At 37.3% G+C, this 128,401-nt stretch overlaps 3 protein-coding genes across 5 annotated transcripts; 2 read left to right on the plus strand and 1 right to left on the minus strand.

Annotated features, from left to right (window-relative positions):
* The first annotated feature begins 13,887 nt into the window (after positions 1-13,887).
* Positions 13,888-43,515, plus strand: RPL19_1 (60S ribosomal protein L19). 2 transcript variants are annotated; one of them, XM_051214063.1, is made up of 7 exons: positions 13,888-13,929; positions 13,972-14,322; positions 14,355-14,883; positions 31,359-33,339; positions 36,495-37,344; positions 39,822-39,948; positions 41,830-43,515. In XM_051214063.1, the coding sequence occupies exons 5-7, from the start codon at positions 37,139-37,141 to the stop codon at positions 43,381-43,383; spliced, it is 1,887 nt and encodes a 628-aa protein (XP_051067184.1). In that variant the 5' UTR covers positions 13,888-13,929; positions 13,972-14,322; positions 14,355-14,883; positions 31,359-33,339; positions 36,495-37,138; the 3' UTR covers positions 43,384-43,515. The 2 variants fall into 2 exon arrangements, with proteins under 2 accessions (XP_051067184.1, XP_051067183.1); XM_051214062.1 differs by lacking the exons at positions 31,359-33,339; positions 36,495-37,344; positions 39,822-39,948; positions 41,830-43,515 and adding an exon at positions 14,918-17,569.
* A 16,578-nt stretch (positions 43,516-60,093) lies between these two features.
* On the plus strand, positions 60,094-85,025 carry MS3_00005981 (uncharacterized protein). 2 transcript variants are annotated; one of them, XM_051214065.1, is made up of 13 exons: positions 60,094-60,141; positions 63,881-63,972; positions 64,025-64,089; positions 67,324-67,437; positions 69,373-69,486; positions 70,507-70,641; positions 71,506-71,649; positions 75,163-75,324; positions 77,556-77,623; positions 79,026-79,116; positions 81,854-81,952; positions 81,999-82,100; positions 84,507-85,025. In XM_051214065.1, the coding sequence occupies exons 3-13, from the start codon at positions 64,057-64,059 to the stop codon at positions 84,783-84,785; spliced, it is 1,341 nt and encodes a 446-aa protein (XP_051067185.1). In that variant the 5' UTR covers positions 60,094-60,141; positions 63,881-63,972; positions 64,025-64,056; the 3' UTR covers positions 84,786-85,025. The 2 variants fall into 2 exon arrangements, with proteins under 2 accessions (XP_051067185.1, XP_051067186.1); XM_051214064.1 differs by having other exon boundaries at positions 60,109-60,141; positions 63,881-64,089.
* A 5,382-nt stretch (positions 85,026-90,407) lies between these two features.
* On the minus strand, positions 90,408-110,980 carry MS3_00005982 (uncharacterized protein). Its single transcript, XM_051214066.1, has 2 exons — positions 109,571-110,980; positions 90,408-92,616 (listed from the first exon to the last, which is right to left on the minus strand). Exons 1-2 carry the CDS (start codon positions 110,560-110,562, stop codon positions 91,230-91,232), a joined length of 2,379 nt encoding a protein of 792 aa, XP_051067187.1. The 5' UTR covers positions 110,563-110,980; the 3' UTR covers positions 90,408-91,229.
* Positions 110,981-128,401: the final 17,421 nt, after the last annotated feature.

Raw genomic sequence — 128,401 nt, forward strand, 5'->3', positions numbered from 1 at the left:
ATTCAGCACCTTCCCCTACTAGTGAACAGTGATCACGTCGTAATTCACTTTAAGTTTAGGACACATGGTATACAATTCGTATCTGCTCCACCCCGTCCCAATATCTGACGAGTAGATATTCCGGCAATCAGAAATTGTGCTATCTCGACTGATTGGTCGGTCGACGCGGATGGATTGATCGAAGATGAATGGAAAAAGTTTAGGGCTACGTTCGAGTCCGTAACGTCGCCGTTTACCCCATGGTCAGCACGTAAGCTATCACATTGCCCTCCATGGATTAATAAGGAAACCCGGAAGCTGTTAAAGTGTAGAAAACATTTCTGGGACTTATTCTTGTTGACAGGTCATGCGTCATTTAAGCGTGAGTACCGAAAATTCCGTAATATCTGTAAGAAAACCATAGCCAAATCCCGTACCACTTACGAACGACAGTTGGTATATAATGGCCGTACTTGTCCGAAACGATTGTTTTCGTATGTTAAACGGCGAATGAAACGTGGTGATTGTATTCCCCCGTTACTGTTATACGACATTCAGATTTACTAGCTGAATCAGATCGAGCAAAAGCTGAGACTTTTTCAACATATTTTAGCGAAGTCTACTCTACGTTTATCGTAACAAATACTTGTCCCACTCACACCGAGATACCAACCATTGAATCTGTACAGGTGACTGAGGAAACTGTCCTTCCGTTGATAACTAACCTCAAACCTGGTAAGATACCGGGCCCTGACGGGTTACATCCACGGTTGCTGTCATCTATTGCGGACATTATTTCAAAACCGCTTGCGACACTCTTCAACATGTCCCTTTCACTCGCTCAACTCCCTACAGATTGGAAGGACGCTATAGTCAGTCCTACATTTAAGGATGGTCAGAGACAGATCGCATCTGACTACGGCCTGTCAGTCTAACTAGTATTGTCGTTAAGTTGCTTGAAAAGATAATTCGGGTAAGGTTGCTAAGCCACATAGATCCACACAATCTGTTAGCTCCTGAGCAACACGGATTTCGTAACAAGCGTTCATGCCTGACTAACTTGCTTAATGCGAGGGAGGATTGAACAGCAGTCCTAGATAACGGTCTGTCTGTCGATGTGATATTCATAGATCTTAGCAAAGCATTTGACAAGGTTTCACACGTAGGTCTTATGTAGAAGCTCACGAGCTTCGGAATGATAGGTACTGTACATGGGTGGATAGGTAACCGCAGACAGAGAGTAAGAGTCAATGGGACGCAACCCGATTGGAAGTCGGTCAAATGTGGTGTACCCCAAGACACCATCTTAGACCCTCTGCTCTTCCTTCTCCACGTTAGTGAGTTACCACTGTTGCTTAGGTCGTCGACATTATTGTTTGCGGATGATGTAAAAATCTGGAGAACAATGAAAAGTGTGGCTGATCATCTGGATCTTCAAGCTGACTTAGACGATTTAGTTAGATGGGCTCGAGAGTGGGGCTTGGAAATCAATGCTAGGAAGAGTGTGCTAATGCACATGGGTCACGGTAATAGTTACCGTTGTACTATTGAGGGTAAGCCTCTTCCATGTGCTCAAGAACATAAAGACTTAGGCGTAGTAATAAGTCATGATTTAAAAACAACTACGCATTGCATAGCAGCCGCTGTCAAAGGTTTTCGTGCGTTATGTTCACTTCACCGAGCGTTCAAATGCTTTGACGAGGAAATGTCTCGAATTTTATATCTCACCTATGTAGGACCACATTTAGAGTACTGTATACAAGCAGCTAGCCCATGTCTGGTAAAGGATACTAACTCCATTGAGCGTGTCCAGCGTGTAGGAACGAAATTAGTGAAGGGTCTTTCTAGACTCCCTTACGATGAGCATTTAAAACGCCTAAATCTTTTCCCCTTGTTGTATCGTAGGAAACGTTGTGACCTTATACTAGCATTTCGTATCTTTAATTATGATTTGGGTTTTAATATGTCTTATCTTTTTGCTCCCTCCAGCACTAATAATCTCCGAGGTCATAGCAAGAAGGTTCATAAACCACGACCTAATAAACTTAAAGTGGGGTCCCGTTTTTCTCATCGAGTAATCAATGATTGGAACGCCTTACCCGAACAAGTGGTATCAGCTTCATCAGTGAATACTTTCAAGGAGAAACTGGACCTTCGCTGGAAAGCAATGCGTCAGGATTAATACAGGTTCACCAACCTACTATCCTTATTACTGAAGACTGGTGCGAGAAAAGAAACTCCAAACGTAGACGATTTGATCTTGGTTCTTGAACTTTCTTTGAATGTCCTCTCAAATGATCTGTCTCAGGCGGAAGAAGATAGGTCATATTATTACCAATGTCATCGTTCGGTATACGATAAGCCAAAATTAGATCACCCCGTATTCTAAGGTAGGGTAACGGAAATAAGTTAAGGTGTTGTAGAGGCAAATAAGTCCCCAAAATAAATAGCTCTGTAAGTTTTCGACATTAGATGCTGACCACATTAGTTTTGATCGAATCACCTAGCTGAAGGCGCTCGGTTATGCGTCCGCACCAGATCACGAGTGGAAACGCCGTGCTCAACAACCCATGCAATCGCTAGCCAGATTAAATCAGTCGATCCACGACATATTGATAGACTATCAAATATATCTTCGAAACTCCTCGTTTCTGTCTTTTCATTTCACTTGGTGGGTACGATTCATATTAGATGTTGCTGGTTAAAGCGTTGCCAAACTACAAATACCGGTGGCATCTTCATTGGTGAGCCCAACGTGATCTGGTACACCAAATTGCAAACTGTGAGTCTGTTCCTTTTTTGGATTCTGTATATCATTGCCTTATTTCAATTTTTTATATGTTGTGATATTTTTCCGTGTTTTGGATACAAATACTTCTTCAATCGTTCATTCTCGTACTTGATATTTCACCATGACTGAACAGACACCCAAGGTATTCAAGTTAAAGACTATGTCCACACCGTTTCAGCTAATGCCCTTCTGGCCAACCGACATCGAAGCCTAGTTCTGTTATGCAGAGGCTGACTTTCACGAGCACGGTGTGAACGACACATGTGCGCGGTTCTTCACAGAAGTCAGGCCACTACCGCACGAATTAAACAGGTACATAACACCTAGTATGTTTACTGATGATAGTTCGGAACCCTACGAAACACTGAAACGACCTATTCTTAAACGCGGAGATCTAACCGATCGACAACGGTTAGACTAACTCCTTAATAATATCGACCTGCAACACGGTTCTACGACAGACATGTTGCAAAGAATGAGGAGTTGTTGGCCAAAGAACCTTCGGTGATGGCTCACTCAGATAACGTTTCTTATCTAGACTTCTTCAACAGGTGCAAGCTGTGCTGGTCTCGTTTCAAAACAACGCCGTAAGCGAGCTGACTGCATCTGCCGACCGCATCGCTGAAATCACGAAATTTTCTAATAGCGAGGTTTTTTCAGCCAGAGAAAATCCACAAACGACCCAGAATGACATTAGGGTGCTATGCCATTCGCTGACATGTTATCCGCGATTTCTTTACAACCGTAAACGGTCAAACACTGTGTGAAGAAGCACTTCACGTAGACGACCTGTCTCTAGACCATGGGAGACTGATAACAATTCGGGAGACTTTTAAGCCGGCACGCGTTAACAGCAACCATAGCCGGCGAACATGGCCGTCTGTTATACGTCACAGATAGGATAACTAAAGTTCGCTACCTCGTCAATACTAGAGCAGAAGTTAGCGTTCTTCCAGCGAATTCTAACGACCGGCTTCACGAATCTGTTTTAAACTTGCAAGTGGCAAACGGGAAGCCTATCGCTACATGTGGCAAAAGGTACTATAAGATCCAAAGTACGGTTTGGACTGAAGAATAGCCGTTCAGGTAGGTTAGACACGCGCCCTTGCCCGTCAAAATCAAAACAGGTAATCGGGTAAATGACGGTTCTATAATTCATTATAAATTTAAATGTACATCGTTACCTAACTAAATATTACCACCCTGCTATTCAACAAATAATTGTTCAGTCAATTAAATCTAGATTACAATAAATATAAGTTGATAAAAAATGCGGGGAAAATTACCAGTCACAACAAATGAACACTATTCTATCCTGACTAGATAGAACACTCACAAAAGAAGGAGCCAATCAATATGGCTGCCGCCAAGAACAAGTATCAAGTAAAACAACACAGATGCGGTTCGGGAAGAAACACAAAAACTTAGTGAGGGCGTAAGAAAAGTAAAAACTATAGTAAAAAACACAAACATTAAAAACCCACATGTAATCAAAAGGCTAACAATGTACAACTAAGTGAATCAATAGGAACAAATGCAAGTGTGTACATTAAGGGATTTTCACACACACACACACAAAACATTACGGATCTTACAGGTACGTTTACCTTAACGTAGGTTTACGCAGACCCATTCACTGGATTTTCGTGGTTGCAGATGTTTCTATGCCAGAATCTACGCATCGATACGCGCAAACGGAGACTAATAGACGTAAACACTAACTTATCTGTTTGCGTAACTTCTTTTCTGGTTGCAGATTATCTCCAGTCACAATTAGGCATACGATAGACCCATTCTATCAACCACTACTCGATAAGTATCCTGGGATACACCAAACGCAACCGAAAGTGCCGTGTGTAACCGGCAACGTTATACATCACATCACGACTACAGGACCGCCTGTATTCTCGAAAACGTGCCAACTGGCCCCCGTAAAGCTAAGATTGGCGACAAACGAGTTCGACCACATGATAGACTTAGGTATCACAAGACCGTCAAACAGCACATGAGCATCTCTGTTGCTCATGGTCCCTAAAAAGGACAGCAACGATTGGCGTCCAACTGGTGACTATCGGCGATTGAACGCGAAAACCATTCCCGATCGTTACCCGTTGCCCCACACTCACGATTTGACTGCTACCTTGAAAGGTACAACTGTCTTTTCGAAAATCGACTTGGTTAAAGCGTACAAACAAATCCCTTTGGCTACTGACGATATTCCGAAAACAGCTATCATAACTCCTTTCGGACTCTACGAATTTTTGCGAATGTCTTTCGATCCAGGAAACTCTGCCCAAACATTCCAATGATTCATAGATGACGTTTATCGAGGTCTCAACTTTTTACATGCCTTTGTTGACGGCTGCTTAATAGCAAGTCTGGACAGGGAATCGCATCCCCAGCATCTGGATCTTGTTTTCGAAAGGCTACAAAAACATGGCATTACTGTAAACATTCAGAAATGCTAAATCGGAACTGACGCCCTAGACTTCCTAGGACACACTATCGATACGCAAGGTGTCCGACCACTTAGAACCGAAGTGGCGGCCATTCTGGATTATCCATAACCGACCATCATCAAGCGATTGCGCACATTCAACGGCCTTGTAAATTTCTATAGACGGTTCACACTGAAATGCACGTCACTCATGAAACCGCTGACGAACCAACTTCGTGAAAATGCGAAATCCATCGATCTGGACGACACCACGCGAAAAGCATTCTCCACAGTTGAGGAACTTATCACTAAAGCAACAATGCTTGCACATCAGGACAATGAAGCACCCATTAGCATCGCAGTAGACGCATCCGACTCACCAATCGGAGGAGTCTTACAACAATGGGTTAACAACTCCTGGCAACCATTGGCATTTTTCTCTAGACGGTTGCTAGACACTGAATCGAGGTACAACACATTCGGTATGGAACTCCTAGCTATGTATTGCGCTGTGCGGCATTTTCAACACTATATCGAAGGCCGCGAATTTACCCTTTTCACTGACTACAAACCACTTACATTCTCTTTAAGCTTTCCTCCAGACAAGTACTCTCCCCGTGAGTCTCGACAACTGGGCTACTTTTCGCAGTTTACTTCAGATATTCAACACATCTCTGAAGCGAACAATGTGGTCGCAGACGCCTTTTCTTGCATAACTCCCTTGAACAGTTTCCAAGGAATTGACCTTATACTCGCCCAGATTCAGAAAGAAGACACTGATCTTCAGCACGAGTTAACGTCTACAACACTCAAGCTATGCATCAAACAGATGGGAACAGGTGAGGAAACCTTACTGTGTGACACACCTACAGGTAGGGATTGCTCAATCGTGCCGAAACATCATCGACGCAACGTCTTCAATACATTGCACAAACTTTCTCATCCAGGTGTTCATGCAACCGTCAAGCTTATAGCAGAACGGTTTTGCTGGTCTGGCATGAATAAAGACGTGAGGGGGTGGGCACGCTCCTGTGTAAGCTGTCAGAAATCTAAGGTTATCAGACACAATAAATGTCCTTTAGGCTCATTTAAAACTCTCGATGCTCGTTTCGACCATGTTCATCTGGATTTGGTAGTACCTTTACCAGATTCAAACGGATACTTTTATCTCTTAACCTGCGTAAACCGTTTCACTCGATGACCAGATGCAGTACCTATCAAGGACATTACTGCTGAAACGGTGGCCCGCACCCTCGTCGAACGATGGGTAGCAAACTTCGGCTGCCCTTCAACCATCACTACAGACCGCGGACGTCAGTTTGAATCTGAACTTTTCCGTCGTCTGACCACACTACTAGGAAGCACTCGCTTCCGAACGACCGCCTACCACCCACAAGCAAACGGGTTGGTAGAACGTTTTCACCGACAACTAAAAGCTTCACTATCAGCTGCAAACGTTTCACAGTGGACGGACGCTCTTCCACTTGTCTTACTAGGTATTCGCAATGCAGTGAAAGCTGACATTGGATACACTGCGGCTCAACTCGTTTATGGAACGACACTTCGACTTCCAGGAGAATTCGTGGATCCTTCATCCTCTTCAATGAACGTGGATCTAACCTCCTACACGAACAGGCTTACAAACGCAATGCGTTCAGTTAAACCTGCTTCCACTGGACCACAATCAATCGATGTTTTCGTTCAACCTGACTTACGATATATTACACAAGTCTTCGTACGTCGAGACTCACATCGCTAAGAACGGAACCAACAATAGCATCAGCATCGATCGCCTCAAAGCAGCGTATTTAGAAGGAAATCCTATTCACGTCGATTTTACTTCGGTACAATCGAACGACACGGCTCCTACACTTATAATACCTCATTTGATTAGACAATCCTCTATATATTGATAGCCTATCAAATATATCTTCGAACCTCCTCGCTTCTGCCTTTTGATTTCATTTAGTGGGTACGATTCATATCAGGTGTTACTGGTTAAAGCGTCGAAATTCATATACCTGTGGCATCTTCAGTGTCTCAATAAGTCTTCATAAGACAGATCAAAGAGACCTTTTACCATCTTAGTACCTCGTCGTTGAACTAGTCCCAGCATATCTGCCTCACACTTGAAACAGGGACTCGCTGCTTGAATCCCACATTACAAATGTGGTCGCTCGAAAATCGGGTATAATAATCTGAGCATTTCTTCATCCAAATACTGAAAAGACCCACGAATAGATCATAATACCCCATAGTCTTTCGCAGCAGCAGCCCTACAGTGACTAGTGGTCTTAAGATCACTGCCTAATATGACTACTAAATATTTAGTTTTTTAACTTTGGGTAACACGAGTCCACATATTGTGTAGTGATACGTATCATCGTAGTTATTTAATTGCATCGCCACACTCCTGCTAGGATTCGTTTCTAGTGAACACCTGTCCAGTCATACCATCAATGAGCTAAGATCATCCTGTAATACTATTCTATCCGACATAATGTTTATGAGTCTCCAATTTTTTATGTCATCAGCGAAGAGTAGCACGAATGATTTTGCTACAGTTGGCAATTCGTTTACATAAAGTAAAAAGAGAAGAGGACCAAGGATTCTGCCTTGGGGAACCTTGCGATTTAAAGGTTCCCACAATGAAGGAGCTTCATGTACCATTATTCTCTGTCTCCTGTCCTGTAGAAAGTCACTTATCCAGTCTATGATCTAATAATGGACTCCAAAACCTTCAACTTTTCATCTAAGAGCAGAATCGGAAACCATATCAAGGGCTTCGGTTATATCTATGAAAATGACATCCACAGGAATATTCCGATCTTTTGCCTCAGCCCAATCCTCTCTTGCAATGAGAAGATCTGTCAAGCATGCTAGACCTCTCCGAAAACCATGTTGTTCCCTGCAGAAAAGATTATGCCCTTCAACACAATTTATAACAGATATCCGGATGATTTTTTCCCATCAGTTTTGCAACTGCACTAGTTAAGCTAACAGGCCTATAGTTACTAACTAAATCCCTACTCCCAGCCTTATACACCGGACTTATTATAGTGTCTTTCTAGTCTAAGGACAGTCTGGACTGCCTAAGCGACATGTTAAACAGTATGACTATAGGTTCAGCACTTACATCTGATAGGGCTTTCATTATACTAGGATAAATATCATTGAGCACACTGCATTTATCAGGGTTGAGATGTTGAGGTAGTCTTTAGACATTCCCTTTCTCAATAACTGCAGGGTCCATCAACAAGCCGACGCAATAAAAAATAATCGTTGGTCGTTCCTCATTACTGATAGAAAACACTTTACTAAAATATTCCAATAAAGCTTCAGCATTTTCGGCATCATTTCTTGCCAAGATTAATGGATTTCATACACATAGTTCCCTTTATTATCTTAAAGAGAGCAGGAACAAAGATTGGTGCAGAATAATATGAATTCATTTTATTTCGTTAGGTTCTCATCAGCTGCTTACAACCTAAATTATTTGAAAATTCAAATTATTACAGATATTGACATATTTATACATAAGAGTGTGATTAACGATGAATACATGTGTATCATGATGTAGCGAAGATTCAGATAGAGTTAACGAGCCCATAAAATGTTTGATTCGAATAAATAAAAAAAAGTTTGAGAGGGAAGGTTCCAGAACATTGAAATAATGATTGGGACTCATGAAAATAGATTAATGGTAATAAAGAAAATATGAATTGAAATCGGTCAGTTATGACCTCAATAACTCTACCCGAATCTTTGCTACATCATGATAAACATGCATTTATCCTTAGTCACACCCTTATGTATAAATATGTCAGTATCTGTAATCATTTGAATTTCAAACATTTTAGGTTGTAAGCAGCTGATGAGAACCTAACGAAACAAAATGAATTCATATTATTCTGCACCAATCTTCGTTCTTGCTCTCATTAATGGATTTTCTTGTAACAAAAGTGGTGAGATTTCATCATTTCTCTGAGTTTGCCTTTTTATGCACAAGAATAACCGTTTCGGACTAGTTTTACGATCTCTAATTAATTGTTTTTCATACGACTGTCTAGTCTTACTTGTTAAGGCTCTACAGGCATTACTAATCTCACGATAAATAGATCTGTACTATTCTAAGCCAGGAGAAATGAACATATTTCTGTGCTTTTTCCGACGTCTAAGAAGTTTCTTGACCTGTTTACTTATCCATGGTGGACTGTTATTCGGTCTACGTGGTACCAGGTATGGTATGAACGAGGACGTAACTGGACTAAACTTGCTTCTGAATATAGACTTTGCTTCGTCAGCTGAAGAGCTAGTATCTGCTGACCAATCTGTCCTAGTAGCGCACTCCTGAATGGCTGATATATTAGTTCTCCATACATTTGGACGAGGCTTAACCTGATCGTACGTCATGTTACTAGCTTCAAACGTGAATGACAAAACAGCATGATTCCTAACGGTGGAAGAATATTTAAGTTAACAATATCCTCAGTTGCATGAGTGATTACCAAGTTCAACGGAGAATAACCTTGGTTTGCACCAAAACGTGTGGGTTTGGATACATGCTATATTAATGTATGCTCCATCAGTGTTATCAGGAACTTACTATCAAAGGAGTTTATAGATCCTTCCGTGGTCATCTCAGTCCAACTAGTATCAGGTACATTGAAGTCTAATTATATCAAGCATATGATATTTGCACATCATAGCTTAATGTGCTCTAAAATCAATCATCAGCTCAGTAGACTAGGTTGCGACAGATAACACCGAGTATGAATGTACAATATTTGATAGGGAGGTCACAGCTAATGACCACACAAGTTCCAGCATCATAGGATTCGCGTTCTACCCAAAGTATATGGAAAGCATGGGAAGAGTACACTCTTACATCAAAACAAGAAAGTCAAATAGAGGAATTAATCGGAAGAAAATATCCAAAATCTGAAAAACATGTTTCATACAACTAACTGGGAATTATTTACAGATGATTCACTGGAAATCACCACTGATGTTATCACTTGTTACCTTAAATTCTGTTTTGGTATTTGTTGTCCCACTGAAACTATTTTTGTAAGTTTTGATCGACTTACATCTTCACAACTAAAACGACTACGGAGGATGAAAGAAAGAATGTACAAGGAGAGGAACTCTAATGAAGTTCGTAAGCTAAATGGTCTGAAAAACCTAGAGATCAGACGTCTCAACTCTATGTCTACTCAAAAACTCTTGTCTTGCAAAAACTCTCCAAGTATTTGGAGACTCTTTAAGGAACTTACAGGTGACAGATAGTTTACGAGCGACAACCCGCTGAATGTTTGCGACTTAAATAAGTCTTCTGTACATCAGTCATCTTATGTGATGCTCCCTTTGTCCACAGGTTTAAAGAATAGCTGTGTTCCTAGTTTCACTGAAACTGATGTACGAAGATGTTTCCAGTCGCTGAATTCATTTCGATGTTTGGGACCTGGTGGTGTCCCAAACCTACCTTTTGAAAAAATGTGCTGACGTCCTATGTTATCCATTCACGACTATCTTTAACAGATCTTTCTCATCTAACCTCATAACGAAAATGTGGAGAAAGATGAAGATAATACCCGTGCCAAAGAGAGTATCTGGTGATAAGAATGTGAAATGTAGACCTATTGTAATAACGTCACCCTTCCTCAAAACCATGGAAAAATTACTAATACTTCCACTTCAGCCTGCGATAAAAGAGCATATTGATCCGTATCCGTTTGCTTACAGATGCAAAAGAAGCACCTTAGATGCTGTTGGTGTTCTGCATCACAATATACTGTTCAACTTAGGAAAGGGTAAGAAGTATGTTCGATGTGCTTTTCTGGACTATACTTCAGCTTTCGATTCTATACCAAGACAACGTCTAATTAACAAGTTAATCAGTGTCAGTACTGACAGCTGGATAATCAACTGGCTATGTTCCTACCTCTCTGGAAGGGAATAGTACACTGTATTTGGAGGAAAGTGTTCAGAGTCTCTACTGTCTCATAAAGGTGTACTACAAGGAGCTGTTGTTTCACCTCTTCTTTTCTCTTTTTTTCTGCAGGATCTACCATCTTACACAGAAAACACTTTTGCGAAACGTGCGGATGATCTCACTGTATGTATGCCTATCTCTTCCTCTTCACATCCCACAGAAATGAATGAGTTTTTGTCTCATATTGATTGTTGGTCTGTTGGTAATGGTCTTATACTCAATCTGTCTACATGTCAAGCTGTTAAATTTAGCATGAAACATGAACGGAATCTAAACACCATTTTGAGATCCCATAATGCTTGTGCCATTGGAGACTCTTTGATAAACATAGCGTCAAAGGTCAATTATCTTGGTGTTACCTTTTCCTCTGATCTGTCTTGGTCTTCCCACGTCTCATTGTTATCGAAGAAGGTTTTCTGTCTGACTTACTATATAAAGAGATTGCATGCTCTTGGGATTACTCGTCATTTACTCTAACAATTTGTCAATTCTTGCATATTAACTATTATTCTTTACCGTTCTCCATTATTCTTTTCCGGGCTTTTGAGAAAAGACTTTCTTGTATTGCGGAGAGTGCTGAAGGCAGTTAGCAAGATGTGTGGTGAATCTTTCGAGGTCACAATTAATATGGCTGTGGATAGATATCTAAGGTCATGCAAACTCCTGGCAGGTGTTATTTTACCACATACTAACCATCCTCTTCAATCATATCTTTCTCCTTGTATATCTTCTGGTAGAACGAGACGTAATTACATTAAAATCCATGCACGCAAGCAAAAGTATAAAAGTTCTATAATACCTTACCCAGCAAATATACTCTGTGACGAACAGGTTGTTAGAGTTAACCTAGTCAATAACCTGCATTCTTAACATGCCTCTAATTTGAAAAGTTGTGCAGTTTTTTCGTATTTTTCCAAACCCTTTTGTCCTTTTTTGCCTTTGTCACTGTTTTTCTGCTCAAGTAACTTGTTGATAAACCCTGTGCTGATAATTCTATATTGTACCAAAATATAATATTGAATAAGGCCATTAATAATAATACCATGATACTATGATTTCCGTGTCAACTCAGTTACTATACTAGGTCCTCTCGTATAGTGAGTTACAAGTATTATTTCAACAATTAGTTTTGTTTGGAAATTTCGTGCTCCATGCTCAGGGGCTTTGATATAGATTGGCTTCCAAATGTGATAGCAGGAAAACCCTTCAGAATAGGAATATTCGCTCCGCTATGACGTCTTTCGTTTACTCAGTCTTGTACAGACTTTCGTTTAATATGGCCTTTGAAACTGAGATCAGTAAGCATTCCTTAAGTACAAATGAAGCTTCGTAGGAGAAACGAGTAATTAAGAAAATACGTTCGTTCCATAGTGTCAGATAAAGATTGTATCCTTATTCTGTGGAACGTATGAGCTCTAATGCCAGGTGTCTTTACGAGTAGTAGCTTGTAAAGTAAAGGTTATAATAGAAGTTTACTTTAGGTTCTTTCGAACTGACAATTATATATGCAACTGACCTAACTTTAAGGTCTGCTATTGTAGGCATTGCTCTAACTTTATCTAAAATTTTGATCTTTTACCCCACTAAAGTTGAGGCTACAACAGTGAAGCTGTGCTTCCAGCCCATCTAACTGTTTTACGACTGGTGACGTTATGCTACTTAGAAAACTCGTGATGACTGGAGGGATTCCACGAGGTTTCCCAAGCTTTTCGAGATCTAGTTCCAGCGTCAGTTGATTCACTTTACAACCAAATGCAAGAGGCATACATCTTGTTTGTTACTATCTGTGGTGTTATAACTCTTCTTTTTCGGAAGTAATGGTTCACTTACGAGTCTATCTACACTCCAATATGGTGCACGCTACTAAAAAGACATGTCTCGAACGAGTCTACCGGACCTGCAAGGCGTGTTCATAAGTAAGCTTGCGGGATATTCCTTACCCAGTAGAATTGTGTTCCCGCGGACTGAGTACCTCACCATCTCCAGGCTTTAGTCGAATTTTCGATAACTTCACCAACACCTTTGTACAGAGAGATTTCGTTTACTAAAATAATTCTCGCATAAATCATGACTGTCTCTTTAAATCTTTCGTAGACATCAACAGTCAAGTCAGTGCATTTATTATAGCAGCAGCTATTACGATTATCACATTGCGTTCTATCTTCAACCTGCGAGCTACAGGTTGGTCTGCCACAACGACAGTTTGCTTGGAGCATCATCGGTTACAAATAAATAAAACCTGCGTATAAAATGGAAGGTAATGCCAAAAGGACGAAACCCCACCTATAAAGCGACAAAAGACTCAAAATACGTTGATAAAAATGGGAGACAACTAAGTGACTAAACTATTCTCCAAGCCAGCATAATTTAGAGAAAATACTATCAAAGGCCTGAGAGTAAACCGAAACAAACAGCGAGCGTAAAGAAATCAACCAATCTATGCAGGCTCATAACAAAGATTTTTGACACAATGGATTTATTGACTTTACTATCAACCTCAATTTTTTGAACTCCCCTAACTTCAAGTTAAAAATTTAAGCCTCTCTGAATTATGTATACATGAAAACATAATGTGTGCACAAGACTAAAGAGCTGTAAAATATCATTTGTAGCTACTAGCTAGATGTTTGAATGTTTCGAATATTGAAACCTTAGTCAGTGTTTTTTAACTCTACTGATTTTTAAGCGCACTTTTCGGCTCTCACGAGATCCTTGCTGTGCAATGAGGTAGTCGTTGTGTAGCTTTATTTTATGAACTTTCATCCACAGCAATCTACGCGCTCAAAAGCGTCTGGCCTCGGCTGTATTCGGTTGTGGAAAAAAAAAGATTTGGCTAGATCCCAATGAAACTGCAACCATTCAAAATGCCAACTCGCGTAAAATGATACGAAAGTTGTTTAAAGATAACTTGATTATTCGCAAACCTGTGACAGTCCATTCTCGTTCTCGATGCCGAAAAAACTTGATTGCACGTAGAAAAGGTCGTCACTCGGGAACGGGTAAAAGAAAAGGTACAGCAGATGCACGTATGCCTCAAAAGGTCCTGTGGATGAGGCGAATGAGAGTTCTTAGGCGTTTACTTAAGCGGTATAGAGAAGCTCACAAAATCGATAAACATCTGTAAGTCCTAATATTAATCATATATTTTAAAGGTACCACTTATTATATCAACAATGCAAAGGCAACCAATTTAAAAATAAAAGAGTTCTCATTGATCATATTCACAAGAAAAAGGCAGAACGTCTCCGAGCAAAACAACTCAGTGATCAGGCAGAAGCACTGCGTCAAAGGAAGCGCGAGTCCCGAATAAACCGTCAGCACAGGCTCGAAGAGCGAAAAAAGGCCGTGATTGAGAGCTTTAATACAGCTGTTGCTAAATCCACAACTCCAGTCGCTCAAAAGCCCATCCCTTCAGTAGAAACTAAACCTAAGGTAGAAGTCAAGCCAGCTCCGGCCCCTGCACCAACCCCAGCAGTTACACCGACGTCTCAGCCGTCTGTTGAAAAGGTAGAAGTCCCAACAAAACCTGCACCTCTCAAAGTGTCGAAAGTTGCACCACCACCGAAAATCCCAACTGCAAAAACTCCTGCAGCTCCACCTAAAATACCTGAGCCTGGTTCAGCCAAGTCAACGTCTTCTAAAAAACCTGCCAAGCGTTAGTGTGAAATAGATTTCAAAATGGTAATATGTCTTTTTAATCATATTCTTGGGTTAGCTTGCAATTATCCGCTGTTGTGTCCATCCTTTGATTGTATCATGGAGATACGTTGTCTACATCAAATAAACTCAGGTGTTTGAACGAGTACGGAATTTCGGTAGTATGAATTAAAATACCTGTTATCTCATCTAAGTACTGCAGGGGTTTCTATAATCTTAGTTGTGTATGTTTATGGTCAGGTTTATACAGTGGTTGTATTATATTAGTCCTGAAAATAACAGTATTTTCAACGTAAAAGAATATCGACTTGTGTTTCATGTATGATGTTTGTCAGACGTCTTTGTATGCACACGTGCCAATCTATCCCTGTAAGAAGTCAGTGATTACCTATCATTGCGACCATCCAATAAAGGTCACAAGTTTTCAGTCACATCTATAATGTGCTTTCTCTAGTACTCATCTGTGATCTGCACCGCCACCTCTGATGTTGGCTCCCAGTTTGGTAAGATGTTGCAATTTGTTAGTTGACGACAATGTGGCTTTATCGTCAAGCTGTTAGGAGCGGTTGTGAAGTTCCGAACGTCTTGTGTCGAAATCTCTAGCAGATACTTGTAACCACTACAGTTCTTGAAATTCGAATGTTTAAACCTGGGTTTTGTAGTCCGTTAACGATTATTTATTTGCAAGAATAATCTTTTCAGATAATTGAATCAGATGTGCTATCTATGTGGCTCCACTTACTTTAGTAATCTCTAGCTACATCACTCCATACTGATCACGTGGGCTATAACACACTAGCTCTGTACTTGAGGAATGAACCGGAACTTCCAGACAATTGTAGGTTAGAAGTTGAAAGATTGGTCAGGCTGCGAAGAACAAGGACCTGTCATTAGTCTAATTTGAATAAAATAGGTTATGGAAAAACGGTTCAAAACAACTTGTTCGTAATACTCTCCATGGAATATGTTGTTTTCGGTGGCAGACCACTCATATCTACTGAAGTACGTTTTGATTTACGTCTCCGTGTTTGGTTTTAGTTTTTATACTAATTCGTGAAGACAATTGTTCTTCGTGTAAGTCCTTCCAATGGCTAGGTGTCCACTCGATACAATCATTTGAATTCCATGCATCATGTACCATCACTACATATTCAAGTATCAAGTATAGCTGCGAGGGTATATGTTATATCCACGGACTAGTTGGGTTGCTCAAACTTATACTGATGAAGGTTTCGAGTAGTTGATACACATGGACACCTTCGTCACTGTTCATTACTCCACGGACCCACTAATTATCTTTGAGTTACATAACCTTCAGGCTACACACATGTAGGTGAAAACTCCAGAATCTGCTCACCTCTATCAGCTCAATTAGGGTTAAGATGTGCTCACTAATCCTGCGAGCTGAATTAGGATAACACGTCTGTTAATATGAATGAATGACGGACTCTTGAAAGACTTATGCAAGCTAAGAAATAATAAACTTATGACCGACTTTAATGACTGTCCAATCTAGTGTCTTGCCTAAACTATCATATAGATTTAACCAGTTTCACTAGAAAAATGCATCCAATGATTGCTAAGAACTTGGTCTCTTGCAAGTAGTGTAACTGCAAAGTACTCAATCCTACGAGGTTAATGATCACATCTGGTTGTGAGCCTTGTAACTTCAATTTGTGGTATATAGATTATGCTGTCAGCTACAACGTAGGACCAGGCACATATATGCATCGGTCCAAGTTGCCATTACCTCATTAGCACAACAACATAAACTCCGAATTCATAAAAGTAGTCACTTAAATGGTAGTAATATATAAAAGGAAGATTGTGTATAAGGTTGTAGTACAGGAAGAAAGAATACTATACTACTAGATTATGCTGTGGACTAAGGTCACTTAAATTTACAATGCAAACACCAATTATTGATTAGTGTTATTTACGTAGTTGGCCAATATTTGTTATCTAATTAAGCATCTTATTCCAAATCGTTTATCTGGTTTCACCCTTCCCTTAATTCCTCAAGTTGAACAGGAATTTATTGTATGACTCGTTAATGTGATAGTGAATCGCGGAGGTAGAAATGACGTTGAATCCTAATGGCTATGTATCAACAGGAGCAGATCAACGATCTATAGAAGTAACGAGATTTGAATAATAGCACAGTAAGTAATGGCAAGAGAGTCAACATCTTTGGTAAAGATTATTGAAGGTCTTAAGTAGTACAATATTTTAGATCTAGATGTATAAGATTGATCTTCAACACAAATGCCCCGGTGCGACCGAGGGTGGGGAGATTCCGCCCTCCCTCCCTCTCAAAAAGCTCTCACATGGTCACTGCCACGGAAGTCCTGCTCATTAACTTCTCACAGAGGGGGTGTTTATGAAATTGAGAGGATAAAAAGCGAATGTCTGGTGCTTCAACCGAGTTGGTTGGTGTGGTCGATCCACCTAGGGGAGTTAAAAAACGCTGATTCCAAACTAATGATGTACATAGGCTCCAGGATCCTGACTTATTTGTTTGAACACATGAGTATTGGTACAAGAGAGCAGCAGATATATATGCGCCACACAAAGCAATGAGGATGGGAACAAAAGAAAGAATGTAAGCTGCGTATAAGAAAGAAAAACAGAACAACAACGACCACAGATCCCAGTAGACAGTCGTTTGTGCGCTGTCCGACTGAACGGAACAGTAAGAATCCGGAAAGATAGGGACACTCGTCGTTGCCTCTTCGTCGTCTCTGCCTATTCTCCCGCTGACTGCAGCTCAGATGATGTAAAAGATGAGTTTTACAGAAAGCTTTCGGACCTTCTCCGAAAAGCTAAGCGCTCGGATGTAGTAATAGTGGCCGGTGACTTTAATGCTCAAGTAGGTAAACTAAGCGATAGGGAAAGACACCTAGGTGGATCTTATGGTGTCGCGGCTCAAAGAACAGATAATGGCGACCGTCTGTTGCAGCTATGCTCAGATAACCGCCTGTTCCTTGCAAATACTAACTTTAAGCATAAGGAAAAACATCTTTTAACATGGCGACCCCTAATTCGTCCCAACGTTGGACCCAAATAGATCACATCGCTATCAGCCACCGATGGAGGGGCTCGATAGAAGACTGTCGCTCATTCTGGAGCACATGCCTAGATTCAGATCATGCTCTAGTGCGAGCGCGTATTTGCTTGCGTCTTACTGGACGTAGGAAAGACGCTGCAAGGAAACCTCTTAGGGGCCTACTTAATGATAGTCAAGCTAAGAGTATATTTCAGGAACAACTAGAAAAACAGTTAGGCAGCCATGTATGTGATGCCCACCCCGATGCAGCATGGAATGATATCCGAAAAGCTGTGGAAACAGCAGTGATATCTGCTAGTAAGGTAAACCATAAGGTTAGGGAGCAACACTGGATCTCAGCAGCATCTATCGCACTGATAGATGCTCGGAAACTCATTCCACCTGGCTCTGAACATAATGAAGAGCGGAGTCAGCTTAAGCGCAAGCTGACAAGAAGTCTACGCAATGATCGCGAACAGTGGTGGGTGGCGAAAGCAAGAGAGATGGAAAAGGCAGCGGCAATAGGTAATAGCAGACAATTGTTCAGACTCGTTAAGGAAACCGGAATTAGGAACCCGACCGTTAGCGAAACAATCTCAGAGAAAGATGGACATATTATTCATTCTCAATCCAGGAGATTGGATCGATGGGCAGAACACTTTAGGGATCAGTTCAACTGGCCTTCAGCCACACTTCGGTTTCTCACGATCTCTAGTCAACCTGAATGGCAAGTTAATGTAGGTCCTCCGTCCCTTTACGAAGTTGAAAAGCCATAGGAAATCTGAAACGAGGGAGAGCAGCAGGCCCTGACAGGTTTACTCCTGAGATTTTTAAGGATGGTGGTCCAGTATTAGCAATGAGATTAACCGAGGTCTTAGGTAGAATTTGGGAACTGGACGTAATCCCATCTGACTGGTCTCAATCACTGATTGTGCCAGTCCATAAGAAAGGACAAAAGTCCTCTTGTGACAATCACAGAGGAATCAGTTTGACTAATATAGTGTCTAAGATATTAGCCTCAATAATACTTCAACGCCTAATCAAAGCTCGTGAAGAGCAGATTAGAGAAAACCAGGCGGGTTTTCGACCTGGACGTGGTTGTATAGATCAGATATTCACACTACGTCAGGTTCTAGAACACAGACACTCGTTCAGACGCCCCACAATGGTAGTATTTCTCGACCTTAAGGCGGCATTCGACTCTGTTGATCGTGAGGTTCTATGGCAGTGTTTGTCACTGAAAGGAGTACCAAAGAAGTACATTAACCTTATAAAGGCTCTCTACTCGAACACAACTGGTAGAGTGAGAGCTTATGGCGAACTTTCATCAGAATTGATTACCTCAAGTGGTGTTCGTCAGGGCTGTCCACTCTTCCCATTCTTGTTCAACTTTGTGGTCGACGTACTTTTAGAGATAACACTCTCCTCATCTAAATTTCCGTGGGTTGAACTTCTACCGAGAGATTCACTTTTTGACTTGGAATATGCCGATGATATATTTCTGTTTGGTGAAAGCGCTGACAAAATGCAGTCTTCTGACCACTCTAAGCAACAATGCAAGCATGTTCGGGATGCGACTCTCTCCCTCGAAATGCAGAATGTTGCTTCAGTCAGTCAGTCAGTCAGTAAACGTAGAACTTCGTACGTACGTACATCAGTTCGAGTTGCCACACCACATTAGCACAGAGATGCAGTTGTCGATTCAAACCCCATAGTGGTAGAGGTAATAAGAGTATAAGCAGTAATCGGGAAGATTAGGGTTTGGAGATGTTATTTAAAGAGTATAACCCAGTGAAATAAATTTGGAAAGAGGAAAAAAGGGACATGAAGAATTCAGAAGATTAGAATTTGGGAGAACACAGAGAGTGGATGCACCTGCGCCATTGCAAACGATTTTGAGCCATGTCATTCAGGGTCTCTAACCATCGGTTGCTATCACCTCGTGGTCCCCAACCAGGTAGTCTACACCTACCAACATGACTCAGTCCACTTGTCAGTGACTTCATGGACTTGTGCCATGTTTTGGTTTGGCCGCCCCTAGCTTTCTTCCAACCTACTCCTATACCACTGAACATAGCACGTCGAGGCAGTCGGTCGTTGGGCATACGTAACACGTGTCCCAGCCATCTCAACTGATGAAGTTTCACTACTTCATCAATTGATTTGCCATCCTTACCTAGTACCCGTTTCCTAACAACTGTGTTACTTACTCGATGGTCCCATGATATACGAGCAATGTTTCGAAGACACCTATGATCAAATACTAGTAGCCTACGGATATCCTCTACTCTTACCGGCCATGTTTCACTGCCATAAAGTAGGACGGAACGAACTGCTGCGCAGTAAACACGTCCTTTGGTTGATAGACGGATATCTCGCCTACGCCATAAATGACGCAAGTTGGCAAAAGCTAGTCAAGCCTTCTGTATCCGTGCTGAGATTTCGTCACACACCAAACCACAAGGGCTGATGAGACTTCCAAGATAAGTGAAGCTGTCGACACACTCAACTACTTCACTCCCTAACACTAGTTCGGGTGTCGATGTAACCCAATCCTGAAGTAACATTTTGCATTTCGAGGGAGAGAGTCGCATCCCGAACATGCTTGCATTGTTGCTTAGAGTGGTCAGAAGACTGCATTTTGTCAGCGCTTTCACCAAACAGAAATATATCATCGGCATATTCCAAGTCAAAAAGTGAATCTCTCGGTAGAAGTTCAACCCACGGAAATTTAGATGAGGAGAGTGTTATCTCTAAAAGTACGTCGACCACAAAGTTGAACAAGAATGGGAAGAGTGGACAGCCCTGACGAACACCACTTGAGGTAATCAATTCTGATGAAAGTTCGCCATAAGCTCTCACTCTACCAGTTGTGTTCGAGTAGAGAGCCTTTATAAGGTTAATGTACTTCTTTGGTACTCCTTTCAGTGACAAACACTGCCATAGAACCTCACGATCAACAGAGTCGAATGCCGCCTTAAGGTCGAGAAATACTACCATTGTGGGGCGTCTGAACGAGTGTCTGTGTTCTAGAACCTGACGTAGTGTGAATATCTGATCTATACAACCACGTCCAGGTCGAAAACCCGCCTGGTTTTCTCTAATCTGCTCTTCACGAGCTTTGATTAGGCGTTGAAGTATTATTGAGGCTAATATCTTAGACACTATATTAGTCAAACTGATTCCTCTGTGATTGTCACAAGAGGACTTTTGTCCTTTCTTATGGACTGGCACAATCAGTGATTGAGACCAGTCAGATGGGATTACGTCCAGTTCCCAAATTCTACCTAAGACCTCGGTTAATCTCATTGCTAATACTGGACCACCATCCTTAAAAATCTCAGGAGTAAACCTGTCAGGGCCTGCTGCTCTCCCTCGTTTCAGATTTCCTATGGCTTTTTCAACTTCGTAAAGGGACGGAGGACCTACATTAACTTGCCATTCAGGTTGACTAGAGATCGTGAGAAACCGAAGTGTGGCTGAAGGCCAGTTGAACTGATCCCTAAAGTGTTCTGCCCATCGATCCAATCTCCTGGATTGAGAATGAATAATATGTCCATCTTTCTCTGAGATTGTTTCGCTAACGGTCGGGTTCCTAATTCCGGTTTCCTTAACGAGTCTGAACAATTGTCTGCTATTACCTATTGCCGCTGCCTTTTCCATCTCTCTTGCTTTCGCCACCCACCACTGTTCGCGATCATTGCGTAGACTTCTTGTCAGCTTGCGCTTAAGCTGACTCCGCTCTTCATTATGTTCAGAGCCAGGTGGAATGAGTTTCCGAGCATCTATCAGTGCGATAGATGCTGCTGAGATCCAGTGTTGCTCCCTAACCTTATGGTTTACCTTACTAGCAGATATCACTGCTGTTTCCACAGCTTTTCGGATATCATTCCATGCTGCATCGGGGTGGGCATCACATACATGGCTGCCTAACTGTTTTTCTAGTTGTTCCTGAAATATACTCTTAGCTTGACTATCATTAAGTAGGCCCCTAAGAGGTTTCCTTGCAGCGTCTTTCCTACGTCCAGTAAGACGCAAGCAAATACGCGCTCGCACTAGAGCATGATCTGAATCTAGGCATGTGCTCCAGAATGAGCGACAGTCTTCTATCGAGCCCCTCCATCGGTGGCTGATAGCGATGTGATCTATTTGGGTCCAACGTTGGGACGAATTAGGGGTCGCCATGTTAAAAGATGTTTTTCCTTATGCTTAAAGTTAGTATTTGCAAGGAACAGGCGGTTATCTGAGCATAGCTGCAACAGACGGTCGCCATTATCTGTTCTTTGAGCCACGACACCATAAGATCCACCTAGGTGTCTTTCCCTATCGCTTAGTTTACCTACTTGAGCATTAAAGTCACCGGCCACTATTACTACATCCGAGCGCTTAGCTTTTCGGAGAAGGTCCGAAAGCTTTCTGTAAAACTCATCTTTTACATCATCTGAGCTGCAGTCAGCGGGAGAATAGGCAGAGACGACGAAGAGGCAACGACGAGTGTCCCTATCTTTCCGGATTCTTACTGTTCCGTTCAGTCGGACAGCGCACAAACGACTGTTTACTGGGATCCACTCTAGGAGAGCTAGTTCTGCTCTGGGACTCAATGCTATTCCTACGCCGGCGAGGCCACGTGAAGCAGAATCAGGGCTTCCAGATACAGGAAGCGTAAATGGTGTCGGTTCTTTATTTTGGCATGGTGAGGTCAAATGAATGACGCTACTTGGATCCTGTATGCGCGTTTCGGAGACGCAGCATACATCGATGGCGAGAGATTCTGAAGTTTTAGCTAAGGAAGCCTGCTGTCCTATTTGGCAAAGTGTTCGTACGTTAAAAGCTCCTACGTGTATTTTAGAGCGTGGTTTCAGGAGACCAGGATTGGCGTTCCACGTACTCAAATCGTTTGCCCTAGCGGTGCGAGGTGATAAAGAGACGTGAGGAGGGTTAGTCGGGGAGATAAGAGAGGTATTAGAAGGTGTAGGAAAGATTTGAATGTGACCACCTTGGTCTCTTGTGCTGTCACGGGTATGAGGGATGATATCACATCCCGGCTGCCCACACCGTGGAAGGGTATTTCTTGAGGAACCTGAAAATGAAATTGGATTAGTGTTGGTCTTGACGACCTGGGAGCGTGACCGCAGAGCTCAAGGGACAACTGCTTGAGGCCGGTCGCGCACGGCTTTTGTGGGAGGTTTTTGACGTGTTAGCTCCGTTCTTCAAAGGGCCTTACAGCCGGAGACGGAAATCCGTGAGGTAAGGTGAGGTGTGACATTTTTAGGGTCGACCTTTTCTAACCCCACCCCTCCTTGTGGGAAGGCAGCATCGCTGTCATGCTGGATGTCCGAGGGAAACACCTTACTGCTGTCACACCCCTCTACAGTCAGCAGTACGACTTCGCCCTCAGACCTTGAGTTGCTGCTTTTAGTCTTACCGTTCACCAATCGACCTGCCTGGCATGGTAGAACCTGCAGGAACATATGTTCCAGCCAATATAACTCGGTTGGGTCATCACGATAGGCAAGCCCGATCACCGCGTCAAGGTAGCAGCTTCGATCGGGAGAATGTTGCTTCAGGATTGGGTTACATCGACACCCGAACTAGTGTTAGGGAGTGAAGTAGTTGAGTGTGTCGACAGCTTCACTTATCTTGGAAGTCTCATCAGCCCTTGTGGTTTGGTGTGTGACGAAATCTCAGCACGGATACAGAAGGCTTGACTAGCTTTTGCCAACTTGCGTCATTTATGGCGTAGGCGACATATCCGTCTATCAACCAAAGGACGTGTTTACTGCGCAGCAGTTCGTTCCGTCCTACTTTATGGCAGTGAAACATGGCCGGTAAGAGTAGAGGATATCCGTAGGCTACTAGTATTTGATCATAGGTGTCTTCGAAACATTGCTCGTATATCATGGGACCATCGAGTAAGTAACACAGTTGTTAGGAAACGGGTACTAGGTAAGGATGGCAAATCAATTGATGAAGTAGTGAAACTTCATCAGTTGAGATGGCTGGGACACGTGTTACGTATGCCCAACGACCGACTGCCTCGACGTGCTATGTTCAGTGGTATAGGAGTAGGTTGGAAGAAAGCTAGGGGCGGCCAAACCAAAACATGGCACAAGTCCATGAAGTCACTGACAAGTGGACTGAGTCATGTTGGTAGGTGTAGACTACCTGGTTGGGGACCACGAGGTGATAGCAACCGATGGTTAGAGACCCTGAATGACATGGCTCAAAATCGTTTGCAATGGCGCAGGTGCATCCACTCTCTGTGTTCTCCCAAATTCTAATCTTCTGAATTCTTCATGTCCCTTTTTCCTCTTTCCAAATTTATTTCACTGGGTTATACTCTTTAAATAACATCTCCAAACCCTAATCTTCCCGATTACTGCTTATACTCTTATTACCTCTACCACTATGGGGTTTGAATCGACAACTGCATCTCTGTGCTAATGTGGTGTGGCAACTCGAACTGATGTACGTACGTACGAAGTTCTACGTTTACTGACTGATTGACTGACTGATGCTGCTACCTAGATGCAGGAACTTCTCGACTACTTCTATCTGCTCACTACTCAGGGTGAGTACATAATCAGGGTTCTGCTAGTCTTGTAGAATTTGCACTTGGAAGGTGCAAAGCACATAGCGTACCTACGGGCATTGATTGTCAACTGATTAAGTGCGGATTGCATGCCTTGAGCATTATCACACAGTAAGACAATATCATACATATACTCAAGGTTGATAAGTCTTTCTCCAGACAACAGATCCATACCGCCACTGCTTACATCCACCAGGGCTGTTTCCAGAATGTCGTCGATGGCAAAGTTGAAGAGGAATGGTGAGATTGGGCAACCCTGTCTAACCCCACTGCTCGAGTAGAACAATGGAGAGAGGTGGTTGTATGCCCTCTCTCTGCCTGAGGTGTTTGTTTATAGGGCTTTTAGGATGCTAATAAACCTCAGGCACACTCTTCTTCAATGGACAATCCCAGAGAACAGTCCTGTCCAACGAATCGAAGGCAGCCCTGATGTCAAGAAATACTACGATTGTTGGCCTTTGAAAAGTATGGCGGTGTTCTAACATTTGGCGGAGGGTGAAGATATGATCAATTCATCCTCGACCAGAACGAAACAGCCTGCTCCTCGCGAGTAAATCTTTCTCGGGTTTTGAACAACCTACGAAGTATGACGGAAGCCAATGGCTTGGACGCAATCGGAAGTAGACTTATCACCCGATAGTTGTTACAGGAACGACGTGAACTCTTTTTGAAGATAGGGACAACTATCGACTCATTCCATGACGTTGGAACATTCTCTAGTTCCCAGACCTTTGTAAACAACGTCGTCAGTCCCTTAGTCAGAAAGTCACCACGATCTTTAAAAAGGGCCGGAGGTAAGTCATCTGGGCCAGGTGATTTGTAGCGTTTCAAGAGTTGGAGTTCCTTGCGGACTTCCTCCTCATTTGGTGGATCAGTCGTCACAGGCCATGGAGGGCAGGATAATCTGATCGGTATTGCCGAAGCAGCAAGCTGCCATTCGAAGAACTCTTCCCATAGTACAAGACGCCGATGGATGTTAGTGACTAACATCTCGTCATCCTCACAGATTGTTTTGCTCACACAAGACTTCTTGCTGCCAGTGGCTCGGATGAGTTGGAAGAGCTTCCGGTAATTACCAGATGCAGCTGCTGCTTCCAGCTCATTAGCACGCTCCGACCACCAGGCTTCTCAGTCCTTACGCAAGCTTTGCCCGATTTCATTACGTAACATCCTTCGTTTGTGGTCAAACTCACGGTCACTCGGAGTAGACCGAAGGGTCTCGATGAGTTGTAAGGAGCCTGAGGGGACCCAGTGCTTATAAGCGGGACGTTTCGCGAAGCCGCCAACGGCTATACTCGTCATTTCCATGGCGTCATGCAGCTGCCATCAATACTCATATATACTTTTCGGTGGGATGGTAACTAACCTAGAACCTAGCTCGATTTGATACTTAGTTGCAACAGAAGCTGCAATCAATTTACTGACATCAATCCTTTGGTGACGGTCACTTCGTTGGCCACTGAAAAGTAAGATTGGCACATACCAGGGCATGATCAGAGTCCAGATAGGTACTCTGAAAAGTGACAGTTTTGTACACAACCACGACAGCAGTGGGTGATCGCGATGTGATCAATCTGAGTCCAGGCTTGAGATGCAGAGGGAGGACGCCAAGTGGCACATCGTCGATGACTGTGCCGAGAGTTAGTGCTAGCCAGAAACAGGTTGTGGTCTGTGCACATTTGCGGTAGACGGTCTCCGTTGTCTAACCAAGAAGTCCCCATCGGCCACCTAAACGACTCTCTTCTGTGCCTAGACGCCCAACCTGATCGTTCGAGTCTCCGGCTTGTACTGCAATATCTGTCGAACTCACTTTCTGGAGAAGAACAGTTAACTGGTAGTAAAATTCATCTTTGATCGCATCGGGGATGCAACCTGTCGGGGCATAGGCGGAGATGGCGAAGAGACATCGTTTCTCACGCCGATTTCTCAATTCGATGTAACTTTCTAATCTAACAGCACATAACCGACTGTTAATGGGGATCCAATCGATTAGTGCTGCCTCACCTCTAGCGTTTAGTGCGACACCAACGCCACAGGGTCCCCGGATAAGCGCATGTAAAATAAGCCTTTTGAAGCGACTGATGGAGAGCGAATTTGTAGTACTGTACTAGTCTGGAATATAGCGGACCTCGATATTAAGACCTTCTAAAGACATAACCAGTCCTATCTGTTGTCCGATCTGCATTTGTGTGCGAACGTTGAAGGCAGCCAGTTTGAATGGTGTACGTGGTTTCAGAAAAACTGTCTCAGTATTCGTATTTGGTGGTGGCATTCAATTATCGACCAGTCACTGACTCGAGATCATTTTGATAGAACAGAGTTTCCACCATAGGTGAGCTGCTGTATAAGTCGAAAAATAAGGGTACACAAAGTGGGAATAAAAGAGAGTGAATGAGTGACGTGGTAAATAATAATAATGTGAATTGTTTGACTGTTAATCGAAGCAACAATAGTATTTACCGTAAGTATCGTCATTTAATTCTGTTTGTGTGTGAGCTGTGATACTGCTCAGGTGCTCAGACGGAAGTAGGTGGTTTTCTTAGGGAGCCACACTCGGAGCCTTTGGCCTAAAGGTCCGACCCACAAGGCAGTGGGGCATCGTGAGGAGATGCGGTCCCATGGTAGCCGGTGACCAACAATTAGTTCATACGCCATTTGTACCTTCAGGATACTGTAGCCCATGTGCACCATTGGTTTGGAGTCAGGGTTTCCCAACTCCCCTAAGTGAACCCTCCATGTCCACCAACCCGGTCAAGGCACCAGACATTCGCTTTCCGTCCTCTCAATTTCGTAAGCAACAGCAATGTCACGAGGAGGCAGTGAGTAGGACTTCCCTGGTAGAGGCTGTATACACGTGGCCGTGTAAGAGCATTTCGAGAGGGAGGGCGGGCCCTCCCACTCTCGGCCGTATCAGGGCATTTGGGCGCATAGGTATTCAATCGCTGAAAATCGTAAATACAGTATTTGGTAAAAATTTGAATGGACAACGCTTGTAGAGATAAATTAATGTAACCAATTCAAATCTCAGTCTAGAGTAAACATTAACACGACGCTCCATCATTCGTGGGATACGTTACATCAACATAGTTTTCAAGGTCTGATATCGATAACGTATCCTTCCATCCTAGCGTTTTATCAGAAATATCACATTGAAACAAAACAGTTGACGAATATTACCTGGACATGATAAAAGTCCTCGTGAGATGTTATAAAATAATTTAGATTGCTGATGTTTTTTAATTGAACAACCATTAAAAGCAGTTGTGTTAGTCATACGCAATGCAAAATTTGGAATACGTGTACATCGGCTCAAGCCGCTAAACCCTATTAATATAGCGAGATGGGATTGTTAGGGAGAATCCCAGATAAGTAGATTCAGTAAAAGTATCAGTGGAGATAGGAAAGATTAGTCATCGAAGATACGAGTCGAGAAGAGTATATGGATTGACGGAATAAAAGTATGAAGGGAATTATATGATAATTTAGCAACTTAAAATCTTTAAGAAGACAGTGAATTTACATGCTCCGTTGTGAACTGTTTCAAGCCACCATCCAGTCTGAACATTAGCTAAGGCAATCGCGCAGACCTCAACCAGGTAGTATAGCTTAGTTCAATAATTAATGTCTTCATGGACTGATACCAAAAACCATGGCGTACTCAGCACCTCACTTGCCATATAAACCGCGAACTGAACAATATTCACAAACCTATGCAAATGATATTTTGCTTGAATGCTTAGGGTTTAATTAATAAACTGATATGAAGTTTGTAGCCTAACATTTTACTACTAGGAGTCTGTTAGTAGTGGGGAATTTATTAGTTCGAAATTCTATGATCGAAGTCAGTTCGACTTGTGTCAAAAAACATACATCTGCAATTTTGACGGTTAAGTCTAAATCATCCAAAGACTTTGTAGCTATACTATACGGGTCATCATAGGCCGACTGGTAACACTAATCCGTCACGTTGTAGTAAACCTGATAAACAAGGTTGTCTATCTTAGCAAACATCTATTTTCGACATTAGGGTGCGCACTTTTGGCCTAGAAAATAAACGTAATACACATTGTCTTTAGATGGTGGTTGGAGGTAGTCAACAGGAAACCCTGGACCCGGGTTTCGTGCTACTTGGCACTCGTCAGCAAGGTGTACCTGTAATCTTGAGGGAACTGGTGCTCCCCGCAGCATATTCTTTGTGAAATGATCTTTAGAGGTTATATTTATTTAATGCTTACGTTTATCAAAACTGATCAGAAACTGTCTTTTTGTACCATCACACATTGAATATTCCATGTTATGAAAGCAAAGTTACACGAAGTATTTACTACTTCCGAATCCAGATTATATCTGAAACATCAACATCAGATAAGAATTCATTTGAAATAACCTTCCAACTAAAATGATTTCATGATTGATGCAAGAAACCATAGACATACTAGTGTTTATTACTATTGTCTCAGAACCAGATACATTGATCTCTCAAAGGAATAATGAATGTTCGCAATGAATTAGATCTGCTTCAAGACAATAAAAATCGATTTAAATACTTAAAAAAGAAAACCATCGAAATATAGTATAGGGTTGAAGTAACAGAGATGTTCAAATAACTTTGTGAATTTCAGGCTATGAATAGATAACAAGTATAAATCAAAAGTATTTCTAATTTCAAACGAACTCTGATTTATACAAAATAGGGTAGAAACTGCTACTCAGACTACATCATATTCAAGATATTATAAGGTCATAATTTAATTGTTATCTCTTCAAATTTAAATTAGTCCGTTTGATAAATTTGGATAGTATAGTAAGAAAACGAAGATTATCCGAACTATATGATATTTGAGCACAAAACATTTTGAACAATCTGACCACACATATATCTATTAAGAACACATATATACAGAAGTAAGGGGTCATCTAGACAAATATAGGGTAAGAGGAGACAAAGATAAACTAATCACGCCTGTTTGAGGTGAGAACAAACTTTTTGAATAAATAACAGGGGTTTGAATTTTCGTATGGCTAGGGCTCCGTTTGACTACAGTATATTGTTGTGACTTTAAGCTCGGCTAATTATTACGTGGCTTATTCACCAATCGGCATACGACCTATGCAATTTTAGCACTGTGCCAAACCAATGGCTTGCGACCGGCATGAGCAACCTAGCGTGCTTATTGGTCCTTTGTACTCCTAGCCCTGCTATTTGAGCCCAGAACATCAATAATAGCTCCCATTATGTGAACCATTTATTTCAAACATACTTGGTCTATATACAAGTATAAAAAGACCATATATCATAAAATAGGAAAAAAAACATTTGTGCAAGATCAAGCCAGAAAGTGGCTGTGAACGTGGTGGATTGTAATAAATAAACTGGACATAACTTAAGAACAGTAAATGGTCTAACAATAATAATAATAATAGGTCAAAGTGAAGCTTATAATAAGAGGAATTTAGATATACACAATCTAGTTACTGAATAGTTGTACAATAAGAAAGAAAAATATTAGTCCATTAATATATCTCAGAAGTTTCTCATAATTTGCTGTTCACTAGGATAGAGCATATACGCCTTTTAATACTGGTACAACACAACAAAAGCTGTATTAAGATAAATCTTATGACCTGTTTCAGCTTTATGTTTGGAAATAGAGGGTAATAGATGTATATCACCTGCTCTTATTGGGTCATTTGGTATTATTTGCCTTTTCAACCTTTTAGGTACATATTCAGACACCCTAATTTGGGGATCACGATTACTCCTCTCTATGTATGTATGGTCACACATGTTTAAAATGGTAAACACAGTGGGATGCAATGTAATCGTTTTAATATCTTTTAAGTTTCTGATGAAGCATGGACCTTGTTTTTTCTTTGCTGTGTAGTACGTTTTGTTAATAACTGATTTGAGTCTTTGTTTCAAAAAAAAAGCTCACCTCTAAACAGTCAGGTGACAGACTTTTTTATGCCAAAGCTATAGTAGGTCTCACTATATTATAACCTTTCTATTGATTTATGAATTTTACAGGATAACCATTTCCCATCAATATTTTGTTCAACAACCTAACGTTGTCATCAGTAGCGTTGTTTATACAAATACGATCAATTCTGTTAAATAGGCCCCTTATCAAACCCCGTTTGTATTGCACCGAACAACAACTTTTGCAACTAAGTTACTGACCTGTCCAAGTTAGCTTTTCAAAAATGAATCGTTTCATTAAACGATCTCGTCTACTTATAAGTATGTCTAAGAAAGGAAGCTGGTTGTTCTTCTCTTCTTCATATGAAAGACTAATGTGGTTTTATAGTGTTAGGTTTATTCAATAAACAATCCATATCCTCCTTTCACAGATAACTAAGATATCATCCACATATCCCTTATAAAGAGATATACTTTCGATTAGGTCTTCAGCTAGATTTTCAACATGTGCTATGAACACATCTGCTAATAATGGTCTTAACGGGCTACCCGTAGCAACTCCATCGATTTGGTGAAAGTATTCACCTTCAAATGTGAACTGAACTTTGTCAGTGCATAATAATGACAAGTCTTTGAGAATTTTTAAAGGAACAGGTAATGTAAGGTTGTTCAAAGATACATAGTCACATAAAATATTGATAGTCTTTTTTAAAGGTACATTTGTGAACAAGGTATTCATTCCGAAAAACACAATATCTTGCCCTTGATATTAATATAAACTGAATAACCGACCAATTCAAAGGAATCCTTCAGAGAATACTTACATAAATGCCTTCGAATAGGATCTAATGATTCTGTTGTCCACTTAACTAGTTTATATGTAATTGATCGACTAATTGATAAAATTGGGTGTAAAAGAATGTTTTATTTATGAATTTTAGGTAATCCACGTAAATGAGGAAGATTTGGAAGATGTAAAAACCTTTACATATTTGGGAAGCATCATTGATGTACATGGTGGATCTGATGCAGATGTGAAGGCGCGGATCGGTAAAGCAAGAGCAGCATATTTACAACTGAAGAACATCTGGAACTCAAAACAACTGTCAATCAACACCAAGGTCAGGATTTTCAATACAAATGTCAAGACAGTTCTACTGTATGGGGCAGAAACCTGGAGAACTACGAAAGCCATCATCCAGAAAATACAGGTGTTTATTAACAGTTGTCTACGCAAAATACTTCGGATCCGTTGGTCGGACACTATTAGTAACAACGTACTGTGTGAGAGAACAAACCAGATTCCAGCGGAGGAAGAAATCAGGAAGAAGCGCTGGAAGTGAATAGGACGCACATTGAGTAAAGCACCCAACTGTGTCACAAGACAAGCCCTCACATGGAATCCTCAAGGCCAAAGGAAAAGAGGAAAACCAAAGTGCACATTACGCCGAGAAATGGAGATAGACATGAGAAAAATGAACAAGAATTGGATGGAACTAGAGAAGGAGGCCCAGAACTGGATGGGTTGGAGAATGCTATTCGGCAGACTATGCTCCATCAGTAGTAACAGGCATAAGTAAGTAAGTAAGGATGTAAATGAGGATATTCAAGAACCATGAGTTTTATAAAATTAAATTCCTCTTTATCAGTAACATTCACGTGTAGCAGTTTTACTAGATTTCAGTTGATTCTTTTTCAGATTCCTAATACTTTCAAATTTGACTTACTTCTTACTTACTTACGTCTGTTACTACTCGTAAAGGAGTATAGGCAAACCACCAACATCCTCCAACGAACCCTGTCCAAAGCAATCCTTCCCAACTCCTTCCAGTTCCTATTCATCATTTTCATATCTGATTCTATTTCCCGACGTAATGTGTTCTTTGGCCTTCCACTTTTCCGTCTTCCTTCAGGATTCCAAGTTAGGACTTGCCTCGTGATGCAGTTTGATGATTTGCGTAATGTATGTCCTATCTATTTCCATCGTCTTTTCCTAATTTCCTCTTCAGATGGAAGCTGGTTTGTTCTCTCCCACAGTAGCCTGTTGTTGCTGATGGTATCCGGCGAATGGATGTTGAATATCTTGTGTAGACAACCAATTATACATACTTATACCTTCTTGATGGCGTTTGTAGTAGTTTTTTCAAGTTTCAGCTCCGTACAGTAGAACTAACTATCTTGAAGTTGGTATTGAAGATTGTGACTTTGATGTTAGTTGAAAGTTGTTTTTAGTTCCATATGTTCTTCAATTGTACGAATGTGGTCCTTGCTTTGCCAATCCTCGCCTTCACATCTGCATCTGAACCTCCTTGTTCATCGATGATGCTTCCTAGGTATGTGAAGGATTTTAAATCTTCCAGAGTTTCGCCATCAAGAGTGATTGGATTGCTGTTCTCCGTGTTGTATTTGAGGACGTTGGTTTTCCCCTAGTGTATGCTGAGGCTTACTGATGCAGAGACTGCTACTACACTGGCTGTCTTTATCTGCATTTGTTCGTGTGTATGCGATAGGATGGCTGGGTCATCTGAGAATTCCAAATCGTCTAACTGATTCTGAGCTGTCCATTGTATTCCGTGTTTTCCTTCAGATGTTGAGGTCTTCATAATCCAGTTGACCACCAGAAGAAAGAGGAAGTGAGAGAGTAAACAGCCTTAGCTGACTCTGGTCCTTAATTGGAATGTATCTGTCAACTGTCCTCCATGCACGGTTACCAGAAAAATAATTCAAATTTGACATCAGGCATAAATTTACTATCGTCATTGAGGATAAATAAATATATCATCTCTTCTTTTTATGAGTGAATCAACATTGAAAAACAAACGAACAAACGAAGGAAACTATTTGATTCATTAAAAAAGAAAAAAAAGAGAAAACGTTTCAGTGAAGACAACTTGAAGAGATCTTCAACTTCATATGTGATAGGTAAATGGGTATCCTTTCATACTAATGATCGTTTGTTGAAGTTTTGGTTATTATTTAATATTTAATATATAAAAAAAGCAATTGTATTTTCAGTATGGTGAATTAGTTGTGTTTCATTACTTAAGAAACAACTCCACCTGGAGTTCCTCTGGGGGCTACTGCCGGTTCCAAGCCTGGATAAAGGAGGAGGGTTGGGCATGGAGTTAGCGATCCTATCCCATAGGAAACTAACTCGCTAAACAAAAGGCTAACCAGAAATTAAGAAACAGTTTAAAATTATGAAAAAATTCATATAAAATATGAACAAATAAAAGATGAAATTACAACAATTAGTCAAAGGCTTGACGACTAATCAATGGTTATAGATTATTGTTTAGATACTAACCATGGTGATAGCTTTCAATAGTCCAGTGAATCATTAATCATTGAATTCAAAGACAACCCATTGTGACTACATTCCAAAATTGTTATGAAATTCAAAACTTCATTTGTGATGTGTTACATCCCGATAAGAATAATGAATGGTAACGTTTGAGATCCATTCATATTTATTTATTTATTTGAACACATAAATATTGGTACAAGAGAGCGCCAATATATATGCGCCACACAAAACAATGAGAATGCGAAGAGAAATAGAAAAAAAACTAAGGAGCGCAAAAGAAAAAGAGAACAATAACGAAGAGATTGGTGTAAGGTAGTGTGGTAGTAACGAGGTACAATCAGAAGAAATCTTTCAGGTAAGGGAGACACAACCACTTTTTATGAAGAAAGTAAAAGAAGGTTACAGCAGGATCGCCACTGGCTTCTATTCTGAGACATATCTGATAACGTCTCTAGCCACTGTGTAGCACCATCTCTCGGACCCCAACCAGGGAGTCGTGAAGAGCCGACAGAAGCCAGTCCTTTGCAGCTTTCTTTCATGCCACGACACCATCCATTCATGGACCAATACTAAACGTATATTTTTATCATATAATTGTTAAGTAACTAAACTATCCATATTCGTGTTCCTCTTATTATGAGCTTTATTTTGACCTATGCACTATTATTATACGATTTACTATTCTTGAATTATGCCTTGTCAATCAGTTACTATCTCCCTCATTCACAGCCACATCTGGCTAATTCTTGTACAAATGTTGTTTCATATTTTATTGGTACGTTGTGGTCTGTTTGATTGGTATATAAACTCAGCATGTTTGAAATATTAGAATTCATATTGCAGAGGCTGGGATTGGTGTTTTGGACTTAACTGGCTGGGCTAGACAGAAATCAGGACTGATAAACATTCTAGACTGTTCGTACGGGTTTTACGCGCATTTGGTCTGATCGATATTTCGCTGCTTCTGATTTGCGGCTCTGGGCTATAACACAATATTTCGATAGTTTGACTAGATGAACATTCATTACTGTATGAAAGCCAAAGTGTTTTTAAACGATATACAAATATAAAGATTAGTCTTATGAGTTGAAGTTTCAACATAACTGCTGGATGATAGTCGAAGTAACTACAAACATGCTTCACCGTCTATTCAAGAATTTTTGGAAGGAGGTACAAGTGCCGATATACTGGAAAGAAGGACACCTCATCAAAATTCCAAAGAAAGGAGACCTCAGCAAATGTGAAAACTACAAAGGCATCACACTACTGTCAATACCAGGGAAAGTCTTTAACAGAGTGTTGCTGAACCGGATAAAAGAAGCAGTAGACGCCCAACTTCGAGATCAACAAGCTGGATTCCGTAAGGATCGGTCGTGCACAGACCAAATTGCGAAACTACGGATCATCGTCGTACAATCGATTGAGTGGAACTCGTCACTGTACATCAACTTCATTGATTACGAAAAGGCATTCGACAGTGTAGATAGGGGAACATTCTGGTAACTTCTTCGACACTACGGAGTTCCTGAGAAGATTGTCAATATTATCCGGAACTCATACAACGGACTGCAGTGCAAGGTCGTGCATGATGGACAGCTGACAGATGCATTCCAATTAAGGACCGGAGTCAGATAAGGCTGTCCACTGTCTCCCTTCCCCTTTCTTCTGGTGGTCGACTGGGTTATGAGGACCTCAACATCTGTAGGAAAACACGGAATACAATGGACAGCTCAGAATCAATTAGACGAGGACCGCATTCGTACAATTGAAGAACATATGGAACTAAAAACAACTTTCAACTAACATCAAAGTCACAATCTTCAATACCAACTTCAAGATAGTTAGTTCTACTGTACGGAGCTGAAACTTGAAAAAACTACTACAAACGCCATCAAGAAGGTATAAGTATGTATAATTGGTTGTCTACACAAGATATTCAACATCCATTCGCCGGATACCATCAGCAACAACAGGCTACTGTGGGAGAGAACAAACCAGCTTCCAGCTGAAGAGGAAATTAGGAAAAGACGATGGAAATAGATAGGACATACATTACGCAAATCATCAAACTGCATCACGAGGCAAGTCCTAACTTGGAATCCTGAAGGAAGACGGAAAAGTGGAAGGCCAAAGAACACATTACGTCGGGAAATAGAATCAGATATGAAAATGATGAATAGGAACTGGAAGGAGTTGGGAAGGATTGCTTTGGACAGGGTTCGTTGGAGGATGTTGGTGGTTTGCCTATACTCCTTTACGAGTAGTAGCAGGCGTATGTAAGTAAGTTTGTTAAAGAATTCCCTATTTAACCACGATTATTTTTTCATAGGTGATATTTATGAGTGATTTCTTAAACATTTATTAACTATTTGAACGAATATTTCAATATTCCCTGTAGATTCTAATAGTCTGTAATTGTCTCCAATTACTTAGTTGATGACCACATTAGAGTTTAAAGCTATAGATACCAGATATCAACATCACTGTGAATATCAATATTTCGATAAAGGTAAAACTAAATGAAATGCCTGAATTAGAATACCTGCAATGAAAGAATAAAGAAATAAGTAGCAAAATCTTTTGTTTTAAATTAAAATTAAATAAATATCATATACTTAATTGGTTTTTATATTTTACCCCCCCACTTTACAGTTTATTCATACTACATATATATATATATATATATATATATATATATATATATATATATTATAGCTTAGTGTTGTTGTGAATATATTTCTTCTATGTTTCCTGTCTTTTTTTTGTACAGTCCTACTTGACGACAACAATAATTTATGACTACCAGTAATTAGAATTATGATTTCTTTAATGGGAATAAAAAAACTCACAAGAACTGAGGGTTCTTACACCATTCTTACACCATTTCAGTAATATGTTTGTGTACACTTTTTATACCGAGAAAACATACAAACAAACAAACATGCTAATAACTTATTCAATAATGTTGACAAATCGGATTATGATTTACACGATTATTTTCGTTATTAATGACTTATTTACTTATGCTTGTTACTCCCAATGGAGGATAGACCCGCCGACCAGCATTCTTTAACAAACTTTATCCTGGATATTCTATTATAGTTCTATTCAATGATTGTTCATTCTTCTTCTCATGTTTGTCTGTTTCTATTCCTCGATGTAATGTGTTCTTTGGTCTTCTTCTTCTTCTTCTTCGTTAATAATAATAATCATAATTTATAGCTGTCAAATTAGACAAACAAAAGAAAAAAACTTTAACTAAAGTGAATATATATATAATACGAATTTATTTTTCCCGGCTATAAAATTGAACGAATTTTCACGGGAAAACAAACTTTATTTTACGTCTGCATATTTTAACATTATTCTTATTATTTACAATAGAAGATTAGTTTTATTAAGATAATCATTAATATGAAGTATAGAATAAATGAATTTGATAGGAAAATGAATTTAACATTGAATATACTACTGATTATGATTATGATGATAATAAGGAATAATGATTCAACATTAATTAAGCATAAAACATTAATAAATAAAATAGATGGTAGTAATATGGAAATTGTATGTATATTGGATCATGATAATTATTGTACAGAACATCATGTGGGATTTTTGTAAGTTTATTGATTGTTCCAATGAACTTTATTTGATGAATACCTTATAATCTCATTTAAGTTGCTCTTGTTTACAGAATTACTCTTGAATATGTTTTATTTTTGTTGGTTTGAACACATAAATATTGGTATAAGGGGGGGGGAGGGCATCAAATATATATGCGCTACACCTTATTTGGTGGTAGCACTCATTTTTCAACCAGTCAGTAACTCGAGATCATTTTGATAGAACAGAGTTTCCACCATAGGTGAGCTGCTGTATAAGTCGAAAAATAAGGGTACACAAAGTGGGAATAAAAGAGAGTGAATGAGTGACGTGGTAAATAATAATAATGTGAATTGTTTGACTGTTAATCGAAGCAACAATAGTATTTACCGTAAGTATCGTCATTTAATTCTGTTTGTGTGTGAGCTGTGATACTGCTCAGGTGCTCAGACGGAAGTAGGTGGTTTTCTTAGGGAGCCACACTCGGAGCCTTTGGCCTAAAGGTCCGACCCACAAGGCAGTGGGGCATCGTGAGGAGATGCGGTCCCATGGTAGCCGGTGACCAACAATTAGTTCATACGCCATTTGTACCTTCAGGATACTGTAGCCCATGTGCACCATTGGTTTGAGATCCGGTTGAAACGTCGAGCATTCGCTTTCCGTCCTCTCAATTTCGTAAGCAACAGCAATGTCACGAGGAGGCAGTGAGTAGGACTTCCCTGGTAGAGGCTGTATACACGTGGCCGTGTAAAAGCATTTCTAGAGGGGGAGCGGGCCCACCCCATTCTCAGCCATACCAGGGCATTTGGGGGCCATAGAAGGACAGAAATGAAAGGTGATTTATGTGAAATCCTACTTCTAGTCAAGTTGAAAGTTGCCAAATTCTTTCCGTGTACATAAGTTTCATCTCAGAGATAGAAAAACTATTTAAAAAAAAACACTTCATTTCTCTGAATGTATTAACATTTTGTATTATCAAATAGTTCTTAAGATAACCAAGTTCATCACATCCAAGTTTTGATCATTTGTAATTCAATAATATCATCATATTCATGTGTATGTCAATTTCTAATAGACAATTTGAATCTATACTTATACAATATAATTATATCTCAGAAAATTGTTGAAAATCACTCTTCAGTGTACTGAACGCTCCAACCACGCCTTTAAAGACTTTAAGAATGATTCAAGGTGAAGACGATCATCTAGACCCATTAGTGATCATAACATTCGATGTGAAGAATCATATACGATTTCCAATAACTGATAAATTTTTTTAATTTTGCAAAAATCACATAACGACACAATTCCAATCAAATGCAATACATTAAGAGAGTTGAAAAATGTTGGCTTTTCAAGATTGCTATGTATGTTTAGAATAGTGGATATGGAGATTTGAGAAGTGGAGTGTTATAAATCAATGTTATTTGACAAATACTACACTTTATTTATTGTAACATTTCTTAATTAAAGATTTTTTATGATTTCATATTCACAAATAGAGACGTAATTACATATATCACTCCTATTAGAACAAATAGTTTTCTATGTTGAAAATGATGGTTAATTTGTTGATTGATCCTTTAAAGGAGAAGAACAACAAGATTGAAGGTAATGAAGATTTCTTAGATTACTTACTTACTTATGCCTGTTACTACTCGTAAAGGAGTATAGGCAAACCACCAACATCCTCCAACGAACCCTGTCCAAAGCAATCCTTCCCAACTCCTTCCAGTTCCTATTCATCATTTTCATATCTGATTCTATTTCCCGACGTAATGTGTTCTTTGGCCTTCCACTTTTCCGTCTTCCTTCAGGATTCCAAGTTAGGACTTGCCTCGTGATGCAGTTTGATGATTTGCGTAATGTATGTCCTATCTATTTCCATCGTCTTTTCCTAATTTCCTCTTCAGATGGAAGCTGGTTTGTTCTCTCCCACAGTAGCCTGTTGTTGCTGATGGTATCCGGCGAATGGATGTTGAATATCTTGTGTAGACAACCAATTATACATACTTATACCTTCTTGATGGCGTTTGTAGTAGTTTTTTCAAGTTTCAGCTCCGTACAGTAGAACTAACTATCTTGAAGTTGGTATTGAAGATTGTGACTTTGATGTTAGTTGAAAGTTGTTTTTAGTTCCATATGTTCTTCAATTGTACGAATGTGGTCCTTGCTTTGCCAATCCTCGCCTTCACATCTGCATCTGAACCTCCTTGTTCATCGATGATGCTTCCTAGGTATGTGAAGGATTTTAAATCTTCCAGAGTTTCGCCATCAAGAGTGATTGGATTGCTGTTCTCCGTGTTGTATTTGAGGACGTTGGTTTTCCCCAAGTGTATGTTGAGGTCTACTGATTCAAAGATTGCTGATTTCTTAAATGTTTCATAGAAATCTTACTTATCTTTTCTTAATCAATAAAAGATGATATTGAAGTGTTATTGAAAACATATTTCTAACGAATTATTGATTTTTTCTTCTTAAAATCATATAGATTTCATGATGGTTGCCGTAAATGTATGTGTAAAATAGATGGAGCTTATTGTACAAGTAAAGGATGTATGTATTATCAATTAACTGAAACAAATCCTGAAGATTATTGTAGAAAATTAGTTGAAATGGTAAATTACATGGATTATTGATTTTCAATGTTTATTTATGATTTGTTTAATCGTTTGTTGAAAGAGAAAAAACAATGTTCTGATGATAATAAAGATTTACTGAGTATTTTAAAATATGAAATCCTGTCGACATTCTTAACGGTATTCTTGTATGATGTCGTCTAATATTTTCATAACTAATGAATATCAAGTTTTATAAGACTAAGTTCTAACTGTAGTCCTATGTAGTCGGTTTATGATGATCTCCAAGAGGTGGATTTAAATTTGAATAGTTGAGATCATGAGTCAATGGAAGCTAGACCATTATAGAAAACATTGAAGCATTGGACAACCGTTTCATACTATTGTGGGACTCTTCAGTAGTGAACAACCACGAACCCACCGAGCAGGATTCGAACCCAGGACCTATCACTCTCGCGCTCGAGCGCTTGATCATTAGACGACTAAGCCAGCTAGCATCCAACGGTATTAATGTCTAACTTCAACTAATCCACAGAATCGAGCGACACATCAACCATAGTCATTAGTGAGTTAATATCTCACAATAGACCCGATTGAACTTCACTAGTTACCACTTCTCAATAGAACTGATAGACAAAGAATAAAAAAATATTCAACAAATCATCATAATCAGACATGTGTGTTTCCAAATGAATTGCAGTCAATCGAATGGTTAACGTCGGAAATGCATACCAGTGGGCATCCACATAATGATATAAAATGGTCAAGTGCTTGTAAAGTTTACTATTTTACCAAGCAAGCGAGTTGTCTACAAAGATTCTCATATTCTACTCATTAGTAACGTGATAGATATAGATATACATATATATATTCAACCCAGATGCTTCCGAAGGGATAGAAAAAACATTCATATGATAATGGTTAGATGAATGAGTATTTTAAGCATTTCCTGACTATTATGATGATCTGATGAGTAAATGTTAATAACCAAAGGGCTAAAGTTATTAATGTTCTGATAATTTACAGTTGCGTTGTTGGAACTAAATTAATATTTTCTTGAATACTCTTTATCTAAATCAAAAGGTTGGATCAATTTACTTAGTGTAACTATGCAATCTGTTTATCTAAAGTGTATAGGAAATTAAGTGATCAGTGAGTATTAATCTGTGCACATGAGAACATTTCAAGGAATAACCAACTCTTAAATTTGATCTAGTTGTAAATTAGAACTTCTTGATTTGATCATATGTGTTCAATCATTTTTAAGAGAGAGTTTTAAATGGAATATGTTCAAAGTTAAATTAAACATCAATGTCAATGGTATGATTGGTAAGAATCAAATCTGACACTCAGGTCTTAATACCATTTCAAACTTAATGATCAACAAAACCCATACTTTCTAATCATCTTTTTATGAAATGAAACTTCATCATTTCTACATTTTTATGTAATCGTCTGGCTATATGTATGTTCTCTTATTGGAAAACAAACTTTATTCCATTGCCAACTTGCACTTTTATGATTAGTTCATGTGGACAGGGGTGGGGGGTATACATCCATCATTATTCATTGTCGTGAGCAAACTTTTCACTTTACCACTTGCTATCATTATATATATTAGCTAACTATCAACAGCCTATTTCTTCACTATGACAATCTGAAACCTTCCTACATTCGTATCAAATATTCAAAATATATATTCCCCAAATATACTTACTTCAAAGAATGACATTATCATATCCTGTCAATGCAGTGATGGTTTTATTCGTTGTATTTTGGTTATCTTAAATCAAGACTGAATATGTGGCACATCTTGAATATATTCTTGATCACAATAAATGTTTTATAACAAACTTTATTGCTTAATTATTATACTTAGTGTATAATCGGAATCTTTATGTGTGTACTTTTGAATTTCAGAATGAAAATGGTACTAGTACCCTATCTGAAAATGGTAGAAATGAAAGTTCTATTAGTTATAATATGACTTATATACATAAACCGGGTAATGAAACAGATGATGAAGCTAATAATAATAATAATAATGAGGAGAAGAATAATCAAAACAGAAAAATCAATAAATTAATTAACATATCAGAGAAAACGAATGAAAATGTAACCATATCTCCATTATCCACTGAAGAAAATGTTTTCGCGGACAATGATACTGAAAAGATGAATTTCCGTCAGATCGTAAATAACACATCTAAACTGAACGAAGAAGTCGAAGAACAACTGCCTTCAGTTGATATACATCGTCATAACAAAACAATAAATGAATCACTTCAGGTAACAATTAAAAATATCGAAAATAATTCTGTTTCTTTACCGATTACTAAAAATAATGTTACCGTAAAGAAAAATAATCCATCTTTAAATGTTGATAATGCAATACATCATGAAGTAGCAAATCAAACTCATAAACTGCCTATTTTGATGAAAGATCAACGTCAAATGCAAAATGATACCAATTCCAGTTTATTTGAGGATGAACATTATTCAGGAGATTATGATAATGAAATAGAACTTGAAAGAAATAATACCTCCTTACCAATAAAGAATGAGAATGATTCCATTTCAACAGAAAAATCTAATAATGATGACAGTACTCAAAAAGAAATTAAATTACCTTTAGTTGATGAGACTATGCAAAATGACGAAACTTCGAATCAAAGTGATGAAGAAATAATCATAAAAAATATTAATCCAGTAATGAATCAATTAAGTGAAACATTGAACTCAGAAAATCCTGATTCATTTATAACTCCCGCTGAGAAAATTGTTAATAAAGACCTAATAAATGTAGTGATGGACAATAAGAATGTGACAAACAATCATTCAAATCATGCTCAAGATCGTAACGCTGAAACGAATGAAAAACATCAAAATGTCAAGCAAAATGTTGCCGCAGAAAAAGATATAATACCGAATAAGGAAAAGGTGAATAATAACATCAATGAAAGTTCATCCAATAAACAACCTGTCAATACGACTAATGGTAAACAAGTTCATCACAATATCTCAACTATAAATAAAGATAAACATAAACAACAAGGTAACGCATCCACGCAAGACGATTCTAACAATTGGGTTTCTAGAGAAATTACTGTTAGTAGTAGAACAGTAAAACTTCCAAATGAAAAATCAATGAAAAATATGCATGAAATGTTTCCTCATGGAGGCTTACCATTTCTTGAAGTTGAAGAAAAAGATACTCAAAGTTATGATGATACAATACATGGTAAACATTCTCCATCTAAAAGTCCTTTAAAATCTGTATCTTTTACTACTAATAATCATCATAATGATCAACTAATAGGAAGACTTGAAGAATTACTTAGAATGATCACTGATATAAAACATTACTTGGAAATGTTAAAACCATGCTTACCACAACCACAACCAAGACATCCTATGATAAAAATGCCTTTTCAGTCAAAACTACCACCTAAACATAAATTACTTGCTTTTTAACTTCAATTCTTAGAAAAAAGTTCATATACTACTTAAATCTCTTGATTATTATTATACTCACTACTTATAATTGAATGAAGATTGATTTCTTAAACTTAATATTAACAACCAATAAAAGTAAATTAAAAATAATTTCTGATTTCTTTTCATTCGTTTAGTTTATTTGATTAAGAATTTAACAGTGAAAGTATCCAACTCAATTATTATCATATTTTTCTATTTAAATTTCATTTGGAAGGGTTTTTTTGTAGATATTATAGTCATTCCAATGGTTGAGGTCATGAGTTGGTTGAAGCTAGACCACCGTTGGAAACCTGAAAGCACTGGACGGCCGTTTCGTCCTATTGTGGGTCTGTTCAGCGGTGCTCATCCACGATCTCGCCTCCCGCGAGATTCGAACCCCGTACCTATCGGTGGGACCATAATTTACGAACGACCTTTGAGCGATGATAAACTGACCTTGAGAGTTTCCACCACATAAGTAAGACCAAATGAGGGTTATAAATTAGTGTGAGGGATTCGAATTTATAGTTGATGATTAAGGTTAGAAATTAGATTTACGGTTTTCATTACAAACTGACATCAGCCATAATGCCAAGACTGTATTTATCCAAATGGTGGAATGAATTTCGCTCCAAAATCCGATACCTGTTATCTTATACGTGATTGGTCCGTCCATAACTTACAGTCTCGCCGTTGAACCTAACACGATATTTTTATCTTTAGATTTTATGTTTCGAGCGGTTTTATTCAATCATTAAATCTGGGAGGCATAAATTCAAGTTATATATTGGAAATCTGTTGTATAAAGATTACAGAGTTATATGAATGAATAGTGACAGCCGACATAACAATGAGGTCTAGAGTTTTCTTTCGTTTGTCCACGGTTACCTTACATCAAAGAATAGAGTTTACAATATAAAAGAGCAAACTTGGTGGTGAAAGTACCATAATAACCAGTAACTGTGACAACATTGTTAGTTGTACTCATACTCTGTAGCGGAAATGTTCAGACAGAAATCGTCATTCACTTTTAATTAGTTTTAATGATAATAATTTTAAACTCCGCCTGGAGTCCCTCCGGGGGCTACTGCCGGTCCCAAGTCTGGATAAAAGAGGAGGGTTGGGCATGGGGTTAGCGTCCCCATCCCATAAAAAAATAACTCGCTAAAAAAACGCTTACCAGAAAAAATTATTCAAACCTTTTAAACTCTGCCCTGGGAGTCAGAAGGTCTTCATTTAGAAGAACTATGACGCCTCATGATGAAAGCCGAATTCCTTCGGAAGTTAAGAGGCCGATGCCCCTTCTGACAACCAGAGCAACCATTTATTTAGGCACATGGAATGTTCGTACAATATGGGATACCGGAAGAGCCTTCCAAATTGCTGCAGAAATGAGAAGATACAACCTAGAGCTACTTGGGATCAGTGAAACACATTGGACACATGTTGGACAACAACGACTAACTTCAGGAGAGCTCTTGTTATACTCCGGCCATGAAGAAGAAAATGCTCCACATACACAAGGAGTTGCATTGATGCTGTCCAAAGAAGCACAAAAGGCACTTATAGGATGGAAATCTCATGGACCAAGGATCATCAAAGCCTCCTTCAAAACAAAGAAAGAGGGCACTTCAATGAACATCCAATGCTATGCGCCTACCAACGACTACAATGAAGACGCTAAAGATCAATCCTACAATAGGCTGCAGTCAATCGTCGAGAAGTGCCCAACAAAGGACCTGACCATTCTGATGGGAGATTTCAATGCCAAGGTTGGAACGGACAATACTAGATATGAAGACATCATGGGACGACACGGACTGGGAGAAAGAAACGAAAATGGTGAGATATTTGCAAACCTATGTGCCTTCAATAAGCTGGTCATAGGCGGCACCATATCCCCACATAAACGCACACACAAAACCACATGGACTTCACCGGATCACACCACACAAAACCAAATCGACCATATTTGCATCAACAAAACATTCAGGAGGACTATAGAGGACGTGAGAACCAAGAGAGGAGCTGATATAGCATCAGATCATCACTTGCTGGTCGCCAAGATGAAATTGAAACTCAAGAAGCACTGGATAACGGAGCGGACAATATCACAAAAGGTCAATACGGCCTTTCTTCAGGATACTATCAAACTCAACAAATTCAAGATGGACCTCAGCAACAAGTTCCAGACCTTTCATGATCTACTCAATGGAGAAGGAACTACTGTGGAGAGCAACTGGAAGGGGATCAAAGAGGCAATCACTTCAACATGTCATGAGGTCCTGGGTCACAAGAAGCACCATCACAAGGAATGGGTCACTGTTGATACACTGGATAAGATTCAAGAAAGGAGGAACAAGAAGGCAGCAATCAATACCAGTCGAACAAGAGCAGAAAAAGCCAAGGCACAAGCTGAATACACAGAAGTAAACAAGCAAGTGAAGAGGAGCATCAGAACCGACAAACGTAAATATGTGGAAGATTTGGCAACGACGGCGGAAAAGGCTGCAAGAGAAGGAAACATGAGACAATTGTATGACACGACAAAGAAACTCTCTGGAAATCGCCGCAAACCAGAACGACCAGTGAAAAGCAAAGAAGGCAAGGTAATCACCAACATTGAAGAGCAACAAAACAGGTGGGTAGAACACTTCAAAGAACTCTTGAATCGACCAGCTCCACTGAACCCACCCAACATCGAAGCAGCACCCACGGACCTCCCAATCAATGTTGGCCCACCAAAAATTAAAGAAATCAGCATGGCCATCAGACAAATCAAGATTGGCAAAGCAGCAGGACCGGACAACATTCCAGCAGAGACACTGAAAGCAGACGTAGCGGCAACTGCAAGGATACTCCACATTCTCTTCAATAAGATTTGGGATGAGGAACAAGTACCAACAGACTGGAAAGAAGAACTTCTGATCAAAATACCGAAAGGCGATCTCAGCAAGTGTGATAACTACAGGGGCATCACTCTTCTCTCAATACCGGGAAAAGTTTTCAACAGGATATTGTTAAACAGGATGAAGGACTGCGTAGACGCCCAACTTCGTGACCAACAGGCAGGATTCTGTAAGGATAGATCGTGTACAGACCAAATCGCAACTCTACGGACCATTGTGGAACAATCAATTGAATGGAATTCATCACTCTACATCAACTTCATTGACTACGAAAAGGCATTTGATAGCGTGGACAGAACAACACTATAGAAACTTCTTCGACACTACGGCGTACCTCAGAAGATAGTCAATATCATACAGAGTTCATATGATGGATTACACTGCAAAATCGTGCATGGAGGACAGTTGACAAAGTCGTTCGAAGTGGAGACCGGTGTCAGGCAAGGTTGCTTACTCTCACCCTTTCTCTTTCTCCTGGTGATCGACTGGATCATGAAGACGTCAACATCTGAAGGGAAACACGGGATACAATGAACATCTAAGATGCAGTTGGACGATATAGACTTCGCAGATGATCTGGCCCTTCTATCCCAAACGCAACAACAAATGCAGGAGAAGACGACCAGTGTAGCAGCAGTCTCAGCAGCAGTAAGTCTCAATATACACAAAGGGAAAAGCAGGATTCTTCGATACTACACAACATGCACCAATCCAATCACAATTGACGGAGAAGATTTGGAAGATGTAAAAACCTTTACATATTTGGGAAGCATCATTGATGAACAGAGTGGATCTGATGCAGATGTGAAGGCGCGGATCGGTAAAGCAAGAGCAGCATATTTACAACTGAAGAACATCTGGAACTCAAAACAACTGTCAATCAACACCAAGGTCAGGATTTTCAATACAAATGTCAAGACAGTTCTACTGTATGGGGCGGAAACCTGGAAAACTACGAAAGCCATCATCCAGAAAATACAGGTGTTTATTAACAGTTGTCTGCGCAAAATACTTCGGATCCGTTGGCCGGACACTATTAGTAACAACGTACTGTGTGAGAGAACAAACCAGATTCCAGCGGAGGAAGAAATCAGGAAGAAGCGCTGGAAGTGAATAGGACGCACATTGAGTAAAGCACCCAACTGTGTCACAAGACAAGCCCTCACATGGAATCCTCAAGGCCAAAGGAAAAGAGGAAAACCAAAGTGCACATTACGCCGAGAAATGGAGATAGACATGAGAAAAATGAACAAGAATTGGATGGAACTAGAAAAAAAGGCCCAGGATAGAGTGGGTTGAAGAATGCTATTCGGCGGCCTATGCTTCATTAGTAGTAACAGGCGTAAGTAAGTAAGTAGGACAAGAATTTTAACTATAGCAACTAGAATCTATTATCAATCATATAATTTTATGAGAAGGAATATGTTACCAAGCTCAATTGGCTTAGTAACAGTATTATACTGTTTGTGGTTATATTTATGAAATGAGTTCTGGTGAGAAGCCGTGACCAGTGGAGCTAATCCGTATCGGGTAGAAACAAGTGTCTACCTCAGTACAATGGAAGATGGTTGCGCGACTTCGTGGATTTCATATAAAAATGATTTTGAATATAATTGAGTTTATCATATAAACAGAGAATAATAAGAAACAATAATTGTGGATGAACTAAAGATTGTTTAAACCCTTGGATAAGAACTATTCATTGGGACCAGCTGTCGTAGAAATCTCCGTGGCAAACCAAAATCAATTACTGATGACATCGGTCATTAATTGCAAGCTTATACTCTTACTACCTCTACCACTACGGGATTTGAATCAGCAACTGCATCTCTGTACTAATGTGGCATGGCAACTTGAACTAATGTACGTACGTACGAAGTTCTACGTTGTTACTGAATGACTAACTATTAATTGCAAAACATTGTACATTTATTTTGGGTTGTGAAAACTGGTCTAATTATGTCAGGTAGTATAATATTTTAAGTAAAATAGCCTTGAACTTGGATTCCGTGCTAGTTGGCACTTATGAAAAAGGTTCATCTGTATAGTGATGATGAAAATCACATGTTATGGAATCCCATTGAACTCATCAATTTTCAGTTCCTTTCTATCAAACCAATAATACTATGATATCAAGTCACTACAACTTGTGATCACATTGCAACTTGATCTATGAAATTCAATCAATGTGTAATACTAGATAAACTAACCTAAAGTTTCTTCATTTAGTATCTAAGTTGATTTCATTTTGTCAAAACTTACATAATGTAAATTACCAATTTTATCCATTCTAATTAGGTGATTGTTTCTATTCAGTATTTTAAACCTCATATCATTGATTGGATGCACTGGTTTTTGAACAATCACTGTTGTCACTTTTCCCTTTGAAATGATTAAAATACTTAACAGAAAAATGAACAGAAAATTTGATTAATTAACTTATTGAGGTGTAAAAAGGCTACACAATTTAGGCTTAAAAATGAGATTTAGTTCTTTCACTTAATTCAACATTGATTTATAGTTCATCAATAGTTTATTGAGCACACAAAAAGAAACTTCAGATAGAAGTTTGTGCTGATGATAATGTCTTTCAGAAGAACAATGAATGCTCTACGACCAAATCATCCAGCTCAGAGAACAAAACTTTATCAAAATCATCCATCTCAGCTACAAATCCTCTCCACCACATAAAGAAACTGTTCTTATTTCAAACAGTAAGTTTGATCTGAAAAAATTTTTTTTTTGAAATTGTTGAACCGATTTAGGTGAGTTAAACAACTTATTATGAACATATTCTGAACTTATAAGAACAGGATAAAAGGAAACAAGGATTTCAAGGGTACAGAGAAGAAGACAACATTTTAAGAATCACATATACACGCACACATACAGTACGGATATTGATATTCTGTAAAATCAGATACATTTAAATCGACTTGGTGACAGTATGAAAAAATAAAGCATTAATGAAATAATGATTTTATGCAGCCGATGACATTATACTACTCATGAGTAACTAAAGTTAAATATTTCCTTTTCAGTTACTCTCCATTCAAACAGTCAGAAAGTAGCCTTTTAATGGTTATTATTAATTAATACTCATTCCCCATATTAATCTGATCAACATTTTTTTAAAAACGGTGCTTGATTATGTTGTGTTTCATCACCATGACAATAGAATATAGTTGTGCAATATCATGGATTGATTGAAGTTTAAAATTATCACCTCTGGATACGTGCTCAGTGGTCCAAGAGTTAAACATTCACGCGAAAGATCGAAGTTCCCAGGTCTGACTTTCACATGCGGCGTCGTGGATACACACTACTGAGAATTACAACCATCATCAAAAAGGTACAGGTATTTGTATACAACTGTCCATACAAGATACGTCAGAATCACTGACCAGACATCATAAGTAATGATCGACAGTGACATCGAACAAAGCAGTTTCCAACTGAGGAGAAGGTGAGGAAAGGACACTGAAGGTGGATAAGATACACTACGGAAGTCATCAAACTACATCACAAAGTGAGCATCAACTTGAAATCCTCAAGATAACAGAGAAAGAGGCAGACCAAAGAACACATGGTGCAATGAATCGATGGCAGATATCAAAAGTATAAATATTGCTTAGCATTTTTGATCGATGATCCATGTCCCGAAATGGCTAACAGGCTTAAGTATGTCTGAAATGGCGAAACAAATGAATAAAATATTTTAATGCAGTTTTGTGGCACACTATCATATATAAGCTTCGTACTTATTTAAACTCAACAGAAATGGTCTGTAGAAACCTCCCCAAAGTTAATGCATTAATAAGTACTCAAATCATCAAGTACCATTGATAGAGAAGTTAATCTTAAGAAGTAAAGGCATTTTTGTACAGTTACACTAATCATAAAAGCTGAATGCTTAACTTAGAGGTGATACTAAAATTGATACTTTAAATGATATAATACTTACGTACGCCTGTAACTCCTCATGAAGGAACATAGGCCGCTCACCAACATCCTCTATCCAACCCTGTCCCAAGCAATCCTTCCCAACTCCTTCCAGTTCCTATTCATCATTTTCATATCTGATTCTATTTCCCGACGTAATGTGTTCTTGGCTTTCCTCGTTTCCACTTCTCTTCAGCATTCCAAGCTAGGGCTTGCCTCGTGATGCAGTTTGATGATTTGCGTAATGTATGTCCTATCTATTTCCATCGTCTTTTCCTAATTTCCTCTTCAGATGGAAGCTGGTTTGTTCTCTCCCACAGTAGCCTGTTGTTGCTGATGGTATCCGGCGAATGGATGTTGAATATCTTGTGTAGACAACCAATTATACATACTTATACCTTCTTGATGGCGTTTGTAGTAGTTTTTTCAAGTTTCAGCTCCGTACAGTAGAACTAACTATCTTGAAGTTGGTATTGAAGATTGTGACTTTGATGTTAGTTGAAAGTTGTTTTTAGTTCCATATGTTCTTCAATTGTACGAATGTGGTCCTTGCTTTGCCAATCCTCGCCTTCACATCTGCATCTGAACCTCCTTGTTCATCGATGATGCTTCCTAGGTATGTGAAGGATTTTAAATCTTCCAGAGTTTCGCCATCAAGAGTGATTGGATTGCTGTTCTCCGTGTTGTATTTGAGGACGTTGGTTTTCCCCTAGTGTATGCTGAGGCTTACTGATGCAGAGACTGCTACTACACTGGCTGTCTTTATCTGCATTTGTTCGTGTGTATGCGATAGGATGGCTGGGTCATCTGAGAATTCCAAATCGTCTAACTGATTCTGAGCTGTCCATTGTATTCCGTGTTTTCCTTCAGATGTTGAGGTCTTCATAATCCAGTTGACCACCAGAAGAAAGAGGAAGTGAGAGAGTAAACAGCCTTGTCTGACTCCGGTCCTTAATTGGAATGCATCTGTCAGCTGTCCTCCATGCACTACTTTGCACTGCAGTCCGTCGTATGAGTTCCGGATAACGTTGACAATCTTCTCAGGAACTCCGTAGTGTCGAAGAAGTTACCAGAATGTCCTCCTATCTACACTGTCGAATGCCTTTTCGTAATCAATGAAGTTGATGTACAGTGACGAGTTCCACTCAACCGATTGTACGACGATGATCAGTAATGTCGCAATTTGGTCTGTGCACGACCGATCCTTACGGAATCCAGCTTGTTGATCTCGAAGTTGGGCGTCTACTGCATCTTTCATCTGGTTCAGCAACACCCTGTTAAAGACTTTCCCTGGTGTTGACAGTGGTGTGATGCCTTTGTAGTTTTCACATTTGCTGAGGTCTCCTTTCTTTGGAATTTTGATGAGGTGTCCTTCTTTCCAGTCCATCGGCACTTGTTCCTCCTACCAAATTTAAATGATATGTATATTTAAACTATTGGTTATTAGTCTTTTTAGTGTCAACTAAATAATGTGTTTAAGCACATTTCTAAATAATTTGCAACATAATAACGTATAAACAAAGATGGATAGTGGCTATCAGTAGAATCCAGTTTGACTCACATTTCGTCCTATTCGGGACTGGTCATCTGGATGTATTTGCATCTCAGAGTTGATGTTCACTCTGAGACTCGAACCCAGTATCGTTCGCTTAAAGCACCATCGAGTTATTCGCTTAGCTATAGAGTCCTGATAACCACTTGTTTTTCCGATGGGGTGAAGTTGAAATTCACTTGATATTGTTTACTTGAATGTTCCCATTGATAATTAGGATTGTAATTGATTAATTTATCTCTGATTGTCATATTTGCATCCTGTGCATATTGCCTCGATATTGCCTAAATTCACAAGAATTATAAACAAAGATGGATAGTGGCTAGCAGTGGAAACCAGCATACGTGTTTTGTTCTATTTGGGACTCGTATAGTTAGCATCAACTCCACCTGTAGCTCTTCTAGAGTTACTGCCGGTCCCAAGCCCGGGTAAAGGAGGAGGGTTGGGCATGGGGTTAGCGACCCAATCCCATAGAATACTAACTCGCTAAAAAAACGCTAACCAGGAAAAATGATTAAAACCATAGTTAGCATCGAATGAACAAGATTGAAGCTTGTATTATTTCTGATAGAGGATTCTTGAACACTATCATTTTATGAAATAATGAACCACTTCATTTGTGATATTCAAATTTACTGTAATTGCTAATATGGAATTCAAGTTGAATGAAATGTCAAATTCACTGTCTTATAGAGTTAGTTGTATTAGATCATTGTTATTAAATGCCTATACAAATTGTTTTAACCTTTGAATAAATAAATTATCATAATCCTATTTATCTTATCATTTATAATCCATTCATGTCAAATATTCACATGTAAAGCTGACCATGCTTTATACATTTATGTATCCTAGTGCTTATCTCTTACATCACTTTCATACTCATAAATATCAAGTTACCTATTACTCATTGAAATGACGACTACTACGACTAACACTCCAGTTTGCATCCATATTTTCTTTTTCATCTCTTATCATTTGCCTGAATGTTTGAAATAGATGTACTTTTGAATACTTTCCTATTCAAGTTTTAATATCTAATCTGTTAATAGATAGATTTGTTGACAGAATATAGAAGAAATGAAGAAAAGGATATCTATTTCATGATGAAAGGAATTATAGGATATAGAACAAAAAAAAAAGGAAACTGTTATGCACTTGATTACAAACTTCCATTAAAAGTTCATTTTGAGAGAAAAAAAACGACTTTAAGTTTATTTAACGTTTAATGAAAAACTTATTCATCATACAAGATTTAATCTTCCATCATATTCGTTGAAATGAACTCATTTCTCAAATTTGTCTATCCAGAATTCTTTTTTTTGTTTTTGAAAGAAAAGACTGACTTTTATAACACTACTTACTTCTAATTTGATTTATTTTTTTCTGGTTAGCGTTTCTTTAGCGAGTTAGTTTCCTATGGGATGCGGTCACTAACCCCATGCCCAACCCTCTTCCTTTATCCAGGCTTGGGACTGGCAGTAGTCCCAGAGGGGCTCCAGGCGGATAATATCACTTAATTTATTAAACATTTTCTTCACTCGATTATTTTGACTTGAGTTTATGAGGTATTGTCAGTTTGTGACTAGTTTTTGTAAGATTAGTCTCATGCACATCATTAAAAGTTATTTTTGAGACTGTGCAGGTTAAATTTTTGTCAACAAAAGAGTATGAATAGACTCACATTCATGAAGGTTACTCAGATTATCCAGCTCATGAAATATGAGGGGAGTTTAATATATATTATTCTAGTTTACTGAAGAATAAATATATAATCATTTGGAGCTACGTTTTCACTTGATAGGCTTGTATAATATCATTCAGTGTCGAAAACATCCATATAGGTTTCAGTTCAAAAATGTGTACGGAATGATCTATTACAAACTGAATATATAGGGGATGGCCGATTTATCACTGTTCTGTCTTTAGCATTCATTGTTTATACATAGAAAAGGGATGGTGGAGATTTGTAGCTCAGGTGGATTATATAGGTAAAATTTTGTTCTCCAAGTTGGATGGTTCAGTCGTACAACTTTCATCATACTTCTGAACGACATCATCAACATAATCTTCAGGTAGGAGTGAAGTGTTCAAACTTGTACACATATAACACACCTTGTCCTGTTGACATCAATCCTGACTTTTAATTATTGACCTTTAACTTGTCATTGTCTACTTCTTTATTTTGATTGTATCTCCCACTGATTTGATTCTTGATCCTATATTTGTCCATAACTTTTCTGATTGGCTGTTAGATTAAATCGATTTCAATGTGTTTGTTGATTTCCGATTGAATGAGTTTAGTTGGAAATTAATACGATCAAACGTAAGTGTAGTATAATAAGGATGTAAATCAAATGAATAGCCCAAATAAACTATTGTAAATATATATATCTCATGTGTAAGAAAATTCTATGACACCGATAGTAACAATACTTCGAAGGGCTAGAAATAAATGGTCACGTTACGGACTAATTCCAATAATAAGTAAGCATAAAATGAGAAAAGTTTGGTTAGTTAAAATAAGATTACTAATCTAGAAGACAGTTGAAGTAAAAATATGTAGTGATGTAATTGTTGGAGAGACCCAGAAAATCCCTCGAAAAAAACCCAAAGAGGCTCTGGAAACGCTGGAAAACATCTTATCTGTCAGCATTGAATAAAAATATCTCAGAAACATCCAGAAAGTGAAAAGTCATGTGTTGCATTTCCAAATGAATGATTATCCATCCTGCTACTATATTTAGTAGGAATCTAGACACTTCCAGAAGTCCAAGGCAATCTGAAATGCTATAAATAACCTAAATTTTATGTACATGAACTAGCCTTGTATTAACGCGTTCTTTCCACATTTTGCGCCTTTTCTCTCGTGTTTAAGTTGTCGTGCAAAATTAACCTGTGGTTACCAGAGGAGCTTAAAAAAGCGATTCGAGCTTTCAGATTGAAGATTTATCATTCTTCAGTATCCCGGTTCGTTAAATAAATAGTCCTTCACTGTAACTCCTACCTTTAAGTGATGTTTGGGATAACAGAATTTGAGTTATCAACTCTATGTTCTGTATCCAGAACATGTTTAGTAAATGAGCTATATAAAACAGTTCTTTCTTTTGTTCGAAAGCCTTTTGAAACATGTTTAGAAAGTTAAAGATATACCCTTATTTCTATTCGGTCGATGTAGTTTGACAGATATACATAAATTCAGAAGGTAACACGAAGCACCTACTACAGTTTATTATTGGATAGAACAGATAGCAAGGCTACAAATACACTAAGTGAATGTGAAGAGAAAGGCTAATGCGCATAAGCAAGCAAGTACAGAAACGAATTCAAAGTCGAGTCGAATCGAATCAATCAATAGGATTCAAGCACATATATATATACGGGAAAGTAAATGACACATCGAGCGATATATTTATATACCATCTCTCATGTTTATGTTTCTTTAATTTCCTCATGTGTATAGGACTTCAGCCGTCGATCTCTTTTTGTACGAATAAAACCCTTCTGAAAGATTGTTGCCCCAATGAAAATCAATTATACGTCCAGATTTTACTGAATGCAGTGGTATCGCCTACTTGTTTTTGAGTTTTCCAGTCTTCTGAGGATTTAGGAATGTGAATCAAGTAAAATTTGCATTTCATACTTTTTTCAGGTGTAAACTTGAATAAGCAAACAACAAATATCGTAGCAGAAAAACATGAATTCTTTTATTTAATGGATTCTCCTCAGCTTAATTACTTACGCCTGTTATTCCCAATGGAGCATAGGGCTCCAACTAGCATTCTCCAACCCACTCTGTCTTGAGCCTTCTTTTGTAGTTCCATCCAATTCTTGTTCATTCTTCTCATATCTGTCTCGATTTCTCAGTGTAATGTGTTCTTTGATCTTCCATTTCTCCTTTTGCCTTGAGGATTCCATGTGAGGGCTTTCCTAGTGATGCAGTTGGGTGCTTTCTTCAATGTTTGTCCTATCCACTTCCAGCGCTTCTTCCTGATTTCTTCCTCCGCTGGGATCTTAGTCACATATACAACATTAAAGTCATCACATTTGACCTCTTAGGCACGGTTATGTTGTCCTCCGTTTGGTATCATATTTTTGACTCTTATTGGTTTAGAGTTAAGAGTATTATTCGTTCAATAAAATACTTATACTGTGATGGTTAAGGATTCATTCGATTTCATTTGAAGTTTGTTTTGCTATATGGAGTCACCACTATGTCAGTTCATTCTTTGAATTTTTCTTTAGACTAAATCTGAACCAATAGGTTTGCAGTAGTTAGGCACAGAGTTAATCTAGGCTATTAAAGAGAAAATCATACCTGTAGAAACTTCTACAAATAACCAGTTGAATCCCATAAATCATTCCATAGAAGTTCTGATCAGTAATTATATTCTGATTGGGACACGTGTTACGTATGCCCAATCACCGACTGCCTCGACGTGCGATGTTCAATGGTATAGGAGTAGGTTGGAAGAAAGATAGGGGGGCCAGACCAAAACATGGCACAAGTTCATGAAGTTACTGACAAGTGAACTGAGCTATGTTGGTAGGTGTAGACTACCTGATTGGGATCCGCGATATGATAGCGACTGATGGATAGAGACCTTGAATGACGTGGCTCAAAATCGTTTGAGATTGGGCGAGTGCATCCACTCTTTGTGTTCTCCCAAGTTTTAATCTCCTGATTCTTCTTTGTCTCTTTTTTCCCTTCCCAAATTTATTTCACTACATTATATAACATCTCCAAACACTAATCTTTCCGATTACTGCTTATACTCTTACTACCTCTACCACTACGGGATTTGAATCGACAACTGCATCTCTGTGCTAAGGTGGTGTGGCAACTCGAACTGATGTACGTACGTACGAAGTTCTACGTGGTTACTGACTGACCATTCAAATCTATTCCGTTCATGAAAATCTCTCTCATACTTATAAACGATCTATTTTTAGAAATAAATATTTCTTTATATATCCTGAAAAATCTTGTTTACCTCATCCTCCCCACTCCCTTTGCTTTTTTATGCAACTCTACATTTCGATTTTCATTATATTGTAACATATATGAAATTCTAATCTCTATCTATTCCATTTAATAAATAGGAAACAATCATAACTTAGTTGATAACGCAATTTACATACTGTAATCTTGTTTCTATAAAAGAAATACGACTAAAGTATAAAAAAAAAAGAAAAAAAGAAAAAAATCATCCTAGAAACTATGACTCACTTCCAACCTTCATTTTCACAAATATGAAACAAGTGAATTGTTGAGACTAGTATACAAATAACTAATCAATGATGATTTAGAATACATTGTCATGTGTGGATATAAATAATCATGCATATTCATAAGTTTGTTAATATAACTGTAAAAGATTAAACAGAAGATGGTAACGATAAAGAAAGAAAGAAAGAAAGAAAGAAAAAATAGAAACATCCATCAATGTGTATCTATCTATTTCGAATTATGACAATGTTGTAGACCAGTAATCTCTCTCACTCTCTCTCCTTTTCAATCTTTCTTCCTCTTTCAAAAACAACCCTATAAAAGCTCATATTATTGTTGAAAACTATTTGTACATGGATATAATTTGTTTGATAAAATCATTTTAAAATATGGATCTATTGAGTGGGAAATGTTTGAGTAAAATGTTAAAATCTAATGGTACTACTGAAATTGCTGATTGTGACAGTAAGTTGATCATCGAAGGTTTATTTTTTTCTGTGAACAGTATTATTTGGTTCACTTGATATTATTTTGCTTGTATCTTCCCATTGATCAGTCTGTTATTGGTATATGTGCATACTGTGCGTATGCCTCAATATTGCTTTAATTTAAAAGATTTTATGAGTAAAGATGGATAGTGGCTAGCAGTCCCAGAGTGAATATCAACTCTAAGATGCAGGTACATCCAGTTGACAAGTCCCAAATAGGATGAAATACACATCCTGGATTCTACTGCTAGCCACTATCCATCTTTACTCAATATTATTTGCTGTTTTATCATTAAAATATCTGATAGGACTGATTATCTTATGTTAAATACTGTTTGTAATGAAATTTAATAAAAAGTGGAACAATACCGCTAACAACAAAATAATAACTTTTTAGTGGATTATTGTTCATATAGGCCTTGAGTTAGTTTTCTGTTCACCAAGGTACCATTAGCTGAGACCTAATGTTGCATATGTGATAATATTGATTCTGACAACTTAAGTGTAGGGCTGTCGACTAAGTACTTGAAAGAATTATTGTTATATTGAACCCTTAATACCGAGTTTAGTTCCAACAATCAAATATATTAAAAAAGACCACTGAGCCGGCATCAAACGGTGTTAATGTCTAACTTCAACCAATCCACGAAGTTGCGCCACCGTACACCATTGTCTTCAGTGAGTTCCTATCTCACAACAGACCTGGTTGAACTCCACTGGTAACGACTTCTCACTAGAACTCCAGGAGTGTCTGCTGAAGTCAGTCACTAGTGAGCAGGTGATTATTATTATTACTATCAGAAGCCAGTAGGTCCTGGGTTCGAATCCCGCGGGGGGCGGGTTCGTGGATGCGCACTGCTGAGGAGTCCCATACTGGGACGAAACGGCCGTCCAGTGCTTCCAGGTTTTCCATGGTGGTCTAGCTTTAATTGGCTCATGATTTCAACTTGTGAAATTTCTAAAAATCTCCACAAAACCCATTCTGATATTAAAAAAGAGATGGATTGGCAATGGGGTCTCCGCCGAGTCTGATCTTAACAGAATGTTTCAAGTCTGAGTTGAAGGAGTGATAGATCCTTAAAATGATCCATTTACAGAAAAAAAATGGAACGGGCAACTGACTAACTTCTAAACCTGGGTTCCACTAACCAGAAAGAGAATTTTAATCAATCTTAATGTTACCGAGACGTTTTATTTGCATACAATCTTTAATAGATATTAGCTACACTACATAACCTAGGATTACAACTTATGTAATTACATCATCATATTTGCTCATTGTGCTTCAAAAACATCTCATTTCTGGTTAGCGTTTTTTTAGCGAGTTAGTTTTCTAAGGGATGGGGTCGCTGACCCCATGACCAACCCTCCTCCTTTATCCAGGCTTGGGACCGGCAGTAGCCCCCGGAGGGACTCCAGGCGGAGTTATATTGTATATTATCTCTCCGTATTTAATTTTGCTATCTCAGTTTCCTGGGAACAATCCAACCACTCCAGGACACACTAAGATTTATTTAAAAGAGGTCAATAACTCGTGTTCATATGAAAACAATATCCGAGAAAAGGTTATACCTAGTGAATGAAGGTTCAACAAAGGTACTATAGACTAGTTAAGTATGGTTACCCACCATAATTAACATATGAATAGGAACGATGAGAAGTCTGTCATATGAAAAAGTATCAACAGTGAAATAATTCTTAATAAGCTAGAATCACGATCATTGTATAAAAATAGTGATGAAGTTAAGTGCTGAATAACTTACTCAGGCTGTCCAAATGAACAGGTATCACAAAAACATAATAAACTGGGCAACAGGTCATGAGTCAGTTGAAGCTAAACCACCATGGAAAACTCTTCCTAGTATGGGGCTCCTTGGCAGTGCGAATCAACGATCCCATACTAGGACGAAACGGCCGTCCAGTGCTTCCAGGTTTTCCATGGTGGTCTAGCTTCAATTAACTCATGATTTCAATCAAACACTTAACAATCTTCATAACACCTAATCTGATAATTACCATGTGCTCACCAGTGACTAGCTTTGTGTGAAAATTCTCGGAGTTCTGGTGACAAGCCATGACCAGTGGAGCTAATCCATGTCGGGTAGAAACAGATGTCTACCTCATTATGATTTAGATAATAAGATATTTACAATTTCATAGGAGGTAAATTGTAATGTATTCAGATAAAAATCACCATGTAGGTAATTATTTTCTTTATTGACAATTTTCAGTAAAGAATTAAAGGAAACAGAAGAAGTATGGTATGGAGTTGGGGGAGGGGGGTGAATTGACAATGATTATCATTGTATAATTAGTTACTTAGTAATTCATGTTATAAATGATTAGTTGAGTACTTGTTAACATAGAAATATGATTATGTAATGTCGGATTATTTAAGTAATACACATTATGAGTATTATTATTGTTATCTCACCACTATGATTACTACTACTACTACTGCTAGTAGTAGTAGTAGTAGTAGTATTTTTAAGTTTTACCGAAAGTTTTTTTAATTTTTTTGTTGATATATTGAAAACACACGAAAAGACAATAAAAGTATAAATACCCAACTGATTTATTTGTAATAATCTTTACTGTAAACTTATTATTCACTGAGTTATGTAGTGATAATGGGTAAGTAGAAGGTTACGAAACTTTTGTACAATTAAAGTATGTTTCAATCTTAGTTTTGTTGGTAAATTATCATGACTAACCTGTAAATTGACTGTAATAACGAAATAAACAGTAGAATAATATCACGAGTTGGACGTGACTTCAGTCTTTAGTCTTCAGTAGTAAGGATAGGAGGTTTAGTGACCTACATTAATTCTTGCAGTTTGTAATACTGTGAAGGGCTAGACATGTTTTGAATATACCAACAGAAGGTGTTGATATTATGTGTTCCGGTAGAGAATTCCAGTAATTCACTGATTGGTGTGAGGAACGAAACTCCGGACGTAAATGATTTTGATCGCGGTTCTTGAACTTTCTTCGAATGTCCTCTCAAATGATCAGTCCTAGACAGAAGTAATAGAGTAGGATGATATTATTAAGAAGTGCTTTCAAACTCTGTATTTAGAATATTAGAAGCAAAGAAGAAAAGGAAAGTTATCTTGAGGGATAATAAATTTATTCATGCGAACTCTTTCAATATAACCATTATGATGCAAGCTGATATAGAACAGATAGAATGTGGTTAGCAGAAGAATCCAGGATTCCCTTCTCGTTCTATTTGAAACTCATCATTTGGATGTATCTATATCCCAGAGTTGATAATTTCCTTATGTAGAAGTTCACTAAATGGAACGTCAGAATGACTTACTTTTAATTATGATGTTTTATCTCAATTAAAATTCATAAGTCATAGGTCTTTGTATAGGGTAACTGAAATCTCTCGAGTAAACTAAATCTAATTTCAACTAGAATGACTAATGGATTCATGGTTAAGAGAGCTTGACTGACGTTGGTTAAAATGGTCATTTTATCATTCACTAACCATTTATGCTGTACATATAATAATAATGATCCCGAATAAGTGACATGTTTTACCAATAACCTAATGTTCGCATGCCTCAGCCTTATTACCAAATTATTCAGATGACTTAAACATTAGTTGTTGTGTTTACTTCTAGTGTTATAGTAAATAAGCTATGGCACGAAGTAGTGTTAGATAGTGAGATGGTAGAGAAGATTTGTAGTTTGTGCTAATGATGTCGTTTAGAAGAACGATGAAAGCTCCACGACCAAACCATCCAGCTCAGAGAACAAAACTCCATCAAGTGTTAGACAGTATTTGTTTCAAGCTGACGTATCCTCAACCGAAGCGAGTGATCATACAAGGAATGCATAGATTGTCTAAATGATTAGACGAAACGTAGGTATATGTAAACGGTCATTACAAATGTATGAAAAATATCCTGAATCGAAATGTGGTAACTTGATCTAATATGATAAAATTGTCAGATAAAAATGCAAATATTTATGTGTGTATATGTACACCCAAGTAAGGGTTAACAATCGCTTACAACGTAAACACGAATAGAGCCAATCATGCTGAAATTACATATTTAACTGTCAAGCTCTTATTTCATATCTTAGTAGCACTGCTTCAAAAGTTCGGTGTATAGTCTATGAAGGCCCATGAACTATGTAAAGAACATGTGATACTACAAACTAACTGATTTTTTTTTTAGATGAATACTTTACATTTTTTCAGGCAATAACCATTAGATGTAGTTTAGATCACTGAACCTGTTTAAATACAACATAATTTAATGTTGAATGTTACTCGAAATCCAAACTATGTGCTTCACATACTTCATATACTAACATGTTACTGAAAACTGATTATCAGTCAGTCGATGATCAAACTTATGTTGATTTTATTGTTAATTCATATTGTTTAAATTTTTAAAAAAATGGTTTGCAGATTCTTGATCAGAGATCTATGCTCTACGAGGGGAAACGGGCGTAACAGAGAAAAGTACTTTTTCATTTTTTTCTAACTTACATACGCCTGTTACTCCTAATGGAGCATAGGCTGCCAACCGGCATTCTCCAACCCACTCTGTCCTGGGCCTTCTTTTCTAGTTCTATCCAAATGCTGGTCATTCTTCTCATGTCTATCTTCATATCTTAGTGTAATGTGTTGTTTGATCTTCCTCTTTTCCTTTTGCCTTGAGGATTCCATGTGAGAGCTTGCCTTGTGACACAGTTTAGCGCTTTCTTCAGTGTATGTCCTATCCACTTCAAGTGCTTCTTCCTGATTTCTTTCTCCACTGGAATCTAGTTTGCTCTCTCCCACAGTAGGTTGTTTTTGATCGTATCCGGTCAACGGATCTGAAGTATTTTGCATAGACAACTGTTAATAAACACCTGTATTTTCTGGATGATGGCTTTCGTAGTTCTCCAGGTTTCTGCCCAATATAGTAGAACTGTCTTGACATTTGTATTGAAAATCCTGACCTTGGTGTTGATTGACAGTTGTTTTGAGTTCCAGATGATCCTCAGTTGTAAATATGCTGCTCTTGCTTTGCCGATCCGCGCCTTCACATCTGCATCAGATCCACCCTGTTCATCAATGATGCTTCCCAAATATGTAAAGGTTTTTACATCTTCCAAATCTTCTCCGTCAATTGTGACTGGATTGTTGCACGCTGTGTTGTATCGGAGAATGTCGCTTTTCCCTTTGTGTATGTTGAGGCCTACTGCTGCTGAAGCTGTTGCTACACTGGTCGTCTTCTCCTGCATTTGTTGTATTTTTTTCTAAGCTAATGAATAATATGAGGAACTAACTCAATCTAAGTATGATAGAACAATTATAGTCGTTAGTTTATCGGTAAAACTTTCCATATTTCACAATAAATTTGTTCCGAGGTACAAATTTTTTAGCAGTGCGGTATGACCATGGGAGGACGTTGAGGAAATCCACCCACTTACTATGGCCAAAAGAAAGTTATCAATTCGTGTAAGCAAATGGGCATAGGACTGGGAATTACAGCTAGGTTTATCATCACAAACTGACATCAGTTAGAATGTCTGGATTCTATTTAACCATATGAATGGATGAATTTCACCTTAAAATTCAAGACTTACTATCTTTAAGTCTATAAATGATGGTCTCATTGGCATCACTTTCTTGTAATTTTTCGGTATAGAAAAGTAAATATGCGGTTTGAAATGGAGTACGCATACTTATGCTTCAAATATGTAATTTATCAAATCTAATTGTATTTTTTGATTAATAAAATTAACTTGACACCATAAGGAAATGGGTATAGTCTGACAAACAATTTATAATCTCAACAGTTGAGATCATGAGTCAACTGAAGCTAGACCACTATGGAAAACCTGGAAGCACTGGACGGCCGTTTCGTCCTATTGTGGAACTCGTCAGCAGTGCGCATCCAGGACCCCGCCTCGCGGGATTTGAACCCAGGACCCATAATCTGCGATTATTCTTATGGGTTTGTATTTTGCCATTGTTCATATTCACAAATGAATCTGACCATTAGTTGTTAGTAGTATATGAACTTCTTAAATATATTTCTCGGTATTCTAGTTAATATAAACGTCTATTATATTTAGGATAGCAAGTTTCAACTTTCTTTGGGTTTATCAGCTAAATGTAATTATCCCATACTTGTTAACGAATTCGGCGGTTAGAATGACTAGATTGATAATACATTTACACTTGAAACTGACAGTACTGTGTTCGAATATTAATGAAGGTTCATCAAGCGGATGAGTCTAAGACAAACTGAAATGTACATCATGATGAAACCTATTGTTAAACACTATTGAAAATAATAGAAATTTTAGTAATAATGATAATAAATGCTAAAAAGGTAATTCATTATATTTCTTTATTCAGATATATTTTTGAATCATAATGAATTTCGTCAATATGGAACAAAAATGATTCAATATGTAGCGGATTATTTAGAAACTATTGATAAAAGAAAAGTATTTCCGAAAATACATCCAGGTTATTTAGCTAAATTAATACCAAATGAAGCACCGAATGAATCAGAAAGTTGGGAAGACATTATGAAGGATGTAGAAAAGCTTATAATGCCGGGGGTAAGTAATTGAAACACATAAAATGCTTTTAGTTGTGTTTACTTCCCTGAGATGAAAGGAATTAACCTTTACAATTAAATCATCTTGTGTATAGAGCACAACATTAATAAAGCACCTATCTTAGCATCAAATCTTTTCTATCATTTTACATTTGAATGTTTCAGAGAAAGATTGAAAGCAGCCATCGAGAATACCTATTATGCTGTTCAGTTGGTTGTGATTAAAACGTCTAAGCCCATGATTCTTAGTAGACCCAAACAATGCACTAATGATTACGTCACATCCCATTGTGTGGACACACATACACTAGGGAGGAGTAAACGAACCATGCAATCAAGGGTCAATGAAAATGTGCCTAGATGGCTTCAAAATCAATATATGTCAAATGATCCGATCAATGTGGGAGGTAGAAAACCAGGTTCATCGATAGCGAAACACAACTGAAACGGGACACAAAATTGACAATTAATACAGCTTTTATAACATTGTATAGAAATTGTCAAGGACGAATTCTTAAGTTTATTGAAGCCTTTGATTTGAACCTTTCTTATTATTGCTTATCAAAAACTAATGCACCTGTTGTCACACCATCAATTTGTACTTTTCACATTTTACTTATTATGTAATCTTTTCCATTGTTATTATTGACTTATAAACTACCTTGATTGGTTTAATAATTCCGTATATGCATATAAATATTACTGTATATTAGAGTAAAGCCTGATGAGGATCTAATCGAAAACAGTATTGTTCGCTTATATCTATGTTATTCTAAATTTACAATATGGGAATATTTCAAATATTGAAGCCTTGTCTATTCATAAATTTAAAACCCCCTTATGTGTACAAAAACAATTTGTCATAGCCTTGAATTTACCTTGGTAACCCTTAAGTCATTCTATGGCCTAGGTTAACGCGACAATTTCTTATTCTTTCTCCCCCTCCGTTTGTTACTTTTTTACTTGAACTTTCATTTAACTGACCTTTATTAATTTTTATATAAAGAAAAATGCCTTGACAAGTATATGTGTGTGACCACATTGTTCGAAATGTATGGCCGCAAATACATCACATTTTCATCAGATTAACCCCATCTTCTCATTGTTCTATCGAAAGTTTCAGTAATCCTATTTGAAAACGATTCCTTATATCTGCTAACGAAATATCAACAATCATAAAGTACTAGACATCTGTTTTGTCCTCCTTTAAAAGACTCTTCAACAGTGTGAAAGAATTAAGTTCATATTTTAGTTCATTGTCATCAATACTTTAAAAAACATGAAATGTGTAAATGTCAACGACCTATATAAAGTAATTGCAAACTATTCTCTGCAATCGGATACATGGTTCTTTTTGGTGGAGTTTTGTTCTCTGAGCTGGATGATTTGGTTGTGGAGCTTTCATCGTTCTTCTGAATGACATCATCATCAGCACAAACTTCAGATAGAAGTGAAGTGTTCGAATTTCTCTATGTGTTTGTTGATTGCTGATTGACCTAAGTAAAGCACATTGAAATCCATCCAATTTACCAACCAATCAGGGAAATCATGCACAAATATAGGAACGAAAATCAAACCAATGGGAGACACAACCAAAACAAAGAAGTAAACGATGACAGATTTAAGGTCAATAAGAACCAATCAACGTCGAGGTGTACAGAACAATCTGTGAAACGCATATGGAGAAATCCCAACACTTCACTTCTATCTGAAGTTTGTGCTGATGATGATGTCATTCAGAAGAACGATGAAAGCTCCACGACCAAATCATCCAGCTCAGAGAACAAAACTCCACCAAAATCATCCACCTGAGCTACAAATCTTCTCCACCATCTCAATATGGTTTTTTTGGAAATCCCCAAAATCCAAAGTTTTGATGATAAACATGGTCAGAAAACAACTTTCGGATTTAATAGTTATCCAGTCACTTTCAAATGTTAAACCTCTTATATGGAATGAATGACATATGAATGGTTTCTATTCATAGATTATGAGTTCGTGTGCTCTATTTAGCACTGTTCGATTGATCCATATATCGAAACATTTTTGTTGTCAATCTTTCTTTAATAAGATCTCAAAAGATGTTGATCCTATCAAGATCAACTTTGTATTATACTTTTGCTTAATTCACTGATAACAAGGATCTATTTTCAAACTTCCTGCATTGTATTTCATCAATTGAAATGAAAAATGATTCCAACGTTTCACTTGCCAATTTGGTCCATGACTCTCCAGTGTAATAATGAAAACCACTGATCATAAACTAACTAATTTTTAATGACATGTAGAGCTTGATGTAAAATGATTAGAAAACTGCTTATTGTGTTTTTACCTTTTAGTTAGTCATTATTTGTGGAGTACATCAATAATTTTAGGTTGGATTTTCCTAAGGCAATCTCGAGGCAATATGCACAGTATGCAAATACGACAATAAAAGATAGACTGATCAATTGTAATCCTAAATATCAATGGGAACATCCAAGTAAACAATACTAAGTAAATTTAAACTTTGCCCCATCACACAAGCAAGTGGTTATCAGGACTCATTAGCTAAGTGGATAACCCGGTGGTGCTTGAAACGAATGATACTAGGTTCGAGTCGTAGTGTGAACATCAACTCTGAGATGCAGGTACACTCAGCTGACGAATCGCGAATAGGACGAAACGTGCGTCAAACTGGATTCTACTGCTAGTCACTATCCATCTTTGTTTATAACTCTTGTGAATTAAGGCAATATCGAGGCAATACGCACAGTATGCATATATGTCAATAACAGACTGATCAATCGCAGACCTAATCATCAATGGGAAGATTCAAATAAATAATATCAAGTGGATTTTCCTGTTTAAGGAAATCGATAATTTACTATTGATTCTTCTAGAGGACATACGTTTAGTCTTAAATTAATCAGCTCCCCACTCCTGATTTTAGTCGGCGCCATCCGCTGTCACATTCAGATGTGCTACTATTGAGCTATTCTTATCGACGTCTAGCAAGAAACTTAGAATGAGCAAAGTTTCTTGTCGTTTGCCTACAACCAGCTCATTTCAAAACCTGTTGAACGTGGTACTGACTTCAGCTAATGATCATACTACATAATCATCGATGGAATCCTACCAGTACTATACATTTATCAAACTTGACTCTCGTTACTAATCATTTTATACACATTAACAAATTTCTTATATTATCATCCACGTATTTAAGAGATGGTTTTTAACTCTTACATTTCAGGTTACTCATTGGCAACATCCGCATTTTCATGCTTATTTTCCTTGTGGTTGTTCATACACTTCAATATGTGCTGATATACTCGCTGATGGTATCTCATCCATCGGATTTACTTGGGTATGTTCAGAAAAAAAGTTATTTTCCCCTAATTGAGATTTATATTTTCCATAAGATTCAACACTATTGGACTTTTTGGATAAAATGTCTAACTAACAAAATATATTAATGTACACATATAATCTTACACTTTGGTAAAAGTTATATGAATATTAATAGTTGTCTTTTTTGCATACTGACATCCACCATCCCCACGCAGGACCATAACCCAGGACCTTCGGTGTCATGCACGAACGATTAACCTTTAGGCCACTGAGCCGGCCGTCTAGTGCTTTTAGGTTTTCGATGATGGGCTAATATTAGTCGGTTCATGATCTCAATAAAACTTAATAATCTCCACTACACTACATTGATGAGAATCCTTTTGTTTAAATCTAGTAGGTTTTGTTATTTCAGGTTACAGTGGAGACCTGAGCGTAAAATATTGTGAGAAATTTCATAGGCACATATATCAACATGAATATCTGACTGATGAATTAGCACGTAATTTGCAGTTAGTTGTATTTTATAAGCAAACATTTCAACTAATCGAATTGCTATTTCAATTCCAGTAATCAATGCTATCGTGAGTATCGGGTTATACATTTTCTCTTTTTTTCGATGCATCACCTCATACTATTGAAGGTAGATTCTGATAAAGAAATGAGGAGAATACTAAATAATTGACTAAATCATCTTCAATCAACCTTCGTTAAAGATCTAATCAGAGTGAATAAAATACATTTGACTGTTTATATTATTCAATAACTAGTTCGAGATTCTATCCGTCGCACCTCATATTCTGTTTTAAAACTTCTGAGACTCCCACATTCTAAGTCAACCCATTCGCCTAACAATTGACTTCGTTTCATTCTAAAAGGAACATGAATAACTGTGATGATCCAAGTACAATTTGATCAAATACTAAAATGGTTTTTGTTTCAATAAATAGTCTGACGGTGGTCATATCCATAAAAGAATACCGTAGCATAATTCCAGGTCACAATTGATTCGATTATATACGACGAATCGATTGTTTTATAAAAATAGCAACCTATTTATTTTACTTACTTGCGCCTGTTACTCCCAATGGAGCATAGGCCGCTAACCAGCATTCTCGAACCCACTCTGTTCCGTCCTGGGCCTTTGTTAGGTTTGAAGCTTTACGAGTTCACTTAATCTGCGAATGAGAACAAGACTCAGTGACCAAAGACCAGTAATCTAGCTATTGATGCGTTCCAGCCCCGCTACCTAGAAGAAGAAGTCCAAGCTTGGTATGGAAAATATATTCTGCAAACAGCCAGAAAACGAGCGAGCCCACAAACACAATTTAAAACGTATATATACAAATATATATATAATCGATATTGTCATGGGAAATTTTTAAACATTGATCAATGAGTTTATCAGTTGACTACTATTTAATCATTTAATCGATAAGTTAATAGATATGATAAAATTACAAATATGAGTTTTGGGGATATATCGTCCCCAACAGCCTTCTTTTCTAGTTCTATCCAACTTTTGTTCATTTTTCTCATATTTGTGTCCATTCCTCAGTGTAACGTGTTCTTTGATCTTCCTCTTTTCCTTTTGCCTTGAGGATTCCATGTGAGAGCTTGCCTTGTGACGCAGTTTAGCGCTTTCTTCAGTGTATGACTTATCCACTTCAAGTGCTTCTTCCTGATTTCTTTCTCCACTGGAATCTAGTTTGCTCTCTCCCACAGTAGTTTGTTTTTGATCGTATCCGGTCGACTGATCCGAAGTATCTTGCGTAAACTATTTACTTTATAAATATTATTAATAAGGATGATGTCTTAAACTTGATGAACAATGAGGAAGATCTTTTGTCAATAGTTTTAATGAACCTACGTGATGATGTAGACTCATCATTAACTGATATTCTTGAAATTCCACTTAAAATTACTAAATAAACTTCTTTTTTTAATATTGAAGGTTTCAAATCCAGCTTGCACTGAACTGGAAGTTGTAATGATTGATTGGATGGCAAAAACGTTAGGTCTACCTGAACACTTTTTATTTGGTGAAAATACCGGTGGAGTGATACAAGTAAGAAATAAGTAAAATCTATATTAATTATATGATCTCCGTTCTTATTCCTCCAAGTCAAGTAATTAAGCTTATACACCATTTTAGCAAATCGACTTAGTTACAACATCACATCAGAAGGGGATTTTTGTGAATATTATAGTCATTTCAGTAGTTGAGATGATGAGTCAATTGAAGCTAGACAACCATGGAAAATCTGAAAGCAATGGATGGCCGTTTCGTCCTATTGTGAGACTCTTCAGCAGTGCACATCTATGATCCCTCCCGCGGGACTCGAACCTAGAGCCTATCAGTCTCGCGCGTGAACGCTTAACCTCTAGACCACTCAGCTGACAACTAACGATGTTGATGTCTAGCTTCAACCAATCCACGAAATTGAGCCACATGTTCACCATTGTCTTCAGTGAGTTCCTATCTCACAACAGACACGGTTGTACTCCGCTGCTCACTACTTTTCACTAAAACTAAAAGAAATACTTCTTTCAAGCCAGTCACTAGTGAGCATATACTGATTAATGTTAGAAAGGGGTTTTTGTGGATATTATAGTAATTTCAATCATTGAGATCATGAGTCTTTCAGGTTTTCCATTGTGATCTGGCTTCAATTCATTCATGACCTCAATTATCAAATGACTATAATATATCCACATAAACCTCTTTCTGATAATTAATAAATATCTGTTTAATCCAAAGATGATAGTGATCTTTGAAACAGTTAGGGGAATGGAAGAATTTCATTTGAATCGAAAGCTTTTCATCCGTTTACAACTGAAATATCCTGTCAAACAATAATGAGTATAATTGTAAAATGAATGAAAATAGATTATATTCTGGTTATAGTGTGATTGATGATGATGATGATGATGATGATGATGATGATGATGTAATCTTTCAACTAGATTATATATATTTATAAATGATTGAATAAAAGCAGTTACTGCATATGAATCAAATGAAATCTTTTATTTTAAGTGATTATAAATAATACGTGTTTGTTTTTCATAATAAACCTATATGTAGGGTAGTTGCAGTGAATCAACATTAGTCGCTCTATTGGCTGCACGTAACAAAGCTATTACACAATATCAAAATATCCATCCAAATGTAAATAATTATGATGCTTTATCAAAGCTTGTTGGTTATTATTCTGATCAGGTAAATTGAACATTCCATAATGTCATTTGATTTTCTTTAATAATTTTCTTCAATATTGAACGAGTGATATTTCGATCATAATAATCATTGATTGATTGTTTGTTTTTAGATTATCAATAGTCTTTGATAACCAGGTTGATTTGTTAATTAAGAATAGCTCCTCTTATTATTGATGAGCAAACGATACCGAAATTTCATGATTTCAATGTAATACCAAATTCCTGTAATTTTATATTGTTACGTAATGTTTATGAATGAAACTCTATAAACATTTTCTGACTGACTATATCTGTTACTAATCTAATTCAAAGAAGACTCCCATTTCAATGTATATTAAAATATCAGTTTAAGTGTTTTGGAGATTGTTAAGTTTTTTGATCGAAATCATGAGTCAATTGAAGCTAGACAACCATGGAACATGTGGAAGCACTGGACGGCCGTTTCATCTTAGTATGGGACCCCTCAGCAGTGCGCATCCACGATCCCGCACCCCGCGAGATTCGGACGCAGGACCTATTAGTCTCGCACCAGGTGTTTAACTAACTAGACCACTGAGCCGGCATCCAATGGTGTTAATGTCTAAGCTCAACCAATCCACGAAATTGCGCGACCATCTTCCATTGCACTGAGGTAAACATCTGTTTCTACCCGATACGGATTAGCTCCACTGGTCACTGGTTCTCACCAGAACTCCGAGAATTTTGTCACGAAGCTAGTCACTAGTGAGCACATAGTAAAATACTTGTCCATACACCTTCATTATTGTGTTCTGTCTCCTTTTGATTCTAATTCTTGTCAGTCAATTATTCAGATTTCAAATGTTCGGAAAAACTTGTTTTCTAAGAGTTTATTTATGAATTTTAGGCACATAGTTCAGTTGAACGAGCTGGTTTAATAGGAATGCTTCAATTACGTGCAATAAAATCCAATGAACATTATGAAATGGATACAACTATATTAGAACAAACTATTAAAGATGATGTAAACAATGGATTAATACCATTTTTTGTGAGTTCTCTTCTTACGAATGTGTTTTTGTATTCAAGTTCCTAATGTTGATTATAGTTTCATTACTTTCTTACATAATAAAGGATAATTCAAATTTTGATGGAGTTTTGTTCTCATAGCTGGATGATTTGGTTGTGGAGCTTTCATCGTTCTTCTGAATGACATCAACATCAGCACAAACTTCAGATAGAAGTGAAGTGTTGGGATTTCTCCATATGTGTTTCACAGCTTGTTCTGCATACCTTGACGTTGATTGGTTCTTATTGACCTTAAATTTGTCAACAGAAAATAAGGCAAACGATAGTACCGCTAAATCAACAGGTGAAGGAAAACAACCAACTGACCCCACAAGAACTAAAAGCTTTGAAGGAACTTAGAACTAGAAAGGATATTGTCATAGTTCCAGCGGACAAAGGACGAACCACAGTAATTATGGACAAAGAAGAATACGTCAGAAAGCCGAGGAACTACTCGAAAATAAAAGCATTTAAAAGGTCATTTAGAACCAATCAACGTCAAGGTGTGCAGAACAAGCTGTGAAACACATATGGAGAAATTCCAACACTTCACTTCTATCTGAAGTTTGTGCTGATGATGATGTCATTCAGAAGAACGATAAAAGCTCCACAACCAAACAATCCAACTCAGAGAACAAAACTCCATCAAAATCATCCACCTGAGCTACAAATCTTCACTACCATCTCATAATTCAAATTTATTTGTTTATTGTCTATTATATGCCATCATTTAACCCTCAGAAAATTGTACAATTACTATTATTGATTGTTAAATTGTATTTAAAACATTCATGACCTTTAACCTTCCATCCTGGCACAAATACGGCATTCTAGTTTCCAGACAGATCAATGTATTCATTCTTTTTAATCCACATTTTGATCTTATCACTGACTGTTTTTATAGGATCGTATGTGTGTTAATTGCTTACCCTATTCATTACATGACTGCAATTTATTTTTTAGTCTAACTATAAATATGAAGTGACACTTTATCAAATTGAGTTAGTTCACTCTCATTCTTCACTGTATGTCATTCCATTTCACTTCGCTTTCTCCTGTTTTCTTGTATAACATTGTTATCAACAATGTTGATCTTTATTCATTTTAAATGATTATTTTATGGTTATCAGTCGAGAAGTTGTTCCAAACAATAATCTGTCTATGACAACTCCACTCATAACACACTGGAATAGGAAGTATGAAATTGATGAAGTACAGTTACATATACTGAATTTAAATTGACATAAAAGTTAAAGAGTTTTCACATTTACTGAATATATCCTGGGGCTTCAGAAACCCTACAAAAAAAAAACAAAAAAAAAACAAAATTAGATTCTTTTCCACTTTCAAATAAACCATGGTCTTGTATCTTGATGCTGATTTCTCTAGGCCATTTCATGGTACTTGTTATGTTTGTAGAATATTGACCTGGTTTCTGTTTGATATCCAAAGACGGCTGAATTAAACACGAAAACTTGTGATATAGATTTATTCGACCGCGAAGATTGATTTTACTCATACTTAATTACTTAACAATAATCATACATTGAGGAAATACACAGCATGATTACAAAATCCACGGTTAAGAACATTATACTGAACTAATGTAAGAAATATCATCTTGAATAAACATCATACTGAAATAAATCAATGTTCCTCTAAAGAAAAAACAAACAATATCATCATTCCTTAGAGTAATGGCTATATTGAATTGAAAATGGATGTAATTGTGAATATAAGAAAACCCACAATGAATTGAAAACGTAATTTACTTTACCATTCAATAATAACAGTACTCATTCACTAATGTGAGTTGATCCTTAAGCTAAATGGCAAAAATTTCAACTGCGATCATGTACCAAATGGTTTAGTAATATCAGTGGTTGAGATCATGAGTCAGTTGAAGCTAGATCACCATAGAAAACCTTGAAGCACTGGATGGCCGTTTCGTCTTATTGTGGGACTTCTCGGCAATGCGCATCCACAATCCCGCCTCGAGGGATTCGAACCCAGGAACTACTGTTTTCGCGCGCGAGCACTTAACCACTTAACTATTAGTAATAATATATCTGACTATGGTATTATGAAAAAGGCATTTGACCCTGTTGAAATCATTTCTTTTAATATTACATACATAATATGTTAATATGTTTAATCAGACCTTTTTAACGCATCATTTACAGCTTTTATTAAAATAATACAAAAATCTTCTTGATTTCAAGTTAATTACACACACACACACATACCCTATTGCTGACGTAGAAACTTAACTCATCTAAGGGATAGCTGAGGAACAGTTTATCAATATGATTATTTGTTACTGACAATCTATTCATCAATGAAAGATTTTGATTAATGAAACAATCTTCAAAATATTCCTTTTCTCTTTCTTTTTTCTTCTTTTATCTTAAATGACTCACATATTCTGAAGATTTTTTCTCATCTATTTGATAAAAGAAGAAAAAGGTTGAAAGAAAGAAAGAACGAAAGGAACGGAGTTTAATCATTGGAATTTACATATTTAAAAAGTTTAATCTGTTTTTGTTTATGTATTTAAACAAACTTCCCATTGAGGTCATTTAAACAAATCAACTAGTGAAAAAGTTTTATTATCAAAAACTTATGTAACAGTGTTTACAATTGACAAAAACTATATGGGTAGTGAATGACTTTGGTTAGATAAATAAGCCATTAATCTATGATGATAACATCTACTATAATTTCCTATTAGTTACATGAATCAATGTGTGATCTATCAGGTTTCCCTAAGTATTTCATATATTCATTAACTGGAAGCATTAGAAAACTTTTTATTCTAATATCTAAAGATATCTGATTCAATTTCTTTGTATAAAGTTTGATTACAATCTAACTATCTCCACTGATGATCAGATGAATTCCATGAACCATCTATCATCTTACATTAGGCTGAAACAGAATTTCAGTATATCACAAAGTCAATCAACAAATATCGAATTAGAAGGGGTTTTGTGGAGATTTTTTTTAGAAATTTCAATAGTTGAAATCATGAGTCAATTGAAGCTAGACAACCATGGAAAACCTGGAAGCACTGGATGGCCGTTTCGCCCTAGTATAGGACTCCTCAGCAGTGAGCATCCACGATCCCGCTCCCCGCAAGATTCGGACCCAGGAGCTATCACTCTTACACTAGGACGAAACGGCTGTCCAGTGCTTCCAGGTTAGAATACTTAATGTGTATTTCATTTTGATACTACTTATTATGGTGTTTTAGAATGAATGAACCTTCTCGATGTGATTCATTACAAAATGGTGTGGATAGTTTCAATTGTAAACAAACAAAACATCTTACCATCTTCTATGTAAAGTTTGCACTGATACTTTTTGTATTTCGTTTAATGACTAATATTATCCAATGGTATACAAGGATTCATTGATTCGATTTAACTTCTGTGTACCAGTGATAGCCTTTAACATCATTTTACTAATGACAATATGTTATTTCTGATTGTTTAAGTGTTGTGCCACATTGGGGACTACAGCAACTTGTGGATTTGATAAATTAAAAGATATTGGACCTATTTGTGATAAATATAATATTTGGTTGCATGTAGATGCAGCATATGCTGGGTCATCATTTATTTGTCCAGAATATAGATATTTAATGGATGGAATCGAAGTAAGTGTGTGTTCTTTTGTTTGTTGTCGTTTTGATGAATATTTTGGGTGGTGTGTAAAACAAACTGTGGACAATATTGAAGTTGTTAAAAAGCATTTTATTTGTACAACATACTTATGTTACAGCTTTAGATAGTGGCTAGCAGTGGAATCCATCTATTAATATAATGCTTGTGAATTAAGGCAATCTCGAGGCAATATACACAGTATGCAAATACGACAATAAGAGATAGACTGATCAATTGTAATCCTAAATATCAATGGGAACATCCAAGTAAACAATACTAAGTAAATTTAAACTTTGCCCCATCACACAAGCAAGTGGTTATCAGGACTCATTAGCTAAGTGAATAACCCGGTGGTGCTTGAAGCGAACGATACTAGGTTCGAGTCGTAGAGTGAACATCAACTCTGAGATGCAGGTACATCTAACTGACGAGTCCCATTGGAGACGAAACGCGCTAACTGGATTCCACAGTATATACATATGACAACAAGAGACTGATCAATTGCAATTCTAAACATCAATGGGAAGATTCAAACGAACAATATCAAGTGAATTTAAATAATGATTTATTTACTTAGTTTCTGTTATAAATTGGTGCTTTGAGCTTTTTTAATGAATTAAGTTCGCACAGACTACATTTGATAAAATATGTAAAGATTTGGACATTTCTTATCACCAACTAAAGTGAAATTCAGGTTTTTGTGCATGTTTGAGGATATTCACAACAAATGGCAGTATTATCTGATAAGTCACTGTACGACATTAATTCTTAGCGGTTTATTCTGTTTTACATTTTATCTGTGTAATATGAACTTTAAAGATAGAAGATATTAATAGATGACTAGAATTAGATCATAAATACATTCGAAACACTGATCATGTATGTTGAAATTATCGAGTGAGTAATACTGAAGTTAGGTTCACGGTACTTGATAAATGTGTTAAATTGGTTATTGAGGTCTTGAATCTCTATCGGTTAAGGTGGTTGAAACATGTACTACACACATATGTATTATGTACATACACGCGATGTTCAACGTTGTTTATGACGAACTGACTGACTGATTATTTTGAACTACTAAGCAATGAACAACTGAAATCAGAAATGAGATTCAAATTAGAATATTTCAGTTTGACGGCAAACATAATACCATGTGCTAATCGTGACCACAGTAAATGATTATGGTTTTGATGGCTAACTGAATCAAATTAAATTGTTTTTATCATCTAAAACCTTTAGATTTTCCCAGTCTTATTTATTTTTAAAATGATCTTTCCAAGCCGATATTATAAGAGTTTAAACGGCACTCTTAGTTAGAATTCCTGTCAACAGCTCTTATTAACTACGAATAATAATGAGATATCTAAAACAAACCTAATGTGCTTAAATCACTTAGTACTTTCAACTTAAACATTGTCAGTGTCACATAAGTAAAAGTCATACCTCGTATTTATGAATGCAACGTCTTTTAATTGTCAGCAATAGAGATAAAACCTATTACAGTTGTAGTGTGGCGTCGAGTCGCGTTTGACTATGATCACCACTATAGGAAGACTACGTGCCAGTTAGCCGATAAGATACACCGTAAGCCAATTATCAGAAGGCAGTTGATGCTGTAGTCGAGATGTATTTGTTGGCGATCTCGTGGTATCGAAAGAATATCGAGATCGTACCAGGTTACAATTGTGGTTACTGAGCGTGACCGAATTCGTGCAAAGTCACAATCAACGGAAGGAAGAATGTGTGTTTTGGTACAGTAAAACAATCCCTGGTACAATTGGTTATAATAATAATTGTTTCCATTACACCAATCGCGTTCGCTTGATAAAAGTAGGTCACTACACAGTTAAGATAAGAAATAGATGTATATAAGTAAGTAAGTAAGTAAGTAAGTAAGTAAGTAAGTAAGTAAGTATGTAAGTAAGTAAGTAAGTAAGTAAGTAAGTAAGTAAGTAAGTAAGTAAGTAAGTTAGTTAGTTAGTTAGTTAGTTAGTTAGTTAGTTAGTTAGTTAGTAAGTAAGTAAGTAAGAATAGGTGACCATGTACTATGTTGAACGATTGTCGGCTTACATTATAGATAACTCATGAAGGTGGAAAGAGCACAACTGTATTCTTCGCTAAATTATCATTGATTTAAGCTTCTTTATATTTTCTTTTCAAAATGTTTCCATACAGTTTACTTGAATTATAATAAAAAAGAATCATTTTCATTGTCTACTTTTAGTATGCTACGTCATTTGTATTCAATCCACATAAATGGTTACTGATTAATTTCGATTGTTCAATTGTATGGTAAGTTTATATTAAAAAGTACACATAGTAACTAACTTGATATTTTGTTCATGATCAATAAATATGTATTTTAATTGCTATCAAGCGACATAACACACAATTCAAATCTGAAACTTGACCTCTGTAATAGAACGTGATATAGATTGTTTATCAATATTAATTTCAATAGTTGAGATTACAAGTCAATTGGAGCTAGATCACCATGGAAAACCTGGAAGCACTAGACGACTGTTTCGTCCTATTGTGTAACTCCTCTGTAGTGTTCGTTCACAACCACACCTCATGAGATTCGAATCCAGGACAGTAAGACAATCTATAATTCAGACATTCATGTGATGGAAACTTTCTTTTATCAATCCAAATGTCTGAGTGAAATAAGTGATTAGTGTTTTTAAGTTTCTATATAGAAAATAAAATTGTGTCCAGTAGTCACTAATCGGAAACATTCGTTAAGTTATTTCTTAACAAAAACACAAAAACTTGAATTGAATATCATTTTATTCTTGTATTGAGCAACGGGTTTATTGAAACACCGCTCATTTAAATCAATATAGTGTAATAACATCGCTTTAAAAGTGTCAAAGGGAACCAAACTAATCAACTATGCTAGATCTATGTTAGAAAACTTTAACACAATAGATTTATGAGAGCGAAAATTGTCTGTATAGATTGTCCAATTACAACCTCATGTCCATAATTGTTGGGGACGTTAGATCCCCAAAAACTCATATTTTGTCATTTTATCTTTGTGAAGCTTGTATGCAGATGTATGCTTAGGCATTTCTTACTACCCACGCACATAGTTGATTGACGAACTTATCGATTAAATGTTTAAAATCTTCCATAGCATATATATATATATATATATATATATATATATATATATATATATGATTTGTGTGCCTGATTGACCTGGTATCTTCTGGTTGCTTGTAGAATACACTTCCTACATCTTACCAAAACTTGTGGACTGAGTTGGCTGAGTCGGGGACAACGGACCAGTATAGCCTATCGAGTCTCTCAATCCTTGATTCTTCGTTCCGCTCCGAGTAAGACGAATCAGTAGTAGCATTCAAGCTTAACGAACATAAAAATAATCCATCATAATATCTGATATGTGTAATTCAGCTATTCATAAACAATGTATCAGATGGGATTTTGTAGAGATTGTAGTAATTTCAGTAGTTGAGATCATGAGTCAATTGAATCTAGAATAAATGATGCGTTTAATCCTATCACTCATGTTTAATGTGATATCAAATAACTAAAGCATTCATTCAGCACCTCTTTTATGATCTGTAGCTAGGCATACACCTATCATTGTTAGTTTCCATGTTAATACTTATTATATGGAATGATCTCACCTTTTTTTACTATCTACTTTATATGTTTATTTCATTAGGTATCGAGAAGTGAATTGGGTAAAAAATTCATTTCATGTTGATCCACCATATCTAAAGCATAAACATCAACAAACTACCATCGATTTTCGAGTAAGTATACATTTTATATCATATAGTAATGTTAAATAAAGAACACTCTTAAATTTACCTGCCTCCCTCAAATGATGATGATTAACATGAAATGTAAATGGAGTTCAGAGATGAATTCCAATTCATTCGTCAACTATTGAGAATCTTTTACTATTTCAATAAGCATTTAAAATGATGAAGTGTCCTTAAGTTTATCTCATATGAATAAAAATTCAAGCATCCACTTATGTATTAAATCATGATCAATTTGTAGAAAACTCTGTTTTCTATTTTTTTATTCTCGTTGAGGAGTCGCAATAATGAGGACTCAGAATACTAAGAAAATCGATATTCCTTATCAAAATTCAAAACCATATCAACCAGTTCCATAGTTAGAGTTAGTTATTACTGCACTATGACAGGAGGGTTATAACGAGATATCAGTATAATAACAATGTTTTATCGTATCTTGTCACTATATTTGTAACATTTTATTGAATACTAGTTAAGTATTCAACATATTTACCCATGAACTAGAATATCTATCTAATTAGATGGTGGCTGGAGGTAGTTGATAGGAAACCCTGGATCCGGGTTTCGTGCTACTTGGCAATCGTCAGCAAAGTGTACCTGTAATCTTGAGTGAACTGGTGCTCCCTGGCGGATTCGATTTCGTGTCACCCAGCTTCACAGTCTGAGACATTACCACTGAGCTATCTTAGCCGCGACCGACCTTCTGTAGGACTGAGATGTAATCACAATTGATTGATATCTATCTAAGCCTAAAATAAGTAGAATTACAAATGAAACAACCAATAAAAGGAAAATAACATTGACGTTACAAAACTTATATAGCCGTAATAAAGTTCGTCCACTACATCAATGTAGCACAGATTGTTAGGACAGTACTTACGGTTCTCCTTTTCTCTGTTTTGATGTGCACAGCTCAGAGAACAAAACTCCATCCAAATCATCCACTTGAGCTACAATTCTTTTCTACCATCTCCTAATTACTAAAAAATTATGCATCATAAACAGGTTCCGATGACTGTTTAATGTTTTTTGTCGATAAAGGGAATTCTGTGATCATCTACACATTTCACAAAGTCACTTCAGCAATTGAATACGAATAGGGGTATATTGTATAGTTTATTTGATAGTTGATAATAAACTTAAGTGTAGTTTCCAAGATGTCTACTTGATTTGACCTAGGAATAAGTACACATAGTTCACTATGAAATAAAGATTTAGACAATTTGATGTAACATGTCTTTTAAGAAATATTAACAAGACACTTTTCATCGAAATCTTATATCTAGTTTCATCATACATAAACAATAACTTTTGAAAATATTCAGTAGACTAATTGTTGAACATACTGAAAAGCGTATTGATCTTTCGACTGAGTCAAACTGGGTTTCCACATGTATCAAATCAATGGAATAAGATCAAATTGTTTTCTTTTAAAAACAATTTACTACACTCGAAGTATATCAGTCTAAATATTTAATAAGGTTGTATTCTGTTATATTTCGATGAGAATAATGAATGGTAACTTTTGGAATCTATTTCTGGACTAATACTATATGTATACTTCTATTGTATAATTGTTAAGTAACTAAACTATCCATATTTATATTCCTTTTGTTATAAGCTTTATTTTGACCTATGAACTATTATTATATGTGTTACTATTCTTGAGTTATACCCAATCTATCAATTACTATCTCCCATATTCACAGCCACATTTGGCTAATTCTTGTACAAATGTTGTTTCCTATTTTATGGTACGATGTGGTCTGTCTGGTTGGTACATAAACCCAGTATGTTTGAAATACATGATTCATATTGCAGAGGCTGAGATTGATGTTCTGGAGTTAACAGGCAGGACTAGGGGGGAAGCAGGACCGATAAACACTCTAGAGTGCTCATACTTGTTTTATGCGTCATTGATCTGATCGATCATTCAGTATTCTCTAATTGGCGTTATCATCACATTATAGGACATAGGGCACAAGTTATAACAGATTCATAATCTCTCCATATACTATTCTTTACAACAAAATGAAGTCGGATTTCAACATCTTTACACTCCATTTTCCGGCGTAATGTGTTCTTTGGTCTTCCATTTTTCTTTTGGCCTTGAGGATTCCATGTGAGGGCTTGTCTTGTAACGCAGTTGGGTGCTTTACTCAATGTGTGTCCTATTCACTTCCAGCGCTTCTTCCTGATTTCTTCCTCCGCTGGAATCTGGTTTGTTCTCTCACACAGTACGTTGTTACTAATAGTGTCCGGCCAACGGATCCGAAGTATTTTGCGCAGACAACTGTTAATAAACACCTGTATCTTCTGGATGATGGCTTTCGTAGTTCTCCAGGTTTCTGCCCCATATAGTAGAACTGTCTTGACATTTGTATTGAAAATTCTGACCTTGGTGTTGTTTGACAGTTGTTTTGAGTTCCAGATGTTCTTCAGTTGTAAATATGCTGCTCTTGCTTTACCGATCCGCGCCTTCACATCTGCATCAGATCCACCCTGTTCATCAATGATGCTGTCCAAATATGTAAAGGTTTTTACATATTCCAAATCTTCTCCGTCAATTGTGACTGGATTGTTGCATGCTGTGTTGTATAGGAGGATCCCTTGCTTTTCCCTTTGTGTTTGTTGAGATCTACTGATACTGAAGCTGCTGGTACACTGGTCGTCTTCTTTTAAAATTATTAATCATATACTAAGTAAATTTATTGATTTTCTCCAGCATATGCATATTCCATTGGGTAGAAAATTTAGATCATTGAAAATTTGGTTCACTTTAAGAAGATATGGTGTGAAAAATCTACAAAAATACATTCGAAATGTAAGTTGTCATTGATTCATAATGAAAGTAACTTTCTTCTTTTTAGCATATACAATTAGCTCATTATTTCGAAAAACTTATACAAGCTGATGATCGTTTTGAAATTGTTGCCGATGTTCTAATGGGTTTAGTTTGTTTTCGGATCAAGGTTAGTTTAATATGATGTTATATAATGAAATGTATGTGACTTTTAAAAAAATATTATATAGAACAAGTAAAAATAGACTAGACAAGCATGACATTGATCGCCACCCAGTGACCAATCAATTGTAATTACATCTCAGTCCTACAGAAGGTCGGTCGCGGCTAAGATAGCTCAGTGGTAATGTCTCTGATTGTGAATCTGGGTGACACGAAATCGAATCCGCCAGGGAGCACCAGTTCACTCAAGATTACAGGTACACTTTGCTGACGATTGCCAAGTAGCACGAAACCCGGGTCCAGGGTTTGCTGTCGACTACCTCCAACCACCGTCTAAATCTCGATACATAGTGCCCGCAGTGTCGAGTCACCTAGACTGGTAGCCACATTGCAACATGATCGATAGCATTCGATCCGCACTAATAAGGACTAGACACGCATGACATTGATCGCCACCCAGTGATTAATCATTTAACTCATCGACGTTGATAGTCACAGGACCCAACTTTAAACTGAAGACTTTGACCAAAATTGGTTGTTAGAGAATCACAACTTTATTGATACACTCTTGACATGTAAAAGTTCAGAAGTGGTAAGGAATAATTCTTACCATTGGTATAAAAAATGTCATAATCTCTAAACCTAAACTTCATTTGAAATCAGTGATATTCCGTATACTCATCTGATCATTAGTAAGGCATTAAACTACATCTGATACGTATTGGAACTTTAGGTCAAAACGATTTCACAGTATTTATGGAACAATTGAGATAATTTAAATTCAGTCTCATTTTGCTTACATATCATGGTATGTAATTATATGAAACAAGAAACCAGTTATATATAATATAATATACCCTTGTGGGCCAGGGTAATTTTACATTGATTTCCAGGAGAACCAGATACCATCCGAACTTTCACATGACAACCCAAACAGTACAGCTCAATGCCGTTTGACAGGAGAGCCAGACACCACTCAGACTTTAACGCTACAATCTAAATAGTACAGCTCAATCCTGTGGCGCAAGCACCCTGGTGGACCGTTTGCACCATTGATATACACATTCACGTCACATTTATAGTTATTCCGATCAGTGATCGGGGTTAATTAATTATGCACAGCACGAACAGGCCAAAGTTGACCTATTCCGCTTACACGACAGTCAAACTCATTAATGTTAGCAATGGCGTCATGCCTTACAATGTCCCAATAACAATGGCCCTTGAGAATACTGAATAACAACCACCAGTATGAATGAAATCGGTCGACCAGTAAACCAATTTTGTGTACGAACAGTCAGTAAAACTTGGCAAAGCAATGCCAAACCATCCACAATACCAATTGCGAACCCCCAGTTTCATATGAGACCTTCAGCTCTCCATAGCCATCTAGCTTATACTGCATATAACACATATGTAGGGTAGTAAACGAAATAGCACAGGCTGAAGCTCTTGGGCTTAAATAACTCTTAAAACCCATTGTCTGGTGTCAGAATACTATAACTAGACCACCAAAATCATTTTTATCGCATTTGCGAAATTTTCATTTCTCCGACTTTTCAGACCCTGAGTTAGGGGTACTTTCAAGTTACTTTCAAGTATAAATAATGAACAAAATGCCTCATCATAAGAAAATTTTCTGTTGAGTTACCAAATTTTACTGAATATAGAGAATTAGAAAGTGATGCATATTATTTTTAACCATACAGATATGCCAATCTGATATGTGATAACGTACTTATATTAAATAAAGCAAGAACAAATACTTATATTACTTAGATTTTGAAATTTTCATTTAACATTGGTTAACATTAGAAGCTGGACGAAACAGCCGTCCAGTGCTTCAAGGTTTTTCATGGTGATCTAGCTTCAATTGACTCATGATCTCAATTAATAAATTACTATAATATTCACAAAAACCCCTTTCTAGTATTAATCAGTATATGCTCACTAGTGACAGACTTCAAGAAGTATTCCCTGAAGTTCTAGTGAGAAGCAGTGACCAGTGAAGTTCAACCGTGTCTGTTGTGAGACAGTAACTGACTGATGACAATGATGAATGTGTGGCTCGATTTCGTAAATTAGTTGAGGTTAGACATCAACACCGTTGGACGCTGGCCGGCTCAGTGTTCTAGAGGTTAAACGTTTGCACACGAGAATGATAGGTCCTAGGTTCGAATCTCGCGGGAGGCGGGATCTTGGATATGCATTGCTGAGAAGTCCCACATTGGGACAAAACGGCTATCCAGTACTTCCAGATTTTCCATAGTTGTCTAGCTTCAATTGACTCATCATATAAACTATTGAAATGACTATTAATATCCACCAAAAACCCCTTTCTGATGTGATGTTATTCGTTTCATTTTGTCTCAATATATCTATTGTTATTTGTTTGTTTGTTTTTGTTTAAAAGGACAATAATGAATTAACCAAACAATTATATCATAATATTGAATCTGATGGTAGAATTCATTTAGTTTCATCAGAATTACATTCACCAGCACCACTTTATTTTATACGGTTTGCTATATGTTATCATTCACCAAATAAACAACATATTGAATATGCATATCAAGTAATTCATGAATTATGTAATCAATTATTAGATCAACAATCCAATCCAATTCCCAATCAACAAATCAATCATGAAAATATTAATTTGTTATTACTTGATCATGAAAATCATAATTGAATACCCTCTGTATTCGATTTGATGATTCGTACTTCAATTTATTTGCTTGTTTGTTTGTTTATGGTTGCTCGTGGGTTTTTTTTAGAAGTACACCTCATCTTTATCGTCATTTTTGTTTATTTGTCATTAAATTGTGTCATTACTTCTATAATATGTGTTTTATGCCAGTTGAATACTGTTCTATAAAACATCTTTGTTATAACACTCGGCTTTTACTTCGTCTAATGTTATAACAGTTGGGTTTCCATGTTTATCACGTATGGGAAATTAATTTACCTTAGATGAATATCTACAGTAGATTCTCACCCCACCCAGTGTCTATTCTATAGGACGTCAACACAACTCAGATGATCAAGAACACGTGATTAGCCTGACCAAAATGTAAATATATTTTCACACTCAAAACCCGACACCATCCAACAACAATAAGCAATCAATAATAAGTCAGTGATTAATGATAATAATTATAAGAATATGGGAATATATAAGGTATCTGACACTTGTCAGACTATCTACATATCTAACTAAGCAGACAACCAGTCATTATCATTCTCGCCTACACATCATAAGTGTAATGTTATTCATCCGTTTTTCATTTCAAGACAACTTTTCATTCATTTTAAAGTTATGTAACACAATATGAGTGTAATTTTCATTGAGGATTTTATTCGTGTGTTGTATTTGTTTAGAGAGATGGAGATAAAACTTGATGTTTACAGTGAAATTACCAATGAAAATTATACTGTTATCAGCAATATTTACAACTCCGCCTGTAGCTCTTATAGGGTTACTGCCGGTCCCAAGCCCGGGTAAAGGAGGAGGGTTGGGCATGGGGTTAGCGTCCCCATCCCGTAGAAAATTAACTCGCTAAAAAAACGCTTACCAGAAAAAATAATCCAAACCATTTTAACTCTGCCCTGGGAGTTAGGTCTTCATTTAGAAGAATTATGACGCTTCGTGGTGAAAGCCGAGCTCCTTCGGAAGCCACGAGGCCGATGCCCCTTCTAACAACCAGAGCAACAATTTTTATAGGTACATGGAACGTTCGAACAATGTGGGAAACCGGGAAGACCAGTCAAATAGCAATGGAAATGAGGAGATACAACTTAGCAGTACTGGGAATCAGCGAAACCCACTGGACCCAAGCTGGACATAAAAGGCTAGCTACGGGAGAGATGCTGTTATACTCCGGTCACGAAGAGGACAATGCTCCACACAAACTCAGGGAGTCGCTCTTATGCTGTCCAAAGTAGCACGAAATGCACTTGTAGGATGGGAATCTCACGGATCCGGAATCATCAAAGCATCATTCAAAACAAAGAAGGAGGGGATCTTAATGAATATTATCCAATGTTATGCACCCACCAATGATAGCAACGACGACATTAAAGATCAATTCTATTAGAGGCTGCAATCAATCATAGAGAAGTGCCCAAGAAAGGACCTAACTATTCTGATGGGAGATCTAAATGCCAAAGTCGGAATAGACAACACTGGATATGAAGATATTATGGGACGACATGGACTGGGAGAGAGAAACGAAAATGGAGAAAGATTTGTAAATCTATGTGCATTCAACAAATTGGTCATAGGAGGCACAATATTTCCACACAAGCGTATACACAAGGCTACATGGATCTCACCGGACCACACTACAGAGAACCAGATAGATCATATTTGCATCAATAAAAAATTCCGAAGGACAATGGAAGATGTGAGAACCACCTAGTTGTAGCCAATTTAAAACTGAAGCTAAGAAAGAACTGGACAAGTGGACAAACAGCACTACAAAGGTTCAATACAGCCTTCCTTCGAGATACAGACAAACTCAATGAATTCAAGATAGCTCTCAACAACAGGTTCCAAGCCTTACAAGATCTACTGAAAGAAGAAGAAACTAGTATGGATGACAGTTGGAAAGGGATCAAGGAAGCATTAACGTCAACGTGTCAAGAGGTTCTGGGTCTAAAGAAATATCATCATAAGGAATGGATCTCTACAGAAACACTGGACAAGATCAAAGATAGAAAGAACAAGAAGGCAGCAATAAACAACAGCCGAACACGAGCAGAGAAAGTCCAAGCACAAGCTGAATACATAGAAGCAAACAAGCAAGTGAAGAAAAGCATTAGAGCTGACAAGAAGCTATACGTAGAAGAACTAGCAACGACGGCGGAAAAAGCTGACAGGGAAGGAAATATGAAACCATTTTACGATACAACGAAGAAACTATCAGGGAAATACAGTAAACCAGAAAGATCGGTCAAGGACAAAGAAGGTAAGCCAATCACCGAAATTCAACAACAGCAGAACAGATGGGTAGAGTACTTCGAGGAACTCCTGAATAGGCCGGCTCCAATGAATCCACCGGATATTGAAGCAGCACACACAGATCTTCCTATAGATGTCAATCCACCAACGACGGAAGAATCAGAATGGCCACCAGAAAAATCAAGAGCTGGAAAGCAGCAGGACCCGACAACATACCAGCTGAAGCACTGAAATCAGACATCGAAGCAACCACAAACATGCTTCACCTTCTATTCAAAAAGATTTGGGGGGTGGAGGAACAAGTGCCGATGGACTGGAAAAAAGGACACCTCGTCAAGATTCCAAAGAAAGGATATCTGAGCAAATGTGAAAACTACAGAGGCATCACACTACTGTCAATACCAGGGAAAGTCTTTAACAGAGTGTTGCTGAACCAGATGAAGGATGCAGTAGACGCCCAACTTCGAGATCAACAAGCTGGATTCCGTAAGGATCAGTCGTGCACAGACCAAATTGCGAAACTATGGATCATCGTCGAACAATCAGTTGAGTGGAACTCATCACTATATATCAACTTCATTGATTATGAAAAGGCATTTCACAGTGTAGATAGGAGAACGTTATGGAAACTTCTTTGACACTACGGAGTTCCTGAGAAGATTGTCAATATTATCCGGAAATCATACAACGGACTGCAGTGCAAGGTCGTGCATGATGGACAGATGACAGATGCATTCCAAGTAAGGACCGGAGTCAGACAAGGCTGTTTACTCTCTCCCTTCCTCTTTCTTCTGGTGGTCGACTGGAATATGAAGACCTCAAAATCTGAGGGAAAACACGGCATACAATGGACAGCTCAGAATCAATTAGACGATTTGGAATTTGCAGATGACCCAGCCATCCTATTGCATACACATGAACAAATGCAGATAAAGACAGCCAGTGTAGCAGCAGTCTCTGCATCAGTAAGCCTCAGCATACACAAGGGGAAAACCAACGTCCACAAATTCAAAGCGGAGAACAGTAATCCAATCACTCTTGATGGCGAAACTCTGGAAGATGCAGAATCCTTCACATACCTAGGAAGCATCATCGATGAACAAGGAGGATCAGATGCAGATGTAAAGGCAAGGATTGGCAAAGCAAGGACAGCATTCCTACGATTGAAGAACATATGGAACTCAAAACAACTTTCAACTAACATCAAAGTGAGAATCTTCAATACCAACGTCAAGACAGTTCTACTGTATGGAGCGGAAACTTGAAAAAACTACTACAAACACCATCAAGAAGGTACAAGTATTTACAAATAGTCGTCTACGCAGGATACTCAACATCCATTAGCCGGATACCATCAGCAACAACATGCTACTGTGGGAGAGAACAAACCAGCTTCCATCTGAAGAGGAAATTAGGAAAAGACGATGGAAATAGATAGGACATACACTATGCAAATCGTCAAACTGCATCACGAGACAAGCCCTAACTTGGAATCCTGAAGGAAGGCGGAAAAGAGGAAGGCCAAAGAACACATTACGTCGGGAAATAAAAGCAGATATGGAACGGGTGAATAACAACTGGATAGAGCTGGTAAGAATTGCCCAGGATAGGGTTGGATGGAGAATGCTGGTGAGCGGCCTATGTTCCTTCACGAGGAGTAACAGGCGTAAGTAAGTAAGTAAGTAAACAATATTTACGCACTAGATGATGGGGGAAATTTTCGGGAAATGCTGAATACTTGGCACCTTTTGAACACTGGAAAAGTATGAACCAACACGAAATGAATTGAGTTCAGTCATATTCGAATTATAGTCACTAAGAAAGCTAAGTGAACTATAAGGATATGTGAATGGACATTCGCCATAACTTCTGACATACAGGGAACTTGAATCGTAACTTATTAATGTCTTTGATATACTAGGCTATTTAATATAACTTGGTGATGGTAACATGTGAGTCCGGTTATTATTTGTTTGACCTTGTGGATAAGGTATCGGAATTGCTTGGTTAAATGTGAACAGACTATAATCTATGAGCCATTTTTGGGAGATACTAAAGTAGCCTTAAGAGAATTCAACTATTCAGTATGGTCAAAACAGGATTATGAATTAGAGTGAGATGTTGGGATTAGGGTCAGAGCTGGTAATTACGTTTAAAAATCAGAACTAAATTTCTTATGATGCACTGACACCGGTTGTGATGCTAAAAGCCTATTTACTTACATAGATGAATCTATTTCGTGCAAAAATCCAAGATTCGTTATTTTAAGTTTGACTGGTCCATCCATATCTTCGTCTAATAATTTGCTATGCAGTCGTTGATCGGCTGTCGAACTGTATCTTCTCCCACGAACCAACGGGGAAAAACAAGAGGAATAGTTACGCTAACCTGCATCTCAGAACAATAGTTAATTAGAAATTCTCATGCCTAAATATATGAACAACTATACCACAGTGCACCATAATTTCATAGAATACAATTCGTGCCGAAAACAAAATTTCTGGAGATTATTCACTGTGTAGTTTACATCAAGAAATAATTTTGGCTAAACAATCATTAAGAATTAGGGAGAGTTGGACTGCTGTTTTGTACTAATGCTATTGAATTAGTGCTATTCTGCGTCCATCTTGTTATGTGATTGGAAACTTATAAACTATGGTTTATTTTTACTAATTCTTCTTACTGATTGTTAAAATTCAATTATTCATTTGTATTAAACTGTTGTTGCAATTAAGATTATGCAAAAAATGATGAAACGTGAAACGATGAATTGTATCAAGAGTCTGATGTGTGAAAACACTTAGAAATGTCGAGTCCTCTAGGCTAGTGACTACAATGCACTTTAATCAATAGAATCCGATCTGCACTAAAAAGGATCTAACACAGATGAAATTGATCACCAAAACAGTGATCAATCCATTGTGAATATATCTCAGTCCTACAGGAGGTCAGTTGGGGCCTGGATTGCTCAGTGGTAACGTCTTTGACTGTGAAGCTGGGTGACACAGAACCTAATCCATCAGGGAGTATCATTTCCCTTAAAAATAACAAGTGCAGTTTGCTGACGAGTATCAAATAGCACGAAACCTGGGTTCAGAGTTTCCTGTTGAATACCTCCAACCAGTATCTTATTTCAACATAGTGCATGCAATGTTGTGTCCCCTAGACTAGTGACTACATTGCAATTTGATCGATAGAATCCGATCTGCACTAAAAAGGATCTGACACAGAAGATAAGTGATCAGCAACCAGTGATCAATCCATTGTGAACATTTAGGAAATGTTTTAAACAAAATAGAAACCACAATGACACCTTTGATATCCTTATAAACAGAGCGATTTATACTTTATCTCTATTTAAAAAAAAGTTATTTATAATACATCATATAAATAAAGAAAGAAAAGAAACGAATTAGATAACACTGAATCATATTGAATAAAGATATTGATTTGTAAACTAAACCATCACCCATTTATAAAAGTGATCCTAAATAAGATTTTTTTGTAATAATAATCATTAGTGATCCATTTGTTACTATGATTCTATACAATTACAGTTTGATCAAAACACTAGAAAAATCATTGAACTTTTAATAGAATATCATTGATAATGCAAAGTTTCATTCATAAAATAGATTGAAATGATTTATATTCATAAAAATAATTATCATTTATGATGAGAGTAAATCATTGGATTAACTCCGCATGGAGTCTCTCCGGGGGCTACTGCCGGTCGCAAGCCCGGATAAAAGAGGAGGGTTGGGTATGGAGTTGGCGACCTCATCCCGTAGAAAACTAACTCGCTAAAAAGAAACGCTAACCAGAAAAAATAAGCATTGGATTCTAACAACAACAACAACGAAAAAGAAAACAAAAAAGAAGAAAAGAATGTACAATAATCGAAAGGGATGAGTTAGTATCCAGGCGAAATATACATGTGTGTATATGTAGTTATTTGGTAAATGAGTGTTTCATGTATTGTTTTGTTTTCTTTCTTTTTGTTTTACATTATACCCTTCTACTATTGATGGTTGTTTATTTAAAGATTTCAATAAATATAGAAAAAGAGATTGAGGATGAGTAAAGGAGAGATGAAGAATATGATCAATGATTGTACAAAAAGCAAATAGGGATTAAATGTTTTTCTGTATCTGTGTCTGTGTCTCTGTGTCATTATGTTTTATTGTTATTGACATTTGTCATTGTTGAACTCACTATAGATTTAGCATTGAATAAAGCTTTTTGTAAATAACGTGACATTTTTCTATTTCGTATTTTACGTTTAGCAGTACGATGTAATTGTTTCACCATAGATAATTGATCAGCATGTGCATAATATAATAAAAAATGATTCACTAATACAGGTATTGTATAGGATACTAATAATGTACCTAATATAATACATGCTGTAGCAACTATATAACCTCCTGTATTATTTGGTACTAAATCTCCATAACCAACAGTAGACATAGTGATTAATGCCCACCAAAAACCTTTTGGTATATCGGTAAATGTTGGATCCACGAAATAAATTGCTGCACCAAAAAATAATGCACTTACTAAAATTAATATAATAATAATCGATAAATCTGTAATAGTTGTCCGTATAGTATAAAATAATACCCTTGTCCCTCTATGTCGTCTTAATAAACGAAATAATCTTAATACAACAAATACTTTTAAAATGATAAAATATTCTTCTACTTTGAGGATACGAATTAACCACCATATTGAATCTGGATTAGTATGATAATGATTATCATTATTATAAGTATAAACTAATTCATAAAAGATAAATTCACAATAGAATGGTACTAAGGATAAAATATCAATCAATGTAGATAATGAAAAGAACCAAATTAGAAAACATGGACAAAAGATCATTCGTATTAATACATCAATAGTAATAGCTATAGAAAAGAAAATATCCATTTGTACAAGCCATTTAGATGGTAATGTAAAATAACTATAATTTGTTTTATCTGATTGATTAAATAAAGTGATAATTTCTAAATGATTATTTGTATAATCAATAATGGTATCATTATAAGCATCTGTATATCCAGTAATATTCATATAAAATGGGATACGATATTCTTTCACTGTAGATAACATAAATACACCAACAGCGGATGTTATAATTAAGGTTTCATAAATAAAATAAAAATGTCTTAACCATATTAAATAAATTGATTCATGATTATTCATTGAATAGCAACTAGAACATTTTGTATATTTATTGATTTTTTCATGACAACAATGATTAATTGATTGAATTGTTGTAGATAAATGAAATGATTTTGATTCTAAACTATCATCAGATTGTTCATTACTAATAGAATAATGATTGATTGGATTTATTGATTTCTGATTTGAATTAAAACTATGATTATCATTGGAATTTGATTGATCACTTGTTGAACTATAATCATTACAGAATAATTCATTAGGTGTATATTGTTTTCTATGTCTATAATTACTAAAACGTGAATGTATAAGTCTTGGTGATATATCTATAACAGACCAAATTTTTTCACGAAATAATTGCCAACGATAAGATCTATTAAGGAAGAAAACAGAAGAAAGAAGATCGATATTCTGTTCTAGGGGAAAAAAAGCGGAACAATTTTTTTTCAAAATTCAATAATAAATTGATGGAAAACATAAGATAGATGGTAGAAGTTTGTGCTGACGATGAAGTCGTTCAGAAGAACGATGAAATCTCCACGATCAAATCATCCAATTCAGAGAACAAAACATCATCAAAATCATTATGCGTTAAAATAACCAATCATGATTTTACCATTTCCACTCCCACTATTCCTTCTATAGCTTAATATTCGAGACTTGACCAACAACTCATCTGACCTGTACTGTTAAAATTGAGCAGATATAAGCTAAGCTTCTATTAGTCTGTTACAAGTAGGATTTTCTTCACGTCTTGCCTTGAGAAACGTGGATGAGTTAAGCGAATGTCTGGAGCTTTAACCGCGTTCATGGATATGGAAAATCCTGATTCCTAACCAATGGTGCATATAGGATGCAGGATCCTAAAGAAACAAATGGTTTATGAACCAATGGTTAGTCACCAGCTACTATGAGACTGCATCTCTTAAAGTTGGTCCACTGCCTTGTGGACTAGACCCTCAAGCAATGTCTCGGGGTGTGGCCCACTGAGAAAACCACCTGTTTCGTTTTGAGCACCCAGGCAGTGTTTCAGCACAGGCTGAAATTAAGTGACTTGTGTGACGCATATATAATCGGTGCCACTCTGTACTAATATTTATGTGTTCTAATAATAATAACGATGAGCTGAATAAAAAATGTCTCGTATGTTAGATTATCTGAGATACAACTTAAGATAGAACCATTTCGAAAGCTTACTCTTTGTAATACATTTTCCATCATAAAAATGTCATCATAGTAACAGTAAGTTAGATGAACTAATGAAAATAATCATTTCCAAACAGACTGTACTAAACAGAAAATGCACTTAGTGAACAGAATCAAAAGTTTTATACTTTTTCATTTATATGTTAGTTTAGTATGGTAGTTATCAGTCGTGAAATTTCCATTATTGTCCTCATAAACACTCAACAGAGCTTACTGTAAATACATTTGAATTAGTCTATGATGAAAGTTAAATAGATATAATAGCGGAATAAAAATCTTTTCTTTTTCTACGGTATACTATGTTTAAATGATAATACAACCGGTGATTGAGATTGTGCTATCCCCAGACTGGATACTCCATCGATATGCTGTACACAGACTGAGAATTAAATTTTATTTTTTTCAACCTTCTGTTAAATTCTCAATACATTTGGATTCATAACTGCTTGCCTCAGTATTTAAACAGCTACATAATGACCAACGAGCATAGTGAAATAACTTCGAATAATAATCATGGCGTATTGTGTTGTTACTTTGTCCGCTTTATTAAAATCACTCATACTAATAACTGAGTGCAAATGAATTAAAATATGCAATATAAAATGTAAAATTGCTGTGGGAGAGAACAAACAAGCTTCCATGTGAAGAGGAAATTAGGATATCATGTTGGAAGTGGATAGCACGTACATTAAGAAAATCAACAAAGTAAATCACGAGGTAAGCACTAAATTAGAATCGTAAAGGGAAACGGAAAAGAGGAAGGCTAAAGAACACACTGCGTCGGGAATTGAAAACAGACATGAAAAAGATTAATAGCAAGTGAAAAGAACTGAAAAGGATTGTCCAGGACAGAGTCGGATAGAGAATGCTGGTGGATGACCTGTGCTCCTCGATTAGGGGTGATAGGTATAGGTAAGTAAGTAATATAAAATGTCAAAAGTTATTTTCTTTCTAGTTTTAAGGAGATCTATTTACTGAATTCTATAACTAACTACTTTGTGTACAAGCATACCGTTGCTTACCAGATACCTTGCCTGTTTCCATAAACACATTAAGTTTCGTAGAACATATGTCTGGATAATCATTCAAGTAAACACTCAGGTATTATGTTCGCTTCCTCTCTCTCTCTCTCTCTCTCTCTCTACATATATATATATATATATATATATTGGATCGATTTCAATGTGCTTGTTGATTGCTGATCGACCTAAGTGCCAAGCTTCTAAAAATCCTCTGGTGTTTTTGGAATTTCCTCTATCCAAGATTTCCACATTTTTCCAGTCAAATGAGTGTCCGCAGTTGTCTATGTGCATTGTTGTAAGTGAGGAAATATCATGGGATTTGACTGGTAATTAAGGTCTAAAGGACAAGCTGTGAACCATATATGGACAAATTCAAACACTTCACTTCTCTCTGAAGTTTGTGCTGATGACGATGTCGTTCAGATGAACGATGAAAGCTCCACAATCAAACCATCCAGCTCAAAGAACAAAACTCCATTCAACAAGTTCCATTTATACCATAACATTCACAGCCAAGATTTTGAAAAAGTAACAAAAGTCTTAACTCTATTTTGAATAATTCATTTACAAATATAATATGTAGAGAAAATTCATCTAATTATTACATCATAGAACAATCTAATGAATAGAGGATGTTTGATAGAAGAAATAAACTGTTATAATGATGGAAAACTTTCCATAGAAATTGCGTAGAAGTTATAATCTTGTTACATTTTACAATGATGACTATTTAGAATCTATTTACCTAAAATCTGAATATGAATGGATCAATAATCGTACAAATATGTACTCAATGAATGTATCAACTAGAGAATTCATGATCTTTGATTGAACATGTTTATATCTGCGCGAAGTTTAAATGTTTACCATGAGTTTAAAAAGAATTAAATGGGTTTTATCAATTTAGGAGGAAAACCTTATATTTATAAGCTAAATCAATTGATAATGTAGTTTGTATTTAGACAATATTCAGTGATCATATGATACTTAATAGAATTTAGAGCCCCAATTTCACTGATAAATATTTGATAGTTGAATTTATGAGTCAATTAAAGCTAGAATACCCTGAAAAACATGAAAGTATTGTACGGCTGTTTTGTTCTAGTATGAGACTCTTGAGCTCAGTGTTCGAATCCCGCGGGGCGGGATCATGGGTTCACATTGTTGAGGAGTCACATACCAGAACAAAACAACCGTCCAAGTTTGCCATGGTGATCTAGCTTTAATTGACTCATGAATTCAATTATTAAATTACTAAAAATCTCCACAAAACCCCCTTCTAATTATATTCAATTATCATTGGTAATGTGAACGAAAATTTTCTAACTTATATTGTCAATAACATAATGTACTTTATAATGTTTACCTTTCTTTGGCAGTGTATTATTTTCAAGTGTATGTTTATGATTATAGAGGTTTAGTGAGGCCTTTTATTTTGTCTACATTTAGACTGGACGATGTTCGTCGAAGGGCTCTCCACTTTAGTGGCCCGGGATGTGACTCCAAGTAGATCATATGAATGTTTGTTATCGCCTATCCTCGTATATAACCAATGACTTAAATCGCGTTAGTCAATAACGGAATTGAATAAGCCAAATAAAGAGAATGGACGTTTAGATACATATATTTTGTATATGAAGCGAATAGAATAGAAAGAAGCAAAACGACGCGCGATGAAGAAGACATATGAGCCAATTCCATTTGATTAAACGTTAATCAATATTTATAGTCACACAAAAAAAGGCTGCAGACATGTGATGAGCAATCGGATAAGAAGTGTACACACACCTATGCGCTCATATAAAAACAGTGACGATTGATAAGCAGATAATTAACAAGGTCTAAATGTGACTCAAATAGAATGAATAGATTGGGCTATCCGAAAGTTAGAATAAGCCATATAAGCTTAACATGTCAACCGACACTACAGAGGATTAAGAAAAGCAAAGAATGAATTGATTTGAAGTCATTCAGTATATAAGAAATTTATGATTCTATTCGAATAATTAAATGAAATATGATATGTATCATATGATAATTAAGGCGTTCTGACTGAAACAAACACAGTGTATCAAAGCCTAATGTTTAATGCAAACATTTGACATTGTCATGTGGTATCACTAAAGGTCACTTTTACTAGTCTAAGCACAATGTTAAAAGGAAGTTATTCAAACAGTGACAAAAGTTAAACCAAGTAACTTAATCTTATAAAACCAAATACTGAAAAAAATCTGCCTAATTTTGAAGATTGTTTAAAAGGTGTATTATAATGTTTAAAATAAATAATGATCAACATCAATCATTTGTCGGCGAGACTGTAATTTATGGACGAGCCAATCAGAGGCGTTTTAGAGGTTTCAAGGTTACGGCACCAACTTCAGTGCTTAATGCTAACGTACGATCGGTTCATAGGGAATTTTGTACAAAACGCGATAATTGAGCGGCTATAACAAATAAAACGGCGGGACTATAATTTGTGGACGAATCAATCAGGTATAAGATAATAGATCTCGGATTTTAACGCGAAAACCTTTCATCCATTTGGCTAAATAAATTTCTGGCATTATAGCTGATGTCAGTTTGTGATGAAAACCCTATATATAATTCCTAACTAAGACAAATTACGGCAATTATTGCGAACTGGATAATAAAACCACCAGTAACACTGGTTGCAACCAGGTACTACAATATATACGGATGTTTGGAGAGCGTACAGACTCCTATATAGACTTGGTTATATGCATCGTGTCGTTATCCACAAGTAGCATTTTGTGCACTCCACAGCTGGAGTGCACACAGGCAATATTTAATCTATGTGGTTGAGGTTGAAAGAGTTTTTGAGACTTTGTCATGGCTCCAAATGCCAACTATTCCGTAGCCATATGGATGATTTCCTCTGCTGCATGCATTAGAATTTTAGAACCTCCGAACCTCTTTCTAACTTGGATAAGTTTTTGAACCACGTATAAGAAGTGTATCCACTTTATTTCTTTGGTTTTGTATAACATATTTTTACTCTATACTGGGTGTTTGCTGACTAGCTAATATTTCTCAAGGTTACTTAAGATTCGTTCAAAGGTTATCCATAAATTAGAGTCTCGCTCATTTGTCTAGTCCTTAATCATGATAGAATCTTATCTGTTAAGTGCTGATATTAAAAACACAAAGTTTAGTGAACGGCTCTCTTTTTAACTAATTTGTTATCAAGTTGTACAAATCGCATATCAGTCAGTCAGTCAGATACAAAGTAGGACCAGCTACATATATGTATCGGTTCAAGTTGCTATACCACATTAGCACAGCAAGATGAACACCAAATTCATAGGAGCAGTTAATTCAATGGTAGTAATATATAAGAAAAAAGGATTATATATAAGAATATGATACAGGGAGAAAGAATTAGTTCGTAGAAAGAAAGGTTTAAGACAATCTTATATGTAAACACTAGTTCCGTCAGGATATGTGAACAAGGAATAAACTTGGTGATGTGATCGAAAGATTATAATACCGGATTGCGTCACATGAATAATAGGCTGTAGCTAGCGCTCACTTTCAACTCATATACGAGAACATATCCCAGTGTGGTTCTACAAGGGTGAGAGGAAAGTATTTAAAAGTTCCATTCTTGAACATCTAATCGATTCTAATCATTTTACTTATACACAGGCTGATTTTAAATTTGTGTATATAATTCGTCTAAATCTACTTAGAGATCTGCGTATCCAACTCCTTAAAACAACAGAAGCTCTTACTATCTATGATCTCTAGTCAGAATTGTGCGTACAAAAGAAGTACATCTTATTGTTAAATTGTTCTATCCTAATGGTGTAAATGAATCAAAACTATATGAACTTACGAAAGTATAGACTATAAAATCATGACATTTCTTATCATTCAGACATCATTGAATGATATTCAGGTTATACTGCAATGAGCAGAACACCCGTGGGGACAATCGAATGTATTTAACACAAAATTACAGGACTTTTTAATAAAATCTAACAATCATATAGTAAATGTTTAATGTAAAAAATGTCCATCAGTTGTCTCATAATGACTCAGAATTCATTGTTCTTGCATTTTCATACCAATTGCATTCTGTTTCTATTCTTTACTGTTCGATCCTCTTATCTCTCTGTTGCCAGACCTTCTGTTCACGATTAACATCATCTACTACTTACGTCAATATAAGTAGTACACACCATAATACAAGTTAGATATATGTAAACTGATTAGATAGGAATATGTATAATTATGAAGTGGTTCAAATCAGTTTAGAAGAATAAATATCTATATATAACTTAATGAAAAATACTAATAAGCATGAAACATTATACCAGTTATCATCAACCTACTCACATCCCTATTCATGATATAAAATCTTTTATGTTTGTAACTATGATTATTGAGTATTACTAACCATTTCATAATTACTTACTTACTTACTTACGCCTATTATTCCTCGTGAAGGAACATAGGCCGCTCACCAGCACTCTCCATCCAATCCTGTCCTGGGCATTTCTTTCCAGCTCTATCCAGTTGTTATTCACCCGTTCCATATCTGCTTTTATTTCCCGACGTAATGTGTTCTTTGGCCTTCCTCTTTTCCGCCTTCCTTCAGGATTCCAAGTTAGGGCTTGTCTCGTGATGCAGTTTGACGATTTGCATAGTGTATGTCCTATCTATTTCCATCGTCTTTTCCTAATTTCCTCTTCAGATGGAAGCTGGTTTGTTCTCTCCCACAGTAGCATGTTGTTGCTGATGGTATCCGGCGAATGGATGTTGAATATCTTGTGTAGACAACCAATTATACATACTTATACCTTCTTGATGACGTTTGTAGTAGTTTTTTCAAGTTTCAGCTCCGTACAGTAGGACTGACTGCCTTGAAGTTGGTATTGAATATTGTGACTTTGATATTGGTTGAAAGTTGATTTGAGTTCCATATGTAAAATTCGGCCCTTGCTTTACCAATCCTCGCCATTACGTCTGTATCTGAACCTCCTTGTCCATCGATGATGCTTCCCAGATGTGTGAGAGATTCTACATCTTCCAGAGTTTCGCCATCGAGAGTGATTGGATTGCTGTTTTCCGCTTTGAATTTGAGGACCTTGGTTTTCCCCTAGTGTATGCTGAGGCTTACTGATGCAGAGACTGCTGCTACACTGGCTGTCTTTATCTGCATTTGTTCATGTGTATGCGATAGGATGGCTGGGTCGTCTGCGAATTCCAAATCGTCTAATTGATTCTGAGCTGTTGATTGTATGCCGTGTTTTCCCTCAGATTTTGAGGTCTTTATAATCCAGTCGGCCACCAGAAGAAAGAGGAAGGGAAAGAGTAGACGGCCTTGTCTGACTCCGGTCCTTACTTGGAATGCATCTGTCATCTGTCCATCATGCACAACCTTGCACTGCAGTCCGTTGTATGATTTCCGGATAATATTGACAATCTTCTCAGGAACTCCGTAGTGTCAAAGAAGTTTCCATAATGTTCTCCTATCTACACTGTGAAATGCCTTTTCATAATCAATGAAATTGATGTACAGTGACGAGTTCCACTCAACTGATTGTTTGACGATGATTTCATAATTAACTTCAATTAATTTTATAACAAATACACATAATTGAATATTCTTATTTTATATTTTATTCGTTTTATATTAATTTAGACCGAAAAAATTAAATTAAAACAAAAACATAATACACATTAATTGTCATTGTAAACTACATTTATCTAGTTTACTAGTTTTATGCAAATTACCAAGTCTTTTTTTTGGTGTCTTTTTTGTTGTTGTTGTTTTGGTGGTGGTGGTGATGATGATGGTTGTTGTTGTGGTTGCTTCTCATTTCGAATTTTGTTTGTTTTTTCAAGATGAAAATTACTGAAAATTTCCAATGCAAATTTTTGTTGTTGTTTAATTTGAAGATTGAAAATAAATAACTTTTTTTTTGTTAAAGTTTTTTTTTGTTTCTAACCACCCACGAAAAGTGAATTTTGTAAATTTTGAAGTTATTTAGTGTGTTACGTTGTTAAGATAATATTGGAAACTTCATTACTCTCTATCCCTCTCTCTCTCTCTCTCTCTAGTTCACACATGCTTATACGCACATGTTAGCACAAATAAGTGATCACATAAACAAGCGCGCACACACACACATCTATCACACATTTTGAATTTAAATAATGGCAAATAAATTCGAAAGAATGAAGTATTTACATTGGTGAATTAACCACACACAGAAATCGATCTAACGACTACTACTACTACTACTACTAATAATAATAATAATAATAATAAGAGAGCGATTATCCAGAAGTGTTTTGTTATTAACTATTAATTGTAAGCTCCTAGAAATTGAATTACCAACCAAAATCTTGAATGACATTTAATTATATCATTTTATTCATGATTTAAATATGTAAACATACTTTCTACTTCTCATTTATCAAGATCATCAATAGTATGCTCATTATAGAACATGTTGAATGAATAATCTATTTTTTCGTCAACATAATAACATTGTAAACAATTGTGATTATGTGTAATAACTGTTTTTTCCCTTTGTAATATATGTTTCAACCAGGTCTGTTGTGAGATATCAACTCACTGAAGAAAATGGTGTACGGTGGTGTAACTTCGTTGATTGGTTGAAGTTAGACATTAACACCGTTGGATGACGGCCGACTCAGTGGTCTAATGATTAAGCGCCTGACGCGAGACTGATAGGTTCTGAGTTCGAATCTCACGGGAGGCGAGATCGTGGATGCGTACACGAGAACTGTCTTGACGTTCATATTAAAGATTCTCAATTTGATATTAGTCGATAGTTGTTTTGAGTTCCATCAGTTCTTAGACTGTGGAAGTGCGGCTCTTGCTCTGCCAGTCCTCGCCTTTACGTCTGCATTAGATCTTATATGTTCATCGATGATGCTGTCCAGGCATGTGAAAGTTTCCACATATTCCAAAACTTCTCAATCAAATGTGATTGGGTTGATGTTCACAGTGTTATATTTCAGGATTTTGAATTTTTCTCTGTGTATGTTGAGGTTTACTGCTTCAGAAGCTGCTGCTACACGAGTTGTCTTCATCTGCATTTGTTCGTGTGCATAGGATAGAAAGACTTGGCCATCTGTGGAGTTCAAATCGTCCAGATCCATCCAAACTGTCCATTGTATTCCATGTTTCCTCTCAAATGTGGATATCTTCACAATCCTGTTGAACACCAGAAGAAAGAGGAAGAGGTAGAGTAGACAGACTTGCCTGACTCCTGTCCTTACCTGGGATGCATCTGTCAGCTGTCCTCCATTCACGACGTTGCAATGTAGTTCGTCATATGAATTCCGTATGATGTTGACAATTCTCTCAAGCACACTATAGTGCCAAAGAAGCTTCCATAAAGTCTTGCTATCCGCACTGTCGAATTTCATTTGAATCTATCTCCCATGATTTCTCATCCTTTTTTCCTAAAACATTTGTCTAAATAATAGTTACTGTATGTTTGGAAGCTTAGATGATTTCAGAGTTGAAAGATTCTGAACATATAACATTAAGATTTTGACGGTTACTATGAAAAACAAAATAGTTTTAAAGGACTTAGTTATGATAAGTAGCTTTAGAAAAAAGTCTATGTACCATGGGAATAAGCCCAAATACCTTATTTCTTATATCATTTCGTAGCATTAAGAATTTTCATATTAGATAAATGGTATTTTTGGAAACAAAAAATAACATAATTATGATGTATCCATTCAATAGGTTAATCACGATAATACATTGATGAAAAACAAGAATAATGAACAAAGATATAAAGAGTCAATGTAATAAAAGATATCAGATTCAGTAAAAGAAACGACTAAATCGAAAATTGTTAAGACCCGATAAACATAATGAATGGTAACTTTTGGGATCCATTCATGGACCAATACTGTGCGCATATTTTTATCGTATGATTGTTATTTAACTAAACTATGCATATTCATGTCCCTCTCATTATGAGCTTTATTTTGACCTATGAACTATTATTGTACGATTTATCATTCTTGAGTTATGGCCTGTCTATCAATTACTATCTCCCACATTTACGGCCACATCGGGCTAATTCTTGTACAAATGTTGTTTCATATTTTATTGGTACGATGTGGTCTTTCTGGTTGGTATTTAAACCCAGTATGTTTGAAGTATAAGAATTCATATTGCAGAGGCTGAGATTGGTGTTCTGGACTTAACTGGCTGGGCTAGGCCGGAAGCAAGGCCAATCAGAACTCTAGGCTGCTTGCACGTGTTTTACACGTCTTTGATCCGATCGATAAGTCACTGCCATCTAATCCGCGGTCGTAAGTTATGAAAAAAATATATACAGAATAGTTATTGATTAAAATCCATGAGTCTAGGAAATGATCCGATAAAGTTGAGATCTAAACAACTCATTATTTAATATTCAAATCTCAACCTACTACTTCATATTAAAAATGCGTGCATTTTTCATATCCACACTCTGACTCACAAATGAATACAATGACAGGTCTGTTGTGAGATAGGAATTCACTGAAGACAATGGTGTACGGTGGCGCAACTTCGTGGATTGGTTGAAGTTAGGCATTAACACCATTGGATGCCGGCTCAGTGGTCTAGTTAGTTATGCGCCTGGCGCGAGACTAGTAGGTCCTGGCTTCGAATCTCGCGGGGTTCTAGATCGTGGATGCGCACTACTGAGGAGTCCCATACTAAGACAAAACGGCCATCTAGTGCTTCCAGATTTTCCATGGTTGTCTAGCTTCAATTGTCTCATGATTTCAATCAGTGTAATTTTTAAAAAATCTCCACAAAATCCCTTCTGACAATGACAGATTATACAAATTCATCTTTATCATTAAGAATAACTTAACATTAAAATATTCAGATCTATTATGATTTTAATTGTATCAAATATATCCTGTATTATTTCTTCTTATACTATTTAAATTTGTGTTCATTTAATGTTTGATTATTTATTTACTCTGAAGAAGTGACTCATATGAAGTTACGAAACCTTGTTAGAAATACAATTACTGTATTCATTTAATGAATAATCACTTTAATCTGTTGGAATATTTTTTTACTTTTTATTAAGAAATGTATCAATTTCAAAACGACCGTTTCTATACAGTTAAAACTGAAATTTGATTCCCTAACACACACACACATATATATAATAAAAAGGCGATTAGCTTTCATGTTGAGTATATGATTTCATAAAGTAGTTTTCTGTTTAAAATTGAATAGAATATTATCTGATAGTGATATTATCTTAAGTAAATCATCAATTCAAACAGTTAACATTGAAACATTCTGTATTGTTTATCACTCAACAACAACAACAGCAACATGAAGGATTCAAAGGTATACAGCTAAGACATAGATTTAAGTGATATGAGACAGAGTAAGATATTAAATGAACTCAGAATCCATATTTGTCTATTATGGAATTATCAAATATATAACATACAAATCAACTAACATACTACCTTTTTTAATATTCAAATCTTATTAGATGAACGAATAATATTTGATTATGTTCATTACATTTAATGTTTTATTTCAGTCTGCCAGTTAACTATAATATGGGATTAGCCATATATAGGTATGCATCGATATAAGTTGCTATATCATATTAGCATAACAAGATAAAGAGCCTTCACAAGGCTTATGTACTTCTGAGGTACGCCTTTCAATGACAGACACTGCCACAGAACCTCTCGGTCTACAGAGTCAAATGCTGCTTTCAAGTCAAGAATGACCATTGTCGGAAGCCGATAAGCATGCCTGCGTTCTAGAACCTGACGAATAGTGAATATGTGATTGATGCAGCCACGACCAGGTTTGAAGCCAGCCTGGTTTTCTTGTGTTTGCAGTTCACGAGTCTTAGTTAGGCGTCTGATAATAATTGATTCTAGTATTTTAGATGCGATATTAGTCAAACTAATCCTTCTATGGTTATCACAGGATGAGTTCGATCATTTCTTATATATTGGGACGACCAGTAATTGCGACCGGTCAGACGGGATTACGTTCAACCCCCAGATTTTCGCTAAAATACTAGTCAACATGATCGCTAAAATTGGACCACCATCCTTAAAAACCTCTGAAGCCAATCCATCTGGACCAGCTGCCCTTACTCGTTTTAGATTAGCTATAGCCTTTTAAACTTCAGCTTGAGTCGGGTGACCTACTTCATTGTTCCATTCACACTGTCTGGGAATGGTGGGTAGTTGTAGAGTAGCTGAAGGCCAGCTGAACTTTTCCTTTAAGTGTTCCTCTCATCTTTTTAAACATCTGGGCTCAAAAAAGATAACAGTGTCATCTTTTTTCGAGATTGTATCGCTTACACTTAACTTCTTAATTCCAGCTTGTTTTATTAGTCCGAAAAGCTATCTAGTGTTAGCTACAACCGCCGCCTTTTCCATCTCCTTTGCTTTCATTGCACACCACTGCTCACGGTCGTTCCTTAGACTTTCACTTAAACTAAATGTGATTTGTTTTCGCTGTTCATCATATTTCGTGCCCGATGGAATAAGTTTACGAGAATCTATTAGTGTAATAGACTTAGTAGGAATTCATTGGTTTTTCGTCATTCTTTGCTTAAAAATATGTTTTACCACTGAAACTATTCACTGATATATATGATCAGGTTTTTCTTTTCTTACTTGGTTATTTTATATGACCTATATTACCTACTTTTTTTTCAAAGTATATTTCACATTTAGATTGTATCGTTTATAATTTTGTATAAGAATATTCAACTGAAAAGTTAATTTTAAAATATCATAATCTACCAAGAAAGAAAAAAGTTCAACGACTCTGTTTAACCCACTAACAAAAAAGAAAATACTTTCAAGTTAAATAAGAGAGAAATATGAAATAAAGTAGGAATTGATAACCTTGATCTCTTTTTTTTAAGAATAATAAATGAAGATTATGTTAATCGTAAGAAATGACTAGTGGTTGTTCAATGACATAAGTCAGTCAGTTACAACAGAGGATCAACCATATATATACATCGGTCTGAGTTGTCATACCTCATTGGCACAACAAGATGAACATCGGATTAATAGAAGTAGTTAACTCAATGGTGGTAATATATAAAAGAAAAAGTGCATATAAGGATATAGGATTAGTTCGTAGAAAGAAAGATATGAAGCGATTTTAATCTCGCAGTTTAAGGGAAGATAGAGCGTGTATACACCTCAGTCAGTTAGTAACAACGTAGAACTTCGTAGGTTCGCACATCAGTTCGAGTTGCCACACCACATTAGTACACAGATACAATTGTCGATTCAAATCCCTTAGTGGTAGAGGTAGTAAGAGTATAAACAGTAATCGGAAACGTTAGGGCTTGAAGATGTTTTCCAAGGAGTATAATCCAGTGAAATAAATTTGGAAAGACGATAAAAGGAACATGAATTCAGAAGATTAGAATTTGGGAGAACACAAAGAGTGGATGCACTCGCCCAATCGCAAACGACTTTGGGGCCACGTCATTCAAGGTCTCTATCCATCGGTTGCTATCATCTCGCGGATCCCAATCAGGTAGTCTACACCTACCAACATGGCTCAGTTCACTTGTCAGTGACTTCATGGATTTGTGCCATGTTTTGGTCTGACTGCCCCTAGCTTTCTTCCAACCTACTCCTACACCACAAAACATCGCTCGTCGGGGCAGTCGGTGGTTGGACATACGTAACACGTGTCCCAGTCATCTCAACTGTTGAAGTTTCACTACTTCATCAATTGATTTGTTATCCTTACCTAGTATCCGTTTCCTAACAACTGCATTAATTACTCGATGGTCCCAGGATATACGAGCAATGCTTCGAAGACACCTGATCGAATACTAGAAACCTATGAATATCCTCTACTGTTACCGGCCACGTTTCGCTGCAATAAAGTAGGACAGAACGAACTGCTGCGCATCCACAATTCCACAAGTGGGATTCGAAACACAGGGCCTTCATTCTCTGGTGCAAACGATAAACGTTTGGACCACTGAGCCGGTATCCAACGATGTTAATGTTTAATATCAACCAATCCACGATATTGAGCGACCATGTTTTATTGTCTTCGGTGGGTATCTGTCTCACACCCAACAGGTTTGAACTCCACTGGTCACGGCTTCTAACTAGAACTCAGAGAAGTTCCTCTCAAAGCTAGTCACCAGTGGATACATGATAATTATCAGTAAAGGGTTTTGAAGATTGTTGACTTTTAGTTGAGTTCATGAACCGACCAATATTAGACCACCATTTAAAACCTGAAAGCACTTGAGTTCGCGCAAGACCAAAGGTCCTCGGTTTCAAATCCCGCATATAGGATCGCGGATGATCACCGCTGAGGAGTCCCAAACTGGGGCGAAGGGACCGTCCAGTGTTTTCAGTTTTTCAGTCGTTCATGATCTCAATTAAAACTCAACAGTCTTCACAACCCTATGTTGATAAAACAAGAATAAATAACGTGTTAAATTAATATGGATTCGTGTATTGTACGAATTCACTTCAGGTGCTTATAGCATCCAAACAATAAGGTTAGTTCTTTAAAGTCAATATGCACACTCTATATATTATTAATAAAGATAAGCAAAAGATGTTATAATTCCCCCATATTTATTCTCTTATTATTATTATTCACTTATATAATATAAAGTATGTACGTTGGTTTGAAAAAAATGAACCCTATTGTTTCACTGATGTAAGTAGCTCGAGAAAATCCACAAAACTAACATTTATCATCTGTTGAAGGTTCCCACACTAGGACGCAACGGCCATCCAGTGCTTCTAGGTTTTCTATGATGGTTTAACTTTAGTGGACTCATGAATTTAACTATTAAATATATTTCGATAATGCAATGAGAAGACGTAGTTTATCAGAATTTTGTGATATATTTGCGCAATACATTTCGAACAATCTGATCACACATCATATACTTGTTAAGAACATTTATATATGAAAATTAAAAGGTCAACTAGACAAGTTAAAGGTAAGTCACAACAAAGGGAAAATATTAAAGTACACAAAAACAAATGTGATTACCACTTTAGATAGTAAATCAGTACTGCCAGGGTAGGTTAAGTGTAAGCACAAATTATTTTTGAACACATAAAGGGGGTTTCAGTTTTCGTATAGCCAAGGATTCAATGAACCTTAATATACGTCCTTGAAGGCTTTTGTACAACACAACAAATGCTGATTTGATATCAACCTTATGACCCGTCTCAATCAAGTGTTTCGCAATGGATGATGATGTCTGTCTATCCTGTGATCTCATTTCACCGCTGGAATTCATCTGATTTTGCAACCATTTTGGTATATGTAATTTGAATAAATAGTAATATTAATCTCTTCTAAAAAGTGTTGTTGGCAGAGGGCATTCGAACCCAGGACTTTCGGTCTCGTGCACGACTACCCAACCTTTAGACTATTAAGATGTCGTCCTACTCTTTTAAAAAGTACTCAGTATTATATATTACTATCAAACTATTTTAACTGATAGTTTGACACCGTATCATAATCGAATTGTGTTTAAATTCAAACACTTCAATTGAATGAATCTCCACTAAATAGTTCCTTTGAAATGAATCAATTCAAAATAGAAATTTATCTTATAAAGTGGTTAGTTACAGAAATTTTCATTGAAATAAATAGAAGTGAACACTAAATAGTTTTATGAAAATTAATGTTAAATAGATCTACTTGGAATCCTCCTAAAGCTACTGTTGGCCCTGACGCCAAGTAAAAGGGGATTGGCTGTGCGATTAGCAACCCTGTCGAAGACACTTATGTTGTTTTATTTATATCTTTGAATCTTCCCATTATTGTTGGTGAGGAGTTCAGCTTATCAGTTTCTTTTCGTAAATATGCATCCGAAGTAGATTACCTCAATATTTTTAGTAAAGTGAGTTAGTAGTTGCCGATGAGATTCGGCACGCGCGTTTTATTCTACTTCAAGGCTCATTATTTGAATGTACCTGCGTGGATCGGTAAAGCAAAAGCAGCATATCTACAGTTGCAGAACATCTGGAACTCAAAACAATTGTCAACCAACAGCAAGGTCATAATTTTCAATACAAATGTCCAGACAGTTCTACTGTATGGGGCGAGAACCTGGAGAACTACGGAAACAACCATCCACAACATACAAGTGTTTAATAAGAGTTGTCTATGCAAAATCATTTGGATCCGTTGGCCAGACACTATCAGCGACAGCTTGCTATAGGAGAGAACAAATCAGATCCCAGCGGAAGACAAAATCAGGAAGAAGCTTTGGGAGTGAATAGGACACACATTGAGGAAAGCACAGAACTGCATCACAAGACAAGACCTCACATGGAATCTTCAGGGCCAAAAAAAGAGAGGCAGACCAAAAAACACATTGAGTCAAGAAATAGAGATAGACATGAGAAGAATAACCAACAGTTGGATAGAACTAGATAGGAAGACTCAGGACAGAGTGGATTGGAGAATACTGGTTGGTGGCCTATGCTCCGTTGGGAGTAACAGGCATAAGTTAGTAAGTAAGTAAGTAGGTAAGTACCTGCAACCCAGTATTGTTTTCAACCACTAATTTTCATAATATTATTTTACACAATTAACAAGATTGTGAGGTGAAGTGAATTCATTTCATTTAAATTACTCTTAATTTTTCAACTACCTACTGATTTGTATAAATAAATAAAATATTTTACCAATACGATTTTGTGTGTATTAAATTATTTAGCTGACCAATGAAGAATAATGATAATACTAATAGTTAATTCCTACATTCAGGGAAGTAGTAGTAGTAGTAGTAGTAGTAGTAGTAGTAGTAGTAGTAGTAGTAGTAGTGGTAGTAGTAGTAGTAGTAGTAGTAGTGGTAGTAGTAGTAGTAGTAGTAGTAGTAGTAGTAGCAGTAGTAGTAGTAGTAGTAGTAGTAGTAGTAGTATCAAAAAAAAACAAGTGTAGTAATCATAAACTTGGTGGCAATATTAATATTTACCAATTCATTGATAATCAATAATTGATAAACTTATAATAATAATAACAATAATTGATTAATAGTAAAATTATTATTATATGATTGATCCACTTACTGAATCCAATAATCTGGTTGTACAGCTTCTGGTTCTAATTTCTCTTCAAATCTATGTAAAGATTCCAATTTTGATTTACTTTCCATGACTGGACCTAAACAACATCTTTGAATATCTAAACCTAATGCTATACCCCAATCATCTAATTCTTTTTCAACAAGTGGACCACACATTCCATGAGGTAAATGTAATTCACCTCTTCTTAAATAACTTAATATAAATCGAAATACTTCTGGATCTCTTTCAAAATAATATTCTTTTGTTTGTGCAATCCATATAGCATCTTCTAACATTTTACCATAGACAAATGGATCACGTTTTAATGTACTATGTCTTACATGAAATATTGTACCACTAACATTTAATCTTACAATTACTGGAGCTTTTGAAGTCCCTGTACAAGTTTTAGATAAATGATCATTTTCCATATAATGTGGTGATTGATGACAATTTCTATATGTAATTGATTCTGATTGAATAGGATTTTGTTGATTATTTAATAATTCTGATGATTGTATCATATCTGTATAGTATTCATAATCTTCATTAACTGTCACATCAGCTATAGATGAATTACATCCAGATGGACAACCAATATTAAATCGACCTAAATGATTGATATTTGATTTATGTTCAATGGATTGATTTGGTTGTTCCGATTTTAAATCATTTGAATGATTCAATAATTTTGATTGTAAATTTGTCATAAATGCAGTCACTGGTCTCCAACCAATATGATATTGAGATTTTTCACATGGAAACGATCGTTTCAATGGTAATGATGTAGAAATGTTCAATGAATCCAATTTGCATGAATTGGATCGTTTCATTAAATTCAGTTCATTATTGTTTGTATCGTTTATATCTCCTGTTATATCATTATTATTAATAGATTGATTTAAATGATTTGATTGAATTGCTTCAATGGATTTTGATATATCCTCATAACAATCATTAAAATGATCATTATTTGTAGAATTATTATTTTGCATGTTTCTATTTCATTTATTTTATTGATTATCTATAGAATCAATCATTTCACAAGTTATATATACTTAAAGTGTTTGATCATTTAAAGAAGTAGAAACATAATACATAAGATTGAACCCTTGTCAATGTAATTTAATGTTTATAAAGTAATTGTAAGATAAGTCTTCAGCAATAAGGATAAGAGGTCTAGTGACCTATATTAATCCTAGCAGTTTATAATGCTGTGGAGGTCTAATCTCGTTTTGAATATATATTAACAGAAGATGTTGATATTACGTGTTCCGGTAGAGAATTCCAGTAATTCACTACTCGGTGCAAGAAACGAAACTATGAACGTAAAGAAACGAAACTTCGGACGTAATAAGGAATAATGAATTATTCATAAAGTAAAAGAATAAACGAAATAACAATGTTTTAACAATTGATTGGTGTGAAAAAGGAATTTAATAGTTTCTTCATATAAATGTATGTGTCTTATTGTGAGCTAACCATTAATTGGTTCAAGTAAATCACTTAAACTTGAAAATATGCACACACACGCACACACATACACAAAGATTCATGCACTCAAGTTACGTTCAAGATGGTTGATATGCATATATTTCTTTAAAAATTGTGCAATGAACAAGTGTAACCACAAGTCCACTACCTACTGTACATTCCATAACATGGAATTGTACTTTCAGTTTAGTGTATATCTGACAAATTTGAAAATTTCATAAAACTAAATCAGATAAGAACTATCGATAGTTGAAAATATGTGAAATCAAATCTAAATACAATTTCATATAAATAGAACAAAATCAAAATAATTTCAATGGTTAAGATCATGAGTCAGTTGAAGCTAGACCACTATGGAAAACCTGGAAGCACTGGACGGCCGTTTCGTCCTATTGTGAGACTCCTCAGAAGTGCGCATCCACGACCTCGCCTCCCGCGAGATTCGAACCCAGGACCTACTGGTTTCGCGCCTAAGCACTTAACCAAAATCAAAATAAACTAGAGGAATTTAATTATGACATCCTGAAATTGTGTGTAACAAACAAGAATCAGATTTTTTAAAATTCTGTTCAGTGTACTTTAAGGTTTTAAATTTGAAACCAAATTAATCATTTACAGTGTACCTTTACCAGTCAATTCGTATATATTGAGTACTGAAAGAAAGATATACTTCTTTAATCTGTTAAAATTTCTGTAGTTTGATAAGCTCCTTCGTAAAGATTTTTTCAATTAGCTTTGTGTCTCCCAGTAGTGAATTACTCAATTTGTGCAACCTACATTAGATACCAGATGTTACGAGACAGTTATTTTAATAATTGACACAACCAATTAGCTGCATTCTTTGTGTTTCTTAACATATACCTTACAAATTGGGAGTACCAGCCCTATATGATTTAGATCTCTCAAACTTCTACTTTCTCTAGACTCAACAAAAAGAATTCTGGAAAACTCTAAACTTGAGGACGTATGATACGGTATTAAAGTGTGGACTTTCATGAAACATATCTCAACTCTTGTTAGGGATGCTAGATCCTCATAAATCACTTGGTAAATGTCTCATTTCTAATTCTATTTTGCAAATTTAAGTTTCTCATTTTCACGCCAAAAGTGCCTAATTTCACATTCAGCTCATATTTCCCACTTGAAAAGACCTTAAATATCACTGATTCTTCGTCTATTTTCATATGCTATTTTTGACGTCTCCTAAACACATTTTTGTTCTATACATATACGTTTGAGTTGTGTGCTTGTGTGTTCGTACTTCTGAGTGCTTGTGGAATATACATTGCACAGGACAAAGTTGGATAGAGAGTGATGACGGGCGGCGTAAGTATGTAAAGCAAATAAGTACAAGCGTTCTATCAAAGCTGAACTTAGATGAGAGAAAATCCATTACTCTTAATATTAATGGGCATCCATTTAGATTGCAAATAGATAATGCGTCAGACATTACCATTCTACATGGGTAGCACCCAATGTAGTCATCAAGAAGGCCTAAACATAGCCCTAGAACAACATTATTACTCTCTGCAAGCTTCTATAGACTTTTTCACTATGCTAAACGATGGGAAGTTCTTCACAAAGCTGGTCCTTGATAATGGTCATTTACAGGCATAAGTGGCTGAATAATCGAGAGACCTACTTACCATTATTACTCATCGTGGTTTGTTTCAAAATAATCGTCTACCATTTGGAGTAAAGACTGACCAATCTATTTTCTAGCAACTGATAAATACCATTCTATTGAGTATCCTGGGGGATCACAAGTCCCTTCCCACAATTTCCATCTATAAATCAGGCATTCCAATTCATTCTGCAAACCGTCCCCAGTGTTGGACTTTGGCGATTTTGGGTTATAACCCCGACATTCAGTGTCGACGCAGCCAAAATTTTAGTCAGTCAAATGCCTTGTTACAACCTATTAGTGAACATGCTACGGTAGAGGAAGATATGGTTATCGCCTTGCAGACTCTTACCTGACAACTCTCACTCGTGCTTTGCAGTTGTTAACATCAGAGGTACAAGCTGATTCCAGGAACGACTCAACCATTAGGAAAAGGATGAACCACGTCACCAGCAACTAACCTTCTACTGGTTTTGATGGTGACATGAAGTAACTTTACTATCGTCAAGATTCATTATGCGGCGTGGACGAATAGTTGGTGTTTGGAGAGTGGTGGTGCTAGAATCGCTACGATCAAAGGTGATGATGCAGTTTCATGTTGATCACCCTGGTGTGAAACGAATGAAGTTCAATACTCGAAGTTATGCTTGTTGGCCTCTTATGGACCAGCACATTATGGAGTTGGTAGGCAAATACACACAGTGTCAGTAAGCGGCGAACTTTAACGCTAAAGCACTTCATGTTTCATGGCCACAGTTTAAGTATCCCTGGTTCAGGATTCATGTCGACTTCGCTGGCCAAATAAATGAAACTACTTATTTAGTCGTAGTCGATGAGTTTTCAAAATTGCCGGAAATCCTCCCCGTCATGCCACCAACGACAACCAAACCATCACAGTGTTTGACGGAAATTTTATCCCTAAACTGATTGCCTGATGTATTCGTAGCAGATACTGGCTAGCAGTTCACTTCAAGCCAGCTTCAAGAATTCTCCTGACCGCTGGCCATTAAACATTTCTACTCTGTCCCTCACCATCCATAGGCAAAAGGTCAGCAAGAAAGGTTTGTGGACACTTATGGAAGGGGACGCCAATCTAATTACTGCCGAAATCAGTTTTTTGATTTCGGCGCATCCCAAACAATCATGCCAGAATGTTTGGGATGCGCTTCTCTCCCTCTAAATGCAAGTTGTTGCTTCAGGACTGGTCTGCGTCAACACCTGAACTAAGGATAGGGAGTGAAGTAGTCGAACGCGTTGACAACTTCACTTATCTTGGAAGTCTGATCAGCCCTAATGGGTTGGTGTCTGACGAAATCTTAGCACGGATTCGAAAAGCTCGTTTTGCTTTTGCCAACTTACGTCACCTTTGGCGGAGGCGAGATATCCGTCTATCAATAAAAGAACGAGTATACTGCGCGGCAGTTCGTTCTGTTTTAATTTACGGCAGCGAAACATGGCCCTTAAGAGTAGAAGACACCCGTAAGCTACTAGTATTTGACCACAGGTGCCTCAGAAATATTGCTGGCATCTGCTGGGATCACCGGGTAAGTAATAGTGAGGTTAGACGCAGGGTATTAGGGAATGATGGTAAATCAGTTGATGAGGTTATGAATCTTCATCGACTGAGATGGTTGGGCCACGTATTACGTATGCCTGAACACCGATTACCACGAAGTGCAATGCTAACCGGTGTAGGGGATGGTTGGAAGAAAGTTAGGGGCGGCCAAACCAAAACGTGGCATCAGTGCCTGAAGTCACTAACTTCTAGTCTGAGCCATGTTGGTAGATGCAGACTACTTGGTTGGGGTCCCCGTGACTTTCGTAACCAATGGTTGGAGACTCTTGGTGACATGGCTCAGAATCGATCACAATGGCGTCGGTGTATACACCCTGTCTTCCCTTAAACTAAGAGATTAAAATCACTTCATATCTTTCTTCCTACGAACTAATTCTTTCTTCCTATACTATATACTTATTGCAATCTTTCTCCTATATATTACCACCTTTGACCTAACCACTCCTATAAATCCGGTGTTCATCTTGTTGTGCCAATGAGGTATGGCAACCTGGACCGATGCACATATGTGCCTGGTCCTACGTTGTAGCTGACTGACTGACTGACTGCCGAAATTCATATTTGTTTATTGAACGACACCAAGTGATACTTTACCAGAACAGCTGTCCTCAGAAGAGATGTTCACGGGAAGAAGGCTGAGGGCGATCTACAACACGATTCTCTCGAGAACCACATCACCACGAACTAAGCCATAGGAGGTGAGAACGTACGAGGTTGGATGTCTGATGTTCGCTTGGGACTACAGACTAAACCATGGCCTCTGGACTGAAGAATGTGTGGTCAGAAGGCTAGGGAAAGTCATGTACGAGGTAGAGGTGGGAGTCGACAGGTGTGCTCGGCACCGAAATCAGTCACGGAAACAACTAGTTCCAGATCGCCTATCAAGGGAAGGAAATCTCCTACTCGAAATCCTGATAGATACCCTCAACCTACTCGCATTCCATACTCAAGAAGAAGTGAAGTAACGAATCAACTTGCGTTCCTAAAGGCGGCCGCTTCTATAACGGCGACAAGCGTTCAAGGTGCGAGTGAACTCCAAGAACATGCGCTCATCCTGTTGTTGTGTTGCTAACTTTGTTCCGTTCACCGGTTTTAGGTGATATCGTAACCTCTTCATGGGTAACAAATCTTAAAGGTGTTGTTACTCACTAAGCGTTTTGAAAGACCAGTAAGGATGAGGAACTCGGACCCCAGCTTAGTAACCTTCGCTTCATCCTAAGTTGCCTTCACCACTATTGAGGTATATATATATATCCAATAGCTATTGTTTATTTGAATCGATAAAGACGGACATAAGTGACTAGCTAATTAATACTCATGCTACCAGTGTCATTTAAACAGACTCTATTTTAGTCGTCTATTCTTCTTTTTTCACTGACCACGGCCTGTGATTGAAGATTTTGATGGTGTTATGTTAATACCGTTAGATTTGTCTGTCTTATCAGGCCGTTAATTCCATCTCTTGAAGAACAACCTTCGTTAATCAAATAAATTCATTTGTTGTTGGTACTTCGGAAGAAGCTTACAAGTAACATTTATGTCGTAATAAATTGTTACCGTTTTGTTATTTAATATTCCGCTTTGTTGCGAGTGTCATTTTCACTGCTTTGCCTTATTCATAAACGGACGCTTTGACCAGCAATGTTGATATTTTTTGGTGTGTCATTAGTAACTGTGTTTACTACTATATTTTGAAAACGCTCTTTCACTAGGATCCACCACAAGCTCTGCTGTCATTAGTTTTTGGATTTTATTCATCACAATGGTGAAACAAAAAATTATCGATGCATTTGTCCAGCTTTTCTAGATTCCCTGGATTCCCTGATGTGATAGCACTCTCTAGAGTCCAAACGGAATTTTTTGTTAAAGCGCTGGACTGAGGGTGTCGTGGGGCTGTAATTAGATTATAGCATTCAATATTAGTAAACCAGCTATTAAACCCTTTGTCTGTGAAGTGAGTTCAACTATCCGCTACTAATGAACTGAGCATTCCCTCACGAATAAATGTCCCTCTCATGACCCTTTGAGTGAAATACCCGTAGAAAACATTTCTGGCCGTTCGAAATATGAATTAATAATAACTAAAGCATAATATGAGTTTAGAAATAGGCCGCAGTAATCCACGTGAATACGCTGCGACGGTTCATAAGGTGCAGACCAAGAATTCCAAGAAGCGTTGTAAAAGAACAGCTTATATAAAAAAAGCAGGACAGTCTCTCGATTTTTGATTTATATCATGGCCAATCCCAGGCCACCAGCAGGTCTGATGAGCAAGTGATTCATTTTCTTTGCACTCAGATGTATGGAATGAAGGTCATCTAATACTGCAGATCCGAGTGGAAAAGGAAGGACTACTCCGTCATTAAAAAACAAAATACCTTCAGGATGTAGTGACACGTCTTATTTCGTTTTATAAAACTCACTAAATCTGTGGTTGCACTGAATATTCGAGCCTTTTTTCAATACATCTATGAAAATTCCAAGATAGTTAGGAGCATCCTTCTCAAATTCTGCTATATCAACATGTAATGGTCAAATCATCGTGCAATCGAATTCGTTAGGTGGTCTTTTGAAGCGTGAATGAGGTGATGGAAAATCTGAACGTCGTGTGCTCTTAACCACTCATTGCTCAACAATGAAATAATAAGCACTCAACCCTTAATTACCATTCCTAGATCATGGTAGCAGATAACTGGGAAAGTGACTTAGTTGAGTGGTAAATGAACGGCAACTCTTGATGATCAGTTACAGTATAGAATTTTACACTAAACAAGTACTTATGAAGCCATGTTGAAGCCGATATCCAGGTTAAAGCCCCTTGTTGGGTTTGAAAATATCCTTGTTTGCTCTTACCTTAACGTCTCGAAATGGAATTGACAAGTTTCCCATTCTGTTCCGAAACCGTACCGAACCCCAACTGAGATGCATTCGTAATACGAATATAACTTTTAGCCGGCAAAAATGGTCTGAGGAAAACCTCACTATTACAAGTATAGAGTTTTTTAGTATATCACTGTGTCGTTGTTCCTATGCAAACTGTTTACTGGAAACAAAGTCTAAAGGTGTAGATTATGTTTTTGTAAAGTTAGGAATAAATCTGGAATAAAAGTGGGGAGCACCAAACCACGATCTGAATGCTGAGATGTTCATGGGTGATGATGCTTGAACCGATGGGGATGCTTGTATGATTTAAATGCACATTCTCATGAGAAAACGATAAATTTATTCCAGAAATAAATGACTCTATGCTGCTAGTGTCAACGATAAATGAATGGCAGCGATAAAGATTTCATCCATCTGTACAAATCAGTCTGTCTTGATCCACCATCATAAAGTGTTTTAGTAGTAAATGACCTAGAACATTTACAAACTTTTTGTACATGGGTATTGAATGATGTTACTTTAAAATAATCCATTATCAATCTCTTTAGTTTTTTGAAGGAACATAGGATTAGTTTGTCAGGATATGCAGGGTTTTATAACGAACTACAAACTACTCTACTGATAGCAGTAATAAAATGTGCCGAAATTCTATCTTCCCTGAATTCATCTGAGAAACACTAACATCTTTCACTTACCTAGATGACGCGTTGATGAGCAGTTTCCCCAAGTTACATAAATCTACTTAAACTACGTCGACGATGCAAATGTGAACTGATATAACGAAATATAATTATTCCCAACAAGTATCAAACTCCAACAAGACATAATCAGGAACTCAAACTTGAAGTACACACCATGAGATTGTCTTGCATCATTAAGATAGGTTAAACACAACACAGAATATTTGGCTGTACACTAAGGGCATTGGTTATTCACCACAGTACCGTTAGATTTTCGACTGTTGTTTCATTTGTCATTTTGAATTCTGGCTCCTGCAAAACAGACAATCGTCCTTTTGAATGAGTCCATTTAATTAAATTGACTGAATCTATATCTGCTGAGATGAGCACTTGATTTCCAGAGTGTTAGGAAGATCCATTTCTTTGGACATTTGACTGTACTATTTAGAGATATGTCTTGAGCAGCACTCTGTTGCTGGGTTGTCAGGAGTACCTTAACGAACTGTCACGGCATTTCTGCATATTCTTCGTATTAATTACTTAACTTCATATAGTTTACCTCATAATTTTGTTGTAACAACAACAACTGTATCTGCTTCAGTAAACACTGTTCAAATGCATATTGAGCTTCTTTTGTATGTTGTATCCATTTGTTCCGCACCATTCACACACGCTGCTTTCAACAGTATTTCACTTTGCCAAACAGAACATTTCGTCTATTAACAATCTTTTATTAAAATCAACTGAGGTCTTAATGTATTTTTCCCCAGATAAGGTCCGTTTGTATTAGTAAAGACATGGGTTTCTATAACTGTAATATAAACCGTTAACCAGGAGCTGGATACACTATGTGTATTTTTTCCCCAACAACAAAAGAACAAGTGTACATCACTAACAGAGATGATCTGTGTCAAACGATTTGTGGCCTGCTCAGGTTAGATGGGGATGTCGTGACCAAACAGCCAACATTGAGAGCACACCTTACGATCAGCAACTAATTACCCTCTCATCGTCTTAAGGTTCTATGGCTCCTATGAAGAACGCATAACTTAAAGGACTTTATTACAGAAATTTATTGGTAAGAATAGGTAGGAGGAAGAGAACGGTCACCACAGCATAGGCCAGTGCATGGCGTACATTTAATTGGTGCGCGATGGTTGTTCTTGAACTTGACGAGGATCGGTGAACAGTTGAACATTCAACGACTCGATAGTAGAATGATTTGTCCATGGTCCAGCCATATTTCACTGATCATACAGATCTGTAACGACATTTTGTGTCGATTGATGCTAAGTCTTATTGCAACTCGATGTTGTAGAAAGTCTGGTCTAATCTTTGTCAGTGGTTTAGGTTGTAGTGGCATTAGACACTAGCTACACGACCATTGAAAGCGAGCATTTAATTACCAAAAACACTTATATTCAACAATTGACACTGGGAGATGGTTGTCCATGAAAAGGATCCTGTGTTGAGAAATATAAAAAGGTTTCCACTTTTAAGAATAATTTTCCTTGAAGTATCGTAAGGTTTAGAAACATCACTAGTAAACATACTTGGTGTGATGTGCGTGTTAAAATCTCTCAACTGTGCCTTCAGTACTGAGAGAAGTTGCGCACGTTGAAGTTATCTTCCGTTTCACAGAACCAGGCTTCGAGATTATCGGGCCAGAATGGCATGCGTCGAGAGGTGGGAGGCGATAGAGTCTTAAAATCAAGCAGCTTCGGTACTTTTTCCGTCATAAGGGAGATAAGATATACAAATAGGCGAAAAAATATCCGGAAATGTAGGCACAACAATAATCAATTGGTTGGGTGTTGTGTTCAACACAAAGAACAAACTCAGAACTTATCGTGTGATGTACCAGATCACGTTGGTCACACTACTAAAGATGCCACGAGTAGTTGGAATTTGACAATGTTATTACACTGGGCACCTTTGTAACCAAAGAATACCAATCCAGTCAAATCAAAGGTCAGAAGTGAAGGGTTTTCATGATATATTTGGAAGATTGTCGATATATCGAGAAGCAGTTGGTTTAAGCTGGATGGCAGTTATAAGGAATGATTAGCACGTGGTAACTACTTGTGATCTGGTGGGGGGGTGTGATCGATCATATTCAGCTAAGATGCGTCCAGTAAAACTAATAAGGTCAGCATCAACGTCAAAGACTCACAAAACTATTTTGTAGATACATTTATCGCTTCAGTCATCTCCCATGTGAATGTCCAATGAATAACAGCATCCTTGACACTTCTAGGCATCCCCTTAAGTACCCACGTAAGCCCATTCCCGATACAAACCTTAGTAGTAATACACAGAATCTGAAGACCCAGCATTACAGAATAGGCTGAAGGCACATCTTTTACAAATTCTGGAATTCGCCGCAAGTTGAGCTCGTCCAAGCAACACACTTAAGGACAAAGGACAGTATCTCATCACGATTTACTAATGGTTTTCCCCTTTATCATTAAGCATACCGAGTCTGTCATCTGGAGACGTCAGTGATCCACTGTTACCAGATACGGCAGCCCGTTAAGCGAAAGCTCCTCCTTTCCGTCCAGAACCATATGGAATCATTTGAATCAAACAGCTGGTGAAAATTTCGCACATCAATTACCGTACACGTAGATTTCCCATTTCATTACAGGAGAGAATTCATTGTTTATATCAAAATCCAGGCAATCTTTAGGTCTCCTTTCTTCATAAGATAAGAGAATCTTCAGATACTGAACCAAACGCTAGGTTTGAACACGATCTCAATCATATTAAGAAATCATTAAGTAAACTACTCCCAGATACAGTTCCAGGAGTTAGTATTTGTAAGCTTTACAGAATAGGAAAAAAGGTGAATTCCGAAAGTCCTCAGAAAAACCGCCTCTTGAAGGTTACATTCACCACGGTTGAAGAAAGGAACCTGATTCTAGGCAATTCACGTAAACTGATTGGATCCAGAATATACGTCCGTGAGGATCTCATCCTAGCTGATCGTATTAAAAGGCGAGCTGCAGAAGCGGAAATAAATGAGCGTCGCCAAAACGGTGAAAGAAACCTCGTTCTTAAGGGTTTTCAAATAGTAAAAAATCCGAGCAAAACGATCCCTAAGCCACTCTGAGTGGTAAGGGAAAGCTTTCCACAGACTTAAAGGTATGCTACACAAATGCTCGCAGCCTCCTAAATAAAATGGCGGAGCTCAAGTTAGTGGTGGATAAAGAAAAACCGGACGTTATCGCTGTCTCGGAAACTTGGTTAACGTCAGAAGTATTAGATAGTGAAATCCACTTGATTGGTTTTTTAACCAGTAGGGCTGATAGATTAAACCGTAGGGGAGGCGGGATTATTCTGTACACGAAAAGTACCCTAACCATAAAATTAGCTGAGACAGTAGCACATGTTTCACGGATATGTGAACTGGTGCAATGTAAGCTGAAATATCGACAGCAAGATATTGAATTAGTTGTAGTATATCGCAGTCCAGAATATGTAGCAGATGATTTTATCCTAAGTAAACTTAAGTCTTGGTGTAACAACGGTAAGAGCCTTATAGTAGGCGACTTTAATGCACAATATATAAACTGGGTTAACTTAGAAGTAGGGTCGTCGATAACGTCGTTAGGTTGCAAACTGTTAGAAACCTCGATTGGATTAGCATTATTCCAACACATCAGAAATCCCACAAGATACGACTTAAGAAACTCTTCTTCTCTTTTAGATTTAGTCTTCACACACGGTGATGACGTTGGTAATATGACTTTCCTCTCACCACTAGGAAGAAGGGACCATGCAGTCATCTTATTCAAATTCATGGCTGAGATTGCCTGTCAATCAATTGCGCCGGCCCGTCCTAACATATGGAAGGCAGACATAAAGGCAATCAACTCCACAGCATCGGCTGAAAACTGGGAAATTGACTCCGTACAAGAGGCATGGACTCTATTCAGGCAGTTATACAATCGGGTAAATCAACCATACATACCCTGGACTGTCCCAAAGAAAATGAAGCACGGACATCCCTGGATAGGGCGGGATATTCGACGCTTACTAAGACAAAAGAAGAAATGCTGGGATGGTGCCATCCGCCTTGGCACAGCAGGTACGATGGAACGCTACAGATCGATAAGAAACGAGTGTATAACTAAAATTCGGGAAGCGCAAAGAAAATATGAAATGCAGCTGACACAATCTGCACTCAAGCAGCCCAAGAGGATATTCTCGTACATAAACTACAGAACAAGGATTCATCATTAGATTCCCAACCTAATTAAAGTAGGAAGTGAATCTGGAATGATAGAGGAAGATCAGGAAGAAGCTGAGGTTATGGCTGACTATTTTGGGGCAGTTTTCACTCAGGAACCTCCTCTAGAGAAAGAACCAGACCCAATTACAGAGTCAACAAACCAGCTGCTCACCGTGGACTTCGACCAAAACGATGTGCTTAAGTCTCTTAGCACCCTAAGCATGGAGAAGTCAACAGGACCAGATGAACTACACCCTAAAATCTTGAGACATATTGCCCAATATATCGCAGTCCAACTGACTGTGATATTCAAAATGTCACTTGACCAAGGTGTGTTACCTATGGACTGGAAGGACGCAATCGTCACTCCGATACATAAAACATGTCCACGACAAGTTCCATCGAATTACAGACCCGTAAGCCTCACCAGTGTTGTGGCTGAAGTAATGGAAAGAATAGTCAAACGGACTATAATCGCATTTATGGAAGCCAACAACTTGCCAAACATGGAACAACGTGGTTTTAGAAAGGGTCCACCTTGTACAACGAACCTCCTTATAGCAAGGGAGTCCTGGATTAATGCGTTAGACAACGGAAACTCAGTGGATGTTGTCTACGTTGTAAGATCCATTTGGAATATTTTGTGTGCTTGTGAAAATCCCTTCATGTGCATACTTGCTCTTTGTTCCTATTGATCCCTTTAGTTGTACATTGTTAGTTTTTGATTACACTTGAATTGTTAATATTTGTATTTTATTATAGTTTTTATTTTTACTACACTTTCACTAATTCCCCATAGTTCTTCCCGAACTGCACTTATGTTGTTTTACTTTATACTCAGTCTTGGCGGCAGCCATATTGGTTTGTTCCTCCTTTTGATTGCTTTACCTGTGTTGACTGGAATTGTGCATTTCGGTTGTTAATTGAGGCACTCTTCCAGAATTGAAAATACTCTGTGTTATAGAGTGACTAATTATTACCTTTTGAACGAATCTGTACATGGTCTATCCAGACAGGATAGAATAACATTTATTTGTTGTGATTGATTTGATCAATTGAACAATTATTGGTTGGATAGCTGAGTGGTCATATTTGTTTAGGTAATAATGTACACTTAAATTTATGATAAATTATAGAACCGTCATCTTACCCAATTACTTTGTTTTGGTTTCAAACGGGCGAGGGCGCGTATCTAACTCATCCAGACAGCTGTCCTTCACTCCAAACCGTAGTTTGGATCTTACAACATAGATTTCAGCAAGGCTTTTGACAAGGTGCCACTTAATAGACTGCTATTAAAGTTGACAAACCTTGGTATTGCCGGACCTCTTTTAAAATGGATTAAGGATTTCCTAGTAGGTCGTGGACAGAAAGTAGGAGTAAATTCCAAGTGCTCCATCTGGAGACCAGTACTTGGTAAGGTAACTCAAGGTTCCGTCCTAGGTCCTTTACTTTTTATGACGTATGCTAATGATCTTCCAGGTATAGTACAGTCTCCAGTGTTATTATACGCTGACGATGTAGAAATCTTGACGAGTAATAACTGAAGACAAAGACTCATGTGCTCTTCGAGCGGACTTAAATAACATGACAAACTGGTCTAAAGAGTGGCTGATGCCTATCAACGCGGCAAAGTGTGTCTACATAAACTTGGATGATTCAAAGGTTATTAGTTACAACATAGTGGATGTGCCATTACCCGTAGTCCGGTCTCATGAGGATCTAGGGGTGACATTGAGTAATGATCTTAAGACGACAGCCCATTGCCGGGATGTCGCAGCCAAGGGGTTTCGAACCCTCTGGGCTTTAAAAAGGTCATTCATTCAGTTAGATACTACCATGTTCACCACAGTATACACATCCTTAATGGGGACTAAGATTGAGAATTGCGTTCAGGCTGCAAGCCCCTGTTTAAAAGGTGGCTTGGATATCCTAGAAGAAGTACAAAGGGCAGATACCCTTGCAATTCCAGAACTCCGGAGTTCATCATACAAAAAGCGGCTTGAAAAATTGAACCTCTTTACTCTGTCCCATCGCAGACTAAGGGGAGATCTAATTTTGATGTACAGAATACTGAGAAATGATTTTGGGCCCAACTTATTCTCTCTTTTTCTTCCCACTAGATCAGGACATCTCAGAGGACATAGCAAAGCCAAGGACGAACAAAATAGCCGCGGTATACAGGTTTTCACACCGAGTCAATAATGTTTGGAACCTGCTGCCCGAAGCAGTGGTGTCCGCACCTTCAATTCAGTCTTCAGTCTTCAGTAATAAGGATAGGAGGTCTGTCGACCTATATTATTCCTTGCAGTTTGTAATACTGTGGAGGTCCAATCTCGTTTTGAATATATTAACAGACGGTGCTGATATTACGTGTTCCGGTAGGGAATTCCAGTAATTCACTACTCGGTGCGAGAAACGGAACTCCAGACGTAAACGGTTTGATCTCGGTTTTTGGACTTTCTTCGAATGTCCTCTCAAATGATCGGTTCTAGACGGAAGCAAAAGATAAGACATGTTAATACCAAGGTCATCGTTCAGTATACGATAAGCCAATATTAGATCACCCCGTATTCTACGGTAAGATAACGGAAATAAGTTAATGTGTCTCAGTCTGTCTTCATAAGATAGGCCAGCTAGACCTTGTACCATCTTAGTAGCTCGTCGTTGGACCCTTTCTAGCATATCTGCTTAATATTTGAAACAAGGACTCGCTGCTTGAATCCCGTGTTCTAAATGTGGTCGCACATAAATCGGGTATAGTAATCCAAACATTTCATCATCTAAATACTGAAAAAACCTACGAATTGACCATAATACCCTATAGCCTTTTGCAGCAGTAGCCTTACAGTGACTAGTCGTTTTGAGATCATTGCTTAATATAACTCCTAAGTCCTTATAGTTTCTTGCTTTGGGTAGCACGAATCCACGTAGTGTATGGTCATACGATTCATCAGAGTTATTTAACTGCATCACTACACTCTTATTAGGATTTACTTCTAGTGACCACCTGTCTAACCATGCCACCAATGAGCTAAGATCATCCTGTAATACTATTCTATCCGACATATGGGTCTCCAAATCTTTATGTCATCAGCGAAGAGTAGAACGGATGATTTTGCTACAGTTGGCAATTCATTTACATAAAGTAAAAAGAGAAGAGGACCTAGGATTGTGCCTTGGGGAACCCCACTTTTTACAGGTACCCACGAGGAGAGAGCCCCATTAACCCTTACTCTTTGTCTCCTGTCATGGAGAAAGTTACTTATCCAATCGACGACTGTATAATGGATTCCAAAACGTTTCAGTTTGAATTTAAGACCAGAGTGTGAAACCTTATCAAAGGCTTTACTTAGATCTATGAAAATTACATCCACAGGAGCATTCCGATCCTTTGCCGCAGCCCACTCTTCTCGTGCAATGAGAAGATTTGTCAAGCAAGACAGGCCTTTCCGAAAACCATGTTGTGCCCTGGAGAAAAGATTTTGCCCTTCAACATAGTTTATAACAGCTATCCGAATGATTTTCTCCATCAGTTTCACAACTGCACTAGTTAAGCTAACAGGTCTATAGTTACTAACTAAATCCCTACTCCCAGCCTTATACACCGGACTTATTATGGCGTCTTTCCAGTCTCTAGGACGTCTGGACTGTCTCAGAGACATGTCGAATAGTATCGCTAATGGTTCAGCAATTTCATCTGATATGGCTTTCATAATCCTAGGATGAATATGATCGGGACCACCGGACTTATCAGGTTTGAGATGCTGAAGTAGCCTTAAAACAGTACCTTTCTCAATGACTACAGGATCCATCAGCGAGCCGTCACGGTCGCGATGAATCATTGGTCGTTCCTCATTACCGATAGAAAACACTTTACTAAAATATTCCGATAAAGCTTCAGCTTTCTCGGCATCATTCTCTGCTAAGATTAACGGATTTTCTCGTATCAAAAGTGATGGAATTCCATCGCTTCTCTTAGTTTGCCTTTTTATATACGAGAATAACCGTTTCGGACTATATCTAGAATCCCTAACCAATTGTTTTTCGTATGATAGTCTAGTCTTGCTTATTAACGCTTTACAGGCATTCCTAATCTTACAATAATTGGATTCAAATGGTTCAAATGGTTGTGGACGGAATAGAAGAAGCTTTCGCTTAACAGGCTTCCGTGTCTAGTAGCAGGGGATCACCAAATCCTCCAGGCAGGAACCTAGGTATGTTAACAATAAAAGAGGAAAAGAAATTGGTAAATCATAGTGCGATGCTGTCCTTGGTCCTTAAGAATAGGTCAAGTTGCCTCTTGAAGGACTCCTGAGAAGTCGCTTGGACTAGCTCGGCCGGCAGCGAATTCCAGCTTTTGACAACTCTTAAGGAGTAGAAGTTGTGTCTACATTCCGTCTTGCTATGTTGTGTTTCCAGTTTCTGGGTGTTACCCCTTAGGTTATTGTTCGAACTAAGCTTAAGTAGGTGTTTAAGAGGATGTCCAGAAGTGTTAAGAATACTATCTGTGTTGTTCTAAGCCAGTAGAGATGAACATATTCCAGTGATTCTTCCTTTTTCTAAGGAGTTTCCTGACCGTTTTAGTTATCCATGGTGGACTATTATTCGGTCTTCGCGATACCAGATATTGTATGAACGGGGACGTAACTAGTCTAAATTTACCTTCAAATACAGACCATGCTTCTTCAACTGATATGCCAGTATCTACTAACCAATCTGTCTTAGCAGCGCATTCTTGAATGGCTGATATGTTAACTTTTCATACATTTGGGCGAGGTGTAAACTGATCGTATAACATGTCCCTGGTTCTAAACGTGAGTGACAAAACAGCGTGATCGCTGTTTACTAACGGTGGAAGAATATTTAGGTCGACAATATCCTCAGTCTCATGAGTGATTACCAAATCCAGCAGAGAAGAACCCTGGTTAACACCAAAACGTGTGGGTTGGGATACATGCTGCACTAGTGCATGCTCCATTATTGTTATCAGGAACCTACTATCAAAGGAGTTTATAGATCCTTCTGTGGTCATATCAGTCCAACTAATATCAGGTGCGTTAAAGTCTCCTATTATCAAGCACCTGGTATTATCACTCCAAAGGTGAATGTGCTCTAAAACAAAGTCATCAGCTAAGCAGATTGTGCTCCGATAAATGACACCTAGTATAAATGTACTACATCCTATTGCCAACTTACAGCTAATGACTTCACAAGTGCCGCTATCATGGGATTCGCTAGTGGAGGAGCGGATATTTATGCCATTGGCTATAAATAACAGGACGCCGCCTCCTTTTCTACATCTATGTCTATCACTCCTGATGCAATGGTATCCGGATAATTCTGGAGTAATGTCTAAGTCATGGACTAACCAAGTTTCTGTCACTGCTACTATGAGTGGCTTCAACCTGTCTACTAGTGCTTCCAGTTCATAGAACTTATTTCGTAAACTACGAGAGTTGGCATATAAAACTCCTAAGTAGAACAGCCTATCCACACAGGCCTTGGTAGCATTCACTTCCAAGACCTGACTATCCGAAAACCCACTAGCTGGAGATTTTCCTCGCCGCTTTGCCGACGGGTTTCAAGTTTAGCTAGTGCCTTCTTTCTTTTTATTCTATCTTCGAGAGACATGTCAGGTTTAACTCGGATGTCAGAATTGTCGTGACAACGAGCGCTACTTAACAAGAGATCCCGTTGCTTCTCCGATCCTAGGATTACCTTAAGGAGTCTGCATGAACGGGGTTCAACATTGTCCACGGTCCTCTTGCCTGTTCTTACCAATTTTTTGACCTGAACTCCTTTGGAGTTATCTGGTAAAATACTACGAGTGTATTCTCCTAGCTTTTCTAAGTCATGTGCGTGTCTAATTTTCGGATCAGGGTCGTTTGACTCCCACAATTTGCTCACAAAAATATTCGATGTTATTAGATTTTTCTTCTCAGTCACACCAGGATGGGTTTCACTCTTACCATCAGATTATGGTAGTGCAATTTGTGGCTCACAATTTGGGTCCGCCAGTGAGTTACTAACTACCTGTGCACTGCTTACAGCTTTTTTCTTTTCGTTTCGTTTCCTACGTACCGTAGTCCTATTTTCATCCCTCATAACACTGGGAGTATTTGGAACGGTGACTGTTTTATCCAGATCTTCGGTTCCCATTAAAGGTGCATTATTAACAATGTCATTATCAGGTGGTACTGCTCCCCCTGTTAATGTCAACGAAGATTCCACTTTTACGTTGGTCAGAGTCGGTTGTTTGAGGCGTCGCGTAACAGCAGGTACTACACTGACACATTCGTCGCTGTCAGTGCCCGTGTTGTCAGCGCATATGACATCCTTA

This window comes from Schistosoma haematobium, chromosome 2 (genome assembly GCF_000699445.3).
Source record: "Schistosoma haematobium chromosome 2, whole genome shotgun sequence".
Lineage (NCBI taxonomy): Eukaryota > Metazoa > Platyhelminthes > Trematoda > Strigeidida > Schistosomatidae > Schistosoma > Schistosoma haematobium.

Bases quoted from the DNA above. Each gene is read 5' to 3' on its own strand.
- RPL19_1 (XM_051214063.1), top strand. From the start codon at position 37,139: ATGAAGTATAGAATAAATGAATTTGATAGGAAAATGAATTTAACATTG. The intron at 37,345-39,821 runs GTAAGTTTATTG...AAAATCATATAG, and splicing joins GAACATCATGTGGGATTTTT to ATTTCATGATGGTTGCCGTA. The intron at 39,949-41,829 runs GTAAATTACATG...TTTGAATTTCAG, and splicing joins GTAGAAAATTAGTTGAAATG to AATGAAAATGGTACTAGTAC.
- MS3_00005981 (XM_051214065.1), top strand. From the start codon at position 64,057: ATGAAGGATGTAGAAAAGCTTATAATGCCGGGG. The intron at 67,438-69,372 runs GTATGTTCAGAA...TTAATATTGAAG, and splicing joins CATCCATCGGATTTACTTGG to GTTTCAAATCCAGCTTGCAC. The intron at 71,650-75,162 runs GTGAGTTCTCTT...TGATTGTTTAAG, and splicing joins ATGGATTAATACCATTTTTT to TGTTGTGCCACATTGGGGAC.
- MS3_00005982 (XM_051214066.1), bottom strand. From the start codon at position 110,562: ATGCAAAATAATAATTCTACAAATAATGATCATTTTAATGATTGTTAT. The intron at 92,617-109,570 runs GTAAGTGGATCA...CTTCCTTAATAG, and splicing joins CAACCAGATTATTGGATTCA to ATCTTATCGTTGGCAATTAT.